This window comes from Dipodomys ordii, unplaced genomic scaffold, assembly GCF_000151885.1.
Source record: "Dipodomys ordii isolate 6190 unplaced genomic scaffold, Dord_2.0 Scaffold41, whole genome shotgun sequence".
Taxonomy (NCBI): domain Eukaryota; kingdom Metazoa; phylum Chordata; class Mammalia; order Rodentia; family Heteromyidae; genus Dipodomys; species Dipodomys ordii.
Genome location: NW_012267257.1, coordinates 6,389,561 through 6,533,739, shown reverse-complemented (window position 1 = coordinate 6,533,739; position 144,179 = coordinate 6,389,561). Strand labels below are relative to the sequence as shown.

General features: G+C 35.7%; 1 protein-coding gene across 1 annotated transcript; it reads right to left on the bottom strand.

The window, feature by feature from the left end:
• Positions 1-34,155: 34,155 nt before the first annotated feature.
• Fgf10 (fibroblast growth factor 10) lies at positions 34,156-103,841 on the bottom strand. Its single transcript, XM_013018572.1, has 3 exons — positions 103,472-103,841; positions 36,301-36,404; positions 34,156-34,353 (listed from the first exon to the last, which is right to left on the bottom strand). Exons 1-3 carry the CDS (start codon positions 103,839-103,841, stop codon positions 34,156-34,158), a joined length of 672 nt encoding a protein of 223 aa, XP_012874026.1.
• Positions 103,842-144,179: the final 40,338 nt, after the last annotated feature.

Sequence of the window (144,179 nt, the reverse complement as noted above, 5' to 3'; positions counted from 1 at the left end):
AAAGCTTATGCTTAAGGCCCATAACACAGGGTTGCAGGCCATTTAGAGCTTCGTAACGGTCAGTATTGAGCCAATGAAAGTAAAACTGACAGCAAATTCACTGTAGGAAATTTAGTATAGAAATTTATCAATAGAAGAACTTGAAAGAACAAACTGAGAAAAGTAAGGCTATTCCAAGCTAAACAACCACAGGACCATAGTAATACCTGTAAAGACTAGAGGGGTCTTAGAGGAGAGTCTGGTGCTTCATGTTAAACCTTGTAGAAGGTGTCTTTCATGAGGGGTGGAAAAACAATATGACTGAGAACACACCAAGAACAGAGTGAAAAGGATATCCTGGATTTTCCCTGTAAAGGAAAAAGATGAACTGAAGTATTCTGGGAAACCCTGGAAATCTCTCCTATTTGGAAAACATCAGAGAATAAAAAGGACCAAGAAGGTCCAGGAAATGCCAGGAAAATTACTGGCATGCCATTTTCAACTGGATTATCTCTGTTTAATCTTATTGTTTTATGCTTTATTGATGTTGTATTTGAAGGAGTTCTGTAATACATGAAAATCTGAAATTCACTGCAATAGACCAACACACTTGTAAGAGAATATTCTACATCTTTCAGTACTATAGTGCTTTTTACTTAGAAGTGATTAGTATGTGCCCTCTTTGGAGGCTAAAAATAATTAGCTCTATTTAAAAATAAGGAAATTACATCTTAGAATAACTACAAGACTCCCTCAATAAGACACAAATTGTCTATCTTAGTAGTCAGGACCAGAAATTTGGGTCTTAGGTTTGAGCAATGTTTCTAAACCATGGTGCAGTGGTGTTGTAAGTGCTGTAACTTAATAATATATAATTTTTTTAAATCTAATTTTTAAATTAAAAACACAGTAGCATCTTTTGGACACTACATAAACTACTAATGTCAGCAACATTGAATTTCTACAGTCTATCCGAGGACATCATAACTTGATGCAACTCAGTTTGCTATAATAAAAACAAAACCATTCAGGACCAAGAGGTGAAGGCAGTAGATGGCATTTCACTTGCAACTTTAAGAAACTAGGTTGTACTCATTAGGGACTGAGTTGTGAGTCTATAAGTACTTCCAAATAACTATACTTAACTAGTAAGTGAATGGGGCATTATACATTTATACATTATACATTCATTTTGTCAAGGAAAAGCCAGAGAATACTACTGTGACAATAAGAACATTGAGAAGACCTCTGTTCTGAGGCCCCCATTAGTACCTCAAGGCAGTAACAACCTAAACAGAGTGAGATTGTCCTTCTGTTACCTTGGCTTGCCTTTATCTGAGGAATACAAGTGAGGTAGAGATGAAAAGGTATTTAGTTTAACTACTTGAAAAGTCAAGGTTACCTTTAAAATGAAGGTGGATTGATGAAGGGAGGGAGCACAGGAAGGAAGGGAAGAAGGAAGGGAAGAAAGGAAGGAAGGAGGGAAAGAGGAAAGAAGGAAGGAGGAAGGGTAGAGGGAAGGAAGGAACGAAAGGAAGAAGGAAAAGCATCCTTAGGCTGTATTTAACATGTCCTTCAGTTCAGAAGCAGAAAATTGGTAGACGGCATGCTGGATTATCAAACTCCCACAGACCTCTGTGAGCACATCAGAGCCCCTCATCCCTGACACCTTCTATCAGTACTTGGTGTTATCTCAACCCTTGTCATGTGCTCATGTGCCGAGCTTAACTCGGGCAATAGGTTGCTGTCTCCTTAACTGTCATTCTCATATTAAGGTTGTTCCTCCTTCCAAAACCTGATTCTTGAAACAATTTTTATATCTTGAACACTTCCTCCTTATCTCAGTAGAGACCTCTAAAGCATGCCTTTTAACGAAAACTACACCTGACAATGAATCCTCTGAGAAGTGTGGAGATCTAAAAAGATCAAAGTAAACAAGGATTGAAATTTGTAAGTAATGTTATGTTAAACAGAAAGGGTGAAACTGACATTTTATGACATTATGGGGTGCTATGATATTTTATTCCTTAAGAACTAGAAAAATAAAAAGTCTCAAGATCAAAAGATGGGGGACAGAATTCTGTTACGAATCAATTTCAATATTGTATAAACAGTTCTCAAGTTGTGAGCTTGGATGAAATGTGTATCAGTATAGTTTTAAAAGACTTGCTTAAAAATTTTTGTAGTACATCATAGGTTTTGTAACTTCTTTATTATTATTATTTTTTGCTAGTTTTGGGCATTGAATTCAGGGCCTTCTGCTTGCTAGACAAGTACACTACCAGCTGAGCAACACCCCAATCCTATCCCTTTTGCCTTTTTAGTGTGTTTATGTTTTAATTTTCAGACAAAGTCTCATGCTTTTACACACGTTAGCCTCACACTATGAATCTTCTATATCTTGTTATCTTGCTTGCTGAATAGCTAGCCTTGTAAGTATATACCACCATCTCTGGTTGGTCTAAGTCCTTTATGTACCAAAGCCTAAACTTTGGTTAGAAATGAACCATCAATAGCAGAAACTTGCTTTAACATCAGGGTTCAGTTCCAGATCCACTGTATCTTCAGATCTAAGGTTCTTAAATCCATATATAAAAGCCCAGTGCTTGATAGCAAAAGGCAGAATCCTAGACACACCCTTGATCTCCTCTACTGGTATCTTTAGTTCTGAAAGATTCCCAGGAGTTTGTATTGGGTCCTGACAGCACTGATCAAGGAGAGATAAACATCAGCCTGGGATACCAATCACTTGGGTGCTCTTTGTCACTTAAGCAAAACTTATATCTTCCATGAGTCTATTTTTCCAGCTAAAATAAACAGAGGTAATTATACTACTCAATTTGCTCCAAGATTGTTGTCAGGATATGAAATCGATTATGGAAAATATGTGGAAGTATTTCAAAAGATTAAAAGTGTTTATGTAAACTGTTCCTCTCATGTGGTAAATAGAACCACAGATCTGTAGGGCTACTTAGCTCTTCAATTTATTCCACCTCTATATTTTGAGCCACATCCTTGATTGCTGCATTTCTACTCCCACACATTCACATTCACTTAGTTTCTTACTAACAGGGCCCAAAGGTAGCATCACATTACTTTTATTTTTGATGACTTTTAAGTCATGAGAAAACAAGCAATATAACTAAAAGCGAGTAGCTTTGTTAGTATCCCCAGAGTGCCTGGCAAAAAACATGAATGCTATGTCATATATCAAACTATGTGATTTTAATAAAGCCAACAGTGTATTACCAGTCTCATAGTTTCTTTCATGGTGATTCATGAACATTTTGTCATGTTTTTTGATGAACAAATATCTAGAGATGAGCTGCTCAAGTGAATTTAGAATAGAGCTCTTTCATGAATATTGGGGCTGGGAGGTGGGGGGAGTGCAAACTAGAAGGTCTTAAGCTTTAGAACTCATTCTCAGACCTGTTTTTTCGTTTCTTTTCTTTCCCACTGCTGATGCTGTTATTTGGGACTTTGTAGCTTTTTGTGTCATATTTTACTCTTGCCCCCTTCACCATCTGCTATTTCCTTTTACTTTTATACTTCTTCATTCTTTATGCCATCTATAAGATGTACTCAGGAGGAGACTTAGCACTTCTTTAATGCAGTCTGGATCACCTGACACTCTACTCCTCACTTGTGATTCTTCAGTTGGATGCACTCTAAGAACCTACCTGCCTTTTCTGTGATGTCTGTGTCCGGATGAGAATCTTCTGTGTATACGCAGTGTACGTAGTGTTCTGACTTTCCAGCATCCTGCTATGCTGGCTGAACACTCTAAGACGTTTTTCGTTTTTATTTCTGTTTCTCCTGCACTGTTGAGCTCTCCTGCCTTTCTTACGTTTTGCATTTTCCCACTGAACTGTGCAATATATTTCCATATTGACCTTAGTATATTCATGCTTTGCCTTCTCCCACTTCAGCTCATTTTCTTGTTAAGTCTTTTTTTCGTCCTACTGGGTTCTGTTGCTTAGATTTATTACGCCTATCTTCAATATGAAGCTTGAATTTCTTTTAAGGCTTTACGTTTTCCGGCCATCTGTCACTAAGTTCAAACTTTAGGATAATTAAAAGTATTCCAGGTCTTCCATTTACAGGTTTCACACTCATTTCCTAGATGGTAGGGTACACTAATTCCATCAAGAAGTATTGTCACATAGAATTATTGTATTTTAGAGGGACACTAAACGTCTGGCCTGAGGAAACAAAACTAACTCATGAAAGTGCCTTGTAAAAAAAGTAGGACCAATCAAATAACTCATCTATTGATCTAATCATCTAATAGAATGTTTAGAAATGTCAAACAATGTTTTTCTAAAATACTTTATTTAATGTCTGTTACATCTAGGGTATAATATATGGCATTTATAGCAGAAAAATTTTTATAATTGTGAACTAAGATTATGAGTTACAGAACTTTCTATCAAGTTCCAGAGTTGATAGTAAATAGCAGTATTGAGTAATCAGAATTTAAATTTCATTTCTGCTTGAAAAGTTTCATGAGATCTGTCTTAGATATGTTAAGCCATGTCCTTTTAATAGTTAAAGGGAGCAGAAAATTTAATCATCATGATATTTATTAAAAGAGATTTAAAATAAATCAAGTACATAAACAAAAAGTAGGTAGATATCTAAGGTGGTCATGAATTTGGTTGCTTGCATTTGAGTTTCATCTTAAACTATGAATATATTTTGACAAAACTCATGAGCAGTATTTCTAGCAATATTTCAATTCTAACTATGTTCATAACTATGTTCATTGCAGCATTAATTACCACAGATAACATATGGAATCAACTCAGATGTCCCTCAGTAGAAGAATTGATCAAGAAAATGTGGTATATATACACAATGGAATTCTATGCTTCCATCCGAAGAAATGACATCGCCCCATTCATAAGGAAATGGAAAGACTTGGGGAAAAAAATCATATTACATGAAGTCAGCCAGACCCAAAGAAACATAGGCTCCATTGTTTCCTCATTTGTGATAATTAGTATATGCCTAGGGATAGTCCTAGCATAGCTATGTACATAGTGTAGATATGTACATATGACCATATAAAATGATGCTAATTAAAATGAACTCCAAGAAACCAGGAATCTGTAGTCCAGGTGAAAGATTAAAAACATCTTCCATTTCTACTTCCAAATAATAGACTTGCCTGATTTATATACCCACCAAAATTCATATATTGAAGGCCTAACCCCAAATACCTCAGAAAGTGACCATATTCAAAGATGGTGGATAGAATATTTGGAGAGATAATTAAGGTAAACCAAGGAAGATTTAAGATGAGACTAGTTTCCTTATCAGAGGAGAACATTAGAATAGATACATACACAGAGAATTCTGGAAGAAATGAGGAACATGACAATCAAGGAGAAAGGTAATGGAAAAACCAACCCTGCTGACTTCTGGGACTTGGACTTGAAGCTTCCATAACTAGGAAAAAATAATTCCTGTTGTTTAAGCCATTTAGTCTCTATGGAATTTCATTATGGCATCCCTAGCATATTAATGAATCAGTAAACTCTTAGGACATAGGTGAAGTTTTATGCTACCCATTTATGTATATGCATATATGTTATACATATTATTTTAATTTATATACCATATATATGATATATGTATCATATATATATAATCATATGTATCATTTATATCATATATATGACCAAAGACAAGTTTTGGGTACAGTTTAGGAATAAAAGAACAGATATTTCTTTTTTTTAAGAACATATTTCAAAATAAAAAACAACAAAATGAACTCCAAGATATGTAATTAAGAGAAGGTGTTTGTTGTGTTTGTTTTTCCTAGTGTACTGTTTGTAGTTACTTCTTTTCCTTCATTTTTTCCTCTGGTTTATTCCCTGTGGTCACTGTTTGTTATTTCAGTACCCTTTGTCTTGTGTATAAGTTTATCTGATTTGGGGAAGGGGAGGGGAGTGACAGTAATGGTGGGACAAAGGGTGAACCAATACAACAGTAATACTCATTACATATTGTTTTGGAAATGATCTTTACAACTTGATGGGGAAGGAGCCAGGGAGGAGGGAAAATAGGAGAAAACGAGGGAGGAGGTAATACTGTTTGAAAAGAAATAAACTCATTACCTTACTTATGCAACTGTAACCCTTCTGCACATCATCTTTACAATACAAAAAATCATGTGCCAACTAATTATGCTATGAAATCCTGTCAATGACCTAATAGTCTTTGATGACTTTAGTTTTTTTTAATTGTTGGAATTTTTTGTGTGTATGTGGCCTTAGACTAGTAGCTTATTTCAATGATCTCTGTCTCCTGGTAGCCACACTCTGGCATAATACTTTCTCTTGTTGAATCGGGCAAAGCATACAATCAATAGAATGCTGTAGAGATAATGGAATGTAACATTTGAAAGTAGGTGATAAAAGACACATAGCTTTATTGTGCTGTTCTGATATCATTTAATTTGAGGAAAGCTGTGCCAAGCTCTGAAGAGAATCAAGAAACCTAGGGAAATCTATGTCACAGGGACCTGGGGCCTCTTGGGAATGAGGGAATCCTGGAAGTAGATCCGTTGGCCCTATGATGACCATGAACAACTACAGTCTTGGCTGGTATTTTGAAGGTCATTTTAATAAAGAACTCGAGTCAGACCATCCAACAAGTCTATCCATGAATTCCTAGATCAAAACAGAGGCCATAACTGTGTTGTTTTAAGCAGCTAAGTTTGCAAATTCATTATATAGAAATGTATAACCAATAAAAATTAATGACTAGACTCAATGTCATTAATGCTAACCTCTCTGAAGTGTTTTAACCCAAATATCCAAAGAAATCAGACTGTGTCTAATTTATTTATAATGCTATGGGTCTCAAATGAAATCACCTTTTCTTAATTTTTGCATTTATAAACAATCTACATTAGAAATTAAAGTGGATGCTCCAAAATTGAGTAGAAGAGGGATTTTAAATCATAATATAGATATAATCATTTGAAGACCTTCAGTAATTAAAGCAATAGTCATTTTATCTTTAAATAAATATTGAAATTAGCAATCTTTTTTCAGATTTTCAAGACTTGTTAAAGAAAGCAGGGTAACATAATTTAAAGTGTCATTTTCCAATATTTCCAGCTCTGTGTAATGTTAACTGAACATATAAAACATATTTTCTCCTGCTGTTGACTTTTTATTATCCTGGGCCTGTAGTAAATGTGAGGCTTCTATGCTTAAGGCTATAATTTTGTGCAGGAAACCACAATATGGTCTGGGAATAATTGCCACAAGTACTATGATAGAAAGATAAGGCCAGCAAAAAAAAAAAAAATCTTTTGCTTTTCCTCCTGAAGTCTATCTTCTAGAAAAAGAAATCTAATAATTTCTTCAATGGTGAAATCATTTTTAGAGGAAATTCTATGCATTTTATTTTGTAGGATAATTAAACAATATCTCTACCTCTGTGTTCTTACGTATAAAGAATTTATAGTGGTCTTATATGTTTTTATTTTTTATGAATCAATCAAGCTATTTAGTTTTAAAATAAAGCGATCCTATTTGCAAGAGAGAAAAATTAAGATTTTTGTCAGTTTTTATTTTGCTCTAAGTATCTAGGTCATATCTATCTCCCACCCACAAAAATCACTTTGGATATCATCATTCCATTCATATTTATAATACTGTAAGAAGTTAAACAAATTTGAAGTAAGCTGTGTAGGATTATTATCTCAGAAAGTTCCAAAAGGGGGCTGGGAAGGTGGCTTGGTGGTAGAGCGCTTGCCTTGCATGCCTGAGGCCCTGGTTTCGATTCCTCAGCACCACATAAGCAAAAAGAAAAAAACCGGAAGTGGCGCTGTGACTCAAGTGGTAGAGCGTTAGCCTTGAGCTGAAGAGCTGAGGGACAGCGCCCAGACCCAGAATTCAGGCCCCACGACCAGACCCCAAAAAATTAGAAAAAAAAATTCCAAAAGTTCCACCCAATGATCTGGAAGGCAGTGTTGAGATAATTTTCCTGATCCTACCTTTCTCAAAATTGAGGTGTATGGAGTCCTGTTTTTTCCTGTATGTGTTTGAATGCTAAGATGGAATGCTCAGATTCTTGCACAGATTCTATTAATGTACCTGAAAAACTAGTTAATAGCTACCTGTCTGTAGTTATGAACTTTAAAACAATTGGGAGACCTTTGGAAAAATATGCCATGTCCATTGTCCCATCTGTATGTTTATCCCAGGTTTAGTCTGAATCAAAGTGGGGGCAGTGTACTCTGCCTATTCTACACTCTACAAGCCTGGTGCAGTGATCATTCACTAGAACATCATTGACACTTATCTGGAAATCATATTGAAGAGATTCTGTTCTTGGCTCCTTGCTTCCATGAATACAACAAAACATGCCGATGTAAAAGTAATGGATACAAAGAGTCTGATTTCAGAATAAAAACAAGATTTTCCTTCCCCAGAGAGTTATTAAACATATTACAGATAAACAGTTTATACCAAGCATATGGAAGACCTTTTAAGATTTGTTTTAAGTACAAGTTTCAACTCCCTGCACTAATCTGCATAGATGATAAATAAGAATGCAGAATGTGAAAAGAATTATTCATTTTTCCAGAGAAGCTATCAGCCATTATTTTGAAATAATTTCCAGAAAGATATTATTCTATTAATAGGCAAAACCAAAGACAAGATTCCAACTTATTGGAAGACGTTGTCCCTGTGGTTTCTTTTTTAACATGTAAATTCATAGTTATTCGAATAAGACTGTAACTAAACAATGATTTGTTTAACCTCTTGAAAGTTCACTTTCTTTGGTTTTTGTGTAGAACATTGTGTTGAACCAAGGAACAGTGAACAGTAACTTCAGCTGGTCAAAATCCAAAGCTCTGTTTTCCTCAGACACATAAAATTCGTTGAGAGCAGCCAACATTCAGGACTGTAGTGAGTTCTGGGTGTGCTCTGTCGGCTTCCATGGCTACATTCCGTCTGCAAACCAGGTGCACAAAATGTTGCAAGGAAGTAAAGTCTGGTTGCTGATAATTAATGGAGTTGTTTAGTGAATAAAAGTCAAAGCAGTAGCAATATATTATTCTGGAGAGTGTTAGAAAAGTTTTCCTGAAGCTGAAACAGGGTCTTACAAATGAAAGCTTACAATCCTAGTGACTAAGATATTTTTGCACTCATTAAAATTCAGTGCCTAACCATCAACTCCTATTTGCAGAAGAGGGGAGGGAAACAAAGACTTTTACAGAGTGGATAAAATATTCCCTATAAAGCAAATAAAGCAAAGCTATTTATGCTGATGAACTGTGAAAATAATGGCCCACTAAACATCTTGCTTGGCTTAAGGAATAAAATCAAGCTTATGACACATTTCTGCTCTCTAAATATATATCCTTGGCTAAATCTAGACCTAAAGCTAAACTTAATGCTGTCCCACATTTGAAATAATTTTGTCTAAATGCATTACTCATTTGACTTATTTTAATGATGGCAATGTGAGTTCTTATTTGAGAAAAATGGGGAAAAAGAAGTTTCTGAATCATTAATAAAGATTTTCTGTTTACCTATGCTGAATAACAGTGAACAAACAAAATGGTAACATGTTGAAAACTAATTAAAAGTTTCATAAGATATATGAACATATTTTTATTTTTATGTAATTTGTCTAAGTCTCTGTTGTAATGAACATTGAAAGATAATGATACAGAAGAAGCATCTTATTTATATTCTTAGTCAAATTACTAAATATGGAATTAAAGCAAAAGCAAAACAATAGCAATAGGAGTAGCTCCTTTGTTTATTAAAAACTGTTGCCTTTTTAATAAGTTAAACATTAAATAAAAATTTTAGCTGTGTTTGTGAGGAGTCATTTAACAATTATTATACTATTGCTTTGAACTAATCTGTTACAGAATCCTCTAGTAACTTGTAAATTAACACAGCTTGGTAGGGCACCAAAAGCTGTTGCCAACCAAGTTTATTGTTGCTAACTGATGTTTATTGTTCTAAAGGGAGTTATCATGAAGAGGTGAAATAGCTCAGCAAAATAGCTGAGCCTTTCCTTAGGGTAGGAGTGAGATGAGTGATACATTTTACAGGAGTGGACATTTGCCTAGTTGTCATATCAAATAAATGATGGTGATTTATAATTCTCCTTTGATTTCATTACCTGTTTTTTTGTGTGTTGTGTTAGAGCAGTGAAGTGATTATTAAAATGTTCGTAATAGTCAGGAGCTGGTGGCTCATATCTCAGTTCTAGCTATTCAGGAGGCTAAGATCTCAGGATTACAAGTCAAAGCTGGCCCAAGCAGCAAAGTCCATGAAATTCTTATCTCCAATTAACTAGCAAAATTCTGGAAGTGAAGCTGTGGTTCAAGTGATAGGGCACCAATCTTGAATGAAAAAGCTCCCAGACCCTGAGTTCAAGCTCTAGTACTGAAATACAAACACACACACACACACACACACACACACACACACACACACACACACACACAAATTCAGCCAATTAACAAGACATGTCACTTAAATTAGAACAGGAACAAAATTTTTCTTGGTAGTTTCATTTTGGATCTGATGTGTATTTAAAACTAAAAGATAAGGAAAAAATGTATTTTTAAAATATTGCATTGTCCAGCTAAAAAGCAGATCAAAGTGCAACTTCAAATTATGGCTCATATATGATATACATCAAAAGTAAATTGGGAGGGGAAAATCTGGGAGAGAATGAGGAAGGGGTGACATTGTGCAAAAGGAAATGTACTGATTACCTGACTCATATAACTGTAACCCCTCTGCACATCACCTTTACAATACTTTCTTTTAAAAAGGAATAGAAAAGCTTTACTTTGAACATACTTAAAAAAATCAAATAGAGAAATTGGTTGTTAGTTTTCCTGATGGATGGCAGCTCAAGCCAAGTGAAGATGAAATCATTCATGGGAAAGGCTCAGAACATGAAGAACAATAGATGAAGAATTGGCAGAGGCAAACAATTAGGGGAAAATGGAAAAGTGCAGTCCATGAAGGACAACACACGTAATAGCCAGTGAGAACAAAGATCTGCTGGAAGAGTGGTCACATGACTGTGATGAGAAGGAATCAGCAAGGACTCAGAAAGCAGTAAAGTGATAATCACATTCAGTAAATTGACGGAGAAATCATCGGAATGACTAAGAAGAATGTAGGTAAAGTTCTCAGGATTTGAGGACGAAGCAAGGATCTGTAAGACTAAGGCTGGTAATTTTTAATGGGCTTTGAAGTTCTCTGACAAAATGGTAGGACTTCTTGTTGAAAAGGCCAGTGATCCAGGACCCTTTTGTTCCATATGAGTTAGGGTCTAGCAGTAATTAAAAGAGGCACACGCACTAGATGCTGGTGGTTCACACCTGTAATCCTAGCTACTCAGGAACTGAGATCTAAGTATCAAAGTTGAAGAAAAGTTCTGAAGACTTTTATCTCCAGTGAGCCACCATAAGGTCCAGAAGTGGAATTGTGGCTCAACAACTCAGGGACAGCACTCAGAGGGTCTGAATTCAAGCCCCAGGAAAGGCACACACCAAAATATATAAATAAATAAACAAATAAAATGAGGCACATGCATTCTGAACTATAGGTTCAAGTTAGTCTTAATGACATCCTAAATTGATCCAGAAAGTATATGTGTGTGTGTGTGTGTGTGTGTGTATATGTGTGTGTGTGTGTATATATATGTGTGTGTGTGTGTGTGTGTGTTTGAACTATATAATATTGTATAAAACATATATTTACATTCAATGCATACATACATATAATAATATACATGTACTTGTATGCATATTCTATTCCAACTTTAGAAAACAAAAAAATTAAAAATTAAAAAGTGAACATTTTAAATCAGCCTGAGGCTATAATACATTTTACATACAAATACAGCAGACTTCTCACCAGAAACCATGACAGTAAGCACAGTAGCATGAACTAAAGTGTTAGACAAACCAATCCGCTTAGATTTCTATATCCAGTGAAACTATCTTTTTGTAGCAAAGGAAAAATAAAAGTTTCTTAGGTATTTCAAATTTATAACCAGTTTAGGAAAGGCCTTGTATTTCAAGAATATGTGCGGTAATTCTTACAAATAGCTTCTAGAGAAAAATCTTGAATTCTTCTATAGCATTTCTTCCTCCTGACAAACTAAAAGGAATTCTGTCTTTGTGATCTCAAGATTTTCTCCCTCTTTCCTTTGAGTAACAACTTACCAAGCAGAAAGGGAAAAGCATAGTAAGTAGAGAACATCTCACTGTGACTAAAGAATTTTCTAGTAATTTTCTCACAATGTGTGTTATTGTCTCTGTTTGCATTTTTCATTGTCTATGACTAATCAACAAAAAAGTTGGTAAAACTAAAATGTAAGTTTAGCAAGATTGTCAAGTATCAAGTCACAATACAAAATCAGTTGTATTGTTATGTAGTTGCAAACTGAACTGGATACCTAGGAAGGAATATAACTAATAACTGATGGTTCATTAATTTGATTAGCTTTTTCTGTATGGGTTATGATTGAGAAAGTTGATCAGAACTAGAACTTTAGAAAATAAAAAATTCAAAATTCAAAAGGAAATATTTTAAATCTGCCTGAGGCTATAATACATCTGACATACAGAGAAAGAAGATACAAATACTACAGACTTCTCACCAGAAATCATGGCTTTCAAATGTATATTTGTAGTTGGAAATGTTTTGATTCAGCTTCCTTCTCAAAGCTCAGAAGTGCTATCACAGAACCTATCATTTTTTCTATTATATTAATATAGTTTTTAATGTAAGTTTTGCATGTTGTCCTATGTAAGATGACAGTACCAAACTCATAAGAGATAGTTTTCACAATCTGCCTTTATGATAAATATATTCCCCTTAGCTATGTGGGCATACCTGACATTGAAGCTTTTTCTTAGCCAAAAGTCATCAAGGCCCTCAAAAGAGGAAGTAATTATTTTCAAACTGCCATAATGGCCTAAGTAGAAACATCTGGTATTTATATACCCACTATTGTAATAGAAAGGTAGCAACCCTAAAAGCTATTCAGTTGCTGTTTAAATAGGTATTTGAGAGGATCATTACATAGTCCATAATGACATGAGTTTGATTTTTCCCTATGGTTTTCCTTGCATATATTATTTTATTAATGTGCCATTTATTCTTTAAAGGCCAGTAGTAAACTAAGATGCCTAAATAATTATATAGTATAAGCAAAGCAAAACAGGTAAAAAATTACATCTTAGAACTAATCAATTCAGAAGTCAATTAAAATACACATTCAGCATAACAATACTCAATAAGAAGTGTTCTCATTACCTTACTCATGTAATTGTAACCCCCTTGTACAGTATCTTTACAATAAAAATATATATTAAAAATACACATTCAGTGAAATTACTCAGAATAGTTAGATATTTCTTATAACTGTGGTAAGTGTTATCTTTTATTTCTGCCCCATGGAAGAAAGGCAATAGAAAGACCAAGTATCACAATGACTAAGATTATCACAATGACCTTAAACTGCCTCTAATTTTTTCTTTCTTTTTTCATTTCATAGACAAAGCGCAAATCAAATTCATAAACATTTGGAATGTGAAATGTTGCCAGAAAGGTAAAAGGATGTGTAGCTTCCCGTAACTTTGTTAAAATCATAAGGAACTGCAGCTGAGCTGGAAGAGAGACAAACCTTGAACATTTATATCTTAGATTATTGGATTGTCCCTGGTGGGGTAGAATCAGCTCAGACACAGGAACAGGCAAGATTCTGTAGATGATGCCTAAGATGCTTATGGCAGCAATAGATGGTGTTCGTGTCTTGGAATTTTGTTTATCCAAGGAAAAAACAAGGTCAAAAAGCCCAGAAACATTTTGTGGGCAGCTTGTATAGTTCAAAACCAGTTTTATTTGTTCTGATTCTAAATAAAATATCATGGTTTTTTTCCAGCCACTATAGCCACCGCATTGTCAGAGGAGTAGACTTTCTGAATTATAGTGTTAATAAGTAGGAGTGAATAGTTACCACAAATGTGCAGAAGAAGAAAAAAAGCTTAAAACAAACACATTGCTTTTATTTGAATGATGCTATTGGAAAAAGAATTTCATAAAATTAGAAGCAAGTCTTAGCACACATAAGTGGCATCTATTAGTTTTTACAAGGTTGTTTTGAACTTACAATTTTAAGTTTGGAGATCTACTTAGCAGAGAACATTATTGAAATCTGACAATCTAGTAATATCAATGCAAATTGAAGTAAATGTAAATCCTTAAGGCTTTAGAGCTCAGATTGGGTTTTTGAACCATTTTAATACGTGTGTGTATATCTATCTATCTATCTATCATCTATCTATCTATATCTTGATATTATTGCTTTAGTGAAGGTCCTTGGGTGGACAAAGGACATATTTAAAGTCTAGGAAGTCTGGTAATATCTCACCTGATTAGTTAATTGCACATCCACTGAAAGAACAGTCAAATCAGTTTATTGTGTTCTAGGTTTCTTTTAGCCCAATAGATACCCTGTATTTGTTAAGACACAGAATAAGAGGTCATTATGGCAAATTGTAATGTTTTTGTTGTTTATAAAAAGAAAATCCAGACATTAATCACCTTAATACATTTGTGTACACTTGCTTGCCACCCTACAGTACATTCAAGGAAGAACTCAAATAGTGTAATTCCTTAGAAAAGCAAAGGCAAAGTTCAGCACAATGCAACACCAAGAAGTGGGTACTCAAAAGGAGTGGCTGGCTTCAAGGGGAAAAGGGTGGACAAATGAAGAGGAAAAGATGGGAAGAATGCAGTAAAAAAAATCTACTGTAGGGCTGGGAAAGTGGCTCAGTGGTAGAGCGCTTGCCTTGCATGCCTGAGGCCCTGGGCTCGATTCCTCAGCACCACATAAGCAAAAAGAAAAAAAAAAGCCAGAAGTGGCACTCTGGCTCAAATGGTAGAGCACTAGCCTTGAGCTCAAGAGCTGAGGGACAGCGCCCAGGCCCAGAGTGCAGGCCCCATGACCAGACACCCCCCCCCAAAAAAAAATCTACTGTATATCCTACAAAATTAAGTAGAGTGAGGGAAGGGTAGTAGGTAGGGGAGGGATGGATGAGAATGTTGAAAGAGGTGACACTGATAGAGATACATTGTATTCATAAACTGCATTGCAAAATGGCGGTTTCTTTGTATAGCAACTTAAAGATAATTAACAACAACAATGCCTTAATAAAGAGTATTAAGCCTAGTGCTTAATACTGAGATCTGAGGATTGTGGTTCAAAGCCAGCCCAGGCAGGAAAGTCCGTGAAACTCTTTTTTTTTTTTTAATTGTGAAAATACTATACAGAGGGTTACAATTGCATGGGCAAGATAATGCGTACATTTCTTATCAAGCATTGTCGCCTTATTTCCAACAAACTACTCAGAAACAGTTGGGAATGGTGCCATGGCTCAAGTGGTAGAACACTATGTTGAGCAAAAGACCCTCAAGGACAGCACCTAGGCCCTGAATTCAAGCCCCAGGAATGGCACAAAATAATAATAATAATAACTAGTAATAGTAATAATAATAATAAATAAGGAGTATTTAAGTTTAGGTGATTATGTATTTCTTCCAAATAAGCGAAAAAGAGGAAGAAAGCAAAGATAGAAGCTGTGTCTGCCTGTGGGATGAGCAGTCCAGTGGCTTTCAGGTTCCAGAAGTCATGTTGTTATACAATATAGTCAGCACCACGCAGACCGAATTCCAGAAGTACAAGTTCTTGCTTTAGGAAGATATTCTGCCTATGAATTCAGCATCCTTATTTTAAAAAGAAATTTAATTTTAGTACCTAACTTGTCATATAGGGTATGTATACTTCTTCATCTTAATTTGTAACAAAGTAAGACTCTAATATGATTGCAATTTTTCCTTGCTATTTCAGTACCTATTTTTTCAGTATAACAATTATATGTTAAGTATTCTGAATGGTGTGATTGTTCAGCAATGAATTCTAACATCAGTATCCTATCACATACCCTGTGATAATGGAGTTTAATAATATGAAATGGAAATCATAGAGTTGTTTATGATTTGGAAGACCATGAAGGGAAATATTGTAGGTAAGTAGATATGTTAAACATTGTTTAAACATTATTAGCAGTAGTATAGAAGCAGAGGTGCTGGTTTTTAAAAAGAACCAGAAATCGTTTTAGGATGAGGTGGAGGATTTGGAAGTGTAGTGTGTCTGAAAGGAATTTTGTCACTCAAAACATTCATTGATTCTCAGCAGCTCTAAAAGAATCAACAATATACTTGACTGTTTGAGCTCTGCTTGTTCCAAGGAGTCTTTTCAAGCTTTCTAGGCCAAATGAGCTTCTCCTCTTTACATCTTCAATGTCTTAATCATGGTCAGTGATGGTAGGGTAGGAATGGAATGAGGCAGCAGGTTCTCAATTTGTGTTTTCAGCCTTATCATGCTGCCTTTGTATCACAGGGGTAGACTGAATTCCAAACACAGTAATGGCTCCTTTAGGTGTAATCCTAAATAGGAATACACAGGAAAACTATCAGGAAAGAAGTTAGCTAATAATCAGAAGAAAATCCTTATAGTACTTGGTATAGAGAGGCTACTCCACATATCTGCACAAGAGTGGGTTCTTGCCATTTTCGGTCATGCTTTTCAGCGTATTCCACAAGAGTAGAAAAAGGACATGTTTGAACTCCAGTCAATGGAATTGATCCAGCAATATTCCCAAGCTTTAAGTACTCCCTCATTAGTCTCTAAGCTATTGATACGGAGCAGAGTCTTTTTACCCTTGGGATCCATTGGTTATCATTATGATGTGAAGATTTATGGCCGAGAGATTTCAAAATGTATGATAAAAGCTATCCAGTACCAGAACAAAAACATAAATGTTTGATAATTACAAAAGTCACTTAGTTATGTGAAACATTAAAATTCCTTAACAGATGGGAAAAGTTCCAGCAAAATAACACAAAATCTTAAAATTCCAAGGAATAATTAGAAGTAGCTAAATTATTCCCAAAGGAGTTACATTATTTAATGTAAAGATTAGGTTTTGCCTAAACAAAGGAAAATCAAATGGAAGAATACATTTTCTAGCCAATATATTAACCAAAATTATGAAGAAAATTATTCCTTCTTCACTTCCTATGTTTGCATTCACAAATGTGATATTAGTAAACACTGATAGGATTCCATAATTTCAAGTGACCAGTAAAACATTGAACCATCTGAAAATGTAGCATTCATTAAATGTCAAAATTAAGCTGGACACTGGTTGCCTGTAATCCTAACTACTCAGGAGTCTGAGATCTGAGGGTTGTGGTTTGAAGCCAGACCTGGCAGGGAGGCACATGAGACTCTTATCTCCATTTAAGTACTAACTCCCCTATCCCCCCCCCCAAAAAAACCAAACAAAATTAAACAGAAGTGGAGCAAGTGGTAGAACACTAGCCTTGAGCACAAAAGTTCAGGGACAGTGCTCAAGTCCTGACTGAGTTTAAGTCTTAAGACCAGCACATTTTCCCCCAGCTCCTGCCCCATAAGTATAAATGTCAGAAGTAGAGTAAAAGTATTACTTCATTAGGCTAAATCTGAGGAAAATATAAAATTTTTATTTTGTAAAAATAGCGTAACTGGATGTATTTCATTTGAAAATAATTTTTAAAAATTAAACAACTATTCACTTAAATGTATAACAAAACTGGGGAGGGAAGGGATGGTAGGGGAAAAACAAAGGTGGAGGTAACAATGCTTGATAGGAAATGTACTCATGGGGCTGGGAAGGTGGCTCAGTGGTAGAGTGCTTGCCTTGCATGCCTGAGGCTCTGGGTTCGATTCCTCAGCACCACATAAGCAAAAAGAAAAAAGCCAGAAGTGGCACTGTGGCTCAAGTGGTAGAGCGCTAGCCTTGAGCTGAAGAGCTTGAGGGACAGCACCAAGGCCCAGAATTCAGGCCCCAAGACCGCACCCAAAAACAAACAAACAAACAAATAATTTACATCTTTTTCCTTTCTAAGTACAACTTCTCTTGCATTATCAAGCACTTTCTACCAGCGAAGAATTGTGATAAGAGCTTTAGATGAGCATTTAATATATTTACAAGAACATTTAAGGATGAATTATAATTCCTATTTATCACAAGCCAATTGACTTTTAAGTTAATGAATAATTGATTGAACCCGGTTTGAAATGTTGGTATCTGTTTCTAGTGCCTATAGATTCTCCACAAGAATGAGATTGTTTCTGATAGGTTTGTGAAATAAAGTATAAAAAATATTACTTTAACTAATCATTAGAAAAGGCAAGCACTGCTTATGCTCTTCTCCATTGCACAGGTAGTTCTTTCTCAAGTGACCTAACAAGAAATATGTAAAATATTTTCCACAGGTGTTTATTTTTGATTTCCCGAATGTTTAAAAAACTGTCATATGTATGTACACCATCATGCATATTTGTTCTTGAATCTGCAGTTCTACTTAGGTGGCAATAAATGTGTTGTAGTTTTCATGCTCAATTAAAAAGAAGACCTACAAGATTTCCATGCATTATGGAAAGGTCACCACCTGTCCTCTATTTAATAATGTCCATCCTGATTATGTTAAATAGGTTGTGGCTCCAGTAAAAATTTTCTAAATATACATGATGGAGAAATTGTCAAAAACTGAGATGTCAGCAAGAAACAGCAGAAATTTAAATGAAGAAAGAAACTAAACCTTGAACACTCAGATTGAATTAAAAATAACCCTTCCTTTCTCCTATCATGACTCATCTGTACCAAAATGCAAATGTAACTTGAAACAAAATCACTTTGGAAGCTTCAGGAGCTTGGTTAATTTTTCCTTCCTCTTACTTTTAGCTTCTAAACACCTTAAAGACTTTAGGGTCTGATTGGAGCCCGAAGGGGAAATGGCATATTACTATAGAGAAGTGTTGTTGGGAGTAATTTAGACATAAATCTAGGAAGCAAAATGTTGTTCTAAATATTGTGCTACAAAAAACAAAAACTCTTCCTGTGGGTTCGAAAGGATGTCAGATAATAAACAAAATTTAGGTAATAGTGCAAGTATAGTGAACTATTAGAAGCTTTTCAGGGGTGTTCTTTGCTTTGCCATTATTTTCCCATGTGCCCTTGAATTTTTTCTTCTGAATTTTCCTAACTTAAAAGTATTTAACAAGACCCAACTATCTTCAATCATTATGGATACACAAGCATTCCAACAACTTGTAAAATTCCCTCCTTTCTCTGCTTATTCATTCACTTGACAAATATTTGCTTTGCAGGTATGATTGTTATGTTCTGATTATAGAACCTTGAACACAAAGTATTTGCCCTCATGGGTCTTAAATTCCAAGAACAAATAAATATGCTCTGTTAGTGATATGTAGAAAAATGAATCCATGCAAGAAGAAGGCTTTTATATAAAGTTAGTGAATTGTATTTTTTAATAAAAGTGACATTTGGGTAGACATTAGGGAAAAAATTAACACTTGAACAACTTCTGTAAAGGGCCATTGTGATTTCCAGGTTTAAGGAGCAAAAGGGACAGTATGGAGAGACGGGAGTAACTATGGAGAAGGGACTGATAAAGACATGTACAGGTTATCAGAAAAAAATTCTCAGCCTATATATATGCTTATATGTGAAAGAAATCACACACAGAAAGATCACTGAATTAGTTGCTGTGTTAACATGAAAAGATTACAACTGAAAGGACTCTGTTATCTAAGTTTAAGGTTGGAGTTTCCATTTGATCAAATTTGTCAAGGTAATTGACATGTTTGAAATATAGCTTAAAATAAGAAAATATTTATGAAAAGAAAAGGTAGAAAACTTGTTCAAATTAAAGTTGGTAAAAGGGGGGGGGACTCCCTTAATTAACTAACCAATGCATTACAAATAGTTCAATTAAAATCTCAAAATAATGCATCCTATAGCTTTCTCCTCTTCCTTTCTCTTTTCTTTTCTGCCACATTTTTCTTTAGCATCAATTAGTTGTACAAGAGTTCCATCTTGACATGTTTATACATCATACCTTGATCAAACTTACCCCCACCATCCCTGTCCCTTATTCTATTCTCCCCATCCCTTCCCAAATTAGTGTCAGATTTAGTGCTCCATTTTCAAACACGTAAATGGCATATTTTGAGGACAGCCATCCTTTTCCATCATTTATACTTGTGCTCCTCCCTCCAACTAGTAGCCCCACCCAAACAGCACCTGTTTTACATTCCTGTTATTCCTATTCTATAGTGTATACTATGTTGTGCAAAGGGGTTTCATCTTGTTATTTCACAAATGTATACATAAAACCATAATCAGATTGGAACCCTGCTTACTGTACCTTACCATCCCTATTACATCAAATATTGCAATAGCTTTCAGTGAGTTATGTTTTGCTGTCTCCATCCATCGATGCAGTATGCAATATATTTCAGTATTGCTTACTCTAGCATTCTCTTCTTCCCTTGAAATTGCTTCCAACACTCACTCAATTACAAATGATTCTGTGTATTTACACACACACACACACACATACATACATTTATCTTTTAGGTCTAACATTCACATATGAGAGAAAACATAATTCTGTGCAAATTTTTACTTGGTCCAGCAGTTTTGATTGCTTCATTACATTCTGTTTTATGAAAAATAACATACATTTCTTTCTCCTTAAACTCATGCCTCTTGAGGATTTTCCTAACATTTGATGAACACAGAGATACCATTTGTCATGTACAAGTTCTTTTGTGTGCAAATCAAAAGATCTTTTCAACATGTAACTAAAGAGAAACTGTAGAGTTGGGGTATCTTTTAACTTTCTAACATGTTATCAAATTCTCTCTCGAATGTATGAAAAAGATTTAAATTTTTGTATGGATTTATTGTATTATTTTAAAGAAATTCTGATTTTAAGGTCATAAAGTATTTCTCTTGTAATTATTTCTAAAGGATTTAATGATTTTTTCACATTTAGATTCTAATTCAGATGGAAACTTCATTGCTAACCTATAAAATACGGATAGAATTTTATTCTTTTTGAGAAAGAATTCCTTTGGCCATTTATAAAATAACCATATGTATGTTTTAATCCACATCAAAAACTTTTGATCCTTAATTGTACTTAGAGATCAGAAACTATCCTAGCTGAGGTAAATATCAAATGAAATACCTTTGTACAATCATATATGCTAATAAAATATGTAGTCTATTGTACTTTGATCATTATGCAAGTATGTTATATAAACTAAAGTGATATCATAGGAAAAATTACCCAGACACATTTTACAATTAAAACATTTTCAAAATTATTACATGATGTTAAATGTATATACATAAGACACTGTTGAACAACGAACTTTACAATTTAGGTGGGAGTGGGGGAGGAGTGTAGTTGTGGAAGTGTGAAAGAAGGGATGGTAGGGGAAAAACAAAGGAGAAGGCAACAATGCTTGATAAGAAGTGTACTCATTACCTTGTTCCTGTAACTGCAATCCTTCTGTACAGTATTTTCCCAATAAAAAAAAACATAGGAAATTTAACTATTGAAAGGAGGGTTTAGAACTTTTAGAAAAGAAACACTATACATACGAGGTAAACTAAATATATATTATTACCAGTTTTCTCAGTCAAAATGATAGTTATATCCTGTGATCAGCCCTACCCCTTGTTTTAGTCTGAGTTTGAGTCTGCTTTCAAAGAATTTTCAGGTTAGGGGCTGGGAAGTGGGCTCAATGGTAGAGTGCTTGCCTCACCTACATGAGGCCCTGGCCCTCAGTGCCACAGACACAGAAAAAAGCTGGAAGTGGCACCGTGGTTCTAAGTGGTAGGGCACTAGCCTTGAGTTGAAGAGCTGAGAGACAGCGTCCAGGCCCAGAGGTCAGCCCCCACGACTGACAAAACAAACAAACAAACAAACAAAAGCTTTTCAGTCTAATATTGATATGTGACTGGTGGGTGGTGTGGAAATATTTCCCCTGATTCCATTAAACGGATACTTCCCTTTATCTCACTGAGATTTCAGTGTCTTCAAAGTGCTCTTGTTTTTCACCTTTGCTTTTATTTCTGGCCATGACTTTACCAGGGTGTTGAAACTGGGAATTGAGAAGTAAAAGAATGGATCTGTCTGGAAAGAAATGGTTTACTATCTCAGCCTGGACATAGGGTATTGACATTAAGGAATACCAACAGGGACCGAGGCTCATATAAATAATATACATTATATATTATAAACAATATATAATAATCTCAGAGGTACTGAGAGGTGTTAGTCTAGTTCTTTCATCAGTTTTAGTTTTGCTTCTTCACTTATGAGTAGAACATTATTCCTATTTCCTATTTCTTTTCTTTTTATATATTCCATAGATGGCAAGCAGTTAGTGTGAATGTACTGGGGAAACAAATGATGTTGATGACATTTTAGGAGATGAATCAAGGATTTTATTTCCTGGATTTTTAGCTCTTTGTTTTTGAGGCAAGGTCTTACTATTTGGTCCAGGCAGGCTTGAAACTGAAGTCCTGAGTGCTTGGATTATAAAATGTAGTACCATACCCAGCTTCAACTTTTTCCTTTAACTTTTAGTTAGAATTTGGATTGTATTATTATTGACAATATGAGTTGTCCTATTACTTTCTTTAAAAATGTCTTTAGTTTTCTGGGTGCTCATGGCTTATGACTATAATCCTAGCTACCCAGGAGTCTGAATTCTAGATTATCTTGATTTGACACCAGCTCATATGGAAGAGACTATCTTCAGCACGATTCCAAACTGGAGGAATGGATCAAGTGGTAGAGTGCCAGCTATGAGTAAGAAAGCTTAGGAGCATAAGACCACTCTTAGTCCTCAGCACTGACACACACACACACACACACACACACACACACACATACACACACACACACACACACACACACACACACACCTTTTGGAGGTATATACTTCAATGATGTATTGATTGTTTAGCATACCAGGTACCTGGTTCAATCTCAGGACTCCAATTACTCTGTAAGTAAATATTTCTTGACTTATACTTTGGATTTGTTCAGAGGCGGTAAGGGTGTGTTCATTGGAACAAAAACTGGCATATACTAATATGCTAAGCAACAATGCACAGTGACATCTGACTGTGAGAAGTTTGCCACCTCGTTTCTGTGAGTGGTTTTCGCTGTATGGTAACGGTTAGAGAAACATCTGGTTAGCGTCACCTACGTCAGCATCCGATCTTATTGCATGACTGTCCTCTGACATTTACTTCCATGTTGGGATTTGGAGTTGCAAACCTAAAATTAAGCTCCGCTTCCAACATAATAATAGAGAATTGTCTTGGATAATGATGTTTGAGGTTCTCAGTAATGGAATTTCAACACAGCTTATTGGGAAAAAATAGCAAACCATTATCAGTGATTTTTCTGTGCCAAAAAAATTGCAAATACTAACACATACGTTGAAAAATATTTGGAGAATTTACTATGACTGTCCTTTGATAATTTTTGACTTGTGATAGATTTAAATGAATCATCATAACAAAGTTTATATACTTCTATATGCCTCTAATTTTACCATTATATCACCTTCCTCCCACCCCAGCAAATATGTGTGTAAAAATGTTTCTTGCAATACAACTGTGTTTGCCATTTCTCAATGGGATTTTATTAAATAAAAGGAAAAGAATTGAGATTTTTCTTTTACCTAAACCTGATATTGGCAGATATACTAACTCATAGTCTGACATTAGCCTCAAACATCCATTCTTCTTCTCCTATGTTGCCTCTCTCCAAGTCAGTCCTAAGAATTAGTGTTTCCCTTGTCACTTGGCTGTAAGAAAGTTGTGCAATTTTAGGTCTTTTTTCAGTGTATTTACTAGCTCACAATGATATGTAAAACAGAATTGAGAAGATCATCCTGCAGAGGTAGCTAAATACTCTTTTTTTAATTGTCAAGCAGTCCCTGCAATGCTTTAACTGTGTCCTCAAAGTACATGTGTCGGGAATTTATTCCCAATGTACCTCTGTTGGTACATGGGGCCTACTGGAAGGTACTTAGGTCACTAGAGTGCTGTTCTCATGAATGAAATACTTCTGATTATTAAAGGTCTTGAGGCTGTGAGATTCCTTCCTGTCTTTTGTTCTTCCTTTGTCTTCCATCATGGGATGATACAGCAAGAAGATCCTCCCTTGGCTTGACCTTCCCTGCTTCCAGAACTGCAAAAAGGCTTTTAAAAAAATTACCCTGTTGCAGGTATTTTATTATAGCAACTCCAGACAGACTCAAAGTATCTCCACCTTATAAACAAACTGCACATACAGGATATTTTATGGCTAGTTCAAGTAAACAGACTCTGAGACAGAAATCCTCATGTAAGAAGTTTTGTGATGTGTTCTTGGCATCATTGATGAGGAAGTTACTAAGGAAACAGAATTGAGAAAAAGTAAAAGTTGAAATGACACAGACGATTAAAAAAATGTCTAGTTGATAGCAGGGGATAACTGTGTCAAATTATCTCCAGTAGAAAAGAGAGAAAGGTTGGTGAAATCCAGAGAAAAGCCTCCACTGGATGTGGTTCACGCAGTGAACGTGTAAGCCGCTTTAGTAGAAAAGGTGCCCTTGTCTCGACAAGAGGAACTTCTGTAGCATATAGGTAGCATATAAAATACATAATACATAGAATAGGTAGCTCTTCTTCCAAGGTAACAGTGCTTTCTGTTGCTATTGTTTTGCTTTTTGCCTTGAATTAGGGTTTGAACTCACCCCTGCACACTTGTAGGTCTTACTTGGTTGGTTGGTATTCTACCATTGCAGCCACGGCCCATCCTGCCTTTTTTTTTTTTTTGCTTTTGGCTTTTGGCTTTTTGCTGGTTATTTTGTAACTTGAGGATTTGACTGCCCAGGCTGGCTTCAAACCTCAATCCCCCTGTTCTTAGGATCTTGAGTAGCTGGGATGACAAGTGTCAGAACTGGTGTCCAGCTCTCAAGAGAGCAATTGAAAATGTCACTCTTGTCTGGATTGTAAACTCAACTTTCTGGTAGCGATGCCACCTCGTTAGCGGAGTTGAGATGGTTGTATTCATGTCGAGTACTTTTCTAATATACTATCTTTGCTTCCCAGTATGCCTTTGGGCTGTAGGGAGTCCGTCTTCCCATGAGGAAACATTGTGAGTCAGGAACAAAGAACCTCCTCATGAGCTGGCCCAGCTCACAGTAACCCAACGTGCTGAGAGAGTAACTTTATTAGAAAATGATGGTCAAGTCAATACCCATAGAAATATTGGTTGGAGAAGAAAGAATTACTATGTAAATTAAACTTGAAATAATACCTTGAGTAAATGTGAAGCTTGATGAGAGGTTATTATTTTATCACTTTAGGAAATTTTTAAATAAATACACAACCAGAAAATGAAGAAAACCGGTATATATTGAACAGTCACTACTCTCCAGGCATTAAACAAAATCGTTAACAAGTATGATATCTTCCGATTGTTACAACTCTTCCAGGTGTTTTTGATTGCAGTTTATTCTTCATTTTTACCTTAAATGAGATCAATTTTCTAAAGTCACAGAAGCAGAATTTAAAATAAGTTTCTTTGATTCCAAAGCACATGCTATGCTTTCCAAAAAGTATCAACAAAGAGATAAGTGTTGTTAAAATAAAACACATTCATTATCTTTCAAATTACATTTCTGAAAAAATTGCAGGTTGGGTTATAATGGACATGGTATTGCTTTATTTTGTTTTGTAGAATGCTAGATAATGAACAGAAAAGTCATGTTAGAATTTGGAAAACTGCTTTATTTACCTAGCAGAGAGTTCTAGGAATGAAAATGAACTTGGGTTCCCTTGTAGTTTATAAAATTAGGATTGAGTGGAATAAGATATAGAAATATAAATACTGGGGGTAACAATGTTCAACAAGAAATATATGCATTTCCTTACTTATGTAATTGTAACCCCTCTGTATATCACCCTTACAATAAAATAAAATAGACAAGAAAAGTACTGTATGCTACCATGTATGTGTGGAAGCTACAACATGGGATTAGAGAATAGATCAGTGATTACTAGGATCTGGGAAATGTTTAGGAGAGGTGGTGAGAGGATGATTAGTAGATTCTGGGGTGCAGTTAGATAAGAGAAATTTTAATGTTCTGTAACACATTAGGATAACTAGGGTTGACACAGTTAATAGTAGAGCACATTTTGAATTTTCCCAACACAAATAATAAATGTGCAAGTTGTCTGTTATTCTGACCTGATCATTGCACATTGAAATACCACTGTATCTTTTAAATAGATACAATTATTATGTGTCAATTCAAAGTGAAAATGTATTTAAAATTAAGATGTTAAAATGGGATGATAGAAATCTTACATTTCAGCTAATTTGCTGTAGTGGAGACAGCATAGAAACCTGGAGGAAATTTTGTGGTGAAGGATCACATTGTACCTCACAATACATTTGTGATTTTTATTTTGTTAGTTGTGGGTCTTAAACTCTGGGCTTGGGTGCTGTCCTTCAGCTCTTCAGCTTAAGGTTAGCGCTCTTGAGATACAACGCCACTTCCGGTTTTCTAGTGGTTTATTGACAAAGAGTCTCATGGACATTCCTGCCCAGGTTGGCTTTGAACCGTGATCCTCAGATCTCAGCCTGCTGAGTAGCTATGATTACAGGCCTGAGCCACTGGCTCATTTGTGATATTTTGAATCCTGTGTTTTTTTGATAACCGCCGGACTGGCTTAGCATTGAGACTTCCAATGTGATCTTATTTCTGTAGCAAAGTTGATCTGGCAGAAGATCTCGTTGGCTTGTTTCTTGTTTAAATATTAGAAGTACTAAAGAAGTTGGAGATTCAGATGGTGAAGAAAGAAGGGTGAAATATAAATCCTGTATATTATTGATTTCATCACACAAGGATGAAATGATACCCAAATATTTGCTCATAAAATATCTTTTTGTGTGAACTGATAATTACATTAACTCCAAATCAGTCTAAATTAGTGACAACAGAGGATCACATCCAAAGGAGAACCCAAGATTGTGAAGATTAGAAAACAGTTAGCAGTGAGAACAGGCTGGAGTAAATGAGAAGATAGAGCACATCCTTGGAGAAAACTTAATGCTGAGAAGGTGCTTTGACATTCTTAGCTGTTGCGAGTGGAGAGACTGGCACCCAAACATTCTGCAGTGCACAGAACAAGACTGCATGTCTACCATGCAGAGACTCAGTATCCTCAGCAGAAGAGAGCACTGATACCGAGTCTTCTGTGGGAAAATACAGTTTGAAAACATAGTACTTGGTTAAACTACTCAGGTTTTAGGCTACATATTGTTAAATTTATAATTTTTTTGTTCCTAGAACATCTTCTGTATTTTTGTAAAGTAGATGGCAGCAAGATATTGAACGGTGATTAAGAAATTTCAGTGCTAAACCTAAAGAGATGATAACTCTTATGTAACATTTTAAAAGAAATAAGTTAGGAGAGAGGTTTGGAAAACACAGGTATATTTACTAAAGATAGTATTTTGGTATATAACAGAAACATCCCTTTGTTTTAGATACTGTTGGTTGTGGGTGGATTTACAAAAGTTTTAGAGGAGGGAGGTATTATTTACGCACCTTGCAATTGTGTTGAGTAGGCTCACAGGAAAGGAATTAACTCAACTATGTATTCGTATTCAAAAGGTGATTCTGCTATTGAAACAAACAAGGTAGGATGTACAATTATTGTGATTCCAGGAGCCTATTCATGCATAGAACTAGAGTCACTTGGACAAAAACATGATTTGGAAAGAGGTAAAAGTTAGTTAAGAGAGTTTTAAATTTCTAAAATAAAGTCTATTAATATAGATGTTATGTTATAGTCTGATTAGCAATGCTTTTTCATTATGTAGTCTCAAGTATGTTTGTGTAAAATAACTACTATGAGATGTATTTATTCATACAAATTACACATAATCAAGAATTAGAAGAGGCTTACATGAATAAATTTATAAACTATGTACTGGTTAATGATGACTTTTTGGTTGTTATTCCTCTAGGAAACAGAAAAGTTCTGTATTTTCAAGAATCAAACCCCCAATTGGGTATCTATTCCACACTAAACTTTCTTGCCTACAATGAATTCATCTAATTTGTGTATTGAAACAAGTCAAATGTAATCATTAAAATATATTTGGGGGAGTTGCATTAGGCAAACTCTGCAATAAATTTGAGGGTAGACATAAAGACATGATTATGGAAATAGGACAGAAATCTATAGGTTGGCTAAGGGGAGTCTGAGCAAAATTTTACATGTGGTTGACATTGAAATGTCTTACAAGCATGTTAAGGTTTGTTGGTATAGAAGTTCTTGCTGATCTGAAAGCATCGTGACTGCTGATCTATCATACGTATATCTTTTGAACGGTGAATCCTGTGGTCTTAAGTTATAGGCCATCTACCAATTTCTTTAGGCTTCTATAGAAAAATGCTACAACCTAGATGAATTGAACAACAGCTCTATTTTACAGCGTTGGAAGCTAGAAGTCTAAAGTCAAGGTGTTGACAGGGCTAGATCCTTCTGAGGGCAGTGAGGGAAAATGTACCACACTTCCTTCTTAGTTGCCATCACTGGTGTAAGAAACATCTGGCCTGACCAAGGAACACTGATCTTTTCCTTCTTACCCATGTGGTGCTTGGTTGTAGACTGTGTTTGTCTCTCCAGAACTCTTATGTTGTATCCTAACTGGTGATATGACTGTATTTGCAGGGAGTGCCTGTGAGAGTTTTGTAGGAACCAGCATCTATGTTCTAGGAAGTAAGCTTATTCCAGGGAAGAGGAGGAGGAAAGATTGCTGGTAATAGCTTAAAATTCCTACTTCATTTCATTTGTTTCTTGCATAAGAGTAAGCTATAAAATGCATTTTCTATCCAGTATTCAATATAGCAGGACAAAACTAAGATACCGTGTGTGTCATTATTTACATGCAACATCATCTTTCAATGTTTCTCAGTTAGAACAATCCTTGAAGACAGAAACTTTCCTTGAATACATTTAACAGATGTTGATTTATAAATACCACCCTGAACATATTGATTCATGACATCAGAAATGGTTATGGAAAAGTCTGGTATTTAAATACCACGTGTTAAAATATTTTCAATGTTGAATTGAATTGATAAGTGACCCCTAACTCTAATGCTTTCCATAGCTATTTAAAAACAGTCTTTTTGAAAATTTATAATACTTCACAATACACTGTTTTTAATTTACTTCCCCTTGAAAGACCTCTCTGAGAATATTTGCATTGTCAGCAGTTTAAATTGACCACAGAAATGATAACTTAAATAAATTAGAAAATTGTAAGATGATTTAGACATTTAAGATGTGTAGAAAGTAATTAAAACCAAACTTCAAGAGGGCTAAGGCCATACTGCAGTTGGTTATTCTACAGCTGGGGTCACTGCCGAAGATGTATGAAGGCATATGTTCAATTTACAGTTGTAATGAGGAACATAGGATGTTTTGATTCTTCATTTGCCGTGCTCATCTTAGAGGATATAATTGCCTACACCAAGAAATGAATGTAGGCTCTTTTGTGAAGAAAAATAAAATAAAGTAAAATGTGCAAAATAATACATGCCACATGCATGTATGGTTGACATATGAGTTGTCTCTGAGTACAGAATTTTTGCCCTTAGCTGCTATCATGATTTGTTGTTCATTATTATGCACATAGAATTGAGACCAGTTTCTTTGATTGCATTAGTTTGATCATTATTATCTTAACTAACACATCATGTTTATAAATGTGCTTTTACTGGATTTTTTTTCACTTACAAATGCATTTAGTGTTTTATTTTCTTCTAGTCTGGAAGAAGAAACAGAAATGCTAATTATTTGTTTTATGATGAATGTATACAAGATATAACAGAAATAGGGAGCAAGACTTTCTTTTTCCTTTTCCCTTTATTTTCCAAGTAACAAACTAATGGCATGTAATTTTCTATATATTGGCATACTTGAATATACTATTGCATATTCTGGGATGAACTTATAGAAGTATTAATAACATCACATTGTAATAAGGCAAAGCGGATAGGCTTTTATTCAACAAAACTTACCCAATGATCATTTTATAAAGTTTATAGCTCCTCGGTGTGCTAGCTTGTATTTGGAGCCCTATTCTAGGATTAAATCAAAATAAGTGTAATCTTTTTTTATTAAAATGCATAAAATGATAAAAATTACTTGAACTCTCTCTGATTTGACCATATGGAGAATTATTGGAACTGGTAAAAATGTGATAAAAGTAAATATAAGTCAGGAGCTCTTTTGACCAGATGTAGCTAAAGCCATTCCATTTCTACACCTGCCAGCCACTGCTTTTATGCTCATGCATGGTTTTTCATTCATTGTAGTCCTTGGGCTACCAAAATCTCTACCTTCCCTCTTGACGGATATGTTAGTGAAGATTGATCTACCTCTCGACATAGTGATTAGTCTAGAGTTGGTCTGTGAGCTCTCATTCCTGATAAGGTTTTGAGTTTGGAAGTTGAAAGAAGTAAATTGGAAGCAAGCATCAGCCAAGCACCAAAAGTCAGTTTGAAATAAGAGGGAACAGATCCTAGTTGGTTCCTTGTCCAGTTCTGGTAGAAATCAAGAATTTCCCTTTTGCCCCTGTTATCTTTCTAAGAGGTCATTTTCTTCTTTCAAAAGTCCTGTCTAGGCAAATAGACAAGAGCTCATTATCGACATTTGTTGGTTCATGGGTATGGCGCTTTATCATATGGGATTATTTCCTCTGAAGTATTTCAAGCTTCCTACCTGTATCTTTATTTAGACCATGTTTAACTTACTGAGAGGCCAAAGGTTAATTTTATTTCACTGAATAATCAAATCCTAAATTAACAGCATCTAAATTGTTATTAATATACAGTGTTAACACTGAAACATCTAAATCATGTCTATCATCTTGATAGAGCAAGATGGCAATAACTGGCACTCTGATGAGCTTTTTTCCTCTCCACTTTGTAAATCGAATTCATTGGCTTGGTCCATCCCTTGGGAATCGTATTTTTCCATCTCTTGTCTCTTGGCTCTGTTCCAAGAGCATTTCATTGTTTCCCAAGCCATCCTTGTTTTCAATTCATTCTTCTTTATCCACTGTGTAAACGAGGGGACCCAAATGCTTAGGCAAACTGAAAGCATTTGGTTGTTATTAGAGTCAGGATAGCCGACTCACACATGTAAAACATTACAGAAACCTTACAAATGTTTGAGTAATTTTTTTCTGTTGTTGTTGTTTGTGGCCGTGGGGCATTTAGCCACATCCTGCCATGCACACAACCCTCCAGCTTCTTGCTTTATTACCAGGTAGAGTTTTAGGCTGATAAAACAAACAAAGACAATATTTGTATTTTCTTTTCCCAGAGCTTTTTTTTATTGTTTTTATTTAAAGGTAACATACTATATACTGTTCAGCCTTTTGGGAGGTAGGAGAAGGAAGTAACTCTATCCTTAGGAGTCTCCTCACGACCAACACTCACATGGACACACATTTGTGGTTGACATACCTTCAATCTCTGGGCTCGGACCCACACTTTCCATACAGGAAGAACTCCCAATTTATTTATTTATTTTAAATTATGACATTCTGAAACAAAACTTCTTTTCCTTCAGTAGTTGCAAAAGGGACCAGAATTCTCTATTAATATTGATCAAAGGTGTCATTAAAAAAATGCAGAAGAATCTTATTTCTCCTTACCAAACTGTTTCTGTACCTATCGCTAAAGGGATGGATGTGGAGGAGGAGGATGGTGGGAGAGAGGGGGAAACTGTATTCTAATTTTGGATACTGCAAGCTTTGATACATTTTGCTAGAAGCTGTTTTAGGGTCTTAAGTACTGTAATGATGACTGTTTATACACAGTCTCTTTAGTAATCTAAATGGCTATGTGGAATAAGAATCCAGTTTTTGCCCTCTTTGCTGTCAGATGTGGTCATCTAATACCACATGTGTCTCACCAAGCATTTAATTTTGGCCGTGGGTGGTCCTTGTTTCTGTGTCAGGTGCAATTATTACTTTAAAATAAAAGAGAAAAGGGTACCTAGTTCCCATATGAATGCATTCCATTACAGCTCTCAGACATAATTACCAAGCAAATTTTACAGTATCCAACTACAAAAAGATTCAACTTCTTTTAGTGTCCGATTTGTCACAAAGAAAGGTGGAAGCAAAGTATCACAAAACACAACTTAGTTCAAAATACTGTTCCTCCAATATATTTTTTGAAATGTCAACTTTTTTTAAAAGGAGTTATAAAATTTTGACCTTTGTGGTATTATTTTGTGGGAAATTTTCACAATAAAGCTAATTTTAAAATGACAGATTTAATAGAAATGCTGGTTAACTATTGGTACAAGGAAGTTATAGGAGAATTACAATACACCAGTTTTTGTCCAGGTTAAAATTTAGTTAAAAAAAGACATATTTTGGTGATTCCTTTCCTTGTGCCAAAATACGGTGTCCAAACAATAAACAGACTTAAAAAAGAAAACAACAACAAGAGATATGAAGATAGAACTGCAGCATCAATATAGTCTTATAGTTATCACTTAAAAGTATTTAGAACACATAATATTTTTTCTACATTTTAAAAATCACTACAGACACTGCAAATAAGGCTTATGCATTTATTTAGTGGAATACAAGGTGATGGCTGGTAATCTTATGTACTGTTTCCTATACCTGCTCTAACAAAATGAAGTTTGATATGGTTATATTATGGAACCTCCTAAAGCTCTTTAACTTTACAGAAAGTGAGTTTTATTTGGTTTTGTAAAGACTAGATCATACGACTTGCACAGATTTCTGTATATGATTACACATATACCAGGATATATTTGCTCAGGTTAAGCCCCTGGGGCAGTTATACTTCAAACCAAATTCCTTGATGGCTCCTTGGGTGGGGGGGATTCATTATGTGGGATTTACAAAAAGTTCTTATATATGCAGACAGTCTCTTCACCACTTACTGCTGTGACATATGGCAAAAAAATTAGGAACTCATAAGACCAGGCTACTAAAATATATTTAACCTTTCCTTCATTTAGTATATTCTTCAAGGTGAAGTGATATATTGAAAGAGAAACGCTTATCTTTTCTCACCTATTGTTTTTTGGGAATGGAAACCTCAGGAGGAGTAGTTATTGTTAAGTGTTGGCAGACATCTCTCACTCAGCCATGGTGGCACACTGCCATATTTATCACCAATGGTTGTTATTGCAGAAGTGGAAATCAAGTCGACTGACAGCACATGGGGCACTCGGACTGATTCCCTAATTTCATCTCCTATTTTTGAAGCATCTGCCAAGTTTTTTTTTCTTTTTAAATACTTTGTTGTGAACATGCATGTGGTGTGTTGAAGAAAAAAAAAAACAGAAGGTAAGGCAGAGGGAAACTGCTGAGGATACTCTTTAAAACCCCAAAAGATATTTAACATCCTATTAAATAAATAACTTAGAAAGAAATAGAAAAGGATGAAGGCAGAATGCACAAGCATACCATACTATTTGTATTGTTAGAACAGTTTCACCCTAATGTGTTATGTTTTTAACGCCTATCCAATTCTTCCATGGTACCACACTCTAAGCTCTTTTGGTTGGCTATGTATATGGTATGACCCAAGTGCTTTTCCAGTAAATGCTTGCATGTCTTCCCGCTCATCAAATTACTAGGCTTGATTGAGCAAAGAAAGTCTTTGATATGAGTTCGTATTCCATAAATAACTTTCCCGAAGATCATTCAGCAGATTGTTTCATGTTCTATCTCAGAGGTTTCAAAAACAAAAGCTCAACCAAAAAAAAAGTAAAAAATAAAAACAAACAGAAACAATCGAACAGCAATGACGACAATATGACAAAAAAATACTCAACCACAATGTTGTTCTCTTGGGAATAATTTCCATCTCATTCGATCTGCCTATATCTTGGTTATAAGGCATGACACAGAGCTAATGAAAAGAACATTATAGGTACGTCAGCAGTGAATAAAAACATCTCCAAAGGCTTCCTTTCATTACAATGAGCAGATGTCTGTGACGTGTTTGCCTTCAGTATTATTACGTTCATGAAGAATAGTAACTGTTCTTGGCCAAAGAGCCTTTGATATCCACCAACACTGTCTTCCTCTACGAGTGAACCACCATCGGAAGAAAGTGAGCTGAGGTGTTTTTCCTTCGTGTTTTCTGTCCTCTCCTGGGCGCTCCTTTTCCGTTCAATGCCACATACATTTGTCTGCCATTGTGTTGCCAGTTAAAGGAGGCGTAGGTATTGTATCCATTTTCCTCTATCCTTTCCTTCAGCTTACAGTCATTGTTAAATTCTTTCTGCAAAGGAAAAACAATATTTCATTCCAAAGGTGAGGATTCGACATGACACAAACCATCTGAAGAACCACCATGTCCATAAGTATGACTGCAAGTTGTCATTTTACTCAAGTGGTGTGCTTAATAGGTAATGTCAACCACAGTAGAGTAAAACTCCTAATCATAAAATAGATTATGTGTTTGAAATCATATGGCTCATATTACTGAGTCAGTATTATATACACATTTTTAGACTTGAATTAGTGCTTTCAGGTGAGCAAAACCACGAGTTTTAAGTGAACTATGTTTTATTTCCTCACATTGATATTGGTATAGAGCCTCCAACATGTAGTACAACTTTAATAGTTAGCTTAGATACTCCTCCTAGAATGGAACCCAGAAATAAAAAGTTTATTTCATTTAGCATTTCCTTGATCAAGCTGAGACTGGGATAAAAAATGCAACTACGGTCACAAACCAGTCAAGTTATGTCACCCTTTGAGTAATTAAGAGACTAAAGCACAGTTCCTACCTTTACCACAGGGCTACTGTGCTGTTCTCAAGTCTTCCTTGTATTTAACAAGTATGGGTTATGTAATTATTTCATAATTGTTAACATGTTGACATATATTAAATTACTTGAAATTAAGCCTTATCAAAGGTATGTCCAAAAGTATCTGGCATATGGCAGGTAGATGTTCATACACTTAATTAACATATTTCTTCACAAAAGAGCAAATGGATAATTTTTTATTGTTATTATAAAGGTGATGTACAGAGGGTTACAGTTATGTAAGTCAGGTAATGAGTACATTTCTTTTTGAACAGTGTCACCTCTTTCCTTTTTTTGTACCAGTATTTTGCCTTACAACCTTCTCCCCCACAAATTGTATAGTTTATTTTCAACAGAGTGTCTAGTGAGCATCACTGCTGCATTGGCTCACCCTTTGTCCCACCATTTCTGTGCTCCCTCTTATCCTCCCCAAAGTATACATGAACTTACAAACAAGACAAAAGGTACAGAAAACAAAAACAGTGACAACGGAGACAAAAGAACAAAACCAAAACCAAAATAACAAGAAAATCTCTTGTTTCCATTGCTTGGAGTTCATTTCAATAAACATCATTTTATTTGATCATATACGTATGCTATTGAGCCTTTGTGATCCTCTCCTAAGAATATCCTCCTTTTGTCTCATTGTGTGAATGTCTAGAGCAAGATAAATTGTTATACTGTCTATAGTTCAGTTTTTATTACAATTGCAATGTTAATGACTTTAATTCTAAACTAGCTCTTTGTTAATTTAAATGTGACCATAAGAGAACTGGGGTGAGTTTCACTGCAGGCGGCAGAGGACTTCACACATACTAATACTTGGTATTGCTTGCAGGCACTATCAGCATAGTGCCTGCAATGAATGGTATAGAATATTTTTCCATTGATGATGTTCAAGAACAATACAAATTAATGATTATTGTCTAGAAAAAAGGAATTTTAGGCTTCCTTGAATAACATACAAAACAATGTGTTTTTTGGTATACTTCCTCATTTCTGATTTTTAATAAAATGTAAAACATAAGCCCATTTTACCTTCAGCTATAGAATAGCACATGCGCGCGCGTGCGCGTGCGCGCACACACACACACACACACACATACACACACACACACACACACACCGCCAACCTACTCAATTCAGAGTCTTCTTCCCCAACATTTCTGCAGCTCCGTTGCCAATCTGACCAGATGCTTCTATGTATCTGATTCACAAACGCCAGCAGCAGCCTGTGTGGTAGAGTTGGATAAGCTGCTGTGTGGGCCCTTGAGACTCAAAAGATCTGTCCATTGTGCTCTATTTACCAGCAATAGAACAATGACAAAGCTTTCCAATGTGTGGAATAAACATTCCCAAACTGTGGCCATGGTTTTGTGTGGTGGATTTTGTAAAAAAAAGGGCAGAATACTTACTGAGCCATAGAGTTTCCCCTTCTTGTTCATGGCTAAGTAATAGTTGCTGTTAATGGCTTTGACGGCAACAACTCCAATTTCCACTGATGTTATTTCCAGGATACCTAAAACATATAATTTAAAAAGGCTGATTGTAAACATTGTACAAATTTAGTTGACAAAGTAAAATCAGCTGAATTGATTTTCTACTATATATGTATACATACATATATATTAGAATTTTTCATTGTTATTAAAAAGGTTTTGTACAGAGTGGTTTCTATTACATATGTCAGGGAAGGAGTGAATTTCCTTTTAGGCAATGTCCCTCTTTTCTTTTTAACTTTATTTTACTTTATTGTAAGGGTGATGTACAGAGGAGTTACAGTTACATAAGTAAGGTAATGAGTACATTTCTTGTCAAACATCTTTACCTCTTTCCTTTGCTCTCTTCCAGTTTTCCCTCCCATCCCCATCTACAAGTTGTATATAGTTCATTTTCAACATAGTGTCTAGTGAGTTATCACTGCTGCATTTTTTGGTTCACTTTTTTTTTCGTAGGGCCTGAACTCTGGGCCTGGGTGCTGTTCCTCAGCTCTTCAGCTCAAGGCTAGCACTCTACCACTTGAGCCACAGCACTACTTCCGGCTTTTTCTGCTTATGTGGTGCTGAGGAATCAAAACCAGGGCCTCATGCATGCAAGGCAAGCACTCTACCACTGAGTCACCTTCCCAGCCTGGTTCACCTTTTGTCTCTCTTATTTCTGTGCTCTCTTTACACCTACTTGAAAAGACAGATAAATGACCAAGACAAAAAGAAAACACTTGTAATCTATTATGTGTATTTTTTCAGCTCTAGAAACAAAGGCTAAAAGAAATTGGGGGTGAGGGAAAAGAAAGGAAAGCAAACCTGTTTAAATGTGTCAAAAAACAAAAAAACAACCCTAACCTAACCAGTATTTCAAGCAAACCCAGGGAACAAGTAGTAAAGCTTTAAAAGGATTCCCTTCCATATACAGGAAAATATTGTTTTAATTAAAATGCTTCCTTTGCTAACTCTGCATTTTCAAACCCCATAAATATTGAAACAACTTTACTCATCTTAGCCTAGATTTCACAAACCCTTATCAGAGCCCACATCTGTACTATGGTATTAAATTAAATCCATAGCATATGTCAATGATATGTCAGATTTACCTCAATCTGTAAAAACATTGGTAAACTATTTTTCTTTTGTAGGACACTTAGATAAACTAAATCTCTTGGCTATACTTAACTGATAAATTCGTTTTTGGCAAACGTGTGGACATTCTGAGATATAGACTGATTACTTCCAAAATCCACACAGTCTTTAAAATAACAGAATCAATAACCTGGATTGCAGAAATTTTTTTTTCTAGAAAGAGGGAAAAACTGATGGAGTTAGTAACTAACAAGCAGGTCCTTTCCCTTTTAATAGAAAAGTTTAGATTGGTGCGTCTAAAGATGATTTTGTCGGAACAGTTTGGAGATAGCTTTAGGGAAAGCATTTGACATTGTGCTCAAACAGCCCACAAGTTTCAGGTTAAGAAAATCTCAGTAATGAAAACCACTTATTTCACAACTCTTTAGAAAGGTAGGGTAGGGAAGTAGCAGCACGATTAGCATGTGGACTCTGGAGCCAGAAGATCTGGTTTTGACCCCTGGCTTTGCATGTGTTATTAGTAATGACCACAGGAGAAATCACAGAACTGTCTCTGTGTCTCAATTTTATTTACAAAGTGGGCACCATAGTAACTTCTCTCTCACAATCTAGTGTTGATAAATGAGACAGTGCATGCAACTTGTTAAAGAGAGTTTAGGATCTCACTCATTTTTAGAGGGAAGTTTTTCTCCATAGTTCTACATTTTGGAACTTCATCATATAAATGTAAATCCTGAATAGAACAGACAACACTCCATAAGATGATCACAAGTTATAACTTTTCAGGTATCACCTAGCAGGAGAAACACTGTATTAAACATTACATATGTTCATATGCGTTCCAGAGGAGCACAGTAGCACCCTCTTACGATGGGACTCGCATCTTATTCTTTACAAGCTGGCTTTTTGGACTAATGGAAATGCTAGCACTTTGTAACTGCAAAGCCTAATCAGAGACTTGGGCCAAGACTATATGCTGTGGAATATTCTTTCTCTGTATCCTATATAAAGTGTCTGATCTAGCACAGAGAAAGTACATTGTTCTAGTTGTAAACTCTAATAAAACAATTTTGAAGAGTGAAGAAGACAACATTGTTATATTTGGCAGTCCTTTCCTCATACTGGCCATTGCTTTCATTGTAATCCATCCTAGCTTTTATGCTTTCTACCATTAAATACATATACCACATTTATTTGCATATTTTAAAGTATTTTTAAAATATTTCTTTAACTTCCATAGTAACCCTCTAAGGAGTTATTGTTATGTATAATTCCAGTTGAACAGGCAGAAGATACTAGAAGATACCAGGTGATATGATGTATTACAGTACTCTGTGGTGCTACAGGGCATTATGCTTGGCCTAACATCTAAGCCTCTGGTTTTCAGCTTGTCTTGCTCTCAGTTTCTCGCTTTTCTCTCTTTAATACCTTTCTTCTCCTTCCTATTTCTGCAAGTGAGTCTTCTTGCAAAACTGTCTAACCACACTGATCGCACATTAGGACTTAATGCATGTTGCTATGTCATGAAGAGTAATGTCTAAGTCCTAAAGTCTTACCACATGATACAGAGCAAGGCAGGAGGCTGAATTCTGGCATTAAATATTTAGGGTACTACCTAATTGTTTTACCCAAAAAGCAAGTGCATAATGTCACTAAACTGCAAAGTGGAAATACACAGAAAAGACAGCAATGAGGAATAATTTAGCCAAGGAAAAAATGAAGCAAATGAAAAGTGATGATTATGATACAGGAACAAGATTGAGTTTACTTAAAAATAGAAGCTTATGATTTAGATATTACCAAATCCTTCACTGAGGCTGCATAAGGTAGATCACATTTAGCTAAGAAGTCCCTGAACCTGTCTATTTTATCACAAATGGAAACTAGTATCCAAAGAATCACTCAACTTACCTGGATAAGGCTAACTTGAAAAGGATTTTTTAAATTTATAACATATTTTCTATCTCACAGGGCATTATGTGATGCTCCAAACACATCTGTATGCTGTTTTGTGTTTGCGTTTGTTTGTAGCTTAGGTGGGAAGACACTGTCTTAATATGGGCTCTTGCATAGCATGCATAAGGCTCTGGGTTCAATCCCCAATACAGAAAAAGGATGAAAGGAAGGAAGGAAAGAAATAAAAAGGAAGAAAGGAAAGAAGGGAAAAAAGAAAAATAAAGGAAGGAAGGAAAAAAGGAAAGGGAAAAGGATAGAAGGAAAAAGAAATACCTAGGTGATTTATAGCCCCCTTACATTCCAAAAACAAGTTTTAGGTGCACCATATATCAATAAGTTATACTTTGATGATTTTGTAGGTCATGGACAGTGCCTATATTTATTTATTTATTTATTTATTTATATATTTTGCCAGTCCTGGGGTTTGAACTCAGGGCCTGGGCACTGTCCCTGAGCTCTGTTGCTCAAGGCCAGCACTCTACCACTTGAGCCACAGCACCATTTCCGGCTTTTTTTCCCCTGTGTGTATGTGGTACTGAGGAATCAAACCCAGGGCTTCATGTCTGCTGGGCAAGCACTCTACCACTAGGCCACATTCTCCCAGCTGACAGTGACTATATTTATTTTAAACATTTACAAATGTAAATGTGACTTTCTGAAGGATTGAGACTGGAAGACTTCTCTACTTTTTCAAAAGGAATTTCTCCAGTGTTCTCTGCTCTTTGGTGATGATGATCTAATTTGCTGTAAAATTATTTTGGAATGGAGCTCCATTTTGGAATGTTGTCTGATGATTTTTACATGGGTAGCCTGTAATTTTCTAGGTTTATATTTGGTATAAAACTCAATGTTCATTCAAGAGCTTCCTGAGAGAAAGTGAATGAAGAAGATACTGAAGCTCCCAATGTTTCCAGTAAATTATATGACTCTCTCTACAGTTATCTAAAAGTGATATAATTTCAAAATCAGTTTGTTTTTCAAAGAAAGCAATATCCCAGCAGTTTATCATCAATAACAGAAATTTTCATTCATGCAAATAAGGTTCCCTATGAATTTAAAGACATATTCAAATAATGAATTTTTGTGATTGTCCCTCAAAATATGAATCTCTTGGTTTTGACAATCTATGTACTATGTGATTTTTTTGGTTGTATGTTCTTCTCCCATGGTACAACCCCTGTTGTCACTGTATTTGATTCTGGTGCCCCGCATCTTGTATATACATTTTTCTAATTTGGGAAGGGAAAGGGAAATAATAAAATGTTGAAATAAGGATACAGGATGACCCATTGTAATGATGAGATGCACAAGACGCTATGTTGAAAACGAACTTTACAACTTTGCGGGGGGGAGGGGGGGAGGACCTAAGAAGATAAAGGCATTGTGTTAGAAACTGAGAATGCAAACTCAGATTAAATGTGGTTTTGGTTTTGGAAATTCATCTTACTTACTGTGAACAAGAAGATAAATATACAGAGAATCATGATTAAAACATGTTACAAGGAAACCTAGAGTAATGATGAGGCAGCTTGTACAAGCTGGGCTGCCAACACACACATATCACTGGACATGAGACTTAAGATGAAATATGAAGAGTAAGAAGTGTTCAGTGGGGAAGGTGGGAAAGCATGAGCAAAATCCTAAACATGAGACAGTGGGACATTTTCAGAAAAAAAAAAACAAAACAAAACAGAAGTTTGGCTTACCAACTAGAATGCAGGTGACCAGATAGAAAGTGGTGACAAGCGATGTTAAGAGTTAAGGCTCAGATTTGTAACAGCTTGTACAGACAAGAAGTACTTCACCTAAAGTAGATACTGCTTCAAAATACATGTTGTTGGATTGTGTTTGTTAAAATTTAATACAGTGATAATAATAAAATGTAAGTTATTTCTATGACACTGTTTATCATCTAGTAAATTAGTAGACCATTTTCTATATGACTCATGTCTTATTTTGTAAAAAGAGTGATTTGTGTTGTACATTGTGTATTTTTTTCTTTCAAACTTTTATTCATTTTTGTTTGGAAATATCTTAAACAACACATTGCACATAATATGTTCAATAATTAAATGTGGCTCCATAGTTAACTGTTTACTGTGAAAAGGTTAAAAAAACCAATGACAGTTCTCAGCAAGTCCCCTGTAATTCTATTAAGAAGTACAAAAATAACTTTAAAAAAAAACCACAAAAACTTATATGTTGGAACAAACACAGGTGCCAGTGGCTCAAGCTTGTAATCCTAGCTATTCAGGAGACGGAGATATTAGGATCTTGGTTCAAAGCCAGTCCAGGCAGACAACTTGAAGAAACTCTTATCTCCAATTAATGAGAAAAAAAGGTGGAAGTGCTAGTCATTAAAGGAGATTGTCTGGTCCTTGAGATCAAGCTCTAGTACTGGAGCACACATTAAAAAGAAATCAGCTCTTATCTAGTAGCAGATGTTCTGTACATGGAATAACCTGAAAGTCAAGATTTCCATGTAAATTGCCTTCTCTTTTCTAGATGAGAACATATACTTGGTTTTTCTTTAGTTTTGTTTAATTATCTTATAGTAGTTGTGCAAAAGAGTTGCCATTTAACAAAGCAGATTATAAATACCATATACCTAGAGCCTCATGAGTTCAGAACCACTCATGTCCGTTATTTTTCTCTTACAACTTACTTCTCTTAACTCAAAATAGATTATGATGCTCTATAGTTTGTTAGCTTTAGTCACTGTACTGAAATGTATCAAGATTAGTATACTGAAATATATAAATCCTAACCCTAAAAACGAAAGCCCTCTCTCCTTCTCCAAAATTGTAATCAGACTCCCAAACTAATCTTTTCGATTGTAATCTGAAAACACCTGCAGAGCTACCCAGGGTTGTTAACTACATTTGTGCTTAATGGCATTCTGGATATGGACCACATATGGACCACACCCAGTAGTAATGGGACACTGCTTCTAGATTTGGTCACTGAAAGCCTTTCTTTCCATATAGTCTATGGCCTCCCCCTCCCACACATACACCCTTTATTTTTTTACTTCCCTAACTGTAGGGAACATTTTTCTTCCCTACTAAGGTCTGAATGTGCCTGACAAAGTTTAAGTGTTAGAAATTTAAAAGGAGTGACATTCATCAAGATGCATTGTATTCATGAACTGACCTGTTCAGGTGAAACCCCTTTTGTACAAATACTTAAGGTTAATTTTAAGAAAACGATAAGACTTTCAAATCTTTTGTATAACAGAGCAATGAAATAAAACTCATTAAAAAATCAAATCCCAGATTCTTACATTAATTGTATGTAGGAACGGCCTATTGATTGACACTGGAGTCTTGCAAACTTCTGTTTGTTCCCACACCTACCTTCCTTCCTTTTTTTCTCCTTTCTTTCTTTCTTTCTTTCTTTCTTTCTTTCTTTCTTTCTTTCTTTCTTTCTTTCTTTCTTTCTTTCTTTCTTTCTTTCTTTCTTTCTCTTTCTTCTCTCTCTTTCTCTCTTTTTTCTCTCTTTCTCTCTCTCTTTCTTCTCTCTTTCTTTCTTGGTTATTTTCAAACTTCCATCTGCCAATCTCCTCCTCTCAAGTTGCTAACATTACAAGCTGGAGCCACCATGCCTGGCCACTTCTTCAAATTTTTAAAGGAGAAGTAAAGTTATGCGAGGAAATTAGGAAGGAGGTTAGTGGAAATGGGAAGAAAGTAAGTAATAGCTGTTCTAAAGCACTTTGAATCTCAGCTTAGCTACTTAATAGCTATGTTAGCTTAGGTTAGTGGATTATATACTTCCTGTGTCTTAGTCTTTCATTTTCAAGTTGGGACTAATTGCATGTGGCTCACAGCACAGTGTGCAGCCTACATTGGTATTTGTTATGTATTACTACCTGTTGAATCAGAATGGTGATAAATTAATTTATACCAGTGGTTCTCAAACTCCAGCTTGCATCAGAACCATCTGGAAGCTAGTTTAAAAACAGATTGCTAGATCTTTGACTTTGTAGATCTATGTGGGAGCTATAGAATTAGCTGCTCTAGCATATTGATTTCCAGACTGTGTTGAATTTGTTGGTCTATGGACCACACACTGCTCTGTGCATTACCAGTCAGAGGCTTTGATGGGAAAAGACACTGGCAGAAACATGTGCAGAGAAGAACCACAAACAGGAAGAGGCACAAATAATGGCAGCAATCTACCACTAAACATTGCTTTTTAAAACTGTGAAAGGAAGAGATTTCTTTTGTTTGCTTTTGACAGCTGTAGGATTCTTGACACCAACATAAGGAGAAGTTTGGAATTTGTGTACAAATATATACGATGCATTTTATGGTCAGGGTTTTTAAAAACTTGCAATAGATGATCATCAATCAGAATCTGTGTTATTTTTCTTCTTAATAAGAGCGTAGAATTGCAGGTGGAAGGAAACTGAAGGGTCTTCAGCTACATTTATAGACATTCTGAAAGGGCTAATTGTGTTGAAAGGCATTTATGGCCCCCTAAAGTGATATTCATTGTCATGAAATTGCTTCAAAGCAATAGAGATTCATTTTATCCATGATTCTTTACCCAGGGTGGAAAGAATGTATTTTCTCTGGAATGATCTCATCTTTAAAAGAAGTATACCAGAGTAGGCTGATCATTAATCTAAGGCAAATCCACCTTGCCCTGCCTGTTACAGACCTTAGCTGCCTTTTGAGTGTATTGTGGTAGAGCTATTTAGTTTCTCTATCTGCCATAGTTCTTTCAGATGCCCTTGACATTGACTTGGAATCATAGATAGAAACCAGTCCTGAATTAGAAAAATTTTTGCCATCTCTCCATAAATAATTAAGAAAAACACGTCTTTTCTAATTTCCTGAAGATCAACTAGATGGTTATTCAAGTCTCAAGATAAACTCAGTGGTCAGCTTGAGCTTATTGATGAGGACAATAGTAAATTCTAAAGCACTTGTTAATTCCAGGCTTTACTTGATTAACAGATGTTGTCATTTGATAATTGTCACTGACCTACTATTAAAAGCATGAGAAACTTGCAATACAATCTAGGGACACTATTCTAAATTTGTAAATAAATCATTGAATCATGTTCAAGACCAATTTCTCGTTGAATTTTAATTCCAAGTGAAATATGAATCCAGGTCTTCTAGTGATCATTTTCAGTTAATATTGGCATATGGTCATCTAATTTATTTTTTTCACTAATGGAGAGGAAGTTTAGTCTACTTAAGTTCATGAAAATGTGTGAATAATACTCAAATATTTATCAGTACTGAACTAGTACTCTGGTTTCAAATATTACTGTTAGGTCTACTCCTGGATGGTGAGCAGACCCCACCCATTACCTGTGTTACCTAGGCAACTGGGACACCCGGAAGATGTCACATCCACATCTGCTGAGGTCACATCTGGATCTGATGTGGCCACACCTTTCTCCCACCTTGTCCCACCTCCCTTTACCTGGTCACACCTTTCCCCTCCCCTCCCCTAGATAAGGCCTAGGCCATGGCCAGATGCCCTCTTTGCCAGCCTCATGGAGTGCCAACCTGGCTTGGTCCCAGCAGGTCTACTGAATAAACCTACCCCTTACCTGAATACCACGTGCATGTGTGGTTCTTACTTGGGAACCTCTTTTTAAAAACCTAACAATTACAATCTGTATTTTTAGGAGGTATCTACAATGAGGCATAAATGACATTTTCTAGAGCAAGCAGTCATTTGTGACTCTTCATAACAACCTATACTATATACTAATTCAACTAACTCACAAAGTGAGCGATGGTTCTTTTGCTAGTTTTTTGGAAATGTAAGTACCTAGAAAATCTTGTGTGTCACCCATGATCATTGACAATTAGACCCATTCTGCAATGGGATTTAGGGTGGGAAATAGCTCATAACTGAAGAGTCTTAAAACCGCAGATAACTAGAAAAAGATGGGGAGATTCATTCAAATGATAGCAGAGCCATGAGAAAAGAGCCGGCTCTTAAAAATGTTTCTTCCTGTGAAGGCAACCACTCTGCTCTCTCAGAAGATATAGTTTTCTAAAATTTTATAAAACTATTTATTCTTTTTTTCGTTTCTCTCCACATTCTTTGTTAGGTCATGAAATGCTTCAAAAAGTCTGGAAAATTAGAAATCCTGATTTCTTATCATGGATCCTAGTCACACCTCAGATTTAGCTACAACACTATTGTTATTGTAACTCTTGAATTTCACATTTGGGGAAAAAAATCTAAAGAGATCCCTTGAGCGGCTTCTCTTTTCATTGAACACTAGAAGGAAGGAAATTCTGCTATTTTGTATAGGAAAAGCTCTATACATCAGCCATATGAAAATAAAGGAAAATCTATGAAAAAAATCCACATACTATTTGAAATTTACCATGCACTAGTGCAAGAGTCCCTAAATTGGAAGTGTTCTGATAAGGAAGTGTTGGAAAATAACTGATTGCCATACTTTCTTTCTCACCCCAAAGTTAACTTCTAGAACATTTTGAAAGCCTCCTAGGCCCTATTAAAAATTCTGGTCAGGCTAATTTAATAAAGTATGGATTTCAGAGTCTCAAAAATGAATGAAAATAATGAAATTCCACTGTATAATTTTTTCTAGTGGGCAACATTGAAAATACTTAAAACTTAAGAAAAGACTATGTTTTTAGCAAATTGTTGAGTTAGAGAAGAACTTCAAGAAATATAGACACTGTGTGCTTCCTATCCATTCTCTTCTGTAATAGATGACGCGAGAGACTCTGAGAAACAGAAGGGCTTAGCCAAGTTCCTGTAGAAAGGAACTTCATCACATGTTTCCAGCACTGATGTCCATGAGCATCCAGACAGTTAATGTAAAGACAGCACAGTAAAATGCCAACCATATTCACTAACTTTATGAATTTCTTTAAGGTAACTAATTATAATATAGAATTTTTCTTCTTAATCCTAGGTAAAATGGATTTGTAAAGTGCACCTTGATGAGATGTTTTCCATAAGAAAAAAGTCCCACCTGATGCATTGCATGATTCATAAATTATAAATTAGTAAGGGCAAATAGTTCCATGTAGAAAAATATTAATGTAGAACAAGTCTGAGAGGGTCCAATTTCACATATATTTTGCAAGTTTGGCAAGCCTTCAACCTGGTGTGGAATAGCACATAATTAGCCTCTTACCTTTCCATGGTTAGAAAGCAGGTGATTATAATAATTACTAAGGAGCATAAGTATGTTGATCTGGTATGTACATTTTGAAATTATTATATACAAGGACAATCTGTGTATTTATAGTCTTGCCAAACTGTAAAACGGACTTATTTTATCTCCTGCTATATAGTGGATTTTGGTAACTCATGATATTGATAATAAGAAATGCTAGCCTCTTCTGGAAAGAGAAAATTTAATCCAGATATTTGAGAAGGTCATGGCTCTGTTGGTTAGAGATTGCCAATGTTTAGTCAGACACTAAGATACAGAGGATGTTTTATCTCCAACACCTATAGAGACTCCCTATCATTGCAAAACATGCATTTGGTAAAGAAAGAAAGCAGAACTCTAGGTTACAGACAAAAAGAGACATAGTCACACATTTACCTGTTGACAGTAGTATTGCATATAGCTGATATATAATAGAGTATTATGGAGAAAGTATTTTCCTGGAAACAATAAGTTTTTGCCATCACAGTTTGAAGGCATATAAAAACATATGTTAAAACAGATGAATCAGACACTTAAGCATAGACAACATGAGAACAGAGGCACTGAACTGATAGATCATCTGAGAATAGGTATTTGCCTTTACCAAATGGGAGGAGGGAGAATGTTCACTAAGTGAGATAAAACTAAGAAGAATGAGCACTAGGATGCAAATAATGTGACTTGATTTTGTCTTTATATATGGGAAATGATCTTTTAAGTAACATCCTTTTATAATGTTTATTGAATACTTTTGTTGCCCTTAAGTATTGGATTAACGAATTATCTGTAGAAAAGAAAAATTCTACATGACCCATTATGAGCTGTGTTTATAATCTCAGTATGATATTTTATGTAAAAATCTCACTTTTAAACTGGTTCAGCATATGTTCTTTTAAAAATACACCTGCCTTTTAAGCGAAAACATGACCCCAAGTTCCCATGTGAAAACTTGTGGAGAAGGTGAATATTTTCAGGAAGAACAAGGCCCTGAGTTCAAACTCTAATAAATTTCCAAACAACAAAAAAAGCAAGGGCACAAATTGACTTAATTGCTTTTTTTTTTATATCTTGCAGTGTTTATTTATGGCAGTACCAGAATTTCAACTCCAGGCCTTGGTGTTTGCTATTCAAGGACTCTTCCACTTGATCCATAACTGGCTCTTTTTGCCTTTAGTTATTTATCAGACAAAGACTTGAGTTTTTCTCTCTTGATGGCCTTGTCAGACCATTCTTCTACCTATACCTCTAGCATAGATGGTATTGCAGGTATGAATCACTACACCTGGTTTGTTCTTTGAGACAGGCTCTTCCTAATATTTTTTCCTGAGCTTGAATAATAACCTTTCTATCTCTTTCCACAAAGTAGTTGGGATTGTAGATGTGACCCATGGCTTCTAATATTTATATACTTAAACTAATTCTAAATTTAAAAAATTATCTTTAAGTAGTTGTACAAAGGAGTTGCCATTTTATAAAGCAGTTTATGCATCTGATGCATTTAGATCCATGTCACCCTTTTTAACATTCTTATTCTTATTCTTGCCTCACTATTCTTAACTTTGTAGGTTATATGCTGGATTCTTTTTTTAAATTTAATTTTATTGTAAAGATGCTGCACCCCACCCCATCCCTTTCAAATACCAGTTTCCTGATGTTTATTTTGTCGAACTAAATGTTTAATTGTGCTCATTTCAAATTTTATCTACAATTCTTAAAGCTTAACAAAAACCTGGAAAAACAGCATTTAAGAAAAAGTTATCTCAAACTTATTTTTGGTATATTTAGCAGGAAATTCAGCTAAGGGATAGAATATTTGCCTAACAAGGCCCTCAGTTCAATGCACAGCACAGAAAAAAAAATGATAGAAAATTTCCATTTTCATTTACCTGTCAAAATATTTCTCATTCGAAAGAAAGTCTCTTCAAATTAAATAACATACATAATAAATTGCAAGGACTCCAAATTAAATCATTTAATTCTGATTAGCTTTTAAATTTTGACAGATATTATTACTTAAACTTAAATACAATAATGTGTTATAATGTAGAGTGATTAAATTTTTGGTGGGTATTTTTTTGGTGTTCTTCCTGGTTAGGGAAAAACAGAAGCTTGACAACACTGGGTAAATATGAAAATAACTTGTTAAGTTACCATCAAAATGGCAAAACACAATTCTGGTTGAAGTGATTGGCTTTTTAGCAGGTTAAGTTAATAAATTAATGGAAATGTCAAATAAGCATTATCCAAGAGTTTCATAGTGTTTCATTTTTATTTCAATTGCTTCCACTTCTCCTGATCTTTATAGACTAGACAGGAACAATAACAATACCTGTAGTACAATTTTAATTTAATTCAATCACCGAAAAACTTGAGTAAGGATTATTATTGGATTAAATTCGAAGTAAGCCCTGTTTATTTTCATATAAGAATCTTACAAATGATGTCCAAATTAATGTTAAATTTTGTGTCCTAATCTAATTTCTAGAGAGATTTTTTTTGAAGTCATCATATTCTAAATAGATTCAGGATCCACAGTATGGTATATATATCATTGGCATTGTTATTCAGTTGATACAAACATAGGTAGGTGGATTAATGATACATACATGTCTTATAAATATAACAAGCTAGAAAAATAACTTACAATAGAAATTAAACCAAACTTAATCAGAAGAAATTATTTAAAACTCAGTATGCCCTTAAAAAGCTTGGAAAACTTAAACTCTGGCACATTGTGTACCTCGAAATTTGAAATGAAATTCCTAAGCAGTTATTAAAGACAAGAAAAACACGCATATTTTCATTTGTTGCTTATTTCTTTCTAAAAATCTTACTTGTTTATTTATTTTTATTGATTCATTTTGCGGTTCTGGGGCTTGAACTCAAGACCTGAGCACTATCCCCAAACTTTTGTGTTCATTGCTGGTGCTGTACCACTTGAGCCACAGCTTTACTTTCAGCTTTTTGGTGATGACAGTCTCATAGAGTTTCCTGCCTGAGCTGGCTTTGAACCATGGTCTTCAGATCTCAGCATCCTGAGTAGCCAGGATTACAGGCATGAACCACCTGTATTCAGCTGGTATTTCATATTTCATTTCTGTTGTTTCAAATCTCTAATCTTTGATTACAAGGAAGGAATGAGGGTTATAGGGAAGGAAGTAAAGAGGAAATTTGGCTAGAGTGAGAAAGAGGTGAAACTTATATGTAGTTTGTTGGGAACATCTTTCCTGCTTCTCTTTATGATTCCCATCAACCTCTTTTACTTGCTGCTGTCCTTGCATAGTATGTACACAAAAGATAGTTCTGCAATAAACTAGCTTATGTGAAGACACTTATGTGTGCAGTACTCATCTGTACTTTGTCAAGCTCATCTTCCTCAAAGAGGAAAGAAGGGCTGTGTGTTCCTTTTGCTGTTCACTGTAGTTCATTTCTTGAGTAGAAAGAGGACACTACAGGAAAAAGGAAGCTAATCTCCATTGTCAAGTATTCTTTCTTACATGGCATATTACAGCTCTATTCAGGTGCTCAATGGGTAAAGTCAAAAGTCCTTATCAGGGCAGGTAGAATTACAGAACAGCATCCTCAGCCCAGAGACTGATTCCTCACTTTGTGGATGTTTTGTGGATGTGTATTGAACTCAGGGCACTGAATATTTGGAGTTTGATGGCCCACTTAGGAATCATATAAAATGTCACTGACCATATAAAAATCCACCTGCTGGGACAAGCATAGGGAGAGAAGGAATAAAACAAATTCTAAGCCTAAACCAAAACTATTCAACTATTTAGTTCAAGCTTTTCCTACAAAGTCCACTTATTTCACCCATAACAAAAGCCAAGGACCACTTTGTCCCCTTTCCTGACACACGTGTGCAGTCATGGGAATCTTTTCAAAATGATTTTTTTTTAAGTCTTCTAACTACAAAGTCCAGTATCTTTGTGCTTATCCCATTGTTCTTTGTCTCAAAAACTTGGTCAAGGATGTTAAGGTAAATGAGATTTGCTGCAAAGAACCAAATATAAACAATTGCTTGTTGACTCTAAAACTCTGGTGAGTGTTTTCATCCTGAGCGCTTAACAGCTTTCTGACTTTCTGACATGTTAGGAGATCCTATCTTTCTTCCTCTAGCCAACAAACAGCCTTCTCATCCCTCCCTGCCTTCTCAGTCATTCAACACTTTACCTCTGAAGAGAATGACAAAGGCTTTTCTTTAGGTTGGGACTTAAAAGACTGCTAGAAAGAGCACGACCATTTCACACCCTTCCTCTTTCATCATTCCCAGCTCCTCTTTTTATTGTTTCTCCAACTTGCCAGTTGACAGAGACTGCTAATAATTAGGTTTATGGTCTTGGGCTCTGTGATCTAATTGAACAGGCTTGTGGCTCATGTCCTGTCCAGTTACACAAAGTTGATTTCCAAAACTAGAGCTTCAGAGACATTGCCTTCTCTGCCTTCCCACTCCCAAACTTCAAGGGCTATGCTTGCTATACTGCTGCACTTGAAATCTGTTTTCCATGCATCTGCTTTCACCTTCATTTAACCTCTCCGAATACACTTAGCCTATGAGGAGAATGAAGAGGGTACCTCTCATTGGAACCTGATAGCTGTGCTCGTTTTCAGTTGCCCTTGCTAGCGGACTACTATAATAAGAAACTACATTAGAAAGTCAGAGATATTTTTGACTTTGAAATTGAAGCAAATTATTGACATGCACATGCTTTTGGAGGGAAATTTTGCTAGCAAATATATTATTGGCAGGGAAAAAATGTAGTCATTTATCTGTGAAGTTACTTTCTTAGATTCTGTACATTTCCCCTTTACCCTGTACTATAATTGCATCTAAAAGAGCTATCAGAACGCCTGCTCTGTGTTCAGAAAATCATTTTGAGTGGTCTCAGAAGAAGAGGACCATATCAGGAAAATTATTTCTAATAAATTTCTATGTAGAATAAATGATTGGTATTCTTTTTTTTCTTTCCTCTTAGCAAAGAGGTACAATAATTTTTTCCTTTTGACTTTCCCAAGTCAAATCTAGTTTTTATGAAGTGTATTTTTTTTACTATTTTTGTTAAAGCATATTTACACATAATTTGGCTGACATATTTTGATCAAAGTCCTTTCAGGTGAGTTGTTTTGTACTTTATCCATACCTCCAGCCTAAAGCAAAACTAACATAGTTTTGAACAATCTAAGCAGTTTATTTGAAATGACCACTACTGGTATCACAAAACAGCTGTTTCTGCTGGCAAAATTTTGTTAAGGTAAAACAACCAACCTTTAACAATGGATGACTTGCAAGATCTAGTTCCTGTTCATCTTTAATTTTAATTGAATTTCCGTAAACAACTATAAACTTGGAACAAATTCCTCTGTCTGTAATAGGCAGCCTGGCTTCTCATAGAGACTTAGAGCCTCTAAAGCCATAGTGTCTCCAAAGTATCTGCTGCTACAATGCTAGTCTCGGACAAGCTATATTAATAGCAGTTTCTTTTTTGTCATTCTCAAACTCCCTTTTGCATTTATGAACTTGTAACCATAGAAGTTAAATATTTTCTGTAATTTACTCCTCAACATTTACTTACCACCTGCTTAGGACCTGTAAATTGTTTAACCTATTAATAAATAACCTTTTTTTTTTAACATTTCCAAAATACTACAGTTTCAAAGCCAAGCTGGTTTAAGGAGCGTTATAAATGAGGTTCAAGGAGACAGTGACAGTTGCTCTTCTATTTCTCAACATAAGGTTTATGTTTCCACTGAGCCAGCCAGCCCCCAGCTTTTATCTCTGGGAGCTGTGAAGTTGACTGCTCAGAAGGTCTCAATATCTAATTAATCCTTACTTAAAATTCGCCTAAGTCAGTCTTACATGAATAGGAAGTTGATTTTTGTTCCTTGTTCCACCTTTCACCCTGCCACACATCTGGGAAATATTCCCTTTTAGATCAGATCCAAGCCTTCTGGCATTAACTCCCTTAAAACATTAAGATATCACCAGGAATTTGCCTCTGTTTTAGAAAATTAAAAGCATATTTGAAATATAAACATGATTGTGCCACTGCTATTACTGGCAATGATTGAGAGACACATTCTTCCACAACATTGGGAAGGGAAAAGATATTTTCAGATGAAATAACTAGAATAAGTATAAACAGTATTATTCTCCATATATATGCACACACACACATACATATATGCATGTATATATAGATATAGAACTTTTGCAAATTCTGAAGACAAAGGGTATTACTACTATTTTCGTCATGATTTTTATACTATTACTATGACAGAGAAAATATATACACTGTTTGCATAGGATAAAATCTAGCTTATGAATGGGAAAATATCAAAATCACAATGTCAAAATCACTAATGTCAAAGTCTCCCACATGGATATATCGTTAAGTTACCCTAGTGATATGACTTGAAATATTAGGTATTTTAATACTATAATGAATAGCTTAACTTATTTTCCTTTAACTATGCTTCTTTTTATAAAGTGACATCTTTAATACAACTAAATTATCTTTTTGCTCTTTTGGATTATCTTTCTGATTTGCCTAACACTGGCCTTTCATATTATATCTTTAATTTCCACTCTTATTAATAATAAAATAATACAAACTGAAGTTATAGGGGTTTGCATATAGGATGAACAATTTAGTCATTAATGTTTACATTCCCTTGTTTGTTCTTTCATTTGTTTATTCATTCATTTTGTTGAGGAAACGTTCTAAACAGTGATTCTTGGTTGGGACACTTGGCTGTAACTTCATTAACATTACAGTCAGTAGCAAGGGTGGTTGAATGTCATCATAATGTCAATTTTTAGGTAAAAGTGGAACTATGAAAACTGTGGCAAGGTCTGGGATTTGGAGAGAGGGCAGAATTATGAAAAGGGTGACATTGACCAAGATTCATCGTACTCATAAACTGACATGTGGAACTGAAACCTTTTTGTAAGACTACAAAAAGATAGTATTTTAAAAAAAAAGAGCAGCCAGGCAGCGGTGGCTCACGCCTGTAATCCTAGTTACTCAGGAGCCTGAGATCTGCAGATCACAGTTCAAAGCCAGCCAGGGCAGTAAAGTTCGTGAGACTCTTATCTCCAATAAACCACTAGAAAACCGGAATTGGCTCTACGGCTCAAGTGGTAGAGCACTTGCCTTGAGCTGAAGAGAGCTCAAGGACAGTGCCCTGGCCCAGAGTTCAAGCCCCGACCAAAATAAAGAAGAAAAAAAGTGAAGGGGGTGAGGGGCAAAAGTGAAAGGAAAGCCTGGAGCTAGAGACTCATATTAATAATCCTAGGTGCTCAGGGGTCTGAGATCTGCAGACAGAGTTGGAAACCAGACCACACAGACAACTCTGAGAGATCCTTATCTCCAATTAACCTGCAAAAGGCTAACAGTGGAGGCATGGTTCAAGTGGCAGAACATCATTTGTGAATCAAAAAGGTAATCAAGAAAGCAAGGCACTAAGTTCAAGCTCCAGTACCAGAAAAAAAAAAAAGTAAAAGTAAAAGGAGAGATGGCTAAGTGGGAAATGCTTTTCTGTGCTTTAAAGAGAAGACTGTGAAATATTCATCTGGGAATAAAATTTACATGGTTGTTAGATGTCTTCTCATTTAAGAGTGGAAATTAAGCTAGATAGTCATTCTGATTTTTATGCATATTTTGAAGAGCTCCTATTTGCTGAGGTCACTCCAAAAAGACTTGGCTTCATCACTTTTCTGGAGTTTCAGTCAATAAGCCAGACCTTTAGAAACTGCTTGCAAAACATCTCTTTACTTCCAAATGTTTATGCTGGTAAATCTTATATAAGTCTAATTTTTATTAAAGCATCACATTGATAAGCGAAAGTTAAAAATGTGCCTCTGCTTTTCACTGGAGACACAAATTTTTCTCAAGCAATTTTTCCATGTTTGGCTTAGTGTTTTCTAAAAAGCACTGACATTTAAAACATTCTTTAGAAGGTCACTTTGAAGACAAGTCAGGGTGTTGTATGTGCAATTAGAGTGTTTTTTTTTCTTTGTAACGTTTCTCCATTTTCTTAGATGAATGAGGATCTACCAGTGCGCTTTTCAACACCTTTTTTTTTTTAATCTGTGGGTGTGACACAATGTTGTTGATTCCATTTTGCATGCAAAAAAACATGTGGGATTGAGAATTAAAAGCAGTTACCAGCCAAGCTATTATAACAAACATAACTAAAGACCACCAACAACAGAAATCATGCTAGCATCATGCTAAAAAGAATGTGAAGCAATGCCATATTGTGGTTACTCAATACTTTGTGATTGGTTGATATTTACGTGTGGACACTTTGGGGCTTGAGATGGAGATATCCAAGCTGTGTTTTGATGATAGTGCAGCTAAGAGCGAACAAAGGGCCCTACAGATTCTTCTCTGTCTCCCACCTTTTCAGAAACAACTACCACTCATGAAATAAGTAAATTGCAAAAGTGAATCCTGTTTTACTAATGAGATAATAGAGTGGTATTTCACATCCTGTTCATTTTTTCTTCTTTTGCTAGGGACTTATTTGATATTAGTTGCAGCTTTGACTTGGCAAAGCGTAAGGTTGTGTAGCTGTGGAAAAGCTAATACACCTCTCAGAGTTTCATTCCTCATCTGCCATATTAGGAGATTGCCTCAGAGGTGAGAATCAAAGGTCTTTTTCCAGCTTTACAATTCTTGAATCTATGAACAACAGCCAAAATGACAAGTAGGATTTGGCACATGATTTTTTTTTCTTACTGCTGGTTCCATGAAACGGTTTCTTTCATTAATCTCACATGTTGAATTTACCTATGTAACTTGGATTGACTTCTTTGCTTTTCCTATAAAGGAACTAAGCTTACTATTCCTTTGCTTCTGTGAGTGAGATCTTTCTTGAGAATTTTTAAGCCTACTTGGGAATTAAATACACTGCCAAGTGGCACATATGTCCTACTGCCCTCTAGTGGATGAAACCATATCTTCCCCAGATTGCCCACAAAACTGAATAAGAGAGCTTTTCAAAAACTGTACAGAAATCTCTTAGAGTGATGACTATGCTTCTGTGTTTTGTACTCTCAGGTGGTCTTAATGCTTCTGATCCTACGATTGCACTTTGAGTTGCATTAATGTAGATGATTACTCTTCTTTGATACATAATTAGTTGGGGGTAGAAAGGAGAAGCTGCACTTGTGATACATGTGATACAAACAAAATTTCTTTTTCTTTTCTTTTGTTTTTGTTCCGTGGTAGGGCTTGAACTTTGGGCCTGGGCACTGTTCCTGAGCTCTTCAGCTCAAAGTTAGAGCTCTACCACTTCAGCCACAGCACCACTTCCGATTTTCTGATGGTTTATTGGAAATAAGAGTCTCATGGAGAGGCTGGGAAGGTGGCTCAGTGGTAGAGTGCTTGCCTTGCATGCCTGAGACCCTGGGTTCAATTCCTTAGCACCACATAAGCAAAAAGAAAAAAGCTGAAAGTGGCACTGTGGCTCAAGTGGTAGAGCGCTAGCCTTGAGCTGAAGAGCTGAGGGACAGCACCCAAGCCCAGAGTTCAGGCCCCATGACCGGACCAAAAAAAAAAAAAAGAGTCTCATGGACTTTCCTGCCTGGGCTGGCTTTGAACTGTGATCCTCAGATCTCAGCAAGGATTACAGTTGCCAGCACCTGGCTGAAATTTCTTGTCAGTAGTTGATGAAGAAGGAAGAAGGGAAAGAAAAAAAGCAGAAGTGAAAGAACAGAGGAAATGGAAGGAGGAGGAAAAGAACATCAGCAAAAAGGTGGAAAAAGAGAAATTAAGTCTATCTAGGTTTTTATATGGTGGGAGACACATCAGGACTTCCATTGTGTCCCATTGATGTTTTGTTTTCACATGTTAGTATATTTTAATTGAAAGATAGACCACATGCCAGATAGGGTGGCACATTTCTGTAATTCCATTACTGGGGAGGCAGAATCAGGATGATTGAAGTTTGAGACCGGCCAGGATAACATTGCAAGAGCCTGTCTCCAAAACATAAAACAACAAATAAGTTAAAAAAAAGTAATGCAAAAGCACATATTCTGATTAATCTAGAGAGCAGATATTTGTCATTATTGTGTAATGGATCCTAGACGTAATATGTTACTAGGGTGGTTGGGCAATGCTTCTGAACTCCTCTCTGCTAGAACTCATTTCCAGGTAACAGAATGGTTTAAGATCAGTGCTGCAAGCACGGCGGTTGCTTGTGAGGAAGCGAATGGCAGCATTTCCACATGAATTTATTTTACAAAGGGAAAGTAAGAAAATGGCCATGTAGCTATGTTAAAGTGTAACAAACTGTATAGGAGACGAACCATTTCCCTTGCCTATGGGCCTGCTCATGGTCTTATTCCTGGGCCATTACTACTTTTATGACCCTCCTGTGCAGTGCATGCTATGCCCGGGAGAAAGCTGAAGCTGCCAGAGTCAAACTCACATCTGACATGAAGCCCCAACTAATAGATCATCTTACATGGCTGATGATTTTCAAAATGTGCCCTTTCAATAACAGGTAAAGGTAATCCTTCCCTCGGTTTGTTTCATTTCACCTTCTTAACAGTTGCTCTGGTGAAGGGTGGGGGCGGATGCCTAAGCTGCCAGTGTGAATAATAAATGATGGTAGCTCACGGCCCCGCCTCCCCTCCTGCATTTGCATCCGACATGAGGGGGTGTGGTTGTAGGACGAAGGAGGTGCAGTCCGGGGCAGGAGGAAGAACGCAAGAATCTCTAGTTGCATCTGTGTTTTAGGCCCAGTTCCCTAACCTATCCTTCATTGGGAGCTTCCATCCCCTTCCACTAACTCTTCTGGGCCTCTGTCTGTCTCTTTCTTGTGGGCTTTACCCTGTCTCTTGAAAAAGAAAAAAAAAAGAAAAAAGTGAGACCCAGTTATCCCAAAAATGTAATACTCCATGCTTTCTCTTTTTTCCCTGAATGAAGACATATTGCCTCGTTGTATCCACAACTTCATCTTCTTTATCTACAAGTTACAATCTCTTTACAATAAGAATTAATTTGAAAATGCTACTGCTTCTGGCCTTCTTCTAGAATCTTCTAGGATATTCTTAGGACCATTCTACAAAAATCTCTTGATGCCAACACCACACATAAGGTCTCTCTCCTTTCCTTCAAATAAATAAATACATAAATAAATAAAATATGATTGAAATTTTTTGCATAATCATTCAAAACCAATAGCTTTCTTTTTAAATTACATACTCAAAACCTTAAGTGTGATTATTACATACCCATAATTACATGTAGAATCTAAATTTCAGTCTGAATCTAATTCTTACCTTATATAATCTCAAGCTATATTATGTGGAAAAACGAACTTTACAACTTTGGTGGTGGGGGGGAGGATTGGGGGGCAGGAGGAGGATGGGAAGGGGAAACAAAGGAGGAGGCTACAATGCTTGATAAGAAATGTACTCATTATCTTGCCCATGTAATTGTAATCCTTCTGTACAGTATTTTCACAATAAAAATTTTTTTAAAAAAAGGAGGAAGATGATCTAAAATGGCAGTATTGTTTTGAAGGGTGACATTATTGGCAATTTTTATGGCTTTGTACTCATCAGTATATTCTATAACCAGTATTCATAACTTATTTTTCTGAATACAAAGTTGATTTGCAGGAAAAAAATGACTTAATAATTCAAGTTGAGAGACAAGCAGAGATTCTGAATGTCTGTGTGGACCTACAGGTTCTATTGCTGTGACCAGAAGTACCATTTCTATACTGGAAAAACTGCATTGCTACCATTCAGGTTGACAAAGCATTGGTCCAGCCTGTTTGGGTTCTGAAGGCTTTTAATGTGTTTAAAAGATCAGGATAGCTTTCCCCCTTCTCTTCCCTCATTGCTGGACAAGTTCAAAGAAACACTTATTAGGAAGAGGCTAAACAGTAACAAAAGCTTCTTCCAGCTCTGAATTACAATGTAGTTTCTCTATACTTTATTTACCAGAAATGCTCCCAGAGCTAAGTTAAAGTACTCTATTAATTTTCATTAGCTGTTTGTGATTAATACCTTATGTTTCAAGTAGCAAAAGCAAAAGAAACCTTTCTATTTCAAGTATCAAAGACAAAAGAAGATAGACATTTTTGTTATTTAGTAAGGAATACAAGGAGATCACTAGAAATTTAGTATTGTAAAACAAGTTATTTCCAGACTGAGATTATTCGATCAGCTACTTGGTGATGAATTTAAAGCACATTAAGAACATCCATTAGAATATAGATATTTGTTCTCATAATGTCAGATCAATTAACTTAATTCCCTGTTTCTTTTGGACCAACCATGTTTAATTGGCATAAACTTCTAAATGTACAAATGATGAAATAGTCCTTAGGGTATATTTCAAAGATTTAGGACTGAAATAAACAGAAATTAAACACAAAACTTAGAAACTCTTAAGAATAACTCTAAGTCTATTAGGGAAATTTTCCTTCTTTCTCTGAATGGTCTTTGTTCTGTTATATCAAGACAATTCCTTGTGTATTTGCCAATTATCTAAAATGCAGTGATAACCTCCTATCAACACTCTCCACGTGAAACAGTCACCTATTAGGCCCATGCTGAGATATGTCTACTTGCTTCTTTTTCCACTTTGAGATCCTTTGAATGGTGTCTTCTTATCTTAAAGGCTTCCTTTGGCCATTTGACCCCTATCTGTAATGTCATGCTTCCTGCTCTTTGCTCTTCAGTTCCTCACCTTGCCACTTTGGCTAAATTCTTTCTCTCTTTTAGGCTCCTTATTATCTCAAACAAAGGACCAGCACTTTAGGCCATCTGCCCCCATTCTTTCTGTATCCAATCAGCCCTCATCTCTCACATAGGAAGACTTAGGTCTCCATTCTTACATACTGCTTTAAAAGGAGGTACAGCCTTTCCATTTCTCTTAACTTTCTCCACTATTTTGTGATAAATGGTAATAAATTCGGATTTATGGAAGACTAGGAAAAGGAAACTTCTTTGTATCCTATTTGAAAGGATATATTACTGCTACTTCACAAATGGTATTAATATATTTGTGAAGCTCATAAAAATCCAATTTAATTTTAAATTATATAAAATTCATAAAGAGGACAATCAATTAAGAAATACACAGCCAGAGATAGGACAAACTGAAAATATAAATTTGTTAACTTTCAAATAGCTTTAAACTCCAAAGTATTATGGTATAATGGAATAATTAAGAGATGCACACAGTTTTTAGAGAGCTTTAGACAAAGAACAATAGTGCCTTCCCATTGATTCCTTTCATCATTTCCAAATGAGATTTTTTTCAGAGTCTATGGGATTCATTGGAATGTGAAAAAAAGGTCATCATTTATTAAATATTCCATAATTAACTATTTTATTCCTTCTGCAATCTCTAGCTAGTACAGTTACTTAGTATGTCACATGAGAATAAAGCAGAGCTAAGTACATATTTATCTGACTTAAAATTATAAATTTAATCCACTTTTATAAATTCTTACTCTGACATTTCAGGTCACACTTAGGGATATTTTCTGTTCTTCCATTTAGCATCTAAACTTTACCCCTAGTTCTAGCTACCGAAGTTCACCAAATAATTTATATATCTATTTTATCAAGAAAGAAACAATTTGTGAAAAATTAAATGTTTGTTATGGATGTTACAAATATATATATTAAATGATCAGCAAATAAATTACATAATCATTTTAGTAGGGATTAAAAGAACAGAGTGTTTGGATTAGGAGTATTATGGAAAGATTTATGGCAAAACAAAAACTTTTCTTCAAACTATATAACGACTGCCAACTATAGGCCAAGCAGTACTTTAAAACTTAGGCAGAGGTGAGAAACTTAGGAATTTTTCCAATAAAGAAAATAAAAATGTGTAGGATTTTTATAACGTTGCCCACAGTGAAGTTAATCTATTTCTTAAAAACATAAAGCAAAACAAAAAACCCTTCATTATTTGCTTTTAGATATTTCAATAAACATAGCAGTTTAATGATGATTCCAAATTTGGGAATATTAACTCAATAAATAATATCTGGAACATTAAGACAATTCTAGCACAATAAAGATAATCTAAGGCTTTCTATTGAATGATCTACTAGAGCCAAGGAATTAACCCTCTTTATAAATTCATGACATAATTTGTTAGAATCTCATTGTTATACAACAATGTGTTCCATTCACTTTGTGAAAGTTTCCCAATTGTGGAGGAGAAACATCTCACATATTGGTCCAAATTTAAGTGTGTGTGTGTGTATGTGTGTGTGTGTATTACATTCTCATGAGTAAATGAAGCAACCAGTTCAGAGGTTGTATAAAGTATGTAATAATATGCATTTTTTACCACAAGATTTATGTTTTCATGTAAAGTCACTCCGCCAAAGTCAATTTTTCCATGTAAAGTCTCACTTTATATACAAATTCAGTAATTCCTGAAATCTTGTGCTACAAAGCCTAATGAAGTTTTCTTAACTGACCAAAGCAAGAAGAATCAATCATAATCATTAATTTAACTTGGATTCTTAAAGGTCTAAAAATCCATGAAGTCTATTCCTAACAATACTACAGCTCAACCATAAGAACTATGGCTGAAGGTCATTCATTATCCAATAGCATTAGCCACTTACATCTATGTTTAATACAGTCTCTCTGATGGGTAAATTCATATTTAAATACCATCTTCTGGAATATGATAGACATAACATTTTAGATATTGAATAGTGTAAAAACACATGAGATCCTCCTGAGGCATAGAAATTTCACTAGAATCATAGAATTAGACACTGCTTTTCAACCTTTGTGATTACTTCAAGGAAATTCCTTGTGAGTGCTTAGTATATCCTTAACCCCTTTAAAACGCTGACTTACATCCCTATTTAAGAAGGGAAGTCTTTGGTCCTCAAATGAAATCTTTTGTAGACATCCAGTACATGATGAGGATTTAATAATGTATTGTTTTATTATATTTAAATATTATATTATTGTTTATAAAATGGAGATCAACTTTCCCTTTGGGAGTGTGACAATAGCCATTTCTAAAGCTAGAATACTATAATACCTTTAGTATAAAGTTAGTAAGTTAAAAGTACTAGGGTGGTAGCAAGACATACCACAAAATTTGTAACCTTGGTATCTGAATGACCCACATTGTCAAAACAATGCCAATGATAGCAATGTAGAGAGAAATCCTGCATGTGGAAAGAGCAAGACAAGACTTGAAAGCAGTGAAGAAACCAGAGCTGGTGGTGCATTCCTCTATTCCCAGATACTCAAGAACCACAGGGAGGAAGATCAAGGTTCAATGGCTGCCCCAAGTCCCACCATTGGCAAAGCACCTTGCAAAGGAAAGACAAAACCCTGACTTCAATCCCCAGCATTTCCAAAAGAAAAAGTACAGAAGAAAAACCAAACAACATAGAAGTGGCAATTGTAGTAGACATCTGTAAACTCTGCACTTGGGAGCCTTGACATAGGAGAACCACGATTTGGAGACTAAGTTCCAGAAAGAGATCTATCCTCAAAATAAATAAGAAACCAGAGAAGTGGACAGATAGGAATCTATATGTAAGAACCTAAATGGCAAGCCATGGTGAATGGTCAGAGATCTTATCAGAAGAGAAAACAATGGCTATCCACAGCGCCAAGACAGGCGAGACTGAAATTGCAGTGCAACTGTGAGCTCCAGGGCTGAGCAAGTACTTTCCGGGACCCATTGCTATGGAGTCTACTCAACTTTCTCGGGCATGGGGATAGATTTAGGCAGGTAATAACACCAAGTTTGATTAAAGGCAAGCTTAGGAAAGTAGCATTTGGCACAATTGCGCTTGTCAGTACATTTCTGTAAAACCATCAGTTACATTATTTGAAAAGGGTTGAAAAGGTTATGTGGATACCTTTTGATTTCCAAATTTCAAGCATACAATAAAAGTATTATTCTCGAACGAAGTGTAGAATTCAGGGAAGAGCTTGATGATCCTTTTAATTTTTGCCAAAAAGTAACATTTTTGCCCTTCCTTCCTTCCTTCCTTCCACTCTTTCTCTTTCTCTCTTTTTAAACTGACACTCTAGTCCACTTCTGTTTTGATAGGCAAACACTTCGTGTTTCCAGTGCTTAGGATAAAGTACAAGTTTTCTTCTTTTCAGGGGAACATTTGCTAATAATAACAGCAAGTTTCAGCACTGTTCTGATTTTATGGTATGTACTGGGTCACTGGCTTCTAAGGGTCAGTAAAGGAAAGGAAGTTTTGGGACTTTCAAAGGATTCCACTTGAAAAATAACTTTCTGAATTTGGATGAAAATCAGTTGTCTATTCCTAGGAACTTCTCTGACTTGGACTACATATAATTCATATAATTATTCATTTGTTCTGTGTGTGTGTGTGTGTGTGTGTTTGGAACCTCAACCTATGGTCTGCGGTGATGAAAATATTGCAGTTACTGCAACTGATAGTCATATTATATATTTTAAATAGCCTTTATAAGCATGTCTTATGCAAATTACTACTTTTCCAAATATTTTAGAGGTAAATGAATCTTATTTTAAAGCACTCATACTCGTTTCTATTATGATGTCAGTGTGAGTCCATCTCAGAGCTTGCAAAATAACTTAACCATAAAGTAGTCTTCAAATGCTGAAAGATTGGAAATTTCTGGCAGCATGCTTTTCATTTTTATTATATAATAATGAATGATAGTATGTGAAAATGAGATTGGATTTGAACATGCAATAAGAAAAATATAAGGAAAATAAAATGAAACCCAAATACTACTTCCTGAAGACATTAGATTTCAACCATACTTTAATTCTTCTGTTAATAAGAATATTAGTACTCTAAAATTTCCCATTATTATTCGACTTTCATTCATTTTTGCCTAAACAAATTATTATTTCCTGAATATCTATATATAGATATATGAACTTATTCTCTGCAAACGACTATCTTTCATCTCAATATAACTTTTCTTTGAGGCCTTGGACTCTCTATCTTCCTGCCTGTAAACCTAGATACTTGGAAGGTGGAGAGGGAGGATGAGAGTTGGAGGTCAGTCCAGACCAAAAGAAAAATGCACCAAGGTCTTATCTCAAGAACAAAAACAACAAAGGGTTTGGGGCAAAGCTCCAGTGGTAGAGCTCATTAAAAATATGCTTCAAATATCCTGGCTTCAATCCTAGTACTGCAGAAAAAAGACAAAAAAAATCAAAAATAAAAAAGCCAAGAAGTCCTTTTCCTTTGATTTTAAAGATTTTTCTGCGTTTCTATTTTTTGTGTTTTGTTCCTCTTTGTAGAAAAAAGCATTAAAAAAGCATAAAGTTTTCTGCATGTGAAATCACCAGTGTCTCACTTTAGCTCTACCTTAGCATAGTGAAATTGTATTTAAATTTGCCTTTTTCTAAGCAACAAGGCCCCATATTGCTAAATTCCTAGGGTCTTTCTCATCTAACTCTTCTCAGTGGTATTTGAAGTAGAAATTTTCTTACTGGCTTTGGAAATAACATATTCTTAACTTCTGTCCCATTCCTTCCCAGTTCCTTTTATTTTAAATTCCCTTGCTTTTTCAATATAAAAATACTTTTTTGACTTTGGATTCAGGCCCAGATATTCTGTGATGTTTCCATAGGGACCTCATTTCTTGAGTTTCAATTCCAACCATATGCTGGTGACCGCAAACACATCTCCAGCCATGACCTCTTTCCTAAGCTCATAAACTTCTAACTGGTTAACAGCTGACCTTGAAAATTTAATAGTGACCTTGATATCCCCAAAATGTCCCATAGGTTTTCCTCATCGCAGAACAAACCAGTACTTCCCTATTCATTCTTCTTTCAGCTCTGCACCTTTCAGCCCCATTTATAAGGAAACATGAAGACCTCCAAAATGTGTCTCTATACCATCACTTTTTTACAGCTCCATGGTTAGTACTAGCTAAAGCCACATTTGCTCTCCTGCATAATGCTTTCATTTTTCTCTCCCATCTCCTGTCAATTGTAAAAACAACATACAGTGTGTTATGCCATTAATCTAGATTACTCCCTTCAGTGGCTTCCTACGGTTAGAATAAATGCCTGACTCCTAGAATAGACTTCAAGCCATAATCAACTTTTAAAATCTACTCCTCAATACTTTTCATCAATAGTTTAGCTGCTCCTTCTTTTAAAATTGATTTATATTAAATCGTATATACTGAGGGCTTTTATCCTGACATGGTTATACATATGTATAATACACTTTAATCATATTCACCCCTTATGTTACATTCTTATACTCCTTCTTCTTTTTCCCTTCCAATATCCCCTTTTACTTTCATAATCTTGTTTTCATGTTTTGATTTGCTTTGTTTTGTTTCATTCTAGCTTCTATAGATGATAAAAAAAAAAAAACCACATCCACTGGTTTATTTCACTGAATGTGATGATCTGTAGTTCCTCCATCAGTCCAGGAAAAACACAATTTCACTCTTCTTTATGGCTGAGTAAAGCTCCATTATACATATGTAACATATTCTCTTTATCAAGTCCTCTAGTAGGTGGGTACCATGATTCCATAAGTTGGCTATTGTGAATATACCCCAATGTCCTTTCTTATTTTGTGAACGTATTGATTTTATATTCATTAGTTTCATTTCCCTGATTTTGATAGTTTGCTGAATTCCATCATTCAGACCTCAATTCAAATATTATCTATTCATAAATAGATCACCTGATATGAATAATCTGACTCAAAGTAGTGTCATGATCAACATTTTTTTGAGGGGGGTCCGGTTGTGGGCCTAAACTCTGGGCCTGGGCACTGTCCCTCAGCTCTTCAGCTCAAGGCTAGCGCTCTACCACTTGAGCCATAGCACCACTTCCGGCTTTTTTTCTGCTTATGTGGTGCTGAGGAATTGAACCCAAGGCCTCATGCATGCAAGGCAAGCACTCTACCACTGAGCCACCTTCCCAGCCCAATGATCAACATTTTATAATAATAGAAAGGTTTGATGCTATTTAATATATACACCTGCTGAACACTTAAGAAGTGGCTACTGATACTGGAAAAGGTACATCATTTTATTCAACTTATCTCTTTAAGTTAATAAAATAAAATTGTTCAGCATGACTTGGGGTTACCATATTGAATAGCACAGTTCTAGTGTAATACTTTATTACATTTTTATAAAGCAGAATTAAAAATAATGTTTATGTGTAAATTTATTAACCTGCATTTGAAAAAAATTATTTCTCTTCTCTAATAGGGTGGTCTATCTCTTCTTCTATATACTCAGTGCCTAGAAGAAGGAAAATGTGTAGTAGATTCTCCACAAATATGAAAAAAATAGATAAATCAATGAAGGGATGAATTCAGCTCTCTGCTTCTCACTACTTAAGTCTACATTCTAGCATCTCTTGTTCAGACTAACCATATATACCTCAGTCAAACCTCTCTTTCATGTCACTGTGAAAGTAGATGCTTTTAGTTACCTGTGTGTGAGATTAAGTCACACTCACTTGCTTAGGCTGGTGTGAACAATCCTTCCTTTTTACATTTGCCAAAATGTAAAATCTTAAAGAACTTCTCCAGTGATACTCTTCTCTGGCAAATGTTATTTCTCTTGCTAAGAATCATTTTGATATTATATATAGATGTGTGTGTGTGTGTGTGTCGCTACAATACCTTCACTAAAAATTGATTGTTACATAAATACATGGTGTCTGCTGGCAGCAACTGTGATTTCTTTGTGATGGACTTACTAGTAGGCAGTGGAAGCTTAATGAGTAATTGCTCATTAAACTCAGCTTTGCTTATGGCAGAGATCACTTGTAATGGTGATTGGGAGCCACTTGCTCTGGGTCAAGTTTTTTATCAAAGAAACATTACTTCTATTTTATTACATAAGACAAGCATTTTTAGTGACTGGGTAATATAATTCTGTTTTTATCCAGACTGTGATGATTTTCTTTAATTTTGATAATATAGAAGTCATCATACAATTATTTAAGCAATGTCTTTTTTTCTAAAACTGCCAAAATGTGGCATAAGTGCAAGATAAATAGCAACTCCTGAAGAGTCCATTTGCTTTCTGACCATAGCTTAGAATAAGTAGTTAACATTTTCAAGGCTGGAGGAATGGCTAAAGTGGTGTTCAAGGCAACGGTTATTTATGGAAATCTTAACTATCCTGAAGAATCATACGTTTATAAGTGGGCTAACGATATGTTATCAAATGCAGAATTTTGAAATCACTGCCAATAGCTAAATAAAATATTCTATAAGTATTAAACAAAGTTAACACTAATAAAACATACTAATGGAATAGCGTTGCCATAAATGGAAACAGAAGAAAGGGTGCTTAACTTGGGATCTGGATTTTATAATCATCCTGACACTAATTGTGCATATTTGTGCTCACCCGACCTACCCAGTTGCAAAGAAAGTTCAGTGCAAGTTTTTATCACTCCCATTTCAGATAAGGTGAAACCTGTCATTTTTCTCAGTATCTTTTTTGAGGGAGAGGGGTTCCCTTAGGAGCAGGTTGCCAAATTTATACAAAATAGCCAATTAAATTTGAATTTCAGATAAACAATTGCATAGTTTTTATTTTGTGTATGCATGTTCCATGTGATATCTTGGACATATTTATACTAAAAATTACTTGTTGATCTGAAATCTGTATTTAACTGGAAATTCTATAAGGCATTAATGGGCTTGCAACATTTCTTTAAGGAGAGATCTGAGCAGATAAACATCTGGCAGGTCTATATGGGAGGAGGTGTCTTACTCTTCTTCTTATCACTCCTCACTCTAAATTCTTGCTTGCCTTAAATGCTCCATGTTGTGTATTCACTAAAATCTCAGTCTTGCTCTCCCCTTTATTTACATCATTAAGGAGCTTAGTAAAGCCCAATAAAAATCACCATGTTTACTCTATTACACATGTCCAAGACTTTATAAATTATTTAAAACTAAAGTTCTTTGATTAGATTGTTTATTTTGGCAGTGTTGAACAAAATAAGTCAATGCAACTTAGCCTACATTTAAAGTTGAATAATCTTGGCTCTACAATAGTTTTATTCTATACAATAACCTATTAAAAGAGCATTTTTATCTCATTCAGAATAAAATTAATAGCCACACAAAGCATGTTTCAAAGACATGACATGTCTTTAAAAATTCTTGGATAAAGTGATTTAATTACTAGTTAAAAATAGACATAAAATTGATAAAAATGAGTCCTTGATTTATTCTTGTATTCTTAACAACTGCAGCTTGCACTGAAATGTCCCATGCTCTAATTAACTTATTTGATGTAATTCTTTTCTATGTAATTTTCTTAATATTAGGAAAACAGATAATTCTCTGAGAGTTTCAGAATTTTAGAACTATTAATAAAACTTGGACTAAACTATGTTTACTTAAATAAAGAAGCCTTCTATAATAGGGACTTCTTTGTAAATAAATACAGGCTTCCATAGGCATCCTATCATTGGAAATTTAACTTGCTATGGAAAGAAAATTTCTGGTTGTCTATAATTAATTTTATGTTAATATTTCTATTTCTATTTTGCTCTTTTTTGTATATTTTTGGATTTGAACTCAAAGTCTGATGTTTTCTTTGCTTGATTGTTCAGATGGTACTCTACCACTTGGAGATGGAGCATAAGTGGACTTTCCTGCCTGGGGTTGGCTTAAAACCATGATCTTTTGGATTTCAGGGAAACACAGGTGGCATGGTTTCCTTCATCAGTGGTAGCTAGAACGTACCTATAAATCTATAAATAAACTCTGGGTAATATGCAGGTGGTTACAAATAGTGTAATTCTTTTAAGAGACTAAGTCAAAGCCCAACAAAGTAAGTACCAGGAAATGGGTACTTACTTACAAGAGGGGAAGGTGGAATCAAAGGGAGAGGAGTAGGAAACGGAAGGGGAAGAAAGGAGAATACAGGCAGAAATTCATTGTATAGATCACAGAATTGAGAAACATAAGAGGAGTGGACCAAAGCGGGGGTGAAGATGTTGAAGGAATTACACAGACCAAGATGCCTTGTATATATAAACTGCTTTGTTAAATGGCAAAAAGATCAATACATAACCTAAAAATTAAGAAAAGTGAGGAGGGAAGGGATGTTTTGGGAGAGGCGGGTAAGAAGGTTGAAAGGGGTGACATTGTTCAAGATGCATTGTATTCATCGACTGCTTTGGGGAATTGTAACTCCTTTGTACAACTACTTAAAGATAATAAACATTCTAAAAAAATGAGATCAGCAGCCAACCCTGCAAAATATCCTTGAAGGTATTCTGAGAATTTAACCCTAAGAAATTTCTAGATCCTGAAACTATAGTGGAAGAATATTGCTTTAGATCTATTCCAGTTTTACTAAAAGAATTTGTAATTTAGATCATATTTGAAAAGACATATTTGGTGGTTCATGCCTGTAATCCCAGCATTGGGAAGGGTACAGTAATAGGATCATAAGTTTGAGTATGTACTGGCCACAGAGAGAGACTGTGTCTCAAGAAAACGAGTTCTGGAAATATAGTTCAGGGGTAGAGTATTTATCTAGATGGCCCTTGATTTGGTTCTTAAGATGGAAAAGAAGGAAAGGAGGAAGGGAGGAAGGAAAAAAAAGCAAGCCCTACATTTATACTTAAGTGCAATCTATAGTACAGACTTCAAACTATTACAAGTAAATCCTCTTTTTTTAACTTCTATTCTCATTCTTGACTTTCATGGTTTTGTATAAATATATTTATACTTTCAAGCCAGTCTTGATTAGGTCAAAAGATAAGCAAAATAAATCTTGTTTAAAATTTTTTCCAAATATTACAATGGATTTTTCTAGTAATATTGGGGTGAATCTAGATAATTTTTTTGGTGTGGCAGTGTTCTGCATTATTAGGTTTGAGACAAGTTTTGAATTGGCCTGGAATAAAATCTGTACCTTTTTGCTTTTTATAAATTAATTTATTTCTTTTTATTGTAAAGGTGATTTATGGAAGGGTAGATAAATTTTTTTTATACAAAGAAGCTTGTAAGAAAGGGGATTGGTGTAGCCTTATAATATCTTACTATTAGCTTAAAGACCAAGTGAATTCTATAGAAAGTTATCACTAAGTAAAAAAATTCTATCTAATCATTAAGAAAAATGTTCTTGTTTTTCCTGCTACAATATATGAAAGAACTCTTCTGGTTTACCCAGCTAACTTATATATTTCCACTTGTAAAACATAATTAAGTTGTAAAAATGGACTTAATTGCTTCATAAATAATCTGAGGATTTTTTTTGTCTTTATTCACTCATTTGGCAGCAGTACAGCTGTGATATTCAGCAAGATTCAAAGTACAGAATAATACGGTGAATTATCAGCTGTAAGTCTCTGGAGATCTTTTCTATGTTTAGCTGAAAATTCTCTTACTCTTTCAAATTAGAAACTCCTATTTCTAGAAGAGAATACAGGTCAGTTGCCAGTGGAGACTGTAATCAAAAGACCACAGTTCAAGGCCAGACTAGTCAGAAAAGTTCTTGAGACTCCATTGGAAGGAGAGAAGCTAGGCATGTTGGCATCTATGTCATCTCAGCTATGATGGGAGACATTAAAAGGCTATTTGTGGAAGAAAGCAAGATCCTATCTCAAAAGTAACAAAAAATGGCTGGAGATGTGACTCAGTACAGTACATTACACTATATCTTTTCTGACTCGAGGATCCTCAAAATTTGTTCATTGTTACAGGATAGCTGTAACCCTCACTTAATAGGTGTATCTTAATTTTTCATCCTGCTTAGAACATGTCCAAATAGTCATCTGTGCTCATATACATGTTAAAATAGCTGAAAGTGGTGCTATGTTGACAGTAGTAGGAAACTGTGCATGCAAATTACGTCCATCAGAAATGTATAATACATCTGGAGATTTAATGCTAAATTTTGGATGGATATAACTCAAGGCTACTTGTTCAGCTACTGCCTGGCCTTGAGTCATACTATCTCTTCTCCAGAACATATGTAACATATTAACAATCAGTAATTAGCAGACATTTCTGCCTGTGCCTTAAAACCCCACTCCCAGATGCAGCTTTAGTGGGGTCTTGGTTTTATTAGCTTTCATGATTCACTACTCTTGTAATACTAGTTTCCTTTCTATTCATTAAGCTTTCTCTCTGTCTAGGCAGTGTTGCTATCAATTCAAACTTTAGAAGAGCAGTGACTTCTAGATTAGGTGTCAATATAGTATAGACATGAAAATGAAACAAAATTTACAGTAAAGACAACATGCTTTCCCTTTCATTTACAATTGGGAAGATAAGAATGAAGACAATTGATTGACCACATACAGTCATTATCTCCTGGACTATTCAGAATGTATAAGCCTTCATTTTACCAAACTACTCTATATACATGACTCTATCTAATAGTAAAAATAGTTTTCAAAAGAGGGTGGTTATTTCTGTACAGGATGAGGCCTTTGTGTGAACACAACTAAAGAAAAGATTAAGCTAAATGACAAAGTCACAAGATTCTGATTTCAGAAGAACAGGACATTTTTGACTCTGTGCCACAGTTTGCTATATATGTAACCCTCTATATTAAAACTGTACTAAGAAGACAGAAAGTGAACAAGCATCTCAAATTCCTGAGCATGAAACAAAAGAAGTGTAAACTGGTGTTAACATACAGAAGGAAGCACAGAACAAAGAAGATAGAATGGCTCATATTTTTCTGAGATATTATAACAAAACTAAAGTGCTATGATTGAAGTACAACCAAGCACAGAAGATTTAAATATATGACTTTGAGAATGGTGTGCAATTATATTTAAAGCATTACCATTCAGGTTTTCTATTCTATGTTTCATAAGTAGAAGTTACGATAAATTATCTTAAGTGGTACTTCATGCTGAATATTCAAAGCATTGTCATTACCTTTCCCAAGAGGGTAGATTCATTAATACTTAAACAAGAGAATGCTGATCATACAACTCTCAGTGTCAAGAAAGGGAGACAGATAAAGTTGTTAGAATTTCCCCTAGGAAATCAATGATGGTAATCTAAGGACTTAGTTTCAATTCCATTCTGAAACTTCCGCCAACTCAGTCCATAGGTCAACCAACAGGGACAAAAAAAAATGATATGCTTTGCCAACTGTGTTTTAACAAATTTGGACATCAAAATCAATTAGACGTCCATTAGCAATTCAGTTACAATTGGCCAGCTTTTCCCACTGAAAAAAGGGAGGGAGATCCCTTGGGCAAAATCTAGATAAAGAATCTCAACCGCTGTTATCAACAAAAAGTTGGCTAAGTTTCAGAAAATTCCACTCTTTGTCCTCATTGGTGAATTAAACCCAACTTCCACTTAGATTTAAGCCTAAAATAAGTAATTTTATTAGCTGATCTACCTAACACTTTATTACACAATGCGTTCAATGTTGTAAACATGATTTTTGGCAATCTCTGACTTTAGCTCAGGAACTAACTTGGAAAACCCTGAACAACATTTGGATAATGACAATCTCATCTTGTCTTCTTTGGAGAGTAATAATGTAAACAAAATGAGCTCTTTACTGGCAGCCAAATGCAATGGAGTTTGTGTCTGTTCCTCTTCTCATATAAATGGCCCAGGGTTCTTTTCTGAGCATGTTTCTGGAAGCAGAAAGACTCCAAGTCTGTATTTAGTATAAGGATGTAATATGGCATTATTAACTGTGGTGTTTTTTTTTCTCCCTCAGACTTTTCCGGTGAAAAGTATTACTCAAGAAAATCATTAATTTAGCTATGATTTTTTAAATGCAGTTCTAAAGTTCTCTGGTAGTTTAATGGAGGGAGTGTTAAAAAGGTGTCTAGGATGAGTTTAGTGGTTAGGGAGCCTTATCAACCTGATGCCGTGTTACCCAACTGCCATTCTGAACAAGCAAGAATGAGGTGAGAGCGAAAAGAATTACACACTTTAGACTAACAAATGACCTTATATCCCTTTTCCTCCCAATATAGTTGGCTCTAAAGAAAACCTGATGTTTCCCTGCTTCCTGCTTCAGCTGCCAAATGTGTTAGAAAAAAAGATGGTTGCAAAGAAAATATATATGTGTGTGTAAGTAGGAGATGCCACTTAGATCACTGGCACTACTTGTAATTTCCTAAGATTTTATGAAAAACACATTCTCAGGCAATTTGGAAACACCATGAGTAATTCTGGCTTTGCAACAACAAAACCCTGACATTGCAGTAATTGGATGCTAGACGTGAAAGGAGCTATACAAATAATCTCCTCCAACCTCCTCATTTTACAGCTGAGGAAACTTGAACCATTGGGTAATGGTACAAAGTCACAGCTTGCCAATGTGTGTTGTGTGTGTGTGTGTGTGTGTGTGTGTGTGTGTGTGTGTGTGTGTGTGTATGTGTGTGTGTGTGTATGTCCAGTCACTTTTTTGCAGTAGGTTATAGATATAAAAGTTATAAAAGTTGTTCTACATGTAAATCCCCAACCACGAACTTGCTGTGAGAAAATAGGATAGAGTTAAAAATTCCCATTTGAAATGCTGTTTAACACTTACAAGATGATATCTATCAATTCATTGAACACTCACCAAAGCCTTGAGCAGGGTACTGTCAGTATCCTAATTTCACTGGGAGGTGACAGGCATATGACATTCAGTAACTTTGTCAAATCACAAACTTCCTAAGTGATGAAGCCAGGATTCAAATTAAACATTAGTTCTGGGGTCCTTCCTGCCAACCATTCTGCTGCTTGCCTCCCTTTGTGGTAATTTAGATAATTTAGTAACAAAGATGCCAATTTAAGGTGAAATTCTCCTGTGTTCTCCACATCTTAATAAATATGGATTCTTCTTTTAGCTACATAGAAGTACTTTTTTAATTTAAAGTTTATCAGAACTCTAAAACCTCCCTAAACATTTTTTCCCCTAGGAAAGTCTTAGTAGACTTGCAGGAGCAATAAATTTCCCTCTATCTCCTATAGAATTTACCAAGTGGATCATCCTTGCAAGCTAATATAAGGAGATGTCAAACTTTATTGAGAAAAGTAGCGCTGGTATATCTTATGGGATAAATGACATCAAATCAGGAAGCTTAATGAAGAGTAAAGACAATTCTAGATCAGTTGAGACAATCAAGTTCTACTGTCAATCCACTTAATATTTTCTAATAGTTAAGAACTGAAATTGGTACTGACAAGAAAAGTATGGTTTCTGGAGAATTTAGAAGGTTGCACATTGTAGAAGTCCCAGTAGACGTACATTCTAGGGAGATTTTCAACTTAACGCTTGTTGGCCAATTTCTTTCTGAAACTTCAAGTAATTTGGATTACTTGCAATGCTCTACTATGTACCTAGAAATTATAGGGAAAACATTTTCATGTTTTCCCTGGGGTACAATGGTATATTCTATCATGGGGCATGTAATCTTGAATGAAGAACTGCTCCTAAATGCAGAGAACTTGCCTTCAAGAGTTTTGATCCTCTTGGCTCTTAATGATTTGGCCTTATAAGTACACATTTGATTAACCATCCATTAAATAAAACAGAAGGGCTATTAGAGTCAGAAATACTAAAAAACAAAAGGACATTATGGAACACAGACAGCTAGCTGCTTTCTTGCTCTGCTAATAAAGGTCTCCCTCCAGACTGTTTATATAGCATGCACAGTGTCAACTGATGTAGATTATACTGGAAACTTTCAGACATAATTGACTTCAATAGCCTCAGAATGCAGTTTCACCTATAATCCACAGTCCAGCTTGTACCCCAGAAGAATCTAACAGCTAGCTCACCCCAGCATTGCAACATTTCATGAAGATTCTGTGATTAAAGCCAGACATATAGACAGTAAGAAACCATGTGGTGTGTATTATCTCCACACATCAGTTTTAATGGTACATGCTCTACCCATGACAACACTAAAAGTTAGTACATTGTATCTTAAATTGAGAGATCTATTTTAAAAGCCAAGAAAAAAATGGAAATTACATAATTAATAAGATTAGCTTCTCAAAATAAAAATCACAGGATAGCAGTCTCCAAGGCAAGTATTGTTCACCCACCCCCACCCCAGGGCATTTGTTCTCTGCATAATGTAATACATACATGATCAAACTTCAGTGTGCACAACTGCTCGAGGCTTTCGGCTGTTGATTATGTGCAGTGTTATACCCCACTGAGAGTCTCCAAATCCCATAAACACAGGTCTCCATCTTGCACTACTTTTGAAACATCCACAGTACCTTGTAGAGTACTTAATGTGCTAATGATGTCAGGGTGGGCCAGTGGGTAGGAAGGGGGTTCCTTCCTGTTGTTAGGTAAGCCCTGGTGAAATTGCCCTTTTTTGCATGGAAGATTTTTTGCACAGGGGATTTTACATCAGGAAAAGCTATATTGAGACTTATTGGATGGATAGCATTATGGAACTCTGATATATACATATGCAAAGACACTGCCTCAATAGTCCAGATCGCATAGAAACACAGCCCTTAATTATTTCACCTGGCATTTGTCATTGTGCTGTGTTTGAGAGAAATGTACCTCACACAAACATCCACAACCAGAATTCTACATTACAGCCACAGCTTTTGGGCTAGTGTTGCAGATTGAATTAAAGGGAGTATTTTGTGCATTAGATTTTTTCAAGAGACTAGCTTAGAGTCATAAATTTATTAGTCAGGATAAATTCAGCAAATTGACCATCTTGAAATCTCTTTAATGGCTATTATTCTTTATTGGCTCATTACTTTGCTTGTGGGGTAGCTTAAGCTGGAGAGGTAATAGTGGTGTGATTTGATTGGGATAGAAGAGTTAACTCTCTGGAAAACATGTGATTGAATATTAGCACTCTGATTAAATCACTTTTGAGGAATACCTGTGACCTATTGTGTACCCAAGAATTGTCCATCAAATCATCTCAATCCACACAATCCTGAGAAATAGAAACTAAATTTCCCAATGATTGGTATGTACTCAATGCTTTGGTTCATAATGACATATCTTGACTTCATTGAATGGCTATTGCAAAGATTCCCTTGATGAATTTTGAAGTCTAAATTCTACTATTCATTATGCTGCTGTAAAATGACATACTAATCACATCAAAACTATCTTTAGTTTAAACTAACATAACTTCATTTCCTAAAAATATGCATCATCAAAGTAAATGGTAAGGCATAGCTTTATGTCCATTGAGTACACCTTGTTTATCTCCTTCACCACCTTCCTGGTATCAGCCATTCATTCAGCATCTGGTCCTTGGTCCCTGAATATATAGTACACATTTCCAATTTTGGCTAGGCCACTATTTTGAATTCTCTGTATCTCTTCCTCTAGACTGTGTAGTCCTTTCAAAAAGATCTCTTGAGTGTTTACCTCCATGGCTTCTTCATAATTGCCTCTTTATTAATTTTATATGCCATTCCCTAAGTACTCAACAATGAGAATTTTACAGGTATTTAGTATTATGCTATCAGCACTGATCCCTAAATTAGATTGTAGACTTTTAAGCAAGGAGATGGTCTTTTTTCTTTCTTATTATTGGGGGTTGAGGGTCTTGCTTTGTGTAGTCCAGGTTGACCTCTGCCTCAGTGTACCAAATACTGGGAGTATAGCTGTGCACCACAATGCCTAATTTTGTCTCTTTAGCTTATATATGCAGTTATTTGCAGGCTATTTATAGCATATGATAGCATTCATTAATAAATGACAGTCAATAAATGAAATAAGGCAGGATACTTACAGCAATGTAATCACTACTAGAGTGATAGCCCAAATATAATTGCCATGACCTTACCTAAAAGTATTTTTGCAACAATATTTTAAGATCTGATTTTTTAAGGAGGCCAACTGCTGCTGAAAAGTGTATGTACTCCCTAATTTTTCTAGCTTCAACCTCTAACTTTCTTGAATAAATGTTCTCCAAGATAATTCATTGATCATCAAGCACAAAACTTAAGTGCCCTGAAATGCCTGTGGAGAGGTACTATTTATATTTACATGTCATGGTTAAAAAAATGAAAAAAAATGGAAAGCATTGCCTTGTAGCAGCTACTCTGTGTCAAGATTATTCTTCAGTGTTGAAATCTTGATGACAATCAGAAGGTTTGCTAGTTCAGCTAAAAGCAGCTTCTGCTGCTCCACAGAAGCTCCCTGGGTCTTCTTAGCTCGTAGTTTATTGCTTTCTGAGTTCAATTTTTTTTTAACTTAGAGAAGAAACAGCTGAGAGGTTTCAGGCACTCACAAGAGCCTCCTATTTTAATGCTGAGGCATTTGAAGGCCACTCAAGGGGTACACTCATCCATCTCTTCCCCAGAAGCTATGTCACAGATTTCAGAGTCTGACTGTCCAGTCTCTAAGAGCTGTTGGGGGCATGTGGATGGCCCCAAGGGTTAATTAGAAGAGCAAAGCTTGGTGCATCACTCTGAAAACTCAATGGAGACCAAGAGTTCCACTCCAGATGATGGATCATCAAATAAGAATTTGGAAGGGGTCAGAGCATCTGGAATTATCTATCTAGATAATAACCGCTGTTTAGGAGCTGAGCCAGGGAGGCGAGAGAGGTTCTGTCTTGCATAGTCTGGCAAGATTTAGGAGCCTTGGGCTTCTACAGATTCGTTGTGCATTACAAACTCATTATTATATTGCACTCAATAAATCTGCATCTGATATTTTTCTGTAAGTTAGTTTGACATTTTTTCACTGATTTTTATTTGTCTGCTCAGCAGTTTTGTAGGCTCCATTTTTTTGGGGAGGGGGGAAGGGGATTGATCGTGGAGCTTGAACTCTGGGCCTGGGCACTGTCCCTCAGCTCTTCAGCTCAAGGCTAGCACTCTACCATTTGATCCACAGTGCCACTTCTGTTTTTTTGGTGGTTTATTGGAGAAAAGAGTTTCACGGACTTTTCCACCCTTGCTGGCTTTGAACTGCGATGTCAGATCTCAGCCTCCTGAGTAGCTAGGATTATAGGCGTGAGCCACTGGCACCTGGCTTCCTTTTTTTTTTTTAAAGTACCTACATACCATCCCTTCTTCCTTTTGCCTACATTTGCATAAAGTCTCTCAAACACCCCCACACACAAAGCCATTTCCTACCATACTCTCCATTGTTAGCTTTATAAAAAAAAAGGTTACCTGTTTTATTTTGCCTAAATAAATCATCATTGCTGAGGGTCTCTCTCTCTCTCTCCCCTCACTCCCTCCACTCTCTCTCTCTCTCTCTCTCTCTGCTTTTCAGCTCAAGGCAAGCATTCTATCATTTGAGCCACAGCACCACTTCCGGTTTTCTGGTGGTTTATTGGAGATGAGTCTCATGGACTTTCCTGCCCAGGCTGGTTTCGAACAGCAATCCTCAGATCTCAGCCTCCTGTGTAGCCAGGATTACAGGCATGAGCCACCAGTGGCCTGCTGGGACTATACTCTCTTGAGCAAACCAGATGGAACACACAGAAATGAGAAGGTAAACCATAGTATTGAATCCAAGTGAATTTAGCTTGGCAATATGGTTCTGCTATGTGCTGACCTTGTCTACTTGGATAAATTAGCTCTTAGTTTTCTGGACAACTGGAGATATCACTTATCCTTATCATTTTTGATAGACTGTAAGAAAAGCTCCTGTAGTTCAGTACGCAGCACATACCACCAATCATACTCTTCATATTTGACATAACCAATATGATTCACACTAGCTTGTCTTATAATCATTTTATATTCATTTTGTAGAGATACCATATAATGCCAATGGATACTTTATGCTAGGGATATAAAATACTAATTACTAAAGTTCCTTTTGCTTTTTTAGATGCAAATTATTCTAATTTTGTCTACCCTAATGTGTTGATCTTTCTTTTCTCAAATATCTTTAATACTGTATCTTAAAGATATTCTTTCTATTCTTTGTTAAAGGTAACTTCCTCTTAGAGACACTTGAATTTTCATATTTCATCCCTGAGAGTTCTCACCCCAAACTTCCAGGCCTAGGTAAGATGAACTGTTCTTCTTTTTTGTGCTTTGCTTTCAATCACTGTACTTTCTATAGATTATGTGTGTATGTGTCTTTCTCTCATTCTAGGTTATGAATAGTATGTAGGATACATCAATGATTCATTCTGTTGTCCCCCAAATATTTTCTAGACCTTGAAGAACTCAATACAATTCACTTCTGAGTAAATGTGCACTGTAACATTTTCAGTATTCAAGAACACTATCAATTTCCCTGAAGTTGAGCTTTTTAGAAAAACAACAAATGAGTACAATGGATTTAATATTTACATGTCATTAAAAATATGTCACTTGCCTTGATCTCTAAATTTCTGTCACCTGCTGCACTACTAATATAGTTTTAACTTGCAATACAAAGATAAGTACAAATTTACATTTAAGGAATGGGTGAATCTCAAATATAATCTTCTATGTGTATGCAGGAGTTGCATAGAGGGGCTTGAATTCAAGGCAGGGGTGATGTCTCTGAGCTTTTCAATTTTGTTTTCCAAAGCTAGTGCTCTATCACTTAAGCTGTACCTCCACTTCTGGCTTTTTGCTGGTTTATCAGGATAAGAGCCTCATGGACTTTCTTGCCTGGGCTGGCTTCAAGATCCTCAGATCTCTGCCTCTTGAATAGGTAGGATTACAGGCATGAGCCCTGTTTACCTGGTCTGTTTTTCCCCTTTATAGTTAATTGTGAATATCACCAAAATATTAGATAAATAGAGGTGGTGAGATTAGAACTTTAATATTTCATAATAAAGCATAATTATACTTACAAAAACTAGCAAGACTCAGCTATTATGTATTCTTGAAATAAATAGCAATTTTAGAACCATAGAATGGAAGATCTAAATAAATTTCAACTGAAGCTTGGCTGCTCTAAGCTTTCTCTGAGCACTTTGGACCAAGAAAGTTTGACTAAGTTTGAGACTTCATGTAAACTGTTTCCTATGCCTTAAGAAGTTAAAAAATGTATGTTTCCTGAAAGTAAAAACTGTGATTTATTGATGATGAATTGAAACCCTTTTGTACAACGAAGGATAATTTTTTTAATTAAAAAAAGATCATTGACTGTACTGTTTTTATTGAAAGATCTTCCTTGTAATGTGAAGTAAGTCATTTCTAGCAACCTAGTATTTCTCCTCTATCTTTAGGAAACTTATTTTTAAGTTAGTGGGTTATCACCAACCACATTATCCATTTGAAATCACTCATAATTGATGTGGAAATCCTCAGGATTTTCAAAAATTATTTTTTTGTTCTGAGTATTTTTCTCCATAGTTTATAACTCTCTAATCTCTGGTACAAACCACATAGGATTGGGGCAACAAATTAGCCACTGCATTTATCATAACCTATTTTATATTTGACTTAGATTATGTAATTGAGTATGTATTTCAGAAACTCATAACTTCAGGGAAACTATAAAAAGTAAAGAAAAACTAAAGAACTCAGATCTTGGCTATAGACAAAATCTTAGTGGCTAAGGGACTCCCCCAAATCATCTGAGTTATACTTTCCTTTGACAATCTGAACTTTTAGGAGAAAAGGAAATGACATCTTACAGTCATTCTTTAAAAAGGAAAGGAGGAATGTTTACTTTTTGATGGGAAATGGAAATTCTTAGAAGTATTAAGAGAAACTACTAAATTAGATTCTGTATGAGTGGTTATTTTTTTTAAATGTGACTAAAATTTTTCATGTATATTAATAAGAAGATATATATATATATGTATATGTATATATACATATATATATGTTACAGTTGGTGGTTTTCATGATACTTAGCAGCAATTAAATAGAGTCGATCTCCAAATAAGATCAGGTTGTCAGTGCCTCAACCCATTGCCTGTGACAATGAAAAAGAGGTTTTCATAACAGGCAGCCAGCATCACTGTCATGCAGTGGGTAGAGACCAAGGATTTTGTTAAATATCCTGTAACAAACAGAGGAACCTTCTATCACAACTAAGTATGTGTTTCAAAATGTCAATGGTGCTGATAAGCCATAACCTAAAAGAAACAGGGAAGTATAACTGGAAGTGGTTAATTAACAATTAAAGGAACAAATTATTATTTGAATGCAAGATGAGTTTTTTCTCATATTTACTGAAGCTATGACTACGTAGTTTCCAAATGTATGGAACTATTATGAAAACTAAGCACGATCTCAAGTATAGTCATGTATAGAGTAATGAAACCACAATTTGAACTCTTTCGCTTCAAAGAAATCAAGGTAGAAATCTCATCATACAATCTCTGTGAACAGTTTTTACCTAGAAAGTATAAAGATTCAATGTAGGCTTTTTAGACTCAACTATATCTATCTCATGTTCACTAAGACAATGAGCAAAAACTAGAGAATAATACATAAACATATGTATATACATATCTGTATCATGTTATGTGTGTATGCATAATTATGTACATAACATATATATGACACATATACAGATACTTATATAAATAGAGATAGAGACAGAAACAGAGATGCATATAGATTTCAAACAGCAGGATTGAATATCAATGGATACTGTAAATTTCTACTTGCTCCTATTGTCAAATATCAATGTGGATGAGAGACGTTTAAAATGGCAAAAACTATGGTTTGAGGAGACAGATCAAAGTGACCTGATGATCTCTGAAATCTTCTTCCTTTGCTAAGACTTCCCCTCAGACTTCATTCTCCAAGATTAGCTGCCAGTAGGCTTTGACAGGTTGTCTTGTAAGATTCTTGACTTTGCCATATGTGCAAGCTCTTTAAACCACCTTCTTTTGGTCTCTCCATGCCTCACTTCTGGTGATCAATTTCATTCTTAAATAATTCCTCCTATCCTCACCGCCCCCCCCACATACTTTCTTATTGTTTTTTTTCTTCATAAGCCCTGATTCTTTAATGCTATTTAAAACTACATTTGGAAGGAAATTCAAAACCTTCTTCTTGTCCCTCCTCCTTTTTGCTCCATAAAATTCCTACTCTACTCTGAGCCATGACTAACATGTACAGTATGCTTGCAATGAAAATTGTTTTCCCCTAACTCTCCTAACTCCAGATTTTCACTCTTCTGACACTAAGCTTAGATTAAGACATAGGTTGAAAGTACAAATATGTTTTCATCTCAGTCCTAGGTTCTTTCTTTTCTTTTTTAATTTTTTACTAAGGTACTTGATAGGAAGATCTAACCTCACTCAAACTGCAGCTAGTTTCAGCATAGGAGATCACAAATAGCCAATGCTACTATAAAGGAGCAGTAACCAAGATTAGAAAGGGAATAACTAACTAGAGACATTCTAAGCCACAAGTGTCTTGTTTGTAGCTGGACAGAGAACATTTGGTTCATCCTATAAAGCACAAAAATAAATACATATTTGAGAAGTGTTATAAAAGTAATACAGTTTAGACACAAGAGACCAAAGCTGGAGAGCTTCTGGGAACCAATAATGAAGCTAAATTATTTCCCTTCCTCCTCTTAATGCTAAAGCAGTCATCTTTCCTTGACTATTTCATAACTGCCTTCCTATCACTATAATTGTAATATTTTTTAGCTAATTAAATGTTAAAAGTTATTCTTTCACCTGTTTATCAATTAATTCCTATTTTGTGTTACTTTATTTTCCTTCCTCCTCCTAATGGAGGCCATTTAGAATAATAAGGGCAAAAGGTTATATATACATCTGGCCCCTGCATTTAACATCCTGGTTTATCATATATGCTTTGTGAGAACAATGGTGAGAGGTGGGCAGGGACCCCTTTGTATATATTTTCAATGCCAGAAAAAAGAAACCTTTTGCATTTTTCACATATGTGACATCTGAAATAACTCAGACATGGCAACATTAAGGAAATCATTGCGTCTTAGTTTCATGTTGAATTGTCAGAGCCAGGAAAGAAGGAGGTGAAGAAAGAAGGCAGAACTTGCATGGGCTGACGCTTTTTGAGGGACTGGGCTAAAACAGGCATGGCTTTCATTATATTTAAGTGAATTAGTCTGTTTCCTTTAAACAGAAAAGATTAACAAGCCACCAAGGGCCTGCTGTGGGATTCTGACACTTTTAGTTGCTTGTGACTTATGATTTGTGAATATCAATTCGCCTTCAAACACAGAAAGCAAATCTGCCATTAGCATGAAGTATGCCAAAAGACCATTCTAGGTTAGTTTGGTTAAATTCATTAGGAAAAGCATCTGCTAAGATGGGGGAGTAAATCTTTTATTTGATCCAGTGATCTGATAATTCTGAAGTTATCCTTTGGATTTAGAAATGGTTATGTGTAAATGTGGTGACTTAATATGAATGACTTTAATAAAGACAAATACTTCAAGTTTTGAACTTAGGAACTATGGGGAAATTAAATAAAAAGAAAAATATCAGCAATCCTAAGTAAACATCTCTTAAAATTTTGCTTCTTAATAAAAGAATGTTTCTCCAGGCAGTATGGCATTAAGACAAATATTTCTCAAACTGTAAGATAACAAAATAAATATCTTTCCTCATATGTGAATAGGTCAAGAAAACTTTGATATTAAATGAATGACATGAGAATTTAAAGTGGAAAGAACTAACAGAAAAATGAATTCACATTAAAAATGACTTTAAAACGCTTCCAGTTTATCATCCTTTGAAAAATTTACTAGTGAAAAATTGTGTTTTTTTTTCACTTAGTTTGTACTTGGGCTACTTGTGTATCAAGACAAAAATGACCAGGAGCCAAAGTTTTGTAGCTGCAGGTAAAAGATCATTCACCCAGTTTATATAAAACATTCAATATTGATGAACAAAAGATGTACACACATATGCAGGTATAATATATACATATACGATACTTGCTTAATTAATGGATTATACAGTTACCTCAAATGGTGAAAAATGTAACAATGATGCATGAAGCACTCATACATTGATGAGAACTGAACTGCTGACTAAAATATAAGATTTTCCATACTAAATAGGGAAACAGGGTTTTTCTATCTAACAAAACTGTGGAAGCATTGCAGAATTCTTCATTTAATTTTGATTTTAAATAAAATGAATTTAGTAAGTCAATTCCAAGTTGCTATTTGCATGTTTTTAGTTCCCAGTTCTACTTTATTACCAAATGACACTATTACTAAAGTGTTTAAAATGTTGATTTAGTTTGAGCATTAGTCACTGTATAAGAAGGATTTATGATCTAGGATAATTCAGTGTATGATTTCATTCTATAGACCTTGTCACCAGAAGAGATACAATTCACAATATGATGATTAATAGATGGTATTTTTTCTGGTAAAGAAACTTTAGTAGTATGCAATTCTGATTTTTCAACAGGAAAAAGAATCTCATGCCTTCTTTGAAATATGAAACATCATGGTGAAAATGCTTTTGCCAGGAAGAAGAATACATGAGTGAGTAGGATATAAGTAATTTCAATTCCATATGAAGTCCTCTGGAAACGTTTGAAACGCAATACTCGGTCAGTTAAATAATCTCAGACTAATTTATAGTTAGTTTCAGTGGTAGATAATATTAAACTCAGCTATACCCATTCTGATTAAGCTGGTTAGGTAACTTTGAATCCTACAGTATAGTGAAAAATATGTTTAAATACATAGAGGGAAAAATGTTATGTGTGTCGCCAGTTCTTTATTAATGTTTTCAGCTTCTAATTCTATGTGACTTTGCAGAAGTGATTTCATGAGAAGTAAGCCAGGCTCAAAGAAACATAGGTCCCATGGTTTCCCTTGTTTGCAACAACTAGTATATGTCTGGGACAAGCAAAAAAGGTCAGATAAGATAATGTTAGGTGAAATGAACCCCAAGATAAGGACACAAGTGGTTTTTTCTTTCTTGCTATTGTTTCTAATGTATTTATAAGGTGATTTTTTTGTTGCTTTGTATGTCCCTCCCCCATGGTATAACCCCTGTTTTCACTGTATTTGATGTTGATATAATTTGGGGAGGGGAAGGGAAAAACAAATTGTTTAAATAGGGATACAGGTGGACCCATTGCAATAATGAGATGTACAAGTCGTTATGTCTAAAAACGAACTTTACAATTTTGGCGGGGGTGGGGTGGGAGGGTGGGGAGTGTTAGTTATAGAGATGGGAGAGCAGGGATGGTAGGGGAAAAACAAAGGAGGAGGCAACAATGCTTGATAAGAAATGTACTCATTACCTTGCTCATGTAATTGTAACCCCTCTGTATGGTATTTTCACAATTAAATACTTATTTTAAAAAAAAGTGATTTCATGAGTCACATAGGATACAATTCTGTTAGAAGGTCACTTTTGGTGGGTATAAAATGACATTTATACTTGAATTGGGCTTATCATTTGCAGATTCATGCAATACTTGATCAAGGTGGACATAGTCACAGCGTTTACTGCAGAACCAATCCCAATCATCTGAGAAAAGACTTGTATACAAGCACTGAAACTTAGTTTCATGACTGAAAGAATGTGTCACATATAGAGGCATTTGTTTCAATACACCATAAGACATTGAAGAACTGCTTGAATTCCAAAGATAGCCCCAGAAGAGCAATAGAACCCATCAGTGTTCTTTTTTTCATGTATCTAACATTAGAAGTTGTACTTCAGATTTAAATAATTGCTTTGAGATTGCCAACACTTTTGAGATTAGAAGAATATCTTCCAAATTCTTATATTTATGTTTTCAGTTCCAAGTTCTACTATATTACCAAATTATAATATTACTAAATGTTTAAAAAATTAATTGTTTGAACAGTAGTCACTGAATAAGAAGGTTTTATGATCTAGGATAGTTCAGAACATGATTTCATTCTATAGACCTTGTCACTAAAAGAGATACAATTTCTAATATGATGATTTATAGGGAAAAAATCCTGTGGAAAAGAGAGAGAAAAGAGAAAAAAGGAAGGAATAAAGGAGGGAGGGAAGGAAGAAAGGAGGGAGGGAGGTAAGGAAAGCAAGTTGAGGCAAGATGACGCAAAGTGAAGGGAAGGTGGGAGGGGTGAGAAGGGGAAGGAAGGGAGAAGGGGAGAGAATGGAAGAGGAAGAAGGGGGAGAGGAGAGGAGAGTCAAAGGAAAGAATTCTAAATCTCTAAAATTTGGTTTACACAACCGTACTCGGGTTTAGAATCCCAACTCTTCATAAATAACAATCATATAACTCTGTCGTGATGAAAAAACAGCCACCTTGAGAATTAGTTGGTCTTCTCCCTCCATTACCACACACACACACACACACACACACACACACACACACACACACACACAAATACATACAAGAATATGCTGGAAAGCTACTTCATTTTAGGTCTATCAGAAAAATCTCTGTCACCAAATAGGGAGCTTAAACATATGCTTTAATGAAATTTTAAAACTATTTTCCTTTTATGGAACATAGGGGCATGTTCTTTGCCAGGCTATATGTAAAAATGGAAAATGTACCAACATGTAATATGTTCATGAAATTCTTTATGTCAAAAACTTTAGATTATCTGAAACTTGAAACATCTTTGGCTTTTCTTCCCATTACCTCCCCATCTAGGCTTAATGTCATTCCTAATTTTATTTTTCTTTAGAGTTTTGCTACTACCAGGAAAGGATAATTTGAGGATTTTTCTTTTTTAAAGTTCAGATTACTGAATATAAACCTTGTCTGCTCTACTCCCACCTCATACACTATTTCTTGACTAGATTCATAATTTGTATTTGCATATTCACATTGTTTCACTCTACTATGTGCCCTAAACCCAAGTTTGAGAAAAACTACTATTGTCTGCTGTTATAATCACACATTTCCAATCTGGCCTCCCTCTCCTCTGCTTTCCAGTCTCTACTAAGTGCTTATTAGAAGGAATCTTATCTTTTTGAAGAGAAATGGGTTGGGGCTAGATCTCATATAAGATTGTATACAGCCCTGGTGGCCATTTATCACTCAGAAAGTTCTGAAAACCTGGAAATTTGAATGGGCCTATGCTACTTGCCTGGATTAAGAGAATATAAATGAATTTTTGTCCTTAAGGAAATCCTGGGTCACGTTATTACTCAGTTCCTTAATACCAGAATTCCATTCCTAATAACTGCCCTTTTATTTTCCAACATCTTCACCATTAAATCTCTTCTTTAATTCTTATATTACCAACATTTATTTCACAGAGTATAGAAAAATGAGTGAGAATGCCGGGTGCCAGTGGCTCACACCTGCAGCTATGCAGGAGGCTGAGATCTGAGGATCACTGTTCAAAGGTAGCCCAAGCAGGAAAGTCTGTGAAACTCTTATTCCAATAAACCACCAGAAAACTGAAAGTGGAGCTGTGGCTCAAGTGGTAGAGTGCTATCCTTGAGCTAAAAACCTGAGGGACAGCACCCAGGTCCAGAGTTCAAGCCCCATGACTGACCAAAAAGAATGAGTGAATTACTCAACATTAATCTAGTAGTTCATGGTCAGCCCCTGCTTGGCAAAAGCCTCATTGCGTTAATACTTAGCAATGAAATGCTTATTTATTGTTCACATTCTACGAGATCCTACTGTTATGAGATAAACTAATTTTCTGAACTGCCAACTGTAGAATCATGCTGCAAAACAGACATGATTCTAAGTTCTAGAAAAGAAAATAATTTTGAAAATACCTTGTTAGAGAGGCTTAAACAGAAGATGCCTTGTAAATTTGATGCATACTGAAGAGAAGAGAGATGATGCAAGGAATTAATTTCAAAAGAAACAAATATACAGTAACTGTGACAAACTAATTAATTAAGCACTGAAAATTTTCTCAGAAAATACTTACTGATTTTTAATAGCATTAAATTACCTACTTTTATGGAATTTTATGAAAATTATCAGGGAGACACTTTGCATAGATGCTCTTGCAATGGTTTGAGGAAAACCTTTTCATTGCAGTCAAAAAACTTATTAAAAAATAAACCACCTCTGTAGCCACCTCTGCATCAAACAACAATATTTTCTGCTATTGCAGTAACTAATGGTCAACGTAACTGGATCAAATAAGCTGTGTGTCTCAATTAATATTTTAAACACATGTAGTCACTTAAACTTACTATTCATTTAGATGTAATTAAATCTGAGGGCCTGTTATGAGGTTGGATTTCGCTGGGTATTTTTGAAGTAAAGCATCTGTTTAGTCCTTTGTAGTTGGAATGTTGAAGCTACAGCATGCAAGCATCTCAGTCTCACAATTAAGCAATGGGGTCAAGTACTGGAACTTATATCCATTGGAGTCCATGGCTCAGTGCTGTCTATCAAATCCCAGTGTCACAGGAAGCTATCATAGTTCACTATATTAGGTTCCTAATAATGTTCTAACAAACTACTACCAAGTTGGTAGTTTAGAACAACTAAATCTCCTAGATTTGAAGGTGAGAAGTCCAATGTCAATTTCACTGGGCCTACAATGTAGATCGGCAGGAGCACATTCCCCCTTCAGAGCACACAAGGGAAGCATCTTTGCCTGACTCTTTTGGCCTCTGTAGCCACATTCCTTGGCCTGTGGCTCATCCACTCTGTTTGAAGCAAATAGTATAGCATCTCCAAATCTCTGCTTCCATCATTAAGCCATCTCCAGCTTCTCATGTGTAATCTTACTGCCTTTGATTTTCTCTTTTGAGGACAGTTTTAATGGCATTTAGAAACCACCTGGTTAATAATGATAATCTCAGGATTTTGAATTTAATCATAATGGAAAAACTTTCTCATATAGGTAACATCCATACATTCCATCCATAGATTCCAGACTGTTATTCGGTCTTTATTGGGATATTAGTCCCCCTTTCCCCCTCCCAATTTCCTATACATTATAAATGCAAAAGACATTTTTCCTTCCCCCTACATCTCTTTAAGTTTCTGCTCCCTATGGCATAAAGTCCAAAAACACATTTAAATGTCATCAGCCCAATGATCTCAAATATCATAATATAATCATGTATAAATATGATCATAATACATCTTGAAGTAAATTATTCTCTTCAAGTGAATCTAAGAAAAAAAATTGTCAGTTTCCAAACTTCAATAGCTGGATAGAGAATAGCCATAATAATCGCATTCCAGAAAAGAGGCAAATGCAAAGAAGGAGGAGGTCATCAGCCAGTCCCAAACAAATAGAAAACATGGCAAATTCCATTCTATTTCAAGACCTGAGAATAATTTTCTTGGTCTTAGTGTCAACTTCTAGGACCATAGTTAAAGACTGAGTTCTTTCCATGTTCAAGATTATGCAATCACAGTTTCCTTTTCTTTAACAATGGCTTGTGTTAGTGGCTGAATAATTTTATTCAATTGATTCTATTAACTGACAGTAGAATTTGGATGCATCTGACAACTATCCTTTATTTTGCCCTATTTTTGTCTCTTTATTTTTGTCTAAATTGGTGTTATTTCTGCTGATTGAACCTTTTCATAAACTATATAGTTCCTCTGTGTATGTCTTAGAGATTTATGCCATAAAAGGAAACCCATAGATCTTTCATAAAGGGTCTTGTTTTTATTCTTGGCTTTTGTTGATAAAGCTGAGGAAGCCCATCTATTATATTTCTTTTTTTGGGGGGGTCCAGTCGTGGGCCTGAACTGTGGGCCTGGGCGCTGTCCCTCAGCTCTTCAGCTCAAGGCTAGCGCTCTACCACTTGAGCCACAGCGCCACTTCCGGCTTTTTTCCTTTTTGCTTATGTGGTGCTGGGGAATCGATCCCTGGGCCTCATGCATGCAAGGCAAGCACTCTACCACTGAGCCACCTTCTCAGTCCCCATCTATTATATTTCTTATCTTTTAGGCATTAGCACAAAATCTAACCATTCTGTTGGCCTGTTTTGCTAATAATAACTCTGTAAATTAACTTTTTTGTGATCTGAATGGGTTGGGAAATCCCAAGTCATCAAATGTCTCTATGGTTACTATTTCCTTTCTCTTGAACTTTCCTATAAGCACACACACACACACACACACACACACACACACACACACACACACACATACAATCAGACTGATCCTTCATGTCAACATTTGAGTTGGAATCTCTGTCAGCTAAATACTAAACTTCATTACTTACCAGTTCTACTTTCCTCACAATAACTACTCATCCTTCACTTTCCAAGAACATACTGCTCTGAACTCTCATCAGAAACATTCTGCTTATAATGGTGTCTTCTCTAAATGGTGTACAATGTCTCTACTGCACCATTCATCTCTTTCTAAGCTCTCCCCAAATGTCTTTTCTTTCTACATTTCTGCCAGATATCTGTTTAAGAAAATCTAGGCTTTTAAAAACTCATATTCTTCAATGACCCTGTTTGTGCTTTTACCCAATTCAACTCCTGAATGTCACTTGTACACTTTCAGGTCTTTGTTACAGTGACACTTGTTGTATCTGTTTCCTGTAGCTCCTCTAACAAATTGCCCCAATGTCCTGTCTTAGTAGATTTTTTTTAAATGATCCTGGGAGTGGAAAAGTCCAATAGCGCTTTCCCTAGGTCTACCTCTGGGAGTCAATAAGGCCCATCTCCTCTGCAGGTTTTGGGAAGACAATCTTCTATTTTCCTACTTAGCTTCTAGAGCCACATTCTTTGGCTCATGGCTCCTTAGTTCAAGGGCATCTCCAAAGCCAACAACATTTCATCTTTAAATCTTTCTTTCTCAGTATCATCATCAAATCACCTTCATCTTCTTCTGTCTAGTCTCCTTCTGCCTCTCAAAGAAGGACATCTGACATGGAAATTCAGGGCCACCTAGCTAATCAAAATCATCTCATCTCAAGGAGGTGACAAATCTTGTGTAAAGCTTCACCATATAAAGTCACATCTATATGCTCTAGAATACTTTAGAGTATACTACAGCTACTACTTTCTAATATAGGTATGCTTTTGGATTTTGGTCCACAAAATAATAAAAATGAGTATACTGCAGTAAAGTGCTTATAATTTAGTTTAGTACAGTGCACTAATCTTGTAGATTAAGTCTTAGGGGCCAAGATAAAGTGACCGACCTGCTTACAATCATACAGTAAATGTTTTGACAAAGCCAAGACCGCCAGCTATATCCTCCCACCCTTTGCAGTACATTATTCTTTCTCTCTAACAGTATTACTAAGAAATGTTCATTTCTTATTTGTCATGTATTATCCAAGAAGTCAAACAGAACTCTGAAACCAGAAATAAACTATCTTGTAACCAGTAAGAATTTTGAGCAAGTTTAAAGTCATTATCATTACCTACTGTGTATGATAAGTAGTAATCTTAAATGTAAGAATTAAGGAAGTATAAAAATAAAAAAAACTTCATGAGTATACAATCCTTATGCAGAAGTTTGAATGAGCTGAAGTAGTTCACAGTAAGTTAAGTAATATCCTCCCCTACCACACACACACTGACATGTTCCAGAGGACTGACTGAAAAATCTCAATAACTTGGTCAATGTCATGCTGCTCAAAAAAAAGAATAATACACTTAATAATAAATAGAAAAAGAAGATCTGTTATATACGACAGACACCAAACTAAGAGCTTATAACCAAAGATCAATAAATATGGTCTGCACTGTCAACAAGTTTTCAGTTGATGAGGGAACTAGATGGGAAAACAGTTAACTAATCAAGAGTAATATTGTGCTGTGATTCTAGTCTTAGAGTCTTTGTAGGAGTGTAAGTTTTGTACAGACAGAAGCATAATCAGAAAGGCTGCCCACAGATGATCTATAACTAAAATTTGAAGGAAAGAAGAACAGGATTATAAAAGTAGAGACATTGTTCTGGGCAGATCTTACAGAGTCCATAAAGGCTGAATATAAAGAGGGAAAGGGTGACAAAAGTCACACAGCTTTGAGTATGCATAATGGATCTATAAAAGTATATACTAAAGATGATGTTAAGCTTGCTGCAGAGCAATTCATGAGGGCCTTACCTATGAAGGAGTGTGAATATTATCCTGAGGATGTCAGGAAGAAAATGAAACATCTGGTGGGGAACTTGTTTTTGTAGATGCATACTTCACATAGTGTAGACTGACCAAGCCTGTGGAAATTTTACATTAGGATGCTTTGTAATGGAATGGGGGGCTTTTTAACAAATATACCAGAATGAGAGGTATTTGCTGTGACTGTCCTAAGAAAACCAGGACAGATCAGTCTCACCCACCTCAGTCTCTCTGCTAGGTTTGAATACTGACTCACTCATGCTACTAACTTCAATCTGGCATCATGACTTTCAGGCTAAACTTTCTCATCGATACATGGTATGGGGTAACAATGACTATCTATATTATGATACTATCCATATCATAGAATATTTTCTGAGTCAATTGATGAAAACATTAAAATACTTTATGAGCTATAAAATAAAGTTGGGTGGTATAATTTTCATCATCTGCCTACTTTTAAAAAATCTTGTGGCATAAACTTGGAATCTTTTCAGATAATAAGATAATTAAATAACAATTCAAGTTACTCATGGAATAAAAGATGAACAAGAGTTAACACATAAGCTCTTAAAATGTTCCAGCTCTCATCATTACAATTTTTCATATATATATTCTCATCTGTATGTCTGAACTCATTATCCTAGTGATAATGGGTTAAGATATATTGTTATCTTTATTTAGCTGAAGAAATCAAGACTTAGGGGTGGGTGTTGTTACTTGAGTTGGCCAAAATCAATCAGCTATGAAGTGTTAGAATATGGATTCCATATCAAAAACCCTGACTCCAGAGCTCAAGGTTTCATTAGTGGATGTACTTGTTCATACACTGTCAGTGCCCTGCTCCTACTTTCTTAAAAAAATATTTAAGTATACCTTTTTGCAAGAAAAAGAGCGATAGCCTCCTTTGTTTCCTTTTCTAATCACCAAAATCAAGTAAATCTAAGACAATTTAGATCAGGGATGACAAGAACAAATATACAACCACAGCTATAGTGATATTAATGCCTCAGTAGTTTCCTTTGGGAATCTGCTTAAAATTACAAAACCCCTTGCTAGTGATTTGTACCTATTAAGAACTATTAAGGAGGAAGTATTTAAAAATTTTAAAGCACTATCATTTGACAAGTCATGAATGATGTAAGGATATTATTGAACCAGAAGAACTACATCTTTTTCATCTATTTAGTATAAAAAATGTTTCCCCCCTTTTAAGATAAAATTTTTGCCATTTATTTAGACTGTCAATCATAATATTTTGGAGATTTTTTGAAAGACAGTTCTGCTCTCATTGTGTGGTTTCCTTCACTTCAAAAAGTAAACAAATATAGTAATAAAATAAAGGTCAATTTTAAGTGAAAATCCTGTTAGAGATTACTTGATCATAATTTATGTCCTCCAGTATAGGGATGGGTATATACTTCTCTCTTCCAGAGTAGGAAGTCCTAATGTTCTATGTGATATATGCCCATCAGCCTACAAAATGTGTCATTCTGATCATCCGTGGTCCATTTTACAAGAAACTCATGTTTGGTTCTGCATCCACATGCTGCTGGGTTTCCTTTAGGCTCTTCTTTTAGAATATTCTGTTAGGATATTCTTTTTATCCAACTTGCTCCTCTAGCTAGCCTGGGGTCCCTTCTCTTCAGTGTGACTCTGATGTCACCTCTCTCTCTCTCTTCCTTAGTTGGAGAGAGGTTACTCTTTAGTAAAACTCTACCATTTCTTGACATTGAATTCAAACTATAGTTGATGATCTCCCAACTCTGTCATATGTTTCTGTTTCTAGCTACAGATTGCAAATCTCTGAGATAGAAACCAAGAAAATCAGAGGATTGAGAATAAGATATACATACAAGGCTTTCTAAGAGCTTAACACTTGTGATAATACTATTTCAAACACACATCATAACTTTATATAGACAGGATGTGGTTGTGTACATTTGATTATGCTTCCTCTATTTTTCCTTCTCCCTATAACCTTCTTTCAAGTCTCCATGATTATCTGTTTTGTTGCTACAGTGGTTTTTCTTGTACTCTAAATGTCCTTGAAGACATTGATCTTCTCATTATTTTCAGTTTTTTTGTTGTTGCCTCAACTTATCCTTTAGTTTTCACTTTTCTTTCTTCCTCTTTTCCTTCTTTCTTTTTGCTTCTCTTTTTCTTTCTCTTTGTAACTTTGTCACTTTCTCTGTGTCTTTCTCTGTCTCTCTGTCTGTCTGTGTCTGTATCTGTCTGTCTGTCTGTCTGTCTCTCTCTCTCTCTTGCTTGTTCACTTGCTCGCTCTTTTGCATGGTGTTTGAAATCAGAGTCTAGTGGTTGCCACAAGTAGGCACTCTACCACTTGAACCATGCCCTTAGCCCATTTAAAAAATTTCTCAACGCTGGGATTTGAAATCAGTCTAGTGGTTGCTAAATAGGCACTATAACACTTGAACCATGCCTTTAGACCATTTTTCAATTTTTCAACTATCTGCCTGTCTTAAAAAACAAAAACAAACTCCTTCCTCCAAACTTGAGAATATAATAAATGCTACAATTCCTAATCAAATTTGTGATAGCTTTGCTATTTTTCTTTATTTAGAACAGCCCATGTATAGTCTCAGTTCCTGTTTCTTTCTCAGCTCCAGTGTCATTAATGAGCAATTCATCCCCTTGCCCTGTATCTGAAGGAAGCATCATATTTATTTTGTCGATGTCATACAACACTGTTCCATGTTGGTTGATTTCTCCAAGCTTCTGCCAAGTCCCACCACAGCGGGTATTCTCCATATCTTCTGCAAGAAGCTCCTAGCTTTCCCTTAGTTTCCTTCTTTCCATCCTCTCTAAAGGCTTCCCTAGCAATGCTGATCTCAATGGTTCCAGGTTGTTTTCTGGGAAGGATCCCTATTTGCTTCCTCTGTAGCTCTCACTTCTGTTTTCCCTGTCTCCTGGCTTACTTATTTGTTTGTAGATTTTTATATTGTTTTGTTTTGCTCTAACACTACAGACCGTAAGCTCCAGGAGAACAATTAATTGCAGCTCTTCCAACACCAAATCTACCCAGTGCTTCACACAGTAGCTGACACAAAGTAAGCACTCGCCATATCTGTTGAATTAGGTAACGAGTAAACACATGATTTTATTTAACTTTACCATGTAAGAAAGAGTATGTACTGTAAGAAACTTCGTTTTACCAATGAAAACCTGCCCCAAACTAGATGATCTTGTCTTACTATTTGTACCCAAGCCTGTGGCTTCAACGTCTTCTTTCACTTTGGGCTCACACTATTAACCCATTGAATCAAAGCCCACACATTTCCTCACTAATATACAGTATCTTTAGCAGGATCTGGTTCTGAAGTTTTCTTATGTTGATAACCTTGGCTGTGGGGACTTCTATGGGATTCCTCTTAGATCACATGTTTTTATTTCAGTCAATTTAACATCTGGTTGGATGCCACAGCTTGGGTCTTATTTCCTTCACACTTTCCTTGTCATGTCAGACCTTTTGCAGTGCTACTCACTAGTCTGATCTCTTTCTTGGAAGTTCAAAACCCGAGTCTTCATCACTCTATCAAAGTATCCCCTGTTTCTTTTAATATGTGCCTAAACACTACTCTACAGCCTTTGCTGCATTCCCACTTTTCCTTTAGCTTCTGGCATGTTCATTGTTATTTATTGTAACCATCTCTCTTGCTTCCTGATGAGCTTTGAAGCACTCCTTGGGTTTTTACTCAATAATGAGATCTGCATCCTCAGCACTTCTGATCCCATATTTATGATATGAGGTTCTTCTACACATCCATTGGAACATTTCTATATCCCAAAAGCCCATGATTCTGACCCTGACAGTTACTAATACCATTATAAAATAATTTCATTTTTGATCATAAGATTTACATAGTAAATCAAGTATGTGTTACCATTTTCTCCAATGTGACAGAATACTAATTCTCCTTTTAAATAATTATATTGGTAAAATAGTTATTTAAAATGGAAAACAATTGACAAAAGCTTGTTTTTTATTTGCTAATACAATGGATAAATTATATATATTTATATACCCATTACTATTTTTTAACTTTTATTGATGCTTTAAAATATTATTAATAAAGATGTGCAGTTCTATATTTTGTCAACATGAAGTACATATCCTTGTATATTTTAATTGTTTCCCATTGGTAACCAATATTAAGGATAGCTTGAGTTTTAGTAGATTTGGCACAGTGAGACTATCAGTCTGTCAGTTGAAAAGTTGGGAATATTAAAGAACTTCAAATGCGTATTTGTCATCTACTATAGTCAAAGAAAAATGTGTTCTTTTTCATAAGTTGTCTTTACTTCCCTTCTCCCATGTGCTTTGCTTTTCAAGCTATGAAAGTAAGGAGATTGACAAAGTAGCTAATAACTTATGCAAATACAGAAAAAAATTAAAAGAAAGGTAAAGTCACCCTAAGAAAGGGATAGTGAACATTTAGTTTAACCTGTAATCCTAACTACTCAGGAGGCTGAGATCTGATGACAAGGTTCAAAGCCATCCCAGGCAGGAAAGCCCGTGAGACTCTTACCTCCAATAAACCACTAGAAAACCAGAAGTGGCACTGTGGCTCAAGCAGTAAAGCACTCGCCTTGAGGTGAAGAGCGCAGGGACAGCGCCCAAGCCCAGAGTTCAAGCCCCATGATCGACCAAAAAAAAAGGGACAACAAGTAACTAACCTGGGGTTTCCCTACTTCACTAGAGAGAAATTGCCACACAGGCTGGGACCAAAAAGAATTAACTGATTGGCTGCCAGTGGCTCACACCTGTAATCCTAGCTACTCAGGAAACTGAGATCTGAGGATCATGGTTTGAAGCCAGCTAGGGCAGAAAAGTCCCTGTGAGACTCTTATCTCTAATTAACCACTCAAAAACCAGAAGTAGCGCTATGGCTCAAGTGGGTAGAGTTCTAGCACTCTCTAGTGCCCAGGCCCTGAGTTCAAGCCCCATGATGGACCAAAAACAAAACAAAACAAAAAACAAAAACCCACAAAAAGCTGGAAATTCAGAATCAGAAGAGAATGTTAAACTTGAATCATTAAAGTATGTATTTACAGAATCTAAACTATCTGTTTTAGATATTACATATCTGAATGTCACCTGGTACTAAGTAATAGTAGAAAAACAAAAAACAAAAACAAAAAGCAAACTTTCTCTGTCTCCAGAGGTATGTAGTAGAGAGGGAAACCAGGGAAAAAGAATAAATGAACAAAAACACAAAAATAAAGGAGGAGAAAATGATAGACTGGTGTGTAAGTAATAAAGCTAATATGTCTGAAGCAGTGTTGTCACAGAGTGCCTCAAAACAGAACTATTTGTAAGGACAATTGAAGATGACAATTGTCTCAGCAGGACAATGCCTCAATTAAGATCAATGATAAGTAACATATTTATTTGCAAAAAAAAAATCTTAACAGCATCACCAAAAGGAAATGATAATTATAGAAAAATATAAAATGCCTCTTTAAATAGTTGATAAACTTGAGGTTTACTTATACTGTATAGAATACAGTTACAGTTAGTGATATTACTAGATTTGTGTGGCTGACCAAATAATGTGTACATACTCCATCAGTATTTTACCTAAGTTTGTTCATTAGCATCTCAATGGCATCGTTTATTGTAGGAAGTGTGTCAAACATTTGAAAATTCCTTATTAATGATAATGCAGTGACAGATTAGGTATAGGTAAAGGTAGACAGGTTTAGATTGAAGAATTATTAGGTGAACTATAAAATGAGGCAATGCTTTACTGCCAGCACTATGAATCTATCAAATGGTAATTGGATGCACGTGTTAGTAGCAGTAAAAAGTCACTGTCCAGTTGTCCACCTTACATGGGAATCTACTCTGTGTGTCTTCTTTGATTTATTGTTCCAATTAGAACACAACGTTCAAAGAAAGAACATAACTGACCTCATTTAAAAGCAAGGGAGCCTTTAAGGCTGTTATTTTGTGGATGACCTGGCTCTTTCTGAGATAACTTGAATGTTTCTATTTGTGAAAAATCTACACAAATTAGGTACTAGATTTTAAATAGATTCTGTGAAACATCAAATTTTTATGTCCCTTTATCTGGTATTATAGTGTCAATGGTGCAGAGTGGGGTACAGATATCTTTCTTCTCACTCATTTTGAAGTCACACTTCTAGGTAATTTTCTGATATACCAAACTTCTAAAAACAGGTAGTATTTCTCACACATGGCAACAAAAGAATACTGTGATTTTTTTAAAAAGTAAATATTTAAATTGTGATTAATGCACACCTTTTCTGGAGTGATAAATGTAAAAGATCTTAAATCATTGCAATATACCATGAAAGGTTAACATACTCCTACATGAAGATTTTGAACAAGACAAAGTTTATTATCTCTCTAGATTGTGGTAAAACTATGCAAAAATTACAGGCACTTGAATCTTATAACCCAACTTACTGCCACATTCAAAGAGGTCTTTAATTTCTATGAAGGAAATGCTAGCATTTGACTCACTTATATTAAGCAAACATCAACTATTAATGTTGACAAATGTTGGAACAGTAACACTAAAACTGTCATCTGAATTACTCCTCATCGCAAAGTTCACAGAATTAATGTTAGGACAGATTAAAATCACTTTGAACTAATACACATCTATTACTCTTCCTTCTGAAGCATAATAAAGCCATATCATCTGCACTACAATTTTGGATAAGCATACAGACATTTAAGGCTTAGGAAAGATGTAGATATTCATAAGCAGCTCATAAATGTGAGAAGCATTAGGTCCATTTCAAATGAGCTGTCAACTTTTTTCTACTATGTTGGCTTGTGGGAAGTTAAATGCTTGGATAATAAATGGGGTTTGTCTCCAAACATTAAGGCAATTGTTCCTTAAATTGTAAGGAAATGCATTGGAATAAGGTTTTATGTTTATGATGGAGAAGAAAATGTGTACACATTGGCATTTGTTTGATTTTTTGTAAGATATTTCTCTTCTTTTCCTCCTCTTCTTCTACCTCTTCCTCCACCCCTCCTCCTCTTCCTCCACTTCTCTTTCCTCCTCCCCATCGTCATCCAGCTCTTCCTACTCCTCATTCTATGATTCTGTGCTTAAATATCATTTTGAAACATGAACTGTTAAAAGTAGATTAGACCTTTGTGTAATAGGTTAATGAAACTCTTGTGACGTAGAAATTGATGTGTCTGAATTCTTCTCTTCCAATATTGACATGTGATTCCTGCCAACTGTTTTCTTGGGTATCTTCTAGTAGGCAGTTATAAATTGTTTTTATAAAGGGCAAACTCTCAAAGTACTCATTTTTAATGGATTTATGATAGAGCCATCAAAGTGGAGGGTCTATATGGTAGGATTCCAGTAAAAGTAATAGGACAGTGCCATGTAAACGTTAAATACAGTGACTTCCACCTTCATAAATCCTTGATGCTCATGATTAAATGCTGCCAGTTATAAATTATACAACCAAATTCCAGACAGAACCACGATTTTAAATAAGACACCAGTGGAAAGTCATAAATTGTCTATAGGTTTTCTTTCCAGAAGACTCTTGAGAATCCCTATTTTCTTCAACAATTATTTTTAACTTTAACTTCCTAGAGTTCATTGTAGCTCTGATTAAAAAGTAATAATGAAAATCATTAGCCCTAGACAGCAGTCTGCCAGATTTATGGGGTAAAGTACCTATTTGATTTGCAGACTCATTTTAAAGCATTCTTAATAAATATAGCTTTAAGTCTCTAGGATAGTACCCTTTCTAAAGTCATATATTAGAAGTTTCTGCTACAGTCCAACTTCCCACAGGTATTTACAATCAAATTATTTTATTACACATGGGAACAATTAAGCATTTGACTCTCAGCTGTAAACAATTACTATACACAATGACATTCATGGATTTTCTTAAATAGTCATGTATTCCTAATAACCTCTGTTAACATAACTGAGATTGATGTATGTACTTTGTGTGTGTCCATAAGCAAATACATCCCATAACATAACACTGAGAGATATACTGTACTAGCAGTGTTTGAAATGGTGTGATTATCTGCAATGAAAATTTTTAACCAATTTGCTTCTGTTACACTTCTAATTCAATTCTAAAAGCCACAGATGCTCACAGCAAAAAGCAAGTAAGGTTCTGGACAACCCATTATTAGGAGATTTCTGGTGAATAGCTCTATTGTTCAAAGTAGCAGAGAAGATTAGATTAGAATTCTAGTTCTGTCAAATTTTAGTTGAATGACCACAGGCAATTTACTTTCTTCAGTCTTTGTTTTCATATTGGAAAACTTGGGGATAGTTCAATCAGAATCAGAGAACTATTATGAGTATCAATGTGATGTCTATTTAAAGAGAAAGGACACATACCATATACTCAGTGCATATTGATTTCTGCATTCTCTCTCATCTTCTTTTCTCAGAAAAGACATTAAGCTGTGGGAATCTGTTTTGGGAATATCCATCTTCAAGTTGTCTCAAGTTTGAGGATACGTTTTCTTTTCATTAGATTCCTTTTCCCTTCAAGTGACAACCATGGCGGAAGCTTGCAGCTGTTTTACTCACATCTACAAATAAGTCAACCATTTCCAGTTGCAAGGGTACGACAGCTGTATCCAGCCTTGATAGACCAGAACTGGAGCTGTGTGGTAATGTTTCAAGGGCAAAGTTCTAGATGTAAAGAATGATAAAACAAAACCTAAATGAGCCTGCACATATCTAGTGACAGATATACCACAGCTATTCTAAATTATTCAAGGTTTCCCAGACTTCTAACAAGAGAAACAAAATTAAGCTCTACTCTCTCTTATTCTTCTCTCATTGAATGGCAAAGAACAAGCAAAAATTATACACCTTCATTAAAAAGTATCTATAATAATCATCCAAACTGAGAAGAGCTTATTTAGCAATATGTAGCATTATTAAAACCATTCAAATTCTAGGAACTAGCTTTGGAGGTATAAGTTAAAAATGATTTTGCAACACTTATGGGTGATTTCCTTCCCTAATTCCATTTTGTTAGTATTTTACTGGCAAAAAGCCTGTAAAACAGTTGTTTAATTACCCAGGACATCACAAACATATGACTCCTTAGATAAGCTGTTACTGTATTTTAACAGCAATAACGTAGGGTCAAAAGTAACAATGAAAATTAATCTTCAAATAAGCAAATGTCAGCAGAGCAGCTTTGTATATTGAAAGTAATTAATAATTTTTTTTCAGGAAAATGTTACTGAAATATGTTTAGGGGACAAGGAGCTGACAACTCTTCAAAGGTATATCCTAATACTGAACAGGCTACCATTGGTGGGCTGACTGGCTGTCTACCTTATAGGCAGGACAAAGGTTTGTTCACATGTAATTTTGCAACATTTAGACACTATCTTAATGATATCACATAGTTTAGCTGAATCAATCCAGCTGAAAATTATAGCAGCATTCTAATTACTGGGCCACATGTGAAATGAAGTTTTGTTCAACCTTTTCACTTGTTATTTAGATACTGATGTTCTTGGAAAGTTTATATGAGTTATGGTTTGACAAAACTTATCAGTGTAAAGCTTCTTCTTTTCATTTTTAACCATTCATTAAGATTGAATTACTATAAAATGTGTTTGGCTTGTAACTTCCAAAAGGAATTTATGACGTGGAAACATTTGCATATTTTGATTAGTTATGATGGAAATTTGCCATACTTGTTTAGATGATGAAAAAAAAGTATACACTTCTTTTCTGAGATAGTTCATATTGTACCAATAAAATTTAGCATATTTCCTGGAAACCATTTGGCCAAGTAATTAATCACAGTGATCATTATTTTAGAAAATAGTAATTTAACTTGCATAAACTGAACAGTTCAGGCTCATAATTGCATCACAGCATAAAGATCCTTAAAATATAGCAGTGGAAAAAATCAAGTTATTATCAAAAGTTTTAAAAAGAAGAAAGTTAGCTCCAGGTGATCATGAAATTCTGTTATGTTTCTTTGGGTTTTAGCTATGAACTAAAACTACAACATCCAATCTATGAGGAAAAAATGTATACATATACATTCCCACCTCCCTCCGCCCAGGCAGGTTCTTCTCTCTGCTGCACACTGAATTCGACCATACCATTTGGTTTTAGAAGTAAACAAAAACACTAAATTTTAATCAGAAAACTATAAACCATAGACTCAGTACCTCATGACTTTCAAGCAAAATCAATAATCATTAATGACATTATTTCTGCAACATTTTGTTATTCCAAGTGAAAAACACATAGAGAAATGTGGATGTTTTAAATATAGATCCATAACATATATGTTATGTATCAGAGCATATATATTGCCTAAATGTGTTTAATGCGTTTAATGTATCTAACACTAAAACTGAAATGGAATGCTTTAAATATTTCTACAAATATTTGTATTACTTGTACACTATTGCTAATTATAGCTAATACAAGCAGTAGCTAAGGAGAAACAGAAGTTAATGCTGTATGTGTGTGAGTCCCAAACAAGAAGCTAAGATTTAATTTATGTAAATCTTTACTTAGAAATAAGATGCTAAGAGTCTGGTCAAGTGTAATTTTCACTGCTACCCATTTCTTTGTAGGCTAAGGAATCTTGAAATATACAGTGCATATAGTTAAGTCAGCTGGAACATAATATGCTTGGAAATCCTGAAGTGCTAACACAAAAAAGTTCCTTGAAAGATGACTTGTAATTAACCAAAGAGATAAAGCTACATAGTCTTTTACAATATTTAAATGTCATTGTCTACCATCTTCAGTGTGCCATTACATAGCCTTGAGATCCTTTCAAAAACAATCAATAGAGAATGAATAAGTTTTCCCACTTGAAAGTAGCTAGGAAAGGAAGCCAACAGAATACTCTGGCTTGGCTGGATTGATTCAAGAACTGACACAATATCCCCCCCTTCTCTCCTCATTCTCCTTCTCCCTTTCCAGTCCACACCCTTGTAAGAAAGACAGAAGAAAAGACAGACAGACAGACAGAAATACAGAAAAAGAAAGAAAGAAAGGGAGGGAGGGAGGAAATCTAAGGATATCAGGCAGAATTTATATACTGAGGGGAAACCCTCACACTATGGGATCCGCTATAACCATGGAAACAGACTTATGACTTTTACTTTGAAAATAAAAGAATGACAATGAAATTTGTGTGAGGTCTGTGTGAATCCAGTCCCAGATGTTTACAATGCTGTAGTAGTATGGCTGTGCAATATGAGAGGTTTCAGAAGAAACAGTACAACAGGACACCACAAAGCAGCGCAGATGCTATTGACAATGCAGACATGAGCATCATGTTACCAACAGAGAAGGCAGGCAGAAGACAAATAGCAGCAGTGGTGCCTGAAAAGCAAACTTCATGGACTGCAGTCACTCAGAGCACCATGAGGGACGTGACCAGCAAACAACACCAACAACCAAAACATCCAAACCAGGAAAAAAGCAAAGCAAAACACAACTTGTGCTCCTATTTAGAGAGGTGAAGGGGAGACTTTTGACTTTGGCTTCTTGGTTTCTCTATAAAGCCCCTACGATGGACATGGAGGAGGAATTACTTCCAGCTCCAGGAGCCTGTCCCAAAGACTGCAAAAGGAAGGAGTCATACTAGGTTTACCTGAGCCATTTTCAGAAGGGGGCGGGTGGGAGAAGGGGAACTTTTCTGGGGAATGAGATGCAAGAAAGGGTCATGGAAAGGGTCATCTGTGCCCTCACAACTCTAGGGCGCCCTGCGTGGTCAGGCAAGTGACAACCCAGGGAGCCAGAGCAAGGGTGGATTAGGGTGGCGAGGGGAAGGGTGTGTGTGGAGGAACTCGCCCCGGGGAGGGGTGCCTGCTGCAGCACCGTGTATACAGGGGGAGGGGGGTGTGATGTAGTGTGAAAGTATTCCACTTAATCATTTTACAGGGGTTGGGGACGTAAATATTTAGCTGGCCACATCTGGAACCGATTTCTACCCCCCCCCCTCCCGTATGGGGTGGGGGTGGATAATTGGAAGGAGGGGAGCGCGCGTTCGTTACTTACTGTACGGGCAGTTCTCCTTCTTGGTTCCGCTGACCTTTCCATTCTTCTCAATCTTGAGAAAGTACTTGGTGAAAGAGAATAATTTCCTCCAGCGGACATCTCCTTGGAGATGATTGTAGCTCCGTACATGCCTCCCCACACTGGAAGGAGAGGAGAAGGAAGAGGAGGAGAAGGAGGAAGAGGAGGAGGAGGAGGAGGAAGAGGAGGAGGAAGAAGAGTTGATGGCCTCCGGTGACACCATGTCCTGAGCAAGAGCTTGGCAGGTGACAGGGAAGGAAGACACCAAGAAGAGCAACAAGAAGCAGCAGCAGCAGCAGCCGGGCAGGTGGGGAAAGGCTGAGGCACCATGTGTCAGTATCCATTTCCACATTGTACTGGAGCTCTGGGCACTGGAGATTGTCTCATCAGAAGGAACATACTGGAAGGGTAAGACCTGGTGCAAGACAAGGAGATCGTTGGAGGAGGTGGCGGCTGCTGGTTAGCTCCCTCAGGGCACGTATCTGGCCAGAAGTGAATACACCAACATCCATAACTCCTTGGAAAGTGCCGGCTGCCTCTTCCTGCCGCTCGGTGCTCGGGGACCCACTGCGCGCGCGCCTCTGCCCGGGAAGGGTCTGCCCGTGGACGCTGGTGGACGTGGGTGGGCGCGGGAGCGGCGGGTGGCGGCGGCGGGTGGCGTGGGTCACCGGCGCGTGAGGTCGCTCCCGCAGGAGTTACTTTGTTCTTTTCTTCACTCTTTTCTTCACCATGTTCGATGCAAAAGGAAGAAAAGTCTCAAAAACAGATGACAGCGCGTTGAACAATACCCGCAGGTCGGGTAGAGGGGGGATAGCTGCGCCCCTCTGCGGCGGGCACTTTCGAGGGTGGTGGAGTGGGGGGGTCCCCTTCGCTGCGGAGCCCCCAGCCCGAGCGCCCCTTCTCCTCCGCAAGCTCTCTGCCCCCAGCGCCTGGTTGTTTTCTTCTCTCTCTCTCTCTCTCTCCCTCGCGTTCTCGCTCGCTCTTTGGTGGTGGTGTTGCCTGTTGATGTGAAGTCTCCCGTAGTCACTTCTTGGGAGTTTTTTCCCCCCTCTTTTATTTGGGGGGGTGGTGGTAGATGGCGGCTGATGTTTTGTTTGGCTCTCTCCACCCCCCCTGCCCCCCCACCACCCTCCTTCGCTTTGGAAAACCCGCTTGTAAACAGGTTGAAGCCTGGAGTCGAAATGTCAGTGATTCTCAGCCAGAGGTGGGCTCTGCCTCTGCGGGTCAAACCTCATTTGCAGGGGGTGGAGAAGCTGCGGGGTGGGGGGGGGGAGGAGGAGGGGGAATGGGGTGGGAGGGGTGGGGGTGGGGGGGTCAAACGGCGGTGGGACATCTGAAACCCTCGGCTGCTGGGAACGCCAAGGAGAAGGAGGAGGAGGAGGAGGAGGAGGGAAGGGGCGGGGGGTGGGGGGGGGGTGGTGGGGGGGAGGAGAGCCAAAGCCGGGGAGCGAGCGAGCGAGCGAGCTGAGTGCGCGCTGCCTTCGCCAGGAGCCGGGGGCCCGCGGGTCCCGCCTGGCCGCCGCCGCGGGCGCAGCGGCCGCCCAAGGCCGCTTCGGACTAATTGCGGCTCCAGCGTCCGGGGCTCGGCGAGCCGACCGCCGGCGCGAGCGGCCGGTGCCCCGCGCGCCCTCCGAGGGGTGCTGTGTTCCAGCCCCGACCGCTCCCCCTGGGGGAGCCCCCTGGCCTTTCCCACTGGCTTCCTAGCGCAGGATTTCTTCCTTGTGATTTCTCACCCTACGTTTGGCTGTAAAGTTACAAGTTACACGGGGGGAAAAGCTGGAGGCTGGCCTTTCCTTTCCTTTCCTTTTTCTCTCGTTCCCCGCAGTGGGAAAGGGCTGCACAGAACACAGCGGACGCCGGGATACACTGTCTCACAGCCGCAGATGATAAAGCGGTAGGCAGGAGCGGAGGGGAAAAAAGGAGGCATCGTTAGCTTCGCTTCCCTCTCCTCTGCCAGCGAGCAAGGAGGTCTCCTGCTTTAATGAATCACTGATTTCTTGCTTCCGTTGCTGAAGTAAAAAGTTCACACTTTGGCCTTCTCTGCCTTTTAAGCTCAGGAAGATTTATCGTCACCCTTAAACGTTGCCTCTCTCGCGGCGCAAATGAAATCGGGGTCCCCAAACGACCGATTTCTAATTGCTAACATGAGCCCTCCCCTGAATCACGCGTGCACTTCAAAGCCAACGCACTTTATTGAGATCGCGGAGTTTACTATACGATTTGGCTCCACGCTCGGCTGTCTGTTTTCTTTTCCATGCAATTTCCTCTTGCACTTTACTATCAAGGGGCGTTTTTTTTCTCCATCTTCAGACTGACTCTTTAAAAGTCCCTGTTTTTACAATGCAACTACATGACCAGTTGCCTTCGCTCTTCCCCCACACAATCTTCCCAACTTCCCTATTGCTCTCAGTCACTAGCTCACATCCCAGATGAGAGACCCGAGTCCAAGCCTAGGAAGTCTTTGGAGTTAAAAGTCATAAAGAAAAACAAACAAACAAACAACAAACGCTACAACACTGGCAACCCACTCCAAGCTGAGTAAGACAGGGTTCCTAAGAGATGACGTCTTAAAATTACACTTCCAGCTAGTCACAGTCTGGCTGGAAAGGACTACTGAACGTGCATTGACATCTTATGTTGGGCAGCTGGACATTGGGGTTTTGTTGACGCATATGAAATTGCCAGTATTTGACTGCTTTCCACCTACAAAAGTGGCAGTTTCATATGGTTCAACATAATAGGCTGCCAATCTAAGATGGAAACATTTCAAAGTGAACTTAGGAGTTGAACAACTGCAACTGTAATTTAGAAGGAACTAATCAGAAGAGCTTGTATACACAAGCCAGAATCCCTACAACGTGCATTTGGTTTCAATCTTCATTGTGAACTGAAGAAAACACAAAGAAATTAGAAATGTAGCGTTAGAGATGGGCACTAAGAATGAGTACCCAACCATATTGCTTAGTGATTTTAAAAAAATGGCGTTACGTGCACTCTTATAGTTTCCTGTACGTTTAGAGCTTTTGAAACAGAACCAGTTAGTGCCAGAATCAGATGTTTAATTGCATTATTTATAAATCCTTGCAATGCTTATTCAAAAGATTTCAACAATGTGGTGAACATCACAGTAGATTTCTAAGTTTAATATAATTAACTCTTATTTTTGTAGCTATTAATTGGAAAGTTAAGCAAATAAAGAACATACGTCAAAGAAATTCTTCCTTCTTTAATTAAAGCATGGATATTGAATAATGAACCCACAGTGCTAATTTCAATTTCCTAGTTCACAGTTTTATACCTGAGTAGACCAATGCCTGAAAGAGAGTATTGTCAGGGATTTGAATTTGCCTAATAGTTTAGAAAACTCCCAATGTTTGAATTGACAAGTAATTAAAACTACATGTTATTTTTTGAAAAAATATAGTTGATGAAACCATACAATAAAGATTCTGTTGTGAAAAGTTACAAAACACAGGAAGTTATTATTTTGGGGTTTCTCTGCACTGGGAACCAACACTATTGATGCCATCTTGAGGGTTTTTCTTTTTGAATAACTCACACCAGACATCCTCTCTTGCCATTCTCTCCTCTTTCTCCCTCTCCTCTCCTTTTCCCACCCTGTCTCTCTTGTGCTCTCTTCTCTCCTCTCTCTCTTTCTCACACACTTCTAATAGCTTTCTGCCCTACTTGACATTATTCAGTTCTGTCAGCCTTTAACTAGGAGTTTTATTTTTACTCTGTCTAAAATGGGGAAAAGACATCTTCAAAACTTCCACATGAATATCTGGCTGCAGCAGGTGCAGTGTTTGAAAGTCTGAGGTCCATTTCGCTGCTCTTCTGTACAGTGTGATGACAGGAAGGGCATTTACAATGCAGCCCAAAGGAAAAGCTGACATAGCTTTTTAGATTATATCGCATTCTTCTTTTCTCTCTTCGGCACAGCCTTTCTTTTATAGCACAGTTGAATCCCTAAATACCCTCCTACTTTGCATTGTTAGGTCACCTCCTAGATTAGCCCGAGAAAGCCTGAGAAAAGTTCCGCAGGAAAGATGCACTATTTAACGGAATTCAATCTCTCCCAATAGATTTGAATCACTAACATAAATGTATGAATGTAGATTATATCTCTGTAATGAGGCCTGAATCATTCTCAGTTACTTCAAAGGACTGAAATTCTACCTTCCTTTTTTAGCAGCAATAATCAGGTCTTAATGGGTTCCTTTATTAATTGTTTCTCTGCTAGGATTGAAAAGGACAGTACAAGCCTCAGATTAGAGTGGTACCTACTAATTCTAAAAGGCCGTCTTTCTCTTTTATCCAATCTCTGGAAAGCACTCTTTATTTCTATGCCCTAAACATATCCTGTTATATTAGGCCAAATCCTTATTGAGAGAAATAGATGCGGTCTTTTGTTAAATGTGGTGTCTTGAGAAATTATTGAGGCTCTTTAAAAGCAAGATCACAACAGTAGATATTAAAGAATCCTAAAATGTGGCTTTTACATGTATAGCAGGCAATCTGTGTGGGTCTCAGGAAATCTTTCAGTAGCTATTCTATTGCACTGGTTTACATTTTAAGCATGGAGTCTTTATGTTGCTCAGCACCATTTGTGGCTCAGTTACAAGATGTGTGTTCTATTATGTGTGATGTTATTGGCAGCGTCAGTAAGCTGCTTCAAATAATGCTTAGTCAGGTCAAAAGTCAGCCAGGCAGTTCCACAATGTAGACATGTGCAGGCCTTCTGAGTGTATGCCCAACTCATTCCCCTTTTCAGATATAGGGATGCCACTGGTAAGGTGCCGTGAGGGTTTATTTTGCTTCCATGCTGCAGCTAAAAATAATGGTCATACTTAGGGATATTTGGACAAATGAAAAAGTGATACATTATGATTATCATCCAGCATTATTATAGTCATTTTCCACTATTTTATTTTTAAATAAAAGGTCCAAGTAAGAGGAAAGAGATGTGGCTCCCATAGAGAATAGTCCAACACATTAGAGCCAGTATGATGGGTCCCATTCCCAAAATATCTCATCATTCGTATCTGATAATTTCTCCAAAACATCTCCAGCCCTAGGGAGTTTTGAATAGAGATACTACCCTATGGAGAGGATCCAATTCTAGGCATGAAATCTGTGTATATTTTACATATACCTTATACACATAGCCTGAAGTTAATTTTATTCAATATTTTATTTTACTCCATTTGGGTTGCAACTCAGCCTGTGAGGTCAAGTGTAGAACTTTCTACTCCTGGCTTTCTATTGGTCATTAAAAGGTTGGATTTTGATGACTTTTGATCTTTGGACTTTTGCATTGAGGATGCTCAACCTGCAATCAAATCAGATTCATGCCTTTTATGGATGAGTGAATGGATGGTCAAGTCACTTAGTGGTAGAATGGAATTCAGAATGCCAGTGGCAGTCTTTAGACTGTAACGCTATAATTTCTATACCTTTTTATCTTCTATCCTTTTCCATTTTTTTCTCACTCTACTCTTCTCCTTATCATTGATCACTCATCATTCTATATGTCTGACACACCAGATAAGAAAAGTTAGAAGGCTTTAGTTATGAAAAAACACTAGGTTTTACAGCAATTGTTTAGCAAGAAGTAATAAAATAGTAACCAAGTAGGTTAGTGTTGAATTATTAACTACCAGTTGATTAATCAAAGTAAAACAAATATCACTCAATTTCTGGCAATTTTGGGGCTATTTTTGTGAAATTAACAAATTTAAAGAGCATTGCATACTGTGTATTTTTTAGGATGTCCAGGGATTTTTAAAAACTTATTTGGAATTGTAAGTTCTTCTCTGGGAAATTGATGTTGCCATTTAGAAAAGTAGATGTATAATTTAGTTCAGCTTTCTGAGACTTAATGTTGGTTCGCTAAAGAAACATTATACTTCAAAGCATAGATACTAGCTCAAATAACTTTTTTCTTTCAAAATTTGAAACTAAGGTAAAAGCTTTATTTCCTTGCCTTCAAACACTTGACGATCTGCTATTGGAAAGGAAATTTGGCCAAGATGGAAAACAGGAACATTGGAAAGAAAAAAAGTTATATATAGGAATGTTTAAAATATGCTCATAATAAGTCAGCAGAATTCTGCATCTTGGTACCAAACACAGCAAACCTATTTCCACAAAACTGCTGTTTGTCCCCTCCTAGATGATGGTAAACAGAATCTCCCCTTGACAAAGTTGTGAACTATCTGAAGACCTTTGTTTTCTGCTTCCAGCTGCCCTTTTGTAGGTGATGTGTGCTTCTACTTCAAGCCCTCTACATTTCTTGAACTATTACATATGTCTAAATTTTAAATCTGATATTAGTTATTTTTGCTTGAGAATGAAGACAAATTACAATGTTTTCTTTAAAGTTTTGGTGTCTTGACACAACAGATATTTACAATGTGCTCATGTGGTTTCTTAATTGGTTTGTATTCAACTGGTGCTTATTGAATACCTACTATATGCTAGCTGACATCTTGAGTAGTGCATACTTTCTCTACTAAATGAGATCAAACGACTTACTCTCTGAAGGACATGCTTGCATGTGTATATAAATGGTTGGTTTAAATTGCTTTATCATCAATAAGGGGAAAATAGGGTTATTTTATGCTTCTAAAAGCAGAAGAAGGGATTTGGGAAGAGTAAAAGAGCCCTTGAAATTATTTTTCTGATTGTTCTTCACAAAAACAGTTCAGCAAAACTCTGCAATTTATTAGCTTCTCAAATTTGCGTGTTCCTAGCATAATCCTTCATTCTAGATTTCTCCGACAGGATGAAGATTTGAGCCACATCCTTCTGTCAGCGCCTCTCACTTCTTGTTCTCCTTTCCTTATGCTGCCAGACTTGTGGTTTCATATTTTATACTTTGTAGATAATTATTTTCATTAACTCCCTATAAAATTCCCCTAACGTATCTTCTCTTCTTTGAAATATAAATATAGTTAAGTGCAATTTGTTTGTATTCAATATACTTTAACAGAGAAGATATATATTTTCTACGATGCAGAAATAATAAAAATTGTGTCATGGTTAGTGTCATATTTGTTCTGCCACTGGTTTTTGTCTTTCAGATTAGGACTCAGCATTTTCCCCATCCCCTTCTCTGCCATCTCTGTTCTGACATTGGTGCCTCCATCCGTGCTCCTCTGACAGATGATTGACATTGACGTTGCCCAGGAGAAAGTGAGATCTCCAGAGGATGGACACATAGGAAGGAGCTCAGGGTATTATTTTTCGTTTGCTGAAACCACCCTTATATTTCTTCGAAATATATATATATACCTCTACTTCTATACCTAATCATTTCAGGTAAACCTTTGAATCAGCGGCAATGACTTCTGTCCTAAATAGGACACTGATGGCAGAATACAGTGTGGCCAGTGCGTGATTATGGGAATATACAAAGTGCATGAAAAGTGCAATGTAATACAAAACATAATGTAAAGCATCGAGTGCTTGGGTGGCGAAGGACTGGTTTCTTTGACTGTATAAAAGATAATGACATATGACATCTGTTCTCAAGAAATCTATAATCTATTATTATATGTATCTATGATTACATTATGATTGATTTGATTCCAGAGCTTTTTATTTAGCTAATGAGTTGGCAGTCCAAAAATCAGTCAATCACTTTAAAGTATGTTCAATAAAATACTTCTATATAACAGAAAAATAATCCAATAAAGTAAAAATTACGTGTACATATGAAATGCATTTGTAGAAATCTGTGGTTAGAGCTCAGGTTTAAAACTGCCTTGCTTCTTTCCAGTTTATTATGACATTTTTAAATGTTTTTCTAATATAAGCTCTATTAATCTTTAAGTCATTAATTTTGTGAATAAAATATTATATTAAACTTCATTTGCAATATGATGCATAAAATGAGATAAATGATTTTTTAAAAAAATTGTGTCCCATTTTGAGCTATTGACAGTTTGTTTTCATCTAAAGAGAATTTTTCAAAACAAAAAGTGAGGCAAGAGAATCTGGGTATAATATCAAACATATGAAGATGAAATACCTATATAGTAAATTTTATAGACTGGTCACTGTCCAGACAATTCTAAAAACTTCACCAATGCTGTCTTAGAGAAATCAGTACAGATCAGAGCCTACAAGGTGAAACCAAGACTTTTTCCTTCCTCTTCTCATACTGTTATCTGAAGCAATTATAGAATTTTTTTCATTCTTTAACTGAAAAGACTTTCATTTTCCTCATTCTATAGCCCTTGCTTTACATGTTTAAAAATAATAAAAACAAAACCCTAAATAAAAACTGGCCTGAAAGTTGAAGCCAGTTGTTAGAACCAGCAAATCAGTAGTGATGAAGCATCACTGTGTAGGCACCAGACTAGAAAATAGTAAGAATTTAAGCCTACCGTATTTAAGGTGTAGACACTGAGAACAGCAGTGATCCTTCCTGAGCCTATGGATCTGAGAGACATGAAGGGAAATCTCTAGGGGCATTTAGCATGTGAAATTGTGGAAAACTCCACATTTCCTTTAATGAGTGTCATTAGAAGATTATGTCTTGAGGCTGAAGATGCACTGGACTATACCTAAATCAGCGGACTCATCTGTGTAAGTACCTTGAAACACAACTAAAGATAGCAGTTTAAAATGTGTCATTTTCCAACTAGCTTCTGCTCAAGAGTTTTTATATTGTTTTCTTCTTGCCTGAAGCATTAGGTGTGAAGTCTGGCTTTCATATTCCCATCTCAGTTATCAATGGAGGTTGGGATGCTTTCAATCAGTATTCAAGCACAAAGGATTTTGAAATATTTAGTTAGACCACTTTGTGGAAAATAAACACTTTTTTGCCTTTGACCATAAAATTATGTTCATTTGCTAGTGGAATAATGCATATTCTTCCTATTTTATTGTACTAGAAAGAAAGATTTTTTGGGCTTATGAATTTATCCATTTTTCTTTTACTATTTCAGTTTTGGATAAAACAGGGAATATCTATGCTATAAAAGTCTCACTTTTTTTTTTGGTTAGTCGTGGTGCCTGAACTCTGTGCCTGGGTGCTGTCCCTCAGCTCAAGACTAGTGCTCTAACACTTGAGCTACAGCACCACTTCCAGCTTTTTCTGCTTATGTGGTGCTGAGGAATCAAACCCAGGGCCTCATGCATGCAAAGCAAACACTCAATCACTGAGCTACCTTCTCAGCCCCAAATTCTCACATCTTTATACAAACAACTTTTGTATGCTTCTATATTTCTTATACCATATGGATGGTACCAATGTGTATTATAGCTCGGTTCTATTTTAAATGTTATTTAGGTGACTCCTTACTTAATTTTATTTTAGGAGCTAATTTCTAGAATATCGGGAATAATGCTAGAAAAAGAATTATTTAATACAACAGGACAATAAAGGTATTGTAAATGGAAATTTTCTAAGAAATTTAAATGTTTTAAGAACAGACTTTCCTGTCTGACTAGTTAGGAGAGGAGGTAGGAAGGAATACACACCACAGATTTGCATGTCCAAGTCTAAGAAGGTGAAATAATTTGCCCAAGTGGCCAGATATAGGAATTGTCCAAATTGGACACAGTCCTTTGCATGAAAAAGCTGTATGTAGTCAGATTAAGTGCTTTAAACCTCTGTAAGATAAGATGACAAAATTTGGAGGTAGCTCTGTTGGAAAGATTTAAGACTGTAGTGTTTTTATTGGTGTTTTTGTATTTTTGTTTTGTGTATCTAATTTTATTGTTTATTCTAAAAAGTTTTGGGTTCTGAATATATACTCAAATAAAAGGAAATCCTTTGCTTCTGTGTCATGTTCTCAAATGCAGACATTGGTTTCATACAGCTGCCTCCTCTGATGATTGATACCACAATAAGTAAAGAGAGTCTTTATCCCTGAGTTGGGAATGCTCTGTGTCAAATGACCCTTCTTCCCCTTCCCCTGGGACAGAGACCTAACTCCTGGTCTACTTTTGTGCTAAGATGAAAGATAATTTGGTTATTTTGCTTAGAAACACAAGGCTGGAAGGCTGCACAAAGCTTCTATGGAATTTGTGGAGAACAAACTCTTCAAACTAGTTGAGGACAGTCCCTGCTAGCATTTGGAGCTTCCTTCAGTGACAATGTTGAAAACAAGATCCCAAGGTGACCTCTCAAGATTGGAGGCATGATGCCAATTCTTTTTTTTTCTTTAAGAGAACAAAAGAGGCTATGAAAAATAAATGTTCCTACTTATACTTTATTTAATAATTAGAATTTAGGTAACAAACGTCATTTTTAAACCTATTTTGGAGTTGAATTTTTAAAAATGTATTTTGAAAGTAAACATTTAAAGCCTGACAAGGAAATCTAAAATAAAATTGTTTAAAATTTTAAAAAAATATAAGTAAGTGAAGGGGAGATGACTAGTTTGTCTTTTGGTAAATAAGAAGGGGAAATAAAATACAGACAACAACAACAAAAACCCCCTACATTTGGTAAAGATAGAAATCTCAGATTCTATTCTTTTAATAAAGCAACATCCACATTTAGTAATAGAAAGTACAGCAGGTTTTAGTACTTAGAAACATTTTATTGATAAACACTCCCGTTTAAGGCCCACTGAAATTAAACATGGCTGTATGTTCATGATAGCCAACTAATAATTCAGGAAGAAGTTAATTGTTGTATGAAGTTTGGGGAGCAAGCTTCTTTTTTAAGTCTCAGAAACTTTTGCTTCTATCATGAGGTCAGAATGCTTTATTATTATTTTTTTCCCAGGTTGAAGTGATTTAATTACAAAGTGAAATTTTCAAGACTACTCAATGAAGGAAAGGATGAGTGACTATTAGAGAAAATTGGAAACTGTGGCTGGTATTATGTTGTTGGAAGGGAAATGGAATGCTTTGGTACTGTGACTTCCAGGAAGAAAGAGCACACTCTGTAAATGAGCTATTAAGGGAGGAGAAGGGAAAAAGTTCAGTGTTACGTCATGGAACTGTTTCCTACAAGCATCCAGTACAAGGGGTGCTAGGAACCCTTGTCTGGCATTTGGAGGGAGCAGGCATCCAAATCCTTGTCTTTCATTAGATAACTGCAGGAGTAAAAGCCTGAGTCTATGCCCCTCTTCGGTGGAGAGTAATGGAAGAGACACTCTTCCCAATTTGAGGTGTGTGAGGCTCCCCTGGCAGGATTTAGACCTCCATTAGGTAGGAACATAGCAGAATGGAGTAATAGATCCTTTTCAGTCCATCTTCCAAAAGTGATATCATTTTAAGATTCCCCAACTCCCAACAAACAACCTCATTGCTCAGACAGACAGCACCCAATTGTACATTTTGATGACCATTTCATAATAAATTGACAAAATGTATAGAGCATGAAATCAATGTGTTCTGAATTGGACCAAATATTGGAACAAAGCAATGGTTGCCTCAGAAGATGATATGTGTGTGCTTTGTGGTGCAGACTATTCTTCTGGGTTTATTCTCTGACAAAAGGACATTTCCTTGGAACACAACATGTCAGCCGTCACTTTGAAGGCTTCCCAACTACTGAAAAACAGGGGCCACAGTTCAATGTTAGTATGTTGCATTAATGATTATTCTAAACATCAGAGATTAAAGAATTTTAGAACTAAATCACCTACTCTTTTTTTCTAAATATTATGACAATGCCATATAACTGTTAGTGTCAGAACCAGATGTATATTCTCTAACTTATAGACCTAGTATCATCTGACAATGGAATAATTACATTAAGCCTATAATAGTTACATACAAGCCCAAACAAGTATTCTCTATTGTTCCTCCCTTTCTCACTTTCCACCAAACACAAGTTCAAGGACTAGTCAGTTGGATAGACTAAAAAAATGTGATTAACATTTCAATGAGTAGATGGAATAAAGACTTCCCTTCCTACAATTGGAGGACCTCATGCAATCAGTTGAAGGCCAAATGTGAACATAAAAGACTAACCTTCCCAGAGTTCAGGGAGATTTCCTCCTGTCTAACTTATGGAGCTGTGATATTGGTCTTTTCCTGCCTTCAGACTCATGCAGGAAAATAAGTTTTGGGCTATCAAACCTATGGCTTGCTTTTGGTTTTTTTGGTCGTGGGGCTTGAACTCTGGGCCTGGGCACTGTCCCTGAGCTCTTCAGCTCAAGGTGAGCACTCTACCACTTGAGCACCACTTCCAGTTTTCTGGCAGTTAATTGCAGATGAGGCCCATGGACTTTTCTGCCCGGGCTGGCTTTGAATCGCCATCCTCAGATCTCAGCCTCCTCAGTAGCTAGGATTACAGGCGTAAGCCACCGGTGCCCAGCTAAGCCTATGGCTTTTATACTTACATCTCAGATTCTCTGGGTTCAGAATTGGACTCAAACATCATAACCAGTCATCCTGAACCTCCAACTTTCAAACTAAGGATGTTAGGGCTATTCAGCCTTTGTAATGATATGACACAATTCATCGTAACCATTCTTTCTTCCCCCCACCCCCCCACAATTTTTTTAAAGAAAAAAATCTTAGTACAACAATTTCCCTTTGTCTGCATGTTTTTCTAATGTGAATATCTATTAACCTGTACCTTTCTCCACTAGAAAACTATTCTTGTTCCATTTATACACATAGTTGGAATTAATTCTTATCTATAATGATCTTACTGACTCTGCAATTAGATGGAAGTAAAGCTTACTTCTCACTTTATGCATTTTTCAATTCTAGTTTTATGAAAGTTATCTAGTATGTAGTTCTAACAGCACCACACTGTATAATTGTGGAGCCCACAATTCCTATCTATCTATATGAAAAGGATTACTGCTTTTAACATGCAGATGTTTAGGTGGCATACATGAATGACTGCTTAGCCCAAGACTGATTACTTTGTTGACACTACTTTCAAATAATTGAGTGAGACCATTGTCTCCTTCAATCCATATAGTTCATATACGAAATGGAACATAAAATTGTCATTGACACAGGTGGTTGGTTTTAGGATAGCCATGGGACACTTCTGGTATAGAGGAAGGCTTCCAACAATGTTACTGATATTTTCTTATGCTAGTCATTGTCATACTCAGATACGGTCCCTGGAATTGTGGAGAATTTGTGACTATCCGGGGTGAAGTTTGAGGGCCAGCTGTGGGGCATGCAAGATGATAAATCTGTAATGGAGAACTACAGCTTTGCTGCTTAAAACACAAAAAGAAAGAGTGATGATCTTCGCCACTGGAAAGTGAGGGGCAGACCTAGAAACAAGAGGGCCAGGGAAGAGGAGCTGCAATGTCTCTGTAAAACTTCTATACAATTATCTGACTAACCAATGGAACATGTGTGGAAGGGACCACGGCTGGAGATGAAGTACAGAGCTGAGATGTGAGCTGTTGCAGAGCTTATAGCTTGAGAACAAGCAAATTAATTCCTGGGAGGACTGTAACATTATACCACATGTCATTTACCATGTCCAGTGTCCAGTCGAAATTTATTCAACATATGCAAAAATCAGTGACCCGCTCTCAAGAGCCAGGACAATCGGTATATTGGGGATAGCTCCAATGATGGAGTTAGCACAGAAGGGATTTGAAGTAGCTATGCACTATATTCCAGCAAAGGACAATGTCACATAAAGACTACACAAGCAGAGCTCTAAGCAGATGGCTAAAACTATTCAAAAGAAAAAAAGTAGCAATTCTAGCACCAAAAAATCACAATGTTTATAATAAAAATTTTATTCAATAGTATGGATAATTGAAGGGATTTGGTAAGCTTAGCATAATTCAATGACAATTATAGGTCTAAAAAGATAAAGAATTGTTTTTATTTTTGGAAACAGGCTGTAATCTTGCTATGCAGGGTGGCTCAAACTGTCCTCAAATTCATAATCTTCCTGTCTCAGCCCTCTGAGCACTGGGGCTGCAAGAGTATACTTCCTTGTTCCTTTAGAAAATAATCAAAAAGCTTTTACAGAATGAAGAATGACACTGAGATTTATAGCACGATACTATAAGATTTCAATATAATATCGCCCAAAATCAAAATATGAAAGCATGTGACAAAAAGAAATGACCAAGATTTCTCCATAAAAGTGAGAAATACGAGTTTATAAATATGCATAATCTTCCTGACTCCCAAGCAATGTGAATAAGGGCCCTGTTAAAGAAAGTGAACTTCTCAGTGCGAATTTGGCCAAAAGAAAGCATGACAGATGATGTCACCGAAGAGTTCTCAGAAATACTACAAGTGAATAACCTCAGTGTTGTAAAAAAAAATCACTAAAGGAAAAGAAAAGACATTTTCAACTTACTATGAGTCAGACAAAGTAGTCTGACAAAGACATTGCAAAAGAAATTTAAAGAATAGCATCTCTCCTGAATATATACAAATGGTTTAAAATTATCATGTAGAATAAAGTACATATAGAAGGCATATTAAATGTAAGCAAATTTTATCCCCCAAATATATATATATATGTATATGTGTGTATATATATGTATATGTATGTATATATGTATATGTATGTATGTGTGTGTATATATATATATATATATATATATATATATATATTCAGTTCTGGAGATCAAGTGCAGGAGTTTGTATTTACCAGGCAAGGATTTTACTACTGAACTATGTTCCCAGGTCCCCTCTTGTGTATCTTTAGCATTTGAAACCAATCTATGTTAATCATCATTCTGATAGGATAAGAAGGAAAAGCCCATTTTAGTCGGTGCAAAGAAAAAAATTAAGAAAATTCAGCACCCATTTGTGATAAAAAAAACAAATCCCCAACAACTAAGAGGAGAGGCATTTTCTGATTTGATTTTTGGTGGGAGAGAGCAAGTTGGTGTGGCTAGGAATCTAGCTCAGGGATTTGTGTATTATCAGCCGGTGCTCATCCACTGAGATTCATCTCTAGTCCAGAAGGGTTTTCCCCTCAAAATTACACAGACAAGAATAAACCTTTACAGTTGAAATGCGTAATGAGTAAGGGAAGACACAATTTATCAAAATGACTTAAAGCACATTAGAGATTTGGGAAGATCAATTACCTAAGCTTCTATCCCAAGAATAATATAATAAAAGAAAGTTAAGTTCAAAGTAAGCACAGCCACAGAAAGAATAATAAAAGAACAGAACTCAATGAAATTAAAAGCAGGAAATCAATAGAGAGAACTCAAAAAAAATTTTTTTAAAAATACACATTGTTTGAGAAGAATCAATAAGCCTGTACCAGTCTAATAAAAGATAACAAAATGATTAACATGGGAATTAAAAGAGGGAAAATTGTAGGTCCTATGAATATTAAAAGGACAATAAAGGAATATTACACACATCATTTCCCCAAGTATTTTATAAACTAAATGAAACGAACCAATTCCTTGAAAGTCACATCTGTCAAAATCCATGCAGTGAGAAAAAGAAAATAAATACAAGCAGGCTTGTATCTATTAAAGAAACTGAAATAATAATATTAAGGTTTTCCAAGTCAAACCTACTGAAACAGAATGTATCAAGCTTAACTGTGTTCATTGGTGAATTTTAACCAATATTTAAATAAGATGAAACCAAATATATATAATCTCTTCAGAAAAAAATAGAAACAGTACAGAGTCCAACGCATTCTATGCTATCAGCCTTATCCAAATACCAAAACCAGATATGTATATTATAAGCAATAAAAATGATAAACTAGTATCTCTTATTAACATAGATATACAAATTTTCAACAAATGTTAGAAATTGAATTCAACATCTTGTAGAAGTAAATTTATACACTACGATCAACTGCAATGTATCCCACGGTTTCAATACTGACCAATAATTTAAGCTGATAAATGTAACTGATCACATCAGCAGACTAAGAAAGAAAACATTCATATAATCAAATCATACAGAAAACAAAAGGTCAAAATTCAATATCCACTCATGCTAACCACTTGGGTAACTAGCAAAAACTTCATACAAATTTGTTCACAGAAATATTTGTAGCTAATGTAATTCATTACTGCAAAAAGTTTAGTTTTCGTCAAAGTTTAGAAACAAGGCAAGATTGACTCTTCTTACTACTGCTTTTAAATATTACATGGGAATTCCCACTCAAGTAATAGGACAGGGAAATAAAGCATACATAAATTAAAAGGAAGGGCTGGGAAGGTGGCTCAGTGTTAGAGTGCTTGACTTGCATGCATGAGGCCCTGGGTTCAATTCCTCAGCACCACATAAGCAGGAAAAGCTGGAAATGGCACTATGGCTCAAGTAGTGGAGTGCTAGCTTTGAGCTGAAGAGCTGAGGGAAAGCACCCAGGTCCAGAGTTCAGGCCCCATGAAGGGCAAAATAATTAATTAATTAATTAAATTCAAAGGAATAGTAAATCTGTCTTTGCAGATGTCATGATCATCTATATAGAAAACCTGAAAGAAATAATTAGTGTATTCTTGGAACTAATGCATGGTTTTAGCAATGCTGCAGGATATAAGGCTAATATGCAAGTCTATCACACCTCTATCCAAAATGAACAGCTAGAACTTGAAATTAAAAATACAATTCTAGGGTTAGGAAGGTGGTTCAGTGGTAGAGTGCTTGCCTTGCATGCCTGAGGCCATGGGTTCGATTCCTCAGCACCACATAAGCAGAAAAAGCTGGAAGTGGCACTGTGGCTCAAGTGGTAGAGCACTAGCCTTGATCTGAAGAGCTGAGGGACAGCACCCAGGCCCAGAGTTCAGGCCCCATGACCGACTGAAAAATAAAAATAAAAATAATACAATTCTATTTACACTAAAATGAAGAGCTCAGATGCAATTTTACAAATATACATACACATATGTACATCAGGAAAACTACAAAATTCTAAGAAAAGATAGCAAAAAAAATCACCCTAAAATTAAGAAGCTGTGTTTATAGATTAGTATATTGAACTAATAGATTGTAAGACCAAGAATTAAAAATGATGTTAATAGTGGACTTGGGTGTGATAATGATGATATACCAATGTAAGGTTCATGAATCATGGAGTAAATAAATGTAGGAAAATGTAACTGTAACCTCTCTGTACAGTATCTTTACAATAAAAAATATGTATTTAAAAATATAAATGGTGAAATGTAGATGACAAAAATTGAGTCATTCCAAAATTCCTTGCTACAATCTGTTGAGATTTTCCATATCAACCCTTTCAAACTTAGTGAGATAAATGTGTACGTGTCTGTCTCGGGAAGCTACACAGAATTGTGAAGCAAGAAGGGAAGGTAAAAATGTTCCACATAACCTTGCATCTGTAATGATCAAAAGCAAATCTTACATATCCGTGTGTGCGTAGCAATGTGGGTAGAAATGTTAAAAATAAGCAAGCTTGCGACAGTAGATATTGAGGAGAATTAAAATATTTTTGCATTAAAATATCATTGTAAGCTGGGCACTGGTGGATCTGTCAGATGGCTATCTATCTATCTATCTATCTATCTACCTATCTATCCACCAACCTACTTATCACTTCATTTGTGATTAGAAACACTTACCTGGAGCCTGGCAAGAATTCATTTTCATAAAGGTATGAATAATATTTTTGTTGTAAAAGATCGTACATGAAACTAGGCACCTGGGTTTCATGCCTGTAATCCTACATACTCAGGGGGCTGAAATCTGAGGATCACAGTTCAAAGTTGGCCCAGGCAGAAAAGTCCCTAAGACTCATATCTCCAATAAATTACTCAGAAAAAAACAGAAATTGCACTGTGGGTCAAGAGGTAGAGTGCTAGCGTTGAGTACAGGGAGGCTTCAGGACAGAGCCCAGGCCCCGGATTTAAGCCTAAGGACTGGCAAAAATAAAAAATAAAAAAGTAAAGAGAGAGAGAGATTGTGTATGTATCTATGATAATTAAACACTACAAGTATTATTTGATCTCATTGGGTTTGTATTTGTTTTTGTTTAATTCCTCATAAGTTAACTTAGATAAGTTTAAATCTCATTGTGTAGGGTATGTCTATCAAATATTTCCTGAATGTCTTATAGATTTCACAGTACATTTTAAAAGTTTTTATTTAGAATGTCAGTTCTTATTTATGAAGCATTTTAATTGATACTATATTTTATCAAAATGTAATTATGATCCTGTATGTTTTATATTTTTATTTAAATTGAACATTTAATATAATTCATGTCATTATATCCTAATGATGATGATTGTTTATACTTTGTTCAGCCATTATAAATGATATAGCCATTATTATGTTGCTTTTTCTATTAATTATTCCAGATAATGTGTGTGTGTGTGTGTGTGTGTGTGTGTGTATGTGTATGTGTGTGTATGTGCGCACACGTGCGCGCTGTAATTGGGGCTTGAACTCAAGGCCAGGGCACTTTCCCTCGCATTTTCATTCCAGGCTGGCACTCTACCAATAGAATGCTGGTTAATTGGAAATACCATGGCTTTTTCAGGCCAGGTTGGCTTTGAATTGTGATCCTCAAATCTTAGCCTTTTAGGAGCTAGTGTGAGACACTACTTCCCAGATCCAAATAATTTTTGTTACAGTTGCACTTTTTAAAAAGTATTTTTCGTTATATGTCCTTGGTGGTAATGATTGAGAAGTTATTTTATTTCTAATTTTTGTTGTGATTGGTGTATATTCTCATGTACTAATTTTAATAAAATGTCTTTATAAAAGAATATCTTATTATACGATCACATAAAAAGATTTTTATTGCTACAGAGATTCATAATAGTATAGTTTGAAATTAGTGCCTCCCCAAAGTACTTATGTTGGGACCCAGCATCCAGTGTAACAATATTAGGGGTGGGTAGTCTGAGAATTCTTTTTGCCATTGGCCCCACCCTGATGAATAGCATTAGTGTCTTTTTTCTTGTGAGGATACGAAGGCTTCACAGGTGACCAGATATATAGGCAACTTGATCTGGGACTTCATAGCTTCCTAAACTGTGAGAACTCTATTTATGCTGTTCATAAATTACCCAGAGTATGGTCTTGTTTTTTTTTAAATCACATCTCAAATGGAGACTGATGCAAGACAAACATACATAAATATTAACCACCCTCCCATATCCTCTCAGATGCATTAATTGACTCATTAGGTTTTCATCTCAGGTTTCTTACACTTATGGTTCTATTAGCCTGTCAAAAATGACTCTTAAACTACTAATAAGAGAGCCAGAATTGCCAGCTCAGTGGCAGTTGTAGGTAATGATGGTTTGGTGCAATATCACAGTATAGATGATACAATACTGACATTTTGCCTTGGGAGGATAACTGAGGTGAAGCCTGTACTCCAGAGATTCCTGGTGGGATCAAAATATAACTCTCTTTCAGAGGGGAAGTTTTGCCTGAAAGTGCATCTTATTTGGTGTGTTCATCTTCCTCTCTTACCTTTCTCACTAGCTTGCTCTTTCCCCCTTTTTGGGAGTACTTCATAAGTCACTTGCCAATGGATTCTTGTATCGTTGCTTGTTTCAAGGAAACTCAGTCTAAGATCATGCATTTCAATTCCCCAATTTTGCTCTGTAGCACTTTATCTTTTATTTTTCTGGGGGCAACAAATTAAACTGCTCTATAAAGGGATTAATGAATAAGTGCCTCGTTAAGATTCTAATATTTTATCTAAATCTTCTGCCAATAGCTTCCATATTAGTTACTTTATTAGTTAAAATTCAAAATTTTATTTGAAGATGAAGTCAATGAAGACTATGTTTAGGAAGAGCCAAGATTTATCAAGGTTTTCAACTCAAGTTACATTTGTAACTATTTATGTCATATTTCTAAAAGTCCTCTCTGGTGGTATTAATTTTGATCCCAGTTAGTTTTTAAAAGTCAATTTGCTTATTCACTATTCAGTATCGAGTCCTTTAAATATTCTGGCTTGTCTCATCTTATGCCTCACCTCTAACCATGACGGCAGAAACTTGAGAACCTGGTAATTACCTCCCAGTTCCAAGTTTGGTCCCATTGTTTCTTAATGTAGCTTTCCTTATTTCTTGGTTGTGTTGGCTTTGATTCTCAGACTTCCTTGCTTTGACAGCACATTTGGACACATTTCTGCAAATTGACCCTTGGCATCTCTTCTTGGAACACAACTTGGTATTTGGACTTTGGCATCATGTACCACATGTGCAAGTAAGTGTCACTTTTACCTTCTAGGGGGGGCCCATCTAGCTGTAGCCAGCTTGGCCAGGCCTGTCCAACTTTCCTTCAGAGAGAAGGCGTGAAGACTTGACACTTATTTTCCCAAATGTCATTACTGAAGCAATATTCTGAAGATAATGCATATTACATTCTTTGCTAGAGTTCCAACTCACAAATTCTATCATCCTCACTGTAAGTCTTTCTTTTCCCCCCTTAACTTTACTTTGAATATACCTACATTCAACATAAATTTTCTAATCTTGTATTTGCTCATTAAATCTTTAACAATAAAAATCAGGATAGAAAACTTCCAACCGTTATCTCTGACCTCAAGATGTACTTTAAAATCTTATCGAAATAGGATTTGTAATCAATCCTATAAATATTGCTAAAATATGATGAATAGCATCTAGCAAATGTAATTTATAATCAATGTAAATATATATCCGGTTTATAAACCATGGAGTCATTTTTCTTTCACGGGATCTCAGATTTATAAACATAAGGAATCAATTAATTTCTAATGACTTTGTTGAGGCCTTACCTATTATCTAGAATTTTTCTTTAGCCAGTGGTCATAAAGCAATATTTTATCCAAAATGCTGCATATGTAGCTTATGGCTCAGTAGGCCTCTCTGGAAGCAAGAGTGAGGAGGTAGAATTAAAAATCTTCCTGAAATGTATAGATCCAGCCACATGAACTAATGATCAGAGTGGTATTGAAATTCTGTGTATGGTGTGGCATCAAGTCCTGAAACCAGTCACAATACATCGACTCTGGAAGATGTAAACACTAGGCATACCAAGAACTCTGTCTGAATTGCCGAAGGTCTTCATTGCTTCTGAAATACTTATGGATAGTAAAAAGTAAAGTCAATTATCTAGCAAAAGCAGTCCATATATTTTTCATTGGAAAATGACTTTCCATAGAGATACTATATTCTCCAGCTCTCTTCGCCTTCATATATTAGTATGTGACTAGGCTATTATCCAATGGAACATGATAGGAAAGAGTAGTACTATGCCAGACCTGGCTTCTAAAGTTCCATGTCCTCTGTTTCACGAGTCCCTACCTCCTGCCCTTGTTACCTATAGTACAGAGCTCAGTCAATTTTGAAAGCCATGTGTTGAAGATGACAGCATCTCAATAAGTATCTTTGAATGCATGAGAAGACACAGCTCTATAAACTTGATCTTTCACCTTACACCTGTCACATAATCAAGAAAATATCTGCATTGCTTTGAGCCTTATGCTCTTTTGAATCTATTTGATATAACCATGAATTTACCCTAGCTAGCTCAGATGACCATATCAACTTGCTGTAGAGATCTACTCTTTCAATCACACTGAATGTGTGAAGATAAAACATTGAAAAGGTTACTAATATGCTGTCATTCTGTTAGAATTGAGAGCTTTAACTTTGCAAATGTAAAGGTAGAAACATACACCTAATAGGAACAGAGGTCTGTTTGAGGTAACTGAATAGCAATGATGGAGAAGGTAGATGCTAGAAGTCGTTGTAGATTCACAGTTTAAACTAATATAGTGCATAATATGAGGCAGGTTTTGTTGCTGAACAGGTGGAAAGGTCAATGCATTTGAATTCATAAGAAAAAATATAGTAAGTTAGGAGCAGCAATATGCAAATACTATTAATATTACTAGTAGTATTAATACTCTTAGCAATATGTATATGAATATTCTCATTACTCATAATAGTAATATTACTAGGAATAGTAATTAATATTATTACTACTAGTAATATGACTTAAGATGTATCATAAATTGGTGACATATTTATTGTCTTATGCTATCCCATAATGACATGCAAGGCAAAAATTCAACAAATAACTTAGATTTATACATGAAAGCTGTACTGATAACAAAGTATTTATTGAGAAGGCTCTATTTAAGTCAATCAACAATTTGCAGTAGAAACTGTGCTCTTAGCCACTTCTGACAGAAGTGGTGAAGTGGCAGATTTTGACTTATACTCTTTAAATTACTCAAGCTTTCAGGAATATTCACAGACATTTGGTATTTGAGTTTGTTCAGATGCCTCCATTACCAGCACATCCTGCTAATGGCCCATGCCCTCTTATAAAATAATTAATTTCCTTACTTATCAACTAAAATTTTCTGCTATCTATGTGTCCTATCCAAAGTAAGGAACTGAACGGGGGAAAAAAAACCTCATACTTTTTCTTATTTCAAGATCTGTTTTCTTTCCTTTATATTTCACTTTCTTTAGAAGATGTTATGGTATCAAGATAATCCAGTCTATTCAAGTTCCCGGAATCCCAGGCTCTAGAGAACTAGCGTTTCAAAGACATTGTAGCCCTTTTGAAAAACTATTGCATTGACATAAGCACACTTGCAAATCTCAATCTTTTAGTACCATAATTAAGTTGTTCTTAGCACTGAAGCCTGTTTTTTAAAAAATAATTCAAGTCTCTCATTTTGAAGTGAATGTTAATCCAGTAAGTGGAAGGATGAGAGACAAATGATAAGATCAATCAAGTTCTCCAGTGCAAGGCATCTTGAGATCTTAAACAGAAAGATTTTCTTGATATTATAGCATCTTCAAACAGAAGCAAAATACAAAATATAAGGGAAAAGTATATAGGCCCAGAAATAAGGAAAATCATTTTTTTGTTTGTTTCTAGTTCTTTAGTTTGGCTAGAAAGAATACATAGGCTAATGGAGTTTTAATTGGTAAGTAAAAGAATAAAATTTGGTTTCACAAAAGACAAGTGGTCTCATCATGTATGTGGTAGTTAAAACAGTATGATGCTAATTAGAAGTGACAATTTTGCTAGACCACCTTAGGCAAATATTTATTTGGTCAAATGCCAGTTTAAATGTTGTAGTATTTTAGTCAGGTGAAATTAACATGTAAATCAACGGGCATTCATTAAAATAGGTTAATCTTTAAAATGAAGATTTGTCTCTTATTTTTCTCTCATTAAAAGAAAAAAAACCCAAAATGTTCTTTGAGGAAGAGGGAATTTTTTGCTTCTAGACAGTGTTAAGAATAAAACTTTAACATCATGTTTTCTTAGGATCGATAGCCTGACAGTCTTCATTGAAAGATTTGAATCTGTCAGTCTCCACAATTCCATGAATAAATCTCCTTTCTCTGAATAAATATGCAATCTCTCCTCCCCGAGCTATCACCCCCTCCCCGCCACAACTGGTTATGTTTCTGTGAAGAACTCAGATTTACACACAGTTTAGAGATTATTCTCTGAAATGTCTATCTGTATTCCGAGCCTCATCTAGCAAATGTTTGTGTATGCAAAGGCAGCACAAAAAACAGCTCAGTGAATTACCTTTAAGATGAGTATGGAAATGGCCAGCTTGTACTTGACCTTTAATCATCACTTCATTTAAGCAGGAAAAAAAAAATACCTGATGAAATCCAAGTGTTTTCATTAGACCACAGTGTTTCAACTTTGGCATTAATATTATCTAAGGAACTTGTTAAAGATACCAAGATTCTGAGACCCATTCCAAGTCATTTTGCCCAAATTTTGTGTAGTAACATAATGATTATAATAGGTAAATAGTGGTGGAATCATCGATCTAGATTGGCTAGCTCTGCAGGTCTCTCCCTCCATTTCCTTCTCTCCTTCCTTCCTTCTTATCTTCCTTCCTTCCTTCCTTCATTCCTCCCTTCCTTCCTTCCTTTCCTCCTTCCCTCCTTCCCTCCCTCCCTCCCTCCCTCCTTCCTTCCTTCCTTCTTTCCTTCTTTCCTCCCCTCCCTCTCTCTCTCCTTCCTTCCTCCTTCTCACTTTCCCTTTTTTAAGAATTGTTTAAAGAGGGGGATTTATTGTTACATTTTCAATATATGCATACAATCTGTCTGTCAATCATTCTCCCCAAGCCTCCTCTCCCTATGTGGGGGACTGAAGATGAGGACATGAAAGTTGGGAAATGCATTTGGTAATTCATGAATACATCCCATACATGCATCCCAATCAGGCAGGGTGGCAATTCCATAAACATTGATTTGCATCAGAGAAGGAAAATCTGAATGATGAAATCTCACATCTTCTCTGCAACGGTTAGTAGATAGATGGAACTCTGATGGTTTAGGTATCTTGAAATATGTATGTTGTTAGATTTTTCTTGCTGATGTTTAAGTACCTCATTACTTTATAAATACCTTATTTTTAATTTGATATTCATAACTTATTGTAAGGGTCTGTCATTCCCCTTACTCCTACTTCATTATGTATCTCAACCAAACTTACCCTAACTCTCTCCTAACCCTACCCCTTATAAACCAGATTGAACAGGTTCCATTTTCTCTTTTCTTATATGCAAATAAAGTAATTTGACCATATTTATTCATATTTACACTTTAAAATTTGGAAGAAAATTTCACTGAAAGTGTTCATTTTTAGATTTATGTTTACAATGTTGTTTTCTTAAATGCTCTATTAACAATGTCCAGAGAGTTCTAGCCATTGTTGGCTTTGAGTGATGGTATCATTGCATCAAATTAATGAAGCTTCTTCTTTTATTTATTTATTTATTTTTGTTAATGTTGTTGGCCATGGGGCTTGAGCTTTGGGTCTGGACTCTGTCGCTGAGCAATTCAGCTCAAGGCTAGTGCTCTACCACTTAAACCACAGAGCCATTATTGGTTTTCTGGTGGTTTATTGGAGATATGAGTCTCACAATTTTTCTGTCGGGGCTGGTTTTCACCATGATCTTCAGATCTAAGCCTCCTGAGTAGTTAGGATTAAACCTGAGCCTGCTAAGCTTCTTATTTTAAATGGCACCTTTTCACTTTAAATTTCTTTTGTTGAGATAGTTGAGAAGCCCAAACCAAGCTATAATTTCAGTTTGTCAACTTTAAAAGAAAAAAGAAATGCCAGAATAAGACAATTGGGAGTAGTCTAGGCTGCCTTAGATGGTTGGGACAGATATTTTCAAGACTTAATATGGCCAAGTAGTCCAATTTGTTATGAAGCTGGGCAGGGGATTTACCTTTCTGTTCTCCTTTCTACTTCCACCTATTTTACATCTGATTATTTTTCTCCATGGAAGAATGCTTTCTTTTTTTCCCCTCGCTTATGTGGTGCTGAGGAATCGAACCCAGGGCCTCATGCATGCAAGGCAAGCACTCCACCACTGAACCACTTTCCCAGCCTGGAAGAATGCTTTCTATGTGTACACTACCATCATATGACCACTAAAAAACTCAGGTGAGATATTAAAAAATAAATGGACTTTAAAATTATTTATTTTATTTTTTGCATAAGGTCTCATGTTTCTCTCCTAAAGGTTGGCCTGGACTGTGACTCACCTCTTAATGCGTAGCTAGTATGAATGGCATGCATTACCATACCAGCTTATTGGATGAGAATGAGTTTTGTTCCATGTTTTATCTGGGCTTGCTTCAGTCTGCAGTCTTCCTGATCTTAGTCTTCCAAATAGCTAGGATTACAAGTGTGTGCCACTGTTCCCATGATTTTTTAAAAAAATGATGATAGGGAAAGACTTGAATATTCTAAACCTGTTTTGTGTCAGCTATTATTATATTATTCATCAATTATATAAATAGGACTATAGAAGTTGTGTATATTTAAATGAAAAAAGTGTCAAAGTATTGTCGAATACTAAAGGCATTTTAAGCATATGTGACTGTAAGTGCTTCTGCCTAATTTTTAATGGGACTTAGTGGTAAGATTACTAGAAAAGGAGAGGATCTCAGGTAGTCACACATCTCACAGCTTCTGCCTTGATGCCATTTGACAGTGAGATCTGAGAACATCCCAATATGCAAAAGAGTATTACATTTATTATTACATTTATTATTATATATTACATATATTATTACATTTATTGCATGCTCCCCAATTTAGTCCATTGGTAAGGGAAAAATAGAACATACTTTGCTCAGAGAAACTTAAATCATCTGAAATTCAGTGAGCTCAAAGTAACCACATTCTGATTAGCATTGCTAATTGTCCTGGTCTCAATTCACTGTAAGTCCTATTCCTAGGTCTACTCTTGGCAAAGATGCTGTTACATTTTATTACGAACTAAACGTATATGGAAGGTTATGGAGAATTCAATTTCTGTTATTGAATGATAATCAGATTCATTTGTTTATAGATAATCAGATTCATTTGTTTATAGTAAGTTTATAAAAGAAATTATTTAACAAAAAGGTAGTATAGGAGAATGAGCAGCAGGACCCAGAAACTAGTTGTCCCAATAGTAGGATTCTTGGAAATTCTGGAACATTTTGCTCCAGATCTTCATTTAAAGAAATATTTCTTGGTTTGGCAACCAGTGCCTTCCTTCCATGCTCAATGATCTTATAAATACTATCATCGGGTTCTATAACTTTACTCTTGTCTTGGTCCTGACAGCAATTACACCCTTTTCAAAACAATGGAATAAATAATTCATAAACTGAAAAAGAGGCCCCTGTATAATTGAGCTATTATGTTTGAATAGATAATAGAAATCAACAGACCACATGTCATTTTAGGGAATCATTATAGTATTTAGAGGTATTGATGTGTATTATATGACTCAGAGACCAAGTCACAGCTATTTAAATTTAGGAGTACAAACTTTCCATGAAAAAATATCCCCCCTTGTAAGTTTCTTCTGAAAGTTTGGCTTCAGAACTGCTTGGGACTTTATCTGTTTAATCATGATGCATATTCATTAGTAAATTTTCTGAACGTTATTAAGAGTAAATGGGTAATTGAAGTACTATGATATGGTATCTTTTGCCTAGCATTAACTTAAAATGTATACAATATGTTTGGGATTAAGGAAAAGTTTTAAAAGTGCAGTTATATATTCCATTTTCCTTAAGCTGCAAGTTATTTTTAAAGTGTATGAATAAAATATGATCATTAACATTCAAATGAGTGCATCTTTTCATCACATTGCAAATTATTGCTAATAATTAACTCAAAGAACTTAATTTACATAATGTGACTATTTATTGGTTGGCTCTTTTCAGCAAGCAAAATTCATGGGCCACAAAAAATAAAGAGTTCCTTATTTCTCCCCTTTCAATGCAGAACTCAATACTGATTCTCCCAATCGCCAATGAACACTGGTAAACTATATTTGCTGTCCTTGAGGTCACAAACTAGGGGGCAAAGATTTTAGAAAAAGTGGAAACCCACCCAGCCCACTGTACAGTTCCTTGTAGCCATCAGAAGTTCCTCATGCATAAAGAAAAAAAAGTCTAAAGAGAAATCATTGGAACAGTTATGATCATTTATTTTTTCCATTCTGAGTAGTGCTGAGAACTAAAATCTTGTGAGAAGAGCACTAAATAAAAATGGAAGAGATAGCCAGGCCAACAGAGACACAAAACAGAACTTAGCAACATTTGTTTTTCTAAGCAAGGCTAAAGCTTGATTTTCCAAACAGTTCATAAATCCTTAATAATCAAATACAAAGCTACCTAGTGGCTGAAATGCCAGAAAAAATTTCAAAAGTCCACTTTTAAGATAATCAATAATTTTAAAGATAATACAAATAAATAAAATGAGACAGTCAATTCAAGATCTAAATATGAAAGTCATTAATATGGATGAGAAGCAAGGATTTTAAGATTTAAAACAAATAAACAATCCTTCCCCCAAAATATTGGAAATGAAAAGGTTGACAAATTAAATGAAAGTATTATTATAAACTAGACAATGAGTTGAAGAAAAAGTAAAATATAAAAAATAACATATATATCAGGGGTTGCGAAGGTAGCTTAGTTCTTCCTTGCATGCATGAGGCCCTGTGTTCAATTCTTCAGCACCACATAAACAAAAAAAGCTAGAAGTGGTGCTGTGGCTCAAGTGGTAGAGCGCTAGCCTTGAGCTGAAGAGCTGAGGGACAGCACCCAGGCCCAGAGTTCATGCCCCAGAACAGACAAAAAAAAATGTATAATTAGATAGCAATAAAAGAAAAACAAGCAGAACCACAGTTTTCACCACCCTGGGATGTAATTAGGAGAGCGGATCTAAGAATACATGGTCTTCAAGATAGAGCTGAGCTTGTGCAGGCAGCCTGGAAGCTGCCATCTAAGTAATGCAGTTTGCAGCAAGCAAACTTAGACTATTTTTTCAATTAATCACCAAAAAGCTGAAAGTGGAACTATGGCTCAAGTGGTACAGTGCCAACCTTAAGTGAAAAAGCTAAGAGACAGCATCTAGGCCCTGAGTTAAGCCCCAGTATAATCACACACACACACACACACACACGCACGCACGCACGCACGCACGCACGCACACACACACACACACACACACACACACTGAATTGCAAACTAAAGGCATAGAAAACCTATTTAGTAAAATTATTGCAGAAAACCATCCAAATCTAGGGTATATGTATATAATTGAATGCAAAGTACATACAGAACCCCACGTAGACATACCCAGGAAAGATTCTGTGTGTATTGCAAGATAACCAACACAGTGATACTACTAAGCCAGTAGAACAAAGAGTATCCAAAGCTGCAAATTAAAAAAAAATATCAATTTACTTTTAATGTTAATCCCTTCAGAATTCCATGTGATTTTGCAGAAGAACACTTAAAAGCCAGCAAACATGGAATAATATATTTCCAGTTCTCAAGTTAATAACAGGTAATCAAAATTACTATATACAGAGAAGTGATCCTTTAAAATAAAGACCTCTTCAGATAAGCACAAACCGAAGCAACTCATGAGCACTAGATAGTCCATGGAGAAGTTACTCAAAGTAATCTTACATACTGTTGGAATGAATGCAAATTAGGGAAGTCACTGTGGAAATTGCTGTGGAGGTTCCTCCATAATGAAACCCAAAACAGAAAGACTATATGGTCCTGCTTTCTTACTCCTGGGTTGATAGCCAAAGGAATATAAGTCAGCATATAATAGAGATCACTGCACACCTTTGTTTGTTACAGCATTATTTATAGTACCTAAATTATTGCATTGGCTTAGGTGTCCTTCAACCAATGAATGACTAAAGAAAATGTGGCCACATATAGACACAATAAAGTTTCATTTACCTATAAAGAATAAAATTCTGTCATTTCGGGAAAAAATGGTCAGAAGTGGAGAGCATCTGGTCAAGTGAAATAATCCAAGTGCAGAAAAACAAAGATACTTGTATAATTTAGATCTAAATTTTAAAAAAGTGAAAAAATGAAACTGGACATGAACATAAAAGAGAGGTTATTGGAATAGAGGACCAGTGGGAATTAGAGGGGAAAAGGGGGAAGGGAATGGGGAAAATGTGGTTGGAGAACATATTATGCACAGATGAAAAGACATAATAAAATCCATTAAAAATGATGTTAGAAAGGAATGGGGCAAGAGCAGGTAAAAGAGGAAAGAATACAATCAGTACATTATATGTATATATATATATATAGACATACATATATATATATATATGTAGAATGTATTTTAAAGAATATTATAGGAAATTTTCCAACATTACCACCACCATTTTTCACCAGAGACCAAAACTTTTCAAGAATAATGGATATAAAGAAAAAGTCTGATGTATGTTTCATTCTCAGTGTGACTACTGGTTCTCTTTTAATTTCATATGTAGGTACATTTCAATAAGTGTCTTCTGACTAGCTTGGTGACATATTTCTCAATTAGGATGAAATGAGCAGGGGAACAATTGACTGTTTACTTAAAAATAAAACATCTTCCCACTCATGAAAATTTCCATGAGATTTTTCAGAAGAACCCTTAAAGGCTCTGTCTTCAGAGAGCAACACATCTGTATTTTTCAAGTGTTTCTGAAGAAACTTTTGTTAGAGAAGGATTGGTTACAAAGAGGTGAGAGACACATCCAGTTATATTTCTCTTAAAAGGAAATATTTTCTTAGCAATGAAAAATACTTGGAAAGTTAGAGTATGGTCCGTAGTCACTGCAATAGATAATACTTTGTGGAGCAAATTAAAGGGTATGTCAAGTTGGAGACTTTGGAGTGGGTCACTGCTCTTGGGTTATGTGAGACCACAGGGAGAGAATAAGCCTTGTTTTCTGGAAGCTTGGGGACTATTTCATCAGAAAGTTGTGTTGCTATACTAAGAAAGCCCAGTAAAAATAATCTCCTGTTCCATCTTCAACCATGATCTAAAATTATCAGGAGGGCAGCTGTGGCAATACAGAGGAGAATGATTGTAACTGCTTCATTGTATAACCACAAATTAATGTTATTAGGCCTAGCTTATAAACATTACAATTATTCAAGTAATTCTGATCTAAGAAAACTTGAGAGATCCAAAGTACAGAGAAAGAACTTTCCTAGTTAAGCATGTTGGATATTTCCAGTCATAACTATCTCCTAAATATTGAATCTGTGTCAATTATCTGAGTTGATTTAAGCAATAGATGATAGAGTTCTAATATAACTATGAAATAGTCTGCACAATATAAATCATGTTATTTTCTGTTAAACAGATCCAGATGATAAAAATCAATTTGTAGGGTACATGCCCACTTCCAATGGAGAGAATTTGATTGAGAAGAGTTGAGAAAATGACATCACAATGGACTTTCAGAATGAAAGGGAGATTGATGGGGAACACAGTGGAGTGAGAGGGTTCAAGTGCGGCAATTTACAGTTAAGAGGGGATTATTTTTCTTCCCGTTTTTGATGTTTTTAGTATCTTTAAGTAGTTGTACAAAGAAAGCAAGAAGGCAAAGAAAAATAAGCAAACAGAACTTGGGTGGGATGAGACTTTATAAGGACACATTTTAGACTAGCCTCCAGCAGAAGGAAGATGCTTCTTTGAAAACTTCAAGGAGCTCCACTTGCCTAAGGCAGGGCTTCTAACTAGAATAGTAACCAGAAGGACAAGCTCTCAGTGGAAAAAGATCCACATATAAATATTTCTTCTGCTGTTAATGTAATGAATAGAATTCACTATACCGCAGGGACCTTACCTATACTAACACTAACTCATCTAATCTTTATAGCAACCACATAGGAATAGGTACATTTTTATCCCAAGTAATACCTCAATAAAGTAACAGAAGTGCTAGGATTCCATATGTTAATTCATTCAAAATATATAAAGAGAGAACAGGAAAAATACTGAGAAGTCAAATAAAAAGGAAAAGATAATGAAAGAGTGTTTTGTTTATTCTATGATTTGATTCATTTACTTACTATCTAAGTTTCTTACGTCAGGATCGATGCTAAGTATTAAACATATACAATGTAGGCACTGCAGGTAATGTACATGGAGTTTATCCTGTCATTAAGGAAGACAGGTCATGTTACAAATGGAATTTTTTGTTCTTGCTATTGCTAAATAGAGTTTTAAGATAAGTAAGATCTGACTAGAAGAGTTTGCTTAACATTAGAAAAAAATGTCACCTTCCTTCTTGTCAGTGTCAGTGAATGAAAGGATTATTCTTGGATATTTTGCTGGTGAATGAACATTATGCCACTTTGAATACAATAATTCTGGGAAGACTTCCTTATAAAACCCAAAATTCCAGGTCAGCCTTGTCACCAATAGCAGCAACTCACCTCTGATGACCTCCAAGTAAAGAAGGACAAATTATAGAAAACATTTAAAAGCTGTTTTAGGGTTTATCCCAAAACACACCCACGTACACACATGAGAGGAAAATCCATAACATCTCTAAGTTTAGCACTTTTTAAAACACAATCTGTATATTTGAAGAGAATTTGCCTTTATCTCTTGATTATTTTTGAATTTTGTGTTATAAACACAGTGATTTCCTTATATCTAACAACATAATATTGGAAAGAAAATAATTTCTTCCTTATCATAATGAAGGTTTTATAAAAATTTTCCACTTAGGATTTTTCTTTTTTCTTCCTCAAACATGGAATTGGTAGATAAAATAGAGGGTGTTTAGTTAAACTTGAGTTTCATATAAACAATGATGGCTTTACTGTAAGGACTTTGTCATTTGATACACATGGCAAACGTAAAGTGCTCTTCATAAGCTCCTGTTATATTGGTCAATTCATTCATTTTAATGCATTTATTCATTAAATTTCTTGAGTAGTAGTTATGATTATACCCATGCTAGTTGTACCAAGTCAGTCAGAGTGAGCATATTTTAAAGCCTTTTAAATGACATAAAAGTACATTGATTTAAAGAACTGCTTTTAGATGGTAGAATAGGATCTCTTCCTCCAAGAATCCTCTCCTTTCTAATCCTTCAAAAATCTTCCTTGAAGGTTCCTCAAAAGACTACACATAGAGCTCCTCTGTGACCCAGCAATCCCACTTTTGGGCATTTACCCAAACTATCACAAATAAAGCCTCACTAAAGCTACTAGCACAAGTATGTTTATCACTGCATTATTCCAATAGCTAAGATATTGAACCAACCAGATGCTCCTCAGTAGATGAATGGATCAAGAAAATGTGATACACACACACACACACACACACACACACACACACACACACAATGGAATTCTATGCCTCCATCAGAAAGAATGACATCACCCCATTTGTTAGGAAATGGAAAGACTCAGAAAAAATTATATTAAGTGAAGTAAGCCAGGCCCAAAGAAACATAGGCCCCATGGTTTTCCTTATTTGCAATAACTAGTATTTGTCTAGGACAAACAGAAAAGGTCAAAAGCTATGTACATATGACCATATAAGATGACTTTAAGTGAAATGAACCTCCAAATAGGGACACAAGAGGTTTTATCTTTCTTGCTGCTGTTTTTAATATATATATATATATATATATATATATAATGTACTATGTGGATTTTTTTTGTTTCTTTGTATGTTCTTCCCCCATGGTATAACCCCTGTTTTCACTGTATTTGATTCTGGTGCCTTGCATCTTGTATATACATTTTTCTAATTTGAGGAGGGGAAGTGAAATAACAAAAAGCTGAAATAAGGATACAGGTTGACCATTGTAACAATGAGATGTGCAAGACACTATGTTGAAAATGAACTTTACAACTTCCACGGTGGGGTGGAGGGAGGAGTTGGGGAGGTGGGCAGGGAAGGGATGGTGGGGGAATAACAAAGGAGGGGGTAACAATGCTCAACAGAAAATGTACTCATTATCTTACTCATGTAACTGTAACCCCTCTGTACAGTATCTTTACAATAAGAATATATACAAAAAAATCTTCCTTGATACTAACATTGACTTTTAGTAGAAAACAACTTACTTCAAGGCAAAAGAACTTAGGAATAATTATTTTAGCTAAATATTAATAAAGTTACACCTATATTAATCCAGAAATTAGAATGTATAAGCTTCAAGCCTTTCAACATATTATCTTTAGTCTGCTAAATAGGAAAGTTGAGTTTTCCCAGTGTCTTCATATTTGCCTGTCCTTCTGGATTTGTGCTTTCTGATTCCGTTAAGCTGCTACAGCCACCTGTCTGTATTTCTGCCCTCAGCCACCTCCCATGCACTAAACATCCCTTAGTAGGATAATCTGAACACGCTGTTGCTCTCTGTTCATTGCTTTAATCATGAATTGCTTGCCACAAACTTTTCCATAACACACTAGCTCACCCTTAATCCTTCCGGCTTCTGACCACTCCTATTTTCTGCCTTGTCTTGATCTTTAAATCTGCCATTCAGTGCTGTTTTCCTTTCAACTGAGATCCAGGCATTTTCTCCAGCCACAGCCTTAGGTAAACAATGTCCCTAATATGACCTTGCCTTGGATGCCTATGTAGCCATCTCTCATCATAATCCTGGGATCCAAGCTTACTCTAGCTCTAGGGGCAAGAATAAGACTATCTTTCAATAAGTAAGGCTTAGAGCATCTTCTGTGCCATTTCACTGTTCTTTCACTTCTTTTATCTTACTGAAATATTCTCTTTTATGCTAGCAAAATTGAAGAGTTCTACACAACCTTAAACCTTCATTATATGTAGTAGTGATTTACCTTCCCTGCCAAGTCTTTGCTTGAACAAAGTATAAGGTTTCATTGCTATGATAACCAGTTCAAACCCATCTCTTAACATTTTACTTCCTTGATTTGTACTCCAAATATTGCTGATGATCTGAACTCTCATTCACACAACTCTTGTCCTTCCTTTTAGTCTTGTTTTAAGCTATGAATTCATTTTTTCAATAACATTTATCTAATGTATTCTATTGTAATAGTTGATGTTCATCATTCTATTTAGTTTTTTAGTTTTATCTGACAATGGTCCCTCTCCCTTAGATTTCTGGTCTGTAGAATAAAGCTGGAAGGTTTCTACACATTCTTGTGCAGTGTTTTCTACATGTTCATCACTCTTGGAGAATAATCCTGGCTATGCCAGATTCTGTTCTTTTCTTCTTTTGGTTTATCCAATCATTAAAAATTTCTAATCCTCTATCTACAAAATTTCCACCTCTAAAATAGGAATATAGCTAGTATTGTGTTTCAACAAATCATTCTGTTTACTGCTTCGGGTTTCTTCGTTCCCAAATTTCCTTTGTTTGTATTTAGTATGATAAGTAGGTGATACTAAGCCACAGGACTTATTAAACTTGCTTATTTATCTTCAAATTACATTTTTTGACTGTCAAATTTGTTTTAGGTACAGCGCTAGGCCAGTAAGTAGATAAGTCCCTGTCAACTGTCCAACAAGACAAAGGTAAATATTTTAGGAAGAAAATCCAGCTACTGATTATTTTTGTAAATTCCATACCATCTCTCTCTATTCTAGTTCTCCTCTGTGGATCTAGAGATTTCTTCACATTCTTTAACTATTGAAGACTCTCTTCTAAAGAAGACTTCTACTTTCTTTGCTTCAGTGGACCAAATTTTGGTCTCATTTTTCTCTCAGGTGAAATAATCTTACTTTTTTTTAATGTACTTTTCTTGTGGTGATTTCTCTCTGCCTTCTCAAAACCTTGCACCTTTCTGATTCTCAAGTTGCATTTCTGCTTCTAGGAAGATGTTTTCTTTTTCAATATTGCAAAGTATAAAAATCTGTTAATTCTAGTATTTTAATATTTCCCAAGAATTTACTTCTCTGCAGTTACCAGCATAATATTTGATTAAAGTATTTTCTTATTATGTCCTTCATACAGTTATTTCTATTTTTTCTTTCTGTTTTAATTTCTGTACTCTTTACCTTGTATATAAGCTTATCTGATCCATGGAAAGGAAAAGGAATCACAGAAACAGCAGGACAAAAGATGAACTAATGCAACAATGATACTCACTAGATATTACGTTGGAAATGAACTTTACAACTTGTGGGGGAAGGGAGGGGAGAGTGTTAAGCAGGAGAAAATGAGGGAGGTATAACAGTGTTTAAAAAGAAATGTACTCATTACCTCACTTATGTAACTGTAACCCCCTGCTCATCACCTTTTCAATTAAAAATTTTTAAAAAGAAAAAAAGAAGTAACTGTTTATCACCTTTACAATAAATAAAAAAAAATTCTTTCTCCCTCTAGTAGCATATGGAGTATTTTAGGTGATTTTATGGCCTCATTTCTCTACTTCTTGTGAACATTTGATTTGTACCTGATGCTAATATGTTAGCTTAAACTCTCGAATATTATACTAGAACTAGACAATAGTCACGGACAGCAAATAGAAGCAATTACTTAACCTTATTAAAATGCAAATTCTTTTCTCATATTATTTTTCTACTTTGTAGGTAGCTGTTGTATCAACACCTACATGACACCTGAAATTTCTCTTATCTTTAAAGTATTCCTTTAGGTTTATAGTGCCTTTAATGGATCAATTAAACAACCTCTGTGGCCTAAAAGTTTTACATCTCCCACTGAGGAAGGATAAATGGGAATGGAATTTTACATAATATAATAGGTACTAGGGGGCATATTAAAACCAATAAGTGTTTTATTACTCAAAAGTAAGTTTACTGCATTATGTTTCAAATGTGGAAAGAATTCCATGTAAAACCTGAAATATGATTACCAATGTGTTAAACAAACTAAAATGCTTTATGTAAACTTCTGGATGGAAGTCAATTCTGTTCACTTTTATGGCCTTTCAGACACAAAATCTATGAAATGTTTAAATATGTCCTAAATAGACAAGTTGATGATAGATGATAACTTTCCTCTGTCTAAATCAGATCAGATATAACTTGTGCCACTAATAAAAGGAGGGCAAATGCATGATGCAAGAACATCTTTTATGGGATACATGTAACTCATGAAACTTTATGTGCATAATCCCCCGAGACAGCTCTTTTTTTTTACATGAAAAGAAGCGGAAATTACAAAATACCTACATTTAAATAAAATTAGGAATGTAACACAAACTGAAATTAGCAGATGACTTCTTTTTTTCATCCGTTGTGGTTTCCAAGAAGAACTGGACTGAATTTAGAGTTCTCTGGATCTTTTGTGACTTAATTTAAAATCTTTTCTTTATTTTAAATGGAATAGATTTCCTATGACGTGCAAAGAGTAGTTGGGGATGGAAAATTCTGAAGTGTAAAAACCATGGGTTTCACAAAATTGGAAGGGCTTTCAAATTAAGCATAATGGGCAGTGACATGTTTGATCAATAATGGCAAGACATTTAATCAGAAATGCCATTCAAAAATAAAGGCAAAATTCCAAATGATCAAAAATGTGCTCTATTCTTAAAATTATTTTTATCCTAGTTACTAGTATGCAGCTACATCCCACCGTCTATTTCAAGTCTCCCCCTATTTGAGCAGTTTCAGTGGTACGTAGCGATCCTATTCTGTAATGAACCATATTCTTTACAACATGGAAAAACAGAATATTGGTCTGCCCATAGTTACATAAGGAAGCCATGTGTGTGTGTGTGTGTGTGTGTGTGTGTGTGTGTGTGTGTGGTGTGTGTGTGTGTGCATAAGAGATAGGTAGAGTAAGAGAGAAGAGAGAGACTGAGAGAACGTGCATGTGCATCTGATATCTCCATGGCAGTTGAATATTCAAATTCATTAACCAATGAGTTTGATAATAGACACACAAACCTCCTTGGTATTCCACACAGTTCCAAAGAGGTATGATACACCATTCTAGGGTTTGAGGAAAAAGTGTTCAATGTGGTTGTTCAATGGTCATCCACATGATGACTCCCAGGCTCTGTAAACAGAAGACAAGAGCTTTATGAAGAATGCACTTAAGTATACCATGAGTTTCCAGCTTTGCAGGCAATGAAGTAGCATTTCATCACCTTTGTCAATATAAGGAGGGCTAACTGCCCTTCTGCTCGGATAAGAGACAATTCAAGATAATTCATTGAAACTAAGAGGAAAATATGACTTGAGTTGTAGAGCACTAGCCTTGAGTGGAAAAGCTAAGGGATGACACACAGGCCTTGAGTTCAGTTCCCAGGACTGGCACAAAGAGACAGAATGCAGGGAAGAAAGAAAAGAAAGAAAAAGAAAGAAAGAGAGTGAAAGAAAGAAAAAAGAAAGAGAGTGGAAGGAAGAAAGGAAGGAAGGAAGGAAGGAAGGAAAGAAGGAAGAATTCAGTGTTTGAAATGTGTAGACAGGGAAAGCTAATGAAAGTTAAACAAGTGATCTGGTAATCATGGGAAGAGAAGAGGGATAATTCTGAGAGCAGAGAAAATGGGAATTCTGTTCCATATTGAAGCAGTTCACAGAGGATGAGACAGAGTAGTTACATAATGATGGGTAAGATGAATACTCAGTGAATAATGGAGTAGAGATAAATAAACATCTAAGAGAAATAAAGTGTGATGAACAAGAAAATGAGAAATATAAGTGTATGCAAGGCCATACTTATCTAAGTATTGTGATAAAATATTTGAGTTTGATGCCATGGAAAATGGATGACATTGGACATTTTTAACCTGTTAAGAGTACAAAAGTATAATACCATTGTTGTGGTAGTTGACTAGAATACAATTTCAAAATGAAGTGCCAGAACTGGATGACTAAGCAACACAAATTTGTTTTCATTCTGAAGGTTAGAAATCAGAGATCAAGGTTTTGGTAGGTTTGATTCCTTCTGGAGGTTGTGAGAAATAATCTGTTCCATTCTTTTCCTTTTGCATCAGTTTTACTGGTGTTCATGGATATATCATTTCCATCTCTGCTTTTACGTTCACATTCCTTTTTTCAGATTTCTCAGTTTTATAAGAACAGCAGCCATAATGGATCTACTGTACTCTAGTATAATCACACACTAATAAATTACATCTTCAATGGTTCTGTTTCCAAATAATTTCTTATTTTTAGTTATGGAATCTCAACATATGGTAATTTTGAAAAGTACACTAGACTGTAAGGATTATATAATATTAAATATTTAAAAAGATTATCCAAATACCATTCTTGACAGTATGCTTAAAATAAAACTGGAGTCGGGGAAGCACTGAGAAAATGCTTTGTAGAATTAAAGAAAAAAAATGGATTGAACTATAAAGAGAACAACATTTAACTATTCAAGAAGTGGAATTGACAAGAAAACACAAATTTGTTGAAGATGTTATGGCAAAACAAAAGATGGAATGACTAAGCTTTCTAGGATATTGAACAAACTGTGGATAATAAATAAAATAATGTTGTAAAAGAAAGTTTGAGCAAAGATCATGAGCTTATTTTATAAAATTCAGCAGAACCTTAAGAGGGACACAGCACATGAACAATAAACCTTATGTCAATAACAGAGATTATACATTTGGAAATCAGAATAATCAACATAGTAAGCAACACAATGTGTAGGTAAAACAAGAAGTAAAGAAAATGGTAATATTTAAGACAGCTTATTGACTCAAAATAAGTAAACACAGAAGCAATGTATAAATCAGAAAAGATTGGTTTTCTAAAACTAAGAAAGGAGAGAATTAATAAGTAGATAAAGTGGCCAGTGCTAGTATTGCAGCAGAGTTTTGGTAACTCAAAATTTTCTATTGGAAATCATGGTGATTACAACTTGGCCAATAGTAATATATGGTAAAGATATGCAGCATCTAATTCACACTCTTGGAACTCAGTTACACACACTCATCCAAAATGAACAATAGTAATAATAATAAGTAATACGCAAAATTCTGCCCAATATTCCACTTGATATGGTTATGTCTATACATCATAAAGAAGCATTAGAGTAGATCTGATTTTTGTCATCTCTAATTCACTTTTAGACTTATACTTAGAATATATATATTATATCTATAATATACTTATATTATATATATATATATATATATATTATAACTTTAGTCTTATAAGGCACCTTTTAGCCAGGTGCCAGTGGTTTATGCCTGTAATCCTAACTAAGCAGGAAGCTGAGATGTAGAGGATCATGGTTTGAAGTCAGCTTTGGCAAAAAGTTCTGTGAGACTTGGTCTCTAAAACAACTAACTCTGCAATAAACAAATGAAAAACAAGGCAGGTCTAGCACAAATGGTATAGTACCAGAAGAGCATGTGTGAGGCCTGAAGGTCATATCTCTGTACTGAAAAGAAATTCCTGAAACAACAATTAAAATACATAATTATTGTGTATCATGAAAGTTGGCCTACAAGCATAAGAAGTCACCAATTTTCCAGATGTTCATCCAAAACAAACAAGCCCAGTTTCATGTTTTGTTTTGTTTTAATGCTTGGAGGAAAAGTGGATGAGGTTAATTTATAGAGAGATAGCAGAGAAGTCTTCATCGGAGTTCCTCATAGCACTTTTGAAGCAAATTGCATCCATTATATCTTTGCTTCTTTGTTGACTTGAAATCCAAATTATCTATCTGTCTATCCAAATATATATTTATACATATATATAATACATATATATATATATATATATATCTAAAAATTACTCTATCTTAAACTCCAAATGGTGGCATTTATTAAATATCCAAACTGCTTGGGATACTGAGAAAACAAGAATGGAAGTAAAACTGATGTAAAGTATAAAAAAAAATCATACAAAAGCAAAATAAGTGGTTTGAGCCAATCAATTGTGTTAATCTATTGATTCAATAAAGCAAGGTTACTTTCAACTATTATTATTTCCAGAAGGAAAGTGGAATTACTCCTAATAGTATTCAGATACAGAAAACCTAGAAGTCTTGTCTTACTCATCAGTCATCGTCATACTGAGCAAGTATAAGCAAAACACCAGAAGCCATGGAGTGTTGTCTAGGACACAATGCTCTTTCATTACCACTCTCTTCCAGAGTCTTGGAGCTGGAACAACAAATAGGAACTGAACAGGGATTGATTTCTTCATCTCATATTTAAAGCATACAAAAGTTAATCACGGTGGGAGAGCTTACTCCCAGAAGCAGGGACATGAACAAGATGATCTCAGAAGAGTCCTTACTGACCTTCAGGACTCTGTGAGATGTTGGGAATTTTCTTAAAAGGGATACATAATGACTACTAAATGTTAGTGAGTGTAATTTATTACAAAGCTGAAAGGGAGTTTTAAGCTAATTTTCTAAAATAAGTACATGCATGGCGGTTGGTAGGCAAAGGAACAAAAATAGAAGTCATCTTATGGATTCTGTACATGTTATGTAATGAGTGAAGAGTGAGAATGAATGAATAATTTTAAGTATGGAAAATTGGTAGAATGGAGTTCCTATGGGGATAATTGGGATCAAATAAGCTGACTATTAAAAACATGAGAGTAGAAAAGGGGAAGA

Coding starts and splice junctions, on each gene's coding strand:
- Fgf10 (XM_013018572.1), bottom strand. CDS start 103,841: ATGTGGAAATGGATACTGACACATGGTGCCTCAGCCTTTCCCCACCTG. Junction 36,405..103,471: donor GAAGGAGAACTGCCCGTACA/GTAAGTAACGAA, acceptor TATATGTTTTAG/GTATCCTGGAAATAACATCA. Junction 34,354..36,300: donor AGGGGAAACTCTATGGCTCA/GTAAGTATTCTG, acceptor TTTCCTTTGCAG/AAAGAATTTAACAATGACTG.